The sequence below is a fragment of the Ctenopharyngodon idella genome, chromosome 9, assembly GCF_019924925.1.
Source record: "Ctenopharyngodon idella isolate HZGC_01 chromosome 9, HZGC01, whole genome shotgun sequence".
Classification (NCBI taxonomy): Eukaryota; Metazoa; Chordata; class Actinopteri; order Cypriniformes; family Xenocyprididae; genus Ctenopharyngodon; species Ctenopharyngodon idella.
This window is the reverse complement of record NC_067228.1, coordinates 32,865,752-32,987,647: the sequence shown is the minus strand read 5'-3', so window position 1 is coordinate 32,987,647 and position 121,896 is coordinate 32,865,752. Positions and strand designations below refer to the sequence as shown.

At 36.4% G+C, this 121,896-nt stretch overlaps 3 protein-coding genes across 6 annotated transcripts in view; all 3 read left to right on the top strand.

Moving 5' to 3' along the window:
- The first annotated feature begins 4,397 nt into the window (after positions 1-4,397).
- On the top strand, positions 4,398-65,977 carry chn1 (chimerin 1). The gene is made up of 13 exons (XM_051906027.1): positions 4,398-4,864; positions 7,609-7,647; positions 7,953-8,008; positions 17,100-17,131; positions 18,606-18,719; positions 22,845-23,133; positions 48,539-48,616; positions 50,733-50,817; positions 58,900-59,073; positions 60,831-60,908; positions 62,440-62,577; positions 63,787-63,892; positions 64,908-65,977. The coding sequence occupies exons 1-13, from the start codon at positions 4,846-4,848 to the stop codon at positions 65,077-65,079; spliced, it is 1,380 nt and encodes a 459-aa protein (XP_051761987.1). The 5' UTR covers positions 4,398-4,845; the 3' UTR covers positions 65,080-65,977.
- A 16,741-nt stretch (positions 65,978-82,718) lies between these two features.
- On the top strand, positions 82,719-98,903 carry wipf1a (WAS/WASL interacting protein family, member 1a). Of its 2 annotated transcripts, none has more exons than XM_051906264.1 (8): positions 82,719-82,961; positions 85,858-85,955; positions 89,180-89,309; positions 89,843-89,977; positions 91,322-92,263; positions 96,154-96,345; positions 98,245-98,349; positions 98,556-98,903. In XM_051906264.1, the coding sequence occupies exons 2-8, from the start codon at positions 85,902-85,904 to the stop codon at positions 98,600-98,602; spliced, it is 1,605 nt and encodes a 534-aa protein (XP_051762224.1). In that variant the 5' UTR covers positions 82,719-82,961; positions 85,858-85,901; the 3' UTR covers positions 98,603-98,903. The 2 variants fall into 2 exon arrangements, with proteins under 2 accessions (XP_051762224.1, XP_051762225.1); XM_051906265.1 differs by lacking the exon at positions 82,719-82,961 and adding an exon at positions 84,110-84,255.
- Positions 98,904-100,572: 1,669 nt separating this feature from the next.
- gpr155a (G protein-coupled receptor 155a) overlaps positions 100,573-121,896 on the top strand; it is a 25,504-nt gene continuing 4,180 nt past the window's right edge. For 2 of the 3 annotated variants that reach the window (XM_051906258.1, XM_051906259.1), the window contains exons 1-12: positions 100,573-100,818; positions 102,400-102,894; positions 105,352-105,751; positions 110,982-111,150; positions 112,267-112,422; positions 114,061-114,144; positions 115,334-115,454; positions 116,186-116,270; positions 117,021-117,111; positions 118,401-118,602; positions 120,596-120,682; positions 121,052-121,191. In XM_051906258.1, the coding sequence (XP_051762218.1) occupies positions 102,468-102,894; positions 105,352-105,751; positions 110,982-111,150; positions 112,267-112,422; positions 114,061-114,144; positions 115,334-115,454; positions 116,186-116,270; positions 117,021-117,111; positions 118,401-118,602; positions 120,596-120,682; positions 121,052-121,191 (1,962 nt within the window). In that variant the 5' untranslated portion in view covers positions 100,573-100,818; positions 102,400-102,467. Of the gene's footprint in view, positions 100,819-102,399; positions 102,895-104,547; positions 104,885-105,351; positions 105,752-110,981; positions 111,151-112,266; positions 112,423-114,060; positions 114,145-115,333; positions 115,455-116,185; positions 116,271-117,020; positions 117,112-118,400; positions 118,603-120,595; positions 120,683-121,051; positions 121,192-121,896 lie in introns of those variants that run through there. The other variant, XM_051906260.1, reaches the window with a different exon arrangement.

The following is a 121,896-nucleotide window of genomic DNA, read 5'->3' as shown; positions in this document are numbered from 1 at the left end:
TTTATGTTATTTCCGTCATTGTCGTTATTGCATCACGTCTCAAAAGCGCATCTCGAGACCCTCGTGTTTTATGCTGCGCTTTTTTGAAAACCATTCCTGAGCGCTGTGTCTCGCGTTTTTAGACGCAAAGACTCGTTCTGTGTGAATGGCCCCTAAGAATATTCTATGCTCTTCAAATACAACAACCGTTAGCCTCGATGGATATAGTGTTTCTTAAGTAAAAAAAAAAAAAAAAAAACGCTGTACTTACGCAAACATCAGTTCTTTATTAAGCCTTGCATGCAAACAAGCAGATCTCCAAACTGTGCGCGGCACATTCACAGGCAGGCAGAGGAGGAGTTATGAGCTTTGACTGACAGTTTGAGGAGCCAATGGATTTACGAGGTTTAGTCACCTCTTTTAAATGCTTTTTATTGGTTAAATATTTGTAAAAACTCTATGGTAAAAACCCACTTACAGACGTAAAGGATGACCAATAGCATTAATTTTATTAAAAAAAAAAAAAAAAGACGAAATATAGAGACACAGGGTTTTGGGGGTTTATACATTCTTATTTATTTTTACATAATTTTTTGAAATTTGATAATTTTCCACGGCACACCTAACAACCTGTCATGGCACACTAGTGTAAAAGAAAATGCCATCAAAACTTTTCTGGCCAAAATGCGAGTTTACAGGTAGCTACAGCTCCATGATATAAATAACATAAATGATACAAAAAAATTATTATTCATTAGCAGTAGATCAAAATAATCACTTGACATAAATGTGGGCTATTTGGTGATTGCAAACTGCTATTGCAAAAAGCACAAGCATGTAAAATGAGCATGCTCTTTGAAACATGCAGTGCTGGCATTTTTGGGCCATTATAGCGAATGTGTGACATTTGCTTGTTGTAATACTCTTCAAAATTAAACTTTATTTATTTATTAAATATTTTTTCAACACTGAATCTAATACTACTACACGTATTTAACTATTCAAAATGTGTATTGGTCAATCTCAGGTAACTTTTTTTTCTTCATTTTTTGCAAGGTTTCTAAGCAGAAGATGGATGCATGTTTTCTCAGTCCTGTTACCAAAACTCAAAAAGCATGTTTAAAGCATGTCAATTAATTTCTTTGTTTTCCCCTCATGGTTGGTTATTTGTTCAAATAATTGATATTTGTGACTAAAAAAATCATTATATAATAAGGCAAGGTGTATTTTAATAAAAAAAACACAAAGCCATTTTTTTTTTTCATTTTAAAGAAGACCGAAGCTTCAAGTTTATAATTTTTATATACAATTTAATGTATTAAACAATTGTATAAATGATTAAACAAAACTGATTTTTTTTTTTTTTTTTTTTTTTTTTTCCAGAAAATAAAACAAAATTTAGTAACAGGAATGAACACTGGGTGAGAGAGAGAGGTTAGGCTACATGGCCGTGTGTGCATGAGACTTCTGTGTTGAAGGGATGCACTATGCTAGTAGTATTTCACAGCAAAGGAGGTGTAAAAAGAAAGAAGGAGAGAGAAGAGAAGAGAGAATGAGGGGGAGAGAGAGAGAGAGAGAGAGAGAGAGAGAGAGAGAGAGAGAGGGAAGGAAAGTCAAAAAGTGGGGAAAAAGAGGGTTGCGGGTGTGTTTCACTCCTTCCCTTGCAGCATGCATGGGTGAGTGTTTCTGGCATTTGCATAGTATGGGTTCTCTCCATCTTCTACAAAAGATAAAGACAAAGACAAAAAGTTTAAGTCACTTTGTGGTGTACTGGCTCCCTTTAAGAACGGTATTTACATTGTAAAACTAATCCTAAATGTCTACAATTCAAGTAATTTCAAATGTAAAACTCATAATACAGGTGAATAGTATTATAGCAACTAATATTAACACTGTTAAATCAACAAAACAGAGGACTCTACTCACTCCTGTTACTTTTACCCACTCCTGTTATTTTTCATATGAGTAACAGGACTGAAATGAACAGGATTGAGTTTTTAGGCAAACAATTATCAACATGCTAATAGCATGAGGACACTGAGCAAATTCTAGTGACTTACCTAAAGTTAATATTTTTAAAATAAACAAATAACATATAAGAAACAATTTATGTAACAAGACAGTACGTTGTGATTGACCTTCTCAGTCATAGTTACAATTTCATCAAATATACAGAAATTAAAATGAGAGGACTTACTTTTGGTGTTCTTGTGGCCTGCATAAGATCCAGATGATGCAACTTCCTGTTGAAAATGTGTTTTGTGGAATGTTCCAAGTTTTTTTTTTAGGGGGCAATGTGTGAGGGTAACAGGACTGAGTGAAAACCTGGGGGCACCACTAAAATGTGTATTTTATATAACATATTATGGATTTTTTTATGATTTTGTTGTTGTTGTTAAGCATAGATGGTATATTGAGTTACAATGGAGAAAAAAAAAAGATTTTAATAATTATTTCATGATAAAGTTTAGGTTTATATAGCAGGGACATGTAACAAATGCTGTTTTTTTTTTTTAGTGTTCTCAGTAGTTTTATTAATCTTTTAAATTGTATATTTTAAATTTTCAGTTAGATTAATTTTCAGGACACTCCTGTTACAAACCTTTCTAAGCAGTTGTAAAATTCCAGTGATATTCCTACAGAAAACACCTTTTAAGATGTTTATGACTCATTAGAATGTATGCAAAAGACAGCTTTCCAGCTGAAGCGTTCTTTAACAGACTTGGATGTGTAGGTGAGTGCTGTCTTATCATTCCTCTATCTGTTTGAAATCCATGGATCACCACTCTGTGTTTCTGCTTGTTCATACACAAAAATACAAATGAATGTTACAAATGAATAAACGACTATATCCCGTCTCATAGGCTACTGATAATTTATCAATAATGTTATTTATTTAATGATATTATAGATTACACTTTTGCAGAACGTGCCATGGTTGCGGAGTTATCGCATTTGACCAGCGGATGTCGCTAGCGTGTCACTGCTCCGCTGCTTTGCGCATGCGTAGAAGTTTCTCATTATTATGAGAAACTAAGTCATTATTACGAGAAAGTTTCTCGTTATTATCAGAAACTAAGTCATTATTACGAGAAAGTTTCTCATTATTATGAGAAACTAAGTCATAATTACGAGAAAGTTTCTCGTTATTATGAGAAACTAAGTCATTATTACGAGAAACTTTCTCAATATAATGAGATACTAAGTCATAATTATGAAAAAGTTTCTCATTATTATGACTTACAGAATTCATCCAGAATTCATTCATTTGGGCTTATCCAAAAAGGATAAGCCCATTCATGAATATATTATTATAAGATATTATTAAGATTATCATTACCGATTTATGACTTACAGAATTATATTTTTTTACTCAATTGTGGCGGGAACGGGTTTCCATATTTTCCAGATACAAAATACTATATTTGTATTTTTTTTTAGCCTATTTTCTTCCACACCATAGGCTATTTTATTTTGATTTAGCAGTATTAGTTGAGAAAGAATTTCTTTATATGTATGCAAAATGGCCAAAATATGCCCAAATGAATATTTTTTAATGCATTTTGGCCATTCATTTACACGACACTGGCATTTTGTGGGCCTGAAAAAAAGCAAACTTTTGAAAACAGGTTTCAAAGTGCTGTTTTTTTTTTGTTTTGTTTTTTTTTGTTTTTTTAAACGATACCATTATCGTCTCTGTGTAAACTATAAAAACATGAATTTGTGAAAACGGTGGCATCATGCGCATGCGTATTACATATTCAGTCTATAGGCACTGTTTACAAAGTGACATCGCCAACTACTGGCCTGGTAGCAGAATACGTTTTAATCGATTTCGCGGATGCGTAGAGAAGTGTGAACGGGGATCGTTTTGAAAATATTATCGTCTGTATGTGAAAAACACAAAGGAAAAACTCTTCAGTTTTTAGTATGTCATTATTGTGTAAACGTGCCTTTAGAATCGAATCCAATCACGTGTTTGTGAATTCAAGAGCCATATCAGCCATACATCAGCAGAAAATGTAAATAATCTTCTTTGAAAGGACACTTCAACAGTTATTTAAAACTGTAATATTGCGAATTTTCTCTCTATAGAACAATTTTGCAGACCACAACACACGTTATATTTTCACGTCATTGCACGTAGACTTTGACAAAGTGATTTGATAATGGGAAATCGGTAATGACAATCTTAATAATATCTTATAATAATATATTCATGAATGGGCTTATCCTTTTTGTACAGTGTTCGAAGACACTATGAGATCTATTCCATCTCTTTATGTAAAACATATCGTGTGAACATGAATTCGTTACAGACAAAGTTTTAGATGCATAGAAGTATTATATTATAACGCGTTCTTATGAACACATGCACAGCATCATGTCGTCACATAGAGGGGGTCTCCATGGTAACGCGCCATGAGGAGGCTGCAGTCCCTGAGGAAGAGCGCGCGCGTGTGTGGATCAGGTCATGTGGTCTCACAAGATGGCGACTTCAGTGTTGGGATGTGAGGAGTGAATCAGAGCTACAGACCTGCATCAAACACACAGCGCTCATTACAGCTGCCGGTCAGGATCTACAGCTCATACCCGATCATCTCTCATCATACCGCACATGCATTTTCCAGTGCTCGGTGTTCAGTCGCTGCTGTTGGACTCGGTGGGAATCAAAGTTTAGCTCGGCAACAGCTTGTAACATCGCTTATGCAGGATTCCTACATTGGACAATTCATCAAAACCCTCCGCCTTCAGAATATAAGTCATATAATCAGCCTCATTCCTTATGGAATAATTGTGGATGTGAAGATATAAGGCAAATTGTGTGTGTGTTTAAACCTTTGTCCATCTGGATCACTGACTGCAATGGCCATCCATGTGTTCGGTGAGTCGATCACATTTGATTGCTTTTATTGTAAGTTTGTATGACGACAGATCGCTGTATGTAATGTGTGTGAAGACAAACATAGATTTGACAGAGAGCTCCAGTTCCTTTGGGCGTGTGATATTAACACTGCGCTTCATAACATGATACATTGTATCATTTTAGCAGTGGAAAGTAACAATAGTCACTCTGACCATCAGTGTTTGCATTGCGTGTAGATGAACACAATGAGATCATGTGGTCAAAATAAGTTTGACTTCATCCTGCAGTCTGTCATTGTTCTGATGTTATTCAAGTAGATCAGGTTACTCTTCTCTTTTGTTTGTCTTCATCGTCAGCATTTGCTTTGTTGAAGCAGTCACACCTGTCGTCCTTCATATAGCAACAGGTAAAAATGATTGAACCAGAACGGTGACACGCATGCTGACATGTTCTGTGAGACTCCATCTTAAATATTTTAAACTATATTTTGATTATTCATCTATAACTAATACGCACGATGCTCATATTCATTATGAGACTATGGAAAAGGCTATTTAAACATTTTATCAAAAATAATGTCACACAGCAGGACCATTTCAAAGGTGATTCAAATGAATGAAAAACTGCACACTTGTATGCTGAAATAAATTAAACCTGGAGTTGATTCAAAACAAGCTCATGGACATATATCAAATATATAGCCTATCAGCATATGGCCTCAAACACTTGTTGACGACATGAAGAAATATGTATGTTCTTATCTTTGGATGAGGAAACAACCATTTTCTATTAATATGTAATGCTGAATCATACACACAGATTATCAGTAGTAAGGGAGGTCTAGTGTGTGGCTGTTAGAAGAAGATATATAAACTCTTCTCCATCATTGTATTAAACACTCAGGATTTGTACTGCTCTTTTTCTGGATGCTTTGAATGTTTTCAAATGCTTCAAATTGGAAGTACCCTTTGTGAATAACATAATAGAAAGGTTTCTTTTCTATTTTGGATGTTTCTGCGAAAGGAAGAGGAAACTGTCAGAGGGTCTTTCCTCCGAGAGAGTGAGTTTGTGTAATGAGCAGGACGACCGCAGTATTATTGTGGAGCGGGGCCAGGTTTTTTTTTTTTTAAGTCAGTCAGTAGTGATGTGAAGGGCCTCTCCCTCTCCTGTGCTCTATTGTTCATGAAGTGCTTACTGCAAGGTATTTCGACAGGGTTTTCCTGCTAGTATTCATTAATCCTATAATGAACACTTGGAAGAAGCATCAACGTCTTGCTGTCAGCTTAACAGCAAATTCATTCAGAAACGCCAATAAAATTGTATCCTGTGCAAAATAATTTTGTTGTAGTAATAAAAAAAGATGTTTAATTGTTATGTTTATTGTAGCCTATCACATTTCCAATAGTTTTAGTCAAAAGAAGTGCCTCTTCTGCTTATCAAGGCTGCGTTTATATGATGAAAAATACAGTAAAACTGTAATATTGTGAAATATTATTACAATTTAATATAGCCGTTTTCTACGTGGATATATTGTAAAATGTAATTTATTCCTGTGATCAAAGCTGAATTTTCAGCATCATTACTCCAGTCTTCAGTGTCACATGATCCTTCAGAAATCATTCTAATATGATGATTTGCTGCTTAAGAAACATTTCTGATTATTATCAATGTTCAAAACAGTTGTGCTGCTAAATATTTGTGTGGAAACCGTGATACATTTTTGTTTCAGGATTCTTTGATGAAGAGAAAGTTCAAGAGAACAGCATTTATTTAAAATATAAATTGTTTGTAACATTATAAATGTCTTTACTGTCACTTTTGATCAATTTAACATGTCCTTGCTGAATAAAAGTATTATTTTTTTAATTCCCCTAAACATTTGAATGATGATGTATCATGATTTCCACAAAAATTGAGCAGCACAACCGTTTTCAACATTGATAATAATCATAAATGTTTCTTGAGCATCAAATCATCATATTAGAATGATTTCTGAAGGATCATGTGACACTGAAGACTGTAATGATGCTGAAAATTCAGTTTTTCAACAGGAATAAATTACATAATAAAATCAATTCAAATAGAAAGCATTTATGTTTAAATTGTAATAATATTTAATGTAACAATATTTAACAAATAAATGCAGGCTTAGTGAGCATAAGAGGCTTTTAAAAAAATTTATTTATTCTGAACTTTTGACCAATATAATATAATATAACATATACAGTATAATATAATATATAATATAATGTAATATAATATATAATATATTTATTTTGTCTTGTGTTGTCAAATAAAAGGAATAGAATAGTACTATTTATTAGTATTACTATTACTATTTAATAGTATAAACATTTTTTTTTTTTTTTAGTAAAAAAAAAAAAAGATCCTTAACAAAAATAATTTTAAAACCTGCAAATCCTACTGTTGTCCAGCAGACGGCAGTCTCACACCACCAACACAGACATGTGAGGCTCATGTGAAATCTAGTGAAATCTTTGCTTTGGCTTACACATACTCATCTCCTGTGCCTCATCACTAATAAATCACTGTTGCTGAAATGACTCTGTTGGGGAATTCTGCTATTTCATTCTTGTTACAGTACATGTGCAATGTTTTTCATAAGACCAGCACTCAGAGATTACTTTTAATTCCTTGAATAAAGATGTAAACATAAATTCTACTAGCATTTCTTTTAAATGTAACGTTTTCATGCGTTTGCATTTGTTTAATTGAATAATCATGTCTCTTATTTCTCTCAGATAATGATGAGTACAGACCTCCTGTGTGGAAATCCTATTGTAAGTGTATACTTTTTAATACAGCGACATATAAAAGTGCAAAACTGTAGCGATTTCTTAGCAATAACATTTCAAAAGTGAACATTCTAGTAGAATCAGCCTGTTTTATCTGGAGAGTACAGCTAATGAAAAGTTATTTCAACTGAATCTTGCAAGAAAAAGAAGCCATATAACATAGAAATGTGCATTTATATAGGCATGATTTTCAAAACACTTGCATTTTATAATTAATTTTATTTTTATGCATGTAGTACAATATAAGTATATTTCCCTTTTGAAATGTGTGTTCTGTTTTGTTGTAATAGTGTACCAGCTCCAGCAGGAGGCGCCGCATCCACGCAGAGTCACGTGCACATCTGAGGTGGGTAGATATCAGCGGCTAGAATTGCAATGTAACATAAATAGGCTCTCTAAAATTTAATAGGTTTTAATGAGTGCATAAATGTAAGACTTTTAAGCATACAAATGTTCAAAAAACAACTTGAATTCGGGTTTGTGAGCCTCCAAGCGCCCCCTGGAGGAGGACATATTCATGACTTCTACAAAACTGTAACTAGCTAGCTTAGTATTTCAGGATTGGCTACTCTAATCAGTATACTTCTGTTGACCCATGCCCTGTGCTGTTTGTTCAGTAACAATACTCAGTTCATATAGTTTGTTGATATTTCTGTGCATAGTATATGTTTTGGGATCATCCGGAATATTATTTAGGTCACCCATCTTCATTGAATTACAAATGCATGTCTTAATTGCACGATGGTCTAGACTTCTAGTAACCTCCAGAGGCGAGATGCAATATAAACACAGAAGAGAAGCAGCGCTGCTCCATTAGTCAGGCAGATATTAGTGGCAGTAATTAAGGAGCGAGATACTGCTGTTGAATTATTCATCTGTATCATGATAATCTTGTGTTTGCCTCGGGTCCAGTGCTGCGTTTAGAGATGGGGTGAAACATTTAAACTCATTGCCCGCCCTGCCCCATCAGAGTCTGCAGGGTTTTATGAACACCTTCCTAACAGATGAACATTAATTATGAAATCTGATGGTCACTATTAGCTGCTGTTTGGAAGATTCTTTAATGATAATATTAGGAACTTTTAATATGTTCGTAATCATATTTGTATTCATAATATGAGGGTTATTTTATTTACCCATTTTAATTTTTTAATTAAGAATTGATCTTAATTAGGCCTGTACTGGAACAGAGAATTATCTAATCAATTCTGCCTTTGTCAATGTAACTCAGAAAAACAAGTTTTTCTCCCTAAAATGAAAAACAAGTTAATTGAAAATTAAAATGAATTTTTTTTTTTTTTTTTTTTTTTTTTTGCATTATGATGTTATTTTTATGAAAATTAAACACATTTATCCCCAGTAACAATTACTGTGGCACAATTATTTTTTCTTTAATTATTTAAATCAGCAGAAATTATAATTGGCACAACAAATACCATGATGGTTAATTTTTTATATATATATTTATTTATGTATTTATTAATTCAGAATTAAGTTAAAAAAAAGAGCGAGTTACTGCAAAATGAAAAGAACAATAATTTGTACTTAATTTTTCTTATTTTTTGCCTAAAGAAATTGAAGCCTAAGTGTTTTTTTTGTTGTTGTTGTTGTTGTTGTTTTCTTTTGCTTATTTTTATGACACATAAAACACATTCATCCCCAGTAAAAATACAGTAGTACAATGATTTTGTTTTACATTTATAGAATAACAAATGCAGTGATAGTTTGAATACTATTTATTCATTCATTTAGAATTCAGAATTCAGGTTTATTAGGCCTTTTTTGCATTTTGACATTTTCAAATTAAACACATTAATCCCCAGTAAAAAATACTGTAGTACAATGATTTTTTTTATATATATATATATATATATATATATATATATTTTTTTTTTTTTTTTTTTTTTTTTTTTTTTTATTTAAATCATCATAAATTATGGGCAGCATAACGAATACCACGAAGGTTTAAAATTTTATTTTTCTTATTTATTTATTGCATGGATGAAAATTAAAAAAACAATCAAACATACAAACATAGGCTTAATTTCTTGAAGCAAAATTTCTTATTTCTTCCTTTTAATTTTGCGATGAAATATTACCTGGATATTTCTTGACAGGTTTCGTAAGATTCACTCTTATATTTTCTGCTCTTCTACTGACTTGACTTTTTTTTTCTTAGTCTGAGCTTTTCTATGTTTGGTTAAAAACAGGCAAAACATTAGAAACAATCCTTTATGAGTGCTAACATTAATATTGTATGGAGTTTCAGTGTGACTGTGTTTTATATATTTTGATGTTCTTGTCGATCATAAAGAATATGCTCCTGCCAGAATGCCATATGCTGTAGTGACTCTTAAAGCCGCAGACGTGCGCAAGTGTTTGGAAGGAGTTTTAATAAGATGTTGATCTGCTGACGGTGGGTCGGTGTCTCCTGCTGTTAGCACAATTCAGCAGGTATTTTACACCCATCCCCCCTCCTCGGCCCGCCTCAGCTGACTGGACGTCTTCTTAATTAATGGTGGATTAACATTAAACAGATGCACACTGCTCTTCATGTTTATCTCAAGGGCTTCTTAAGGATTCGTTCTGGGCTGGTCCTTGCTTTGGGCTGCTGGCCATTATCTGCTCCTGTAAAGCGCATCAGTCCTGTGCAGGGAGGAGGGTTATTGTGGCAAGAGGTTTAACCCTGTTTAATCCCCTTCAAAAGGCCCCACAAATTTTTTTTTGGGGCATTCAGAACATGCAAATCAGTGATCAGAGTCCTCAAACACACACACACACACACACACACGCAACACTGTCCAGAGCACAGCACACAACTCACTGGACACTTCAAAAGCATTCGGCTTTGCTTTTATCAAGAGTCTTGAAGACAGATAGTGCTTTTGCTTCAGGACTCTGATTTTACATTAGACATAAGTGGTGACCCTAGTGGCCTACCTAATTTTAAACCCATAACTTGTACTCATTGTAATCTAGGTCATAATATCTTTTACCTTGCCCACTTTTGTTTGTAGTTTTTCCATGTTAAGTGTTCAGCTAATACAAAATGGTGATATCTGTGAAGGTTTTCTCCTAAAATTATAGGAACAAGATAATTATTTATGACCCAGGAGTTCATAGTTACCAGGATTTTTAAAATTATATATATATATATATAAAACAGTTCTAATTTTCATGGCAGCAACCCAATGCATTAGTGAAGATGGTCTGCTGAAGTTCAAACTGAGCATCAGAACGGGGAAGAAAGGTGATTTAAATGACTTTGAAAGTGGTTGTTGGTGCCAGACGGGCTGGTCTGAGTATTTCAGAAACTGCTGATCTACTGGGATTTTCACTTACAACCATCACTAGGGTTTACAGAGAATGGTCTGAAAAAGAAAAAATATCCAGAGAATGGCAGTTATGTGGGTGAAAATGCCTTGTTGATGTCAGAGGAGAATGACCAGACTGGTTCAGCTGATAGAAAGGTAACAGTAACTCAGAAACATTCGTCTCAACTGAGGTCTGCAGGAGAGCATCTCTGAACACACAACACGTCCATCATTGAAGCAGATGAGCTCCAGCAGAAGAAGACACACCGGTGATGCTCCTGTCAGCTGAGAACAGCAAACTGAGGCTACAATTCACACGGGTCACTAAAACTGGACAATAGAAGATTGGAGAAACGTTGCCTGGTCTGATGAGTCTCGATTTTTGCTGCAACATTCAGATGGTCGGAATTTGGCATAAACAACATGAAAGCATGGATCCATTCTGCCTTGCGTCAATGGTTCAGGCTGCTGCTGGTGTAATGGTGTGTTATATATTTTCTTAACACACTTTTGGCCTCTTAGTACAAATTGAGCATAGTTTAAACACCACAGCCTACCTGAGTATTGTTGCTGACCATGTCCACCCCTTTATGACCACAGTGTACCATCTTCTGATGGCTACTTCCAGCAGGATAACACACCATGTCACCGAGCTCAAATTATCTCAAACTCAAACTTTCTTGAACATGACACTCAGTATGTTTACATGGACAACAATATTCCAATATTAACCTGATTAAGAGAATACTCTGATTAAGAAACTACCATGTAAACAGCGATTTCTGATTACCTTAATCTGGCTAAAGTCATACTCTAAGTAAACACAAATTGAATTAAGACATGTGGAGTATTCCTATTTTAGTCGCATTATCGAAGTGCAATATAGACGTGTACACACCTTAATCACACTATTAACGCCATGTGGGAGTTTTTCGCCGCATTTTGCGACAGAACACATACACACACGGCTTCAAGCAAGAAGGCACAAATCAAATTCCTCTCACCTCATCTCATCTCTCATCCAGTACCTCGGAGTTTGTCGCGGTGGCATGAACGAAATGTTGCCGGATGAAAGTACAGAGGAGGCCTGTTGCTGGAGAATTTGTATCCGCCGTCATCTATTTGCACGTATAGCATGACAAATATTTATCTGCACTTGAAGCTTTTGTAAAATTAAAAATGAAACAACCAAAACTGTATATGGTACCATAACGAAGACAAACTGTATGTTGATACATGAACTTCTGGAGGGAACATTGGACGGCATGGCATGGGGACGTAATGACGTGTGCCATTAATTGATCTATGTTCTATAACATGTAAAATGGGAACATGAAAGGAATATTCTAAAAGCAACTCATGTAAACACCTTAATCAGAATATGTCTTATTCAGAATAAGGTCAATAATTAGATTAATGCTGTCCATGTAAACATAATCAATGAGTTCACTGTACTCAAATGACCTCCACAGTCTCCAGATCTCAATCCAATAGAGCAGCTTTGGGATGTAGTGGAATGGGAGATTCGCATCATGGATGTGCAGCCAACAAATCTGCGGCAACTGTGTGATGCTTTCATGTCAATATGGAGCAAAATCTCTGAGGAATATTTCTAGCACCTTGTTGAATCAATGCCATGAAGATCTAAGTCAGTTCTGAAGGCAAAAGGGGGTCCAACCCTGTACTAGCAAGGTGTACATAATAAAGTGGCAAAAAGTAAAATAAATCACAAAAAAGGAACCCATTTTACTTTTAGTTTTATCTCTGGCAGTTTATTAGTGAAGAAAATGTTTACATTACATGAAATTTTCTTGATATGCGAATCAGAACCACAGACTACCCTCCATGTAAGAGCGTTAAGGGGTTGATTTCACCACATTATCAGATTTCATTAGCACCGCAGAGCGTGTTTGTCCTTTCTTGCCGTAATTGAATTATGTATTGCGGCAAGCTTCGGCTCAATCCTCATTGAGGCTTCATAGATTTATCATGATTAATCAGTGACCTTACTGTTACTAATATTAGTGTTTTTTTTGTTTTTTTTAATTATCCCCCTGGCCTGATTGCTTGAATGAACGCGTTGTCTAATTCATACAGTAATTAGTATGCTAGTTAGAAGAAATGTTTTAAACCTCAATTGTTCTGAGGAATTCTGACAACAGTTTTTACTGTAAAATAATTTGCAACCTTGAAAATCTGTATGGAGCATCAGTCACGTTTTTTCTGCTCGCAACATACTCCATTCATTTTTAAGGCATTTTGTGAGGCATCTGTTTTAGCTCTGATGTAGATTGAAAAGGCTATGAGGATGACCTAAGCTGTGTGTAGCTCTGTAAATGAATTGTGTTGTGCTTCAGGAGCTCAGTGTGTCGTCTCAGTGCTGATCTGTGTTCCTGCAGAGATTTCTGTTCATTAGGACTGAAGCCACGACCTGTCTGTCCTACAGACCAACGACCCACTCGTCTCACACAGTACATGATATCAAAGCAGTTAGATCTGATATGAGGGGTTTTCTTTGGAGTTATCAAGAACGTGTATTCATGTGTGACGGAAGAACCCAGCCTTCATTCCCTGTGTGAGAGAGTCTCGAGTAATTCTCTCTTAGAGGAGATTCATCGCAATGTGTGTAACCTTACCTATACAGTCAAGGCATTTGTGAAGGCATTCTTTTTCTAACTTTTGCACAAAAAATACTTGCACGCTTAAAACCCAGAACATTTGTAATGTGTTTAAAAGCTAATGTGTGTAATTTTTCATTGGCTAAACCCTTTCTTCTAGCTTTACCCCAGCTTTATGTGCAGTCATTGAGCCGTTTGTTGACTGACATCACGAGGAGAACTTTATTCCAGCAATTTAGCAAAAAGAAGCAAATATCATGTACATGCAAACATGTTTTTTTTTTATGCGGATTTAGTGACCTACAATAATTTTCAAAAGTTTGATGTCAGTAGATGTTTTTTTTAATGCTTTTGTTCTGCAAGGATGCTCGCCTATGTGGAAAAACAGCTGTAGCTTTAACATAACTGCAAATGTAAATGTACTTATTGTAGTTATTTTCAAAAAGAGTTATGAAAAAAAAATCTATCTATGAACTGATGAATTGTGCACATTACGAGCGGGAACATTTATTCAAGTAAATGGGGCCAATTTTGATGCTCCCTCCCCCACCTGATTTCTAAAATGGGAAAGACACAAATGTAATAAAATTAACATTATAAATGATGTGAGAAATGAGGTGAAAATGTGTGAAACAATTGGCTCATTTTTCCAATGTCACCTGGTCATTGCTGATATTAGCATTTAAGGATGCTGGTGGAGAAACCCAGACTGAAATCAGACGCGCTCATTCTTCACGCAGAAAATACTGCACACTCAGCACGCACACAAACACAGGCCCTTTGACTGTTGAACTCTGGCTTTCAGTGATTGATTAGCTCTATAGTGTTGCTGATTCCCATCATTAGCTGGTTTTATTACCCTGTCGGTCATCTCACCTACAACCCGCTTCACACACACATAAACACACAACCTTGCTTTACAAAACACTTTTCTGCCTTTATTCTCATCAGGAAACAATGTTATTCCATCCCACGTCCCATTTACCCAGAAACATTCAGTCATTCACTGACTGACACTTCTCATTGTCTGCGTGTTGTGTTTCATTACATTTTAAAGCTGAATTGGTTGGTTTATTCCTCTTGGATGGATATATTTCAGGAGTGTTATGTTTCTCGTATTCTGACTTTCGCATTGTGTAGGACCTTTTTGTTTTTCTCATGTCATTGTTAAAAGTTCACATATATTTACTCAGACAGGAGGCAGCCTTGTGAGCCTCCTCACACACACAACACTGTTCTTCTGCCCTGTGTTTGTGTTTCCTGTAAGAGTGAGACTGGGGGAAGGGATGATGTGGATGCTGTGTGCTTTCGATTCTGTCTCTGGAAGCTCAAGGTTAATCAGTAGGGAGGGTGTTATGGTAATTTATTTGTGTTTTGGCTTCATTCTGCTGATTTTAGCTGCAGTTGTTGGATCAAGGGTTAAATGTCACCAACGGACATTTATTGAAAATATACATGACACTAAAATACTGCAATAAACATTAGTTTAACAACATGAGATGTAACATAATACCCTGATGTACATGATAAGAAAAAAGACAAAAAAAAAAAAAAAAAAAGAAATCAATGGAATAAGATATTTTTACTTCCAAAAACTACATTCAATTTTGCTGCAAAATGCATAGTCTTTTACCATTAAAATTACAATCATGAGTAAAGCAGTATGTTCTGACAGATTTCACAGTAATGAGCATAAAATGCATATGTATATATTTGAAAGAACATATATTGGTTGAAAATAAATAAATCTTAATTGTGTATTTATTTATTACTAAATTAACCTGAGTAAAATATAGATTAGCAGCGTTTATTACACAGCTGTCTGTAGTAATTGATTTTAATTGGCCAGTCGTGGCATTCTGTCAAATATTTTTTATATATATATATTTTTTTTTTTTTATGTTGGATATTAAAATTTTTATGTCTGTTTGTTAATGAGGGATTCATGGTTCACAGTCATTCAGAGACCCTTGGAGTAAGTCAGTAAAATGACCCCGTCAACCTCAGAATTGGGACAGAAGGTCCTCAGTGGCGTGATGTTGCTGATGTTTTCATTCATTTAATTAAATGGTTAGTTCACCCAAAAATGAAAATTCTGTCTTTAATTATTCACCCTCATGTCGTTCCACACCTGTAAGACCTTCGTTCATCTTCGGAACACAAATTAAGATATTTTTAATGAAATCCGATGGCTCAGTGAGGCCTGCATTGCCAGCAAGATCATTTCCTTTTTCAGTGCTCAGAAAGCTACTAAAGACATATTTAAAACAGTTCATGTGACTACAGTGGTTCAACCTTAATGTTATGAAGCGACGAGAATACTTTTTGTGCGCCAAAAAAAGCAAAATAGCGACTTTATTCAACAATATCTAGTGATGGGCGATTTCAAAACACTGCTTCATGAAGCTTTGAAGCTTTTCGAATCTTTTGTTTCGAATCAGTGGTTCTGAGCACCAAAATCACGTGATTTCAGTAAATTAGGCTTCGTTACATCATAAGTGTTTCGAAACTTCAATAGTTCACATGATTTTGGCAGTTTGATACGCGCTCCGAACCACTGATTCGAAACAAATGATTCTTTTGAAATCGCCCATCACTAGATATTGTTGAATAAAGTCGCTATTTTTTTTTTTTTTTTTTTTTTTTTTTTGGCACACAAAAAGTATTCTAGTCGCTTTATAATATTAAGGTTGAACCACTGTAGTCACATGAACTGTTTTAAATATATTTTTAGTAGCTTTCTGGGCATTGAAAAAGGAAACGATCTTGCTGGCAATGGAGGCCTCACTGAGCCATCAGATTTTATCAAAAATATCTTAATTTGTGTTCTGAAGATGAACGAAGGTCTTACGGGTGTGGAATGACGTGAGGGTGAGTAATTAATGACAGAATCTTCATTTTTGGGTGAACTAACCCTTTAATGGTTACTTGAATTATACACAAATTTCAAAGATCTCCTAATTAACCCACAGCCCATCTGAGCAGAATTCGTACTCTCTTGCTATTATGACATCCCATTAAAAACAAATGAAATACATTAAATAAGTATAATTCATAGAATAAGTTTAAGTTTTGACTGCAGTTTCTTTATTTAAGTTGCCTGTGAATTATTCAATTAAATTGTCTAAATGCATAAATTTACATAGAATATTGGATTTAGTATTTTACATTCATGGCACCTTTTCCATAGACATAAATTATTAAAAATGGTATCAGCTGTATTTTACATATTCTACAAAAGAGGCTGGGATAAGTTTACCCTAGAGGGCTTTTGCCCCAGGAAGGGGGTTAACTTACCCCAGTAGTGGAGCAAGATGGCCCCTTTTTATGCACACTGTTCCTAAGAGAGGTATCTTCCCTATATACCACAATATTTCAAATGATAGAAATCTCTTTATCAAGTCTCTCTTAATACTGTTCTCCAAGTCTATGTGTGTTCCTGGGTAATAATGAAGTATTTTGATTTTGATATTAACTTTTAATAATATTATCTCTGTCTTTGCAGGTGGAAAATCGGCCCAAGTACTACGGACGAGAGTGAGTTTCATTACATGCATTACTGAACCAGTTCAGATTCTACTGTACATGAATCCACAGTTGCATACTTGAATGTATGTGCTATTCATATCCTATTTAAAGGTGCAGTAAGCGATTTCTGAGAAACGCTGTTGAAAGTGGATCGGACTGAGCAGCGCAACACACTTGTAGCCAATCAGCAGTAGGGGGTGTGTCCACTCATGATGAGGGAGGAGAGAGAGTGAGCAAGATTTTAAGAAATACTGTAGAAAGAGAGATGGCTGAGAGACATTAAAAAATAGAAAATCTATTAATATTAGAAAAGCTTTCCAGAGCTGGAGAGAGCAGGAAGGCCTGAAAATAGATGCAGAGTTTGTCTTGTTTCTGCTCCAGACGTGAGTTACATTGGTGTTGCTGTTTCACAGAACCAAGATATGCTGTTGTTGTAATGTTAGCTGTAGTAAAAGGACAGTTTTAAGTATTATTGTTTGTCTGGAGCTGCTGTGCTGCTGGTGACTTAGAACCAACTCTCGCTTGTATATACTCTTCTTCGGTTTTTTTTTTCTTCCTTGACATTCGTTCGTCATCTTCACTTTATTTTTTGTGAAGCATTATTTTGCTTCACGTCAGCTATGATAAATCCACTCTTACATTGCGTGTTTGTGCATTTTGGGGGCGGAGCAATGAAGGGAGGGGCGTGTTTGTTTGGGTTGATTTCAAATATCAACAGTGTTTCTCAGAAATCACTTTAATAGTACATATTTTAAAATCATAGTATTTTGAAAATAGTTCGTCAGAAGTGTTTTTGGTGGTATACTATTAGTATTTACAATAGATTTTTGAAGTATGCATTTGTGTAGATATGCCATTGTTTTTTTTTTTTTTTGATTGTTTTTTTTTTTTTTTTTTTTCTATACAGCCACAGTCCTTTTCTCTGTGAAAGGATTGGACTGAAAGTATGCCAGTACATACATTGCTGTTAATAAGTTTGGGGTTGATATGATTCTTTTAATGTTTTTGAAAGAAAGTCACATGCTCACCAAAGCGGAGTTTATTTGATTAAAAATATAGTAAAAACAGTATTTCTATGTTAATATATTTTAGACTGTAATTTATTCCTGCAATGGCAAAGCTGAATTTTCAGCATCATTACTCCAGTCTTCAGTGTCACAAGATCCTTCAGAAATCATTCTGATATGATGATTTGATGTTCAAGAAACATTTTGTATCATCACTGTTGAACTGATCCATGTTTTTTTTTAGGATTCTTTGATGAATAGAAAGTTCAAAAGAACAAAAGTCTTTGTAACATTATAAATGCACTTATGATCAATTTAATGCATCCTTACTGAATAAAATATTAATTTATTTAAAAAATGTACTGACCCCAAACTTTTGAACAGTAGTGTATTCTTCTTGTTTAAAAGCAAACTTTGATTTGAGCTCTAATGTGCTATTTTATTAATATTCTCTGTCTGATTGGTTTGCGGTGAAGGTATCATGGGATGATCTCCAGAGAGGAAGCCGACCAACTGCTCAGTGTGGCTGAAGGAAGTTATCTGATCCGAGAGAGCCAGAGACAGCCAGGCACATACACTTTAGCTCTACGGTACATCAACCTTCAACTTTGACCTTTGACCAACCCATTCGTCTCTAACCCAGATTTTCACTCTTTCTCCTGTCTAGCTTCTGTGTCTTGACCTAGTCTTGGCCTGTTTGTTTTATTTTAGCTCTGGCTGATGTGTGATCAGTCAGTGTAGTTCAATAATCAGTCTTGATGTGTATTAGCAGAACACACACGCACACACACACACACACACTCACACACACACACAGATTTGTTCGGATGTAGAACGGCCCAGAGGACATTTTTGAAGGGAATATGGGTTTAAGAAATGTTTCTGTTCTGCTCCAATAAGCCTAAATTGTGCTGAGTGTTTCTCACAAATCCGTTCAACATTATTTTGCGTATGGAAATCTGTCCTTGAAGACACTAATGTCTCTTAATCGGATTAGCATGATGTGTGTTTATTTTGGCTGCTTTTTGCTATTCAGAGTCATAAAAGTGCCATTATTTTACACTTTTGTGTAATATTAGTCAAGGTTTCTAACACTAAAATGGGTATAATTTAGTTTTTTTTTTTCTTCACTTTTTAGTTTTTCCAAGTTTGTTTTTTGAAAGTTTTTAGGACATTCTCACTTTCCAAACCTCTCACTGACCATTAAAGCCAATTCACGCTGCACCAACAGATGCCAACAAACACGGACAATCACCCGATTACAGTACATCAATTCTCAGACATTCCAAGAGCCAAAAACCGATTCAGCATGTTCAATCATAGAAGTGTTTTGCTTCCGAAGGACATACATAAGTTTTACAGTATTTTATACAATAAGAGTTCTTTATTTAACCTGTAATAAAACTGTACATTAATATGTATGGTAGGCCAATTTATTTACATTTTTAAAAAATCGATTCTTTTGTTTTTATGCATTGATGCAAAATAGTTCACATCAGCATAATGATTCATCTTTTAGACCTTTTTAGATCTTTTTCAACAATTAGACCTATATTCCACAGCTCAACTAGTGAGGACATATTACTGGTCCTCATTAGTTCAAAAGGCTTATAAATCACACATGTTTCTGTGATGGGTAGGTTTAGGGGTAGGGGTTGGGTTAAGCCATAGAAAATATCTTTACCTGATATAAAAATCAATGGAAGTCTATGCAATGTCCTCACTAATATAGTGAAACAAAGTGTGTGTGTGTGTGTGTGTGTGTGTGTGTATGTGTGTGTGTGCGTGCGCGCCCTAGACACAAAAAGTCTAGAGATAATCCCTTTAATCTGCTCACTTGAGCAGACGGACACACACTGCTACACGCTGCACACGGCTGGTTTCTGGTCCAAACTCTCTCGCTCTCTCTCTCTCTCTCTCTCTCTCGCTCTCTGTTTCTCAGTCTCTCTCATCTGCTCTTCCTCAGGCATGTGATTCCTCAGAGAAAGCATCTGTTGTGTCCTGTGCGCAAAAGCTTTACCATCAAAGAGCTCTATTGCCATCAGGCTTTAACGACATTAGCCTTTGTGCATATGTTTGTGTGTGTATCTGTGAGTGTGGTGCGTCTGTTTCCATATGTGAGTCAAGAAGCCATACAATCTCTAACTGTGTGTGTTTCTGATATAAGCTCCTTGTTGTGAGTATCTGTAACTGTTTTCAGATTCGCCTGTGTGCATCTGATTTTGGGTGTGTGTGTGTGTGTGTCTCTGGGAACTCAAACAGGAAGCACAGGCATTATAAAACCTCAGCAGCTCAGCTGTCCTGTCCAGTGGCTCATAACAGCATTACCATCTCTGATCATGTTACAATAGATTGACCTGCAGTTTTCTAATACTGTTTGATACAAATATTTAACTAATATGAAAATACAAATATTCATTTTCTAAGACAATCTTAATGTTGTTTTTAGTGTTGTCTGATTATCTTACAGTAAGTATCAATGAATGACATTTTTGGCTGTTATGGTGTGTGCACGAACATATTTGAGATACGTGTGTGTGTCACTTTAAACCCAAAAGAGTAGTTTATTCCAATCACTTATACTTGGCTATTTTGCACTTGAATTGGTGTATTCTTGTATTGTTGACGTTATAAATGATGCATGTGTTTTTCAGAGGGTTAAAGTCGTATGTTAATTCCTTGATTGGCATTTTAAATAAACCAAGCTGCTCTGCAACACTTTCATGAGCTGCACATGTGTAAATGAGCACAGTGCCACGCTTCTAGGTATCACAATATTTTGAACAAAATTAAAAAATGAACTTGAAATTCAAATAACAGATTTATTTCCAAAAAAAAAATTTTTTTACAATTTTCAATAACTTTGTTGTACATACAACTTAATAAAGAATTTACAAGATTTTAAGATTTGACTAGGTATCTCACTGCACAATAAAAGTGAATTTTAACATGAAATTAGAATTAGGATAGCTGAAACCTAAGAGACAACTTCTTAAAGCAGTAAAACAGTGGTGACACCAGAATAAATATTCATGATTCTGAACCTGAAAATACATAATTATACTATACATATAAATAATGTAAGCCCTTTTTTACTGGTAAAATCAGACATTTGGCATTATCTGGACCCACAAATATTGTCCCATTGCATTATTATACATTATATTCAACATTAAATATAGTAGTTAAATGTAGTACTGTTACTGAAACTCTGTAAACTTAAATTTTTTTTCTAATGCAGTACACTAGCAGCGCAGGCATTCGTTGAGTCTCTTTCACAAGTCCCCCGCGCAGATTATACACTTACATGATAAGAATAAACCATCTAACCATCACTCTTTGAATCATCATACTACCACAACTAAAAACTTGATATGGTGAGTTAAATTATGCTTTCACTTCGAGGAGTGCAGGTTTAAATGATGTTTGCACTTTCACTTTGAGAAGAGTCACTTCAGACGATCAATGACAGATGTAATCAAAGTGTGTCAAAATTACTATTCCCAAACTTTATTAGTTCATCCAAAAATTTAAATTTAAATTCTTCATTTACTCATCCTCATGCCGTTTTCGCGTGTCAAGCACACACATACATTTGAACACCCGTGTTTACTACAGTATGTGCGTTGTACTGTTCATCATATAAAGCCATCATGTCTCCTCAGAAGACTTGGATTAGACCACTCGATTTATTCTTTTTAATATGCCTTTGACATTTTTTTGGATCTTTTAAGTTTTAGAGGAATGGACTTTAAATGGGGGGGACAGAAATCTCTCATAAAATCCTAAAATGTTTCATAAAATCTTCATTTGTGTTTAGAAGATGAACAAAAATCTTACAGGTTTGAAACAACATGAGGGTTAGTACATGATTTTACATATTTGGGTGAATTATACTTTATAAATACAGTAAGCTAAGCCTTGGATAAAACTAACTCTATCAAGATATAACAATGTATCGTTGCACCCCAACTGTGAGTATATTGGGGCCTTAAAGGGTCCCAAAAATGAAAATTATCCCATGATTTACTCACCCTCAATCCATCCTAGGTGTTTATAATGGTAGTGAATGGGGCTCAAGATTTTGAAGCCCCAAAAAGCACATCCATCCATCATAAAAGTAATCCATACGACTCCAGGGGGTTAAAAAAGGACTTCTGAAGTGAAGCGATGCATTTGTGTCAGAAAAATATCCATATTTATTCGGCCGTATGGGAGTCTAGTTCTGGCAGAAGATTAGACAAAGATGTTCGAGAAAAATTAGACAATAAAACAATAAAACAGAGGTCATGTACAAATAGACATCTCAACATCAGCCTGTTCTATTCCACAGGTCAGTGAGAGGGAGAGGATGCAATAAATATCGATGGGTGGAATTAGCAGTGTTTGTTGCAAACACCTATAGTTAAAGTTTAGGATAAAAATACAATAATAGACGTTTAAATGTGTGTCGGTGTAAAGTAAACTGGGCTATGATGTGTGTATGTGTGTGGAAGAAGAGTATCCGGTCTTCATATTGATCAACATATGAGCTCTTTGCCCTCATAACTACAACAAGCCCAAGTACAGGAAGATGATACAACCAGAGATGTTCAGTATGTGTGTGTGTGTGTGTGTGTCCATGTTCATTCATCATTTCTCTCTGGATCTTCTCACAGCTGTGTGTTACAGCGCTCGAGTCCAACACACACTCATTTCCTCTTTCTCTCTTTCAGCTTTGGGAATCAGACCCGAAATTTCCGTCTCTTTTACGATGGGAAGCATTTTGTGGGGGAGAAACGCTTTGAGTCGATCCACGACCTGGTGACGGACGGTCTGATCACGCTGTATATTGAGACCAAAGCAGCCGAATACATATCTAAAATGACCATCAACCCCATCTACGAGCATGTGGGCTACACCACCCTGAACCGTGAGCCAGCGCTGAAGAAAGCGCTGCCTGTCTGCAGAGAACTTCCTGATGGTAAAGAGACACCCGGAGAAGAGACCGGCCTGGAGGAGAGGGTGAGATACAGGAATGCAATTACCCAGCATGCCTCTGTGTTTGTCTGCTCTTCATCAGACTGCAGTCTGTAATGAGAGTCAACTGTGATGAGATTTCATGAGTTTTGCCATTGGATGACCTCTGTCTCAACCATATGTGCTACTGGGGTGAAGAGTACAGTTACAGTATTTATGAATATGAATCCTACTGTGGAATATGATCCCTCATTGCCATCATGGTCTTGTGCACCACACTGACTCCGCGTGTAATTCTTAGTTAACTTGTTTTTGCTGTTTTCAGAATGTTTAGTTGGTTTGTTTTTTTGCCAGAGTTAGCTATAAAGGTAATTTGCATCTGCAGTCCCTGGGCAGGATGATGTTAAAGTACAGTCAGTACAATGACAGCAGCAATATTTCCTATAGCCCAACTATAGCCTAAGCTAAGCTCCCCATTTTAAATAAGTCATCTACTCTACAGGTGACTAATAAAAAGTAGTTAATTACATTTTAAGCTAAGTGGGCAGATTTATATTTAATATATGCCTAAGGCCTATTTAAACTTTTAATGTTGAAATGTTTTAAGTCAGTGCGAAAAGTTCCGGAGCAGGGTTAGCACCACTTTTGCGGTGTTAACCCCGCATTGTGGTGCCAAACTTGTACAATGTGAACCAATGCAGTGTTAGAAATGTTACAGCCAGACGCTTAGCAACAGGCAACCAATGACGTACTCTTCACCAAGCGCTTACACAGATACACACGGGAGCATTTGAAAGCAGGCGTCAATCAGCCCGTTGATAGATGCTTGCTTTCAAATGCTCCCGCTGTCAAAATGCTTTCAAATTCAAACACTTCCGCATGCTTTCAAACGCTCCCGTACATTGATTATTGTAGCCAATCACAGACATATTTGATGAGTGCGTGAACACAATGGCCAATCAGAGGTGTTTACAAATCCGCTTAACAGCGCTCAAAGCATCATATTTTTAAAATTTCAGTACCGACTTGGTATCGCAGTCGGTACTTTTGACAACACTAGAAGATTCTGTACTCTTTAAGGAGATGCGTAATAGCGCCCCCTACCGTATAACAGTGAAAACAATGGTAAAAGTGAAAAGTTGCTGACTAAATAAACTATACTAAATTAAATAAGTTTATCTATGAAAAAATGGATGTGCGGGGACTTCTGGGTTAATTGGTGAATCACTTTTTTTGACCAGTTCTGATGAAAAACTAGCTATCCAAATTAATTCTGCCAGAAAATAAATAAATAAATAAAAATTAGGTTAATAGCGTCACTACTTTGTTGCTTGTCTGTGATCCTGAAATGTTTCATTTTTAGGGAAAAGAAAGAAAACAAACTGTGATTCTGCAATGCTGTTAATATGTAGAGAATGTTTACTTCGTGTTACCTTTAATATTCAGAATAATCAACATCTTGAAGACTGTTTGCTGTTTTCTTGGATGCGAGTAATGGAAAAACCGCTGTCATGGGAACTATACAAGTCATAGTGCTGTGAGCTTTCAGATAAAGGAGCGAGTCAGTGTCCTGTACAATATGACTGGCCAAATGGCCAAAAATTAAGTAAAAATTAGAGATGCACCTATTGCAATTTTCTTGGCCGATTCCGCTTTTCCGTTTTTTATTTATTTATTTATTATTTATAAATGTGACCTGCCGATACCGATTTTTGCCAATTCCGATTTTCTTTCTAAGAACTATGATTGACAGCATATACAAACAAAAATCTAAATTTCTTAAATGCAAAATTTTATTTTCATAAAAAAAAAAAAAAACAAGTAAAAAGTTAGTAATAAAAAAATAACAAATAAACAAATTGCAAACAACAGCACAAATAAATGCAATAGAATAAAGAGAGATATGAAATAAAGTTTTTCAGGTGGGTCCAACAGTATATTCAGGTAAGAAATACTACAGAAATTAAAGTAATCAAATTTAAAATAACACTGGATGGTATTCATTGTAAAAATTAAATACAGATTAATGCTTACAATTAAAGTTACAAAAGTTATTTATTCCAGAGCAGAGAGTGATTTTCTTTGTCTTTTGTTCTTTGATTAACATGACAGACAGCAGCAGGAATATTAGACTGCTGTCACTTTAAGAGTTTGTGCACGGATCCGATATACTGATAAACAACTTGCGTTATCTTTGTCAGCTATTTACGTTACAAAACTGACTGTGTTTAACTGAATAAGATACAACAAGATGGGCATTTATTTTACAATTTTGTGTGTATTTGACCATTTAAGCGCAGTAAGCCACTCATTTTGGTACTTGAGATCACAAGCTGTTTGACAGAAGGCTTTATGTGCGCGCCACTTATATAGATCAGTGGTGTGTGCGGTTTTGGTGTGAGTGTAAAACTTGCGGGCTGTGACGTTATTGCCTGCGCAGCTGGCAACAAAATGGACAGGCTCGGAATCGGAAAGACGTGAGACGGTGGCCAGTCACCGGTCCGGGCCGATCATGTGGAAAATTGGCTGATTCCGGTACCTGGCCGGTTGATCGGTGCATCTCTAGTAAAAATAAATCTGTACTTAAAGGTGATGTGGCCAAAAGAAGAGGTTGAGCTACCAGTTTGAAAACAATCATTCATTTTCAGAAATGTCACCCTGCAGCTTTAAGCAGGTGTGTAGGTGATTTGTCCTGTTGTACAGATGTGATTGATGTTGAGTTAATGAGCAGCTGACAGATGCACACAGTGAATTTATCTCCACATTAATTCCTGCGTGTAATCAGATAATCAGTGATGATTTAAACGGGCAGTAATTACTCACAGCGGCTCGTCGCTGGTCTCCTCTGCCAGAGTCCTCGCCGATGCTCAATCTGTTCACAAACAATGGGTGGAAAAGGCATTTTCAAGGGTATAAATATTATGATGACTGTATTTGTATATTAATCTGATACATGATGTTCTGTTGATCTCAGGTCCGTGTTGGGCAGATATGAATTTCCCTGCGCAGTCTGTTTTGTGGGACAGGCTGTTCAGTGTAACCTTATCTAATATCAATAGTGTGTTGCAGTGACACAGTGAGATCCTGTTGTGGTCAAAGCAGGTCAGCAGTAGATCAGCAACACACTGTCTTTGGTAATACGAGCACAGATATTGGAAAAACAAAACCCTCTGCCAACATTCCGGTGTCTAGTTCTGGCTTTTGACCTTTAATATCAGTCCTCAGATGAGAAGTTTTATTAGTTTTATTGACTTTAGGACAAATACAGCTTATCCACATCAGCCAGAAATTTAATATTATGCATGTCTTCCAATTAAGGGTTAAACGGATCGTAGTTAAATCCGTGATCCGTACGGACTAGGCCCTACCGTTCCATCATAGAACCATCACAGAGTGAGAGTTTATCATTTGGACGTGTTTTGTCTTGCCAGTTTACACATTCAAGAGTTTTTAAACCATTTCAGCACAAGAAGAGGCAAAAGAGAACTCAATTCGCTACTCGCGCTCTTATCTGAGCACACAGTCGCACACACAGAGGCGCTTTTCAGATAGGGCGCTGATCTGAACACAGAATTGACTCATCTTTCTCATCTCCTTGAGCTTCAACGGACACATACACACAAAATGATCAAAAAACCCATCTCGGCAAGTATTCTCGTAAACATAGTTGGTTATATCTTAAAGGAACACTCCACTTTTTTTGAAAATAGGCCCATTTCCCAACTCCCCTAGAGTTAAACAGTTGAGTTTTACCGTTTTCGAATCCATTCAGCCGATCTCCGGGTCTGGCAGTACCCCCTTTAGCATAGTTTAGCATAGTTCATTGAATCTGATTAGACCGTTAGCATCTCGCTCAAAAATGACCAAAGAGTTTCGATATTTTTCCTATTTAAAACTTGACTCTTCTGTAGTTAGATCGTGTACTAAGACCGACGGAAAATGAAAAGTTGCTATTTTCTAGGCCTATATGGCTAGGAACTATACTCTCATTCCGGCGTAATAATCAATGAATTTGCTGCCGTACCATGGGTGCAGCAGGCGCAATGATATCACGCAGCGTCTCTCACAAATGTTTCCATGGTTGCAAGGCACGCTCCCTGTGCAAGCAGGGGGTCACAGGCGCTGCGTAATATCATTGTGCCTGCTGCACCCGTGGTACGGCAACAAAGTTCCTTGATTATTACGCCGGAATGACAGTATAGTTCCTAGCCATATCGGCCTAGAAAATCGCAACTTTTCGTTTTCCGTCGGTCTTAGTACACAATGTAACTACAGAAGAGTCAAGTTTTAAATAGGAAAAATATCGAAAATCTTTGGGATCGAGATGCTAACGGTCTAATCAGATTCAATGAACTATGCTAAGCTATGCTAAAAGTGGTACCGCCAGACCCGGAGATCGGCTGAATGGATTCAAAAGCGATAAAACTCAACTGTTTAACTCTAGGGGAGTTGTAAAATGAGCCTATTTTCAAAAAAAGTGAAGTGTTCCTCTAAGTCAACATTAAAAAGTTGAGAAAGAAATTGGATGTGTATCATTATATTGGATCTGTGCATTCACTCTTTAAGTGACAGCGACCTATAAATACCTGCTGCTGTCTAAGTCATTAATGATAATCAAACAACAAAACACATCTTTAACAAATATTAATCTATATTAATTCATACAGTGAACAACACTATAGTGTTGTTTTACATTTAGGCCATTTCTGTAGCCTACCTGAATACTACAAAATACTACTATAATTTTTTACTGACTTTTCACTTGTCTTTATTAATGTTTGAACTTTATTAGTTAGGCTAGTAGTTTTTGCTGTGGTATTGAAGTACTTAAAGCATTCTTTAAGTAATAAATGGAAAGCAACTAATCCAAGTAATTCAATTATTTATTTTCTTGCTGATCCGAAAAATTTTCCGTATTCCAATCCATGACTCAAAAACCATAATATGATCCGAACCGTGCCTTTTGTGATCCGTTGAACCATTATTTCTAATCGCTTGCACACTTTTCAGTCCGAAGTTCGTCTTTTGTCTTTACTGAATCTTAAGAATCATCATAGGCTGAAACAGTTATCAAAGTATTTCTATATCAGCTGATGTTTGTAGTGAGTGTTGTGTAACATGGCCTGGTTTCTCATGGTTACCCGTGGCAGTAAAGAGAGACGCTGTGTCTTGGTTGCTGTAGGACATTATGAGCTTGTTTCATGGACACTTATGTAAGATGCGGTTATTCTGTTGGATGCACTTTCATATTAAGCAATGTTTCTATTCATTGCTGTCTTTGCAAGTCTGGTCTGTTTTCAGTTTTATTAGAGGGGTAGGCTGAATTTTAAACACAATGTTTGAAGCAGTCATAGCATACATGTTTTTATGCCCCCTTTTCACACTCTATCTGACCCTTCAGCACAAAGTAAGCCTGAAGTTTTTATGCGAACTTTATGCGTACTCAGCTCGTATATGTGCCTTGAACGTTTCTGCAGTAGTTAGTTTGTCCACAAGGTGGCAACACTTGCCCAGAACGTTGTTTCACAAAAGAATTAGACAAAGCCGAACAACAAATTACTGGGAAGACAAAAACAAGATGGCCGCGTTGACGAGTGCTTATGTGAAGGGGTTAAAAGATCAACGCAACTGTAGTTTAAATGAGGATATTTTTAATGCTTATAACTTTTAGAGAGAAATAGCACAGACACTGAACAAAGATGAAACTTTCTAGTGTCTTCACGCACACTATCACACAGTGAAAGGCTGTGTTGGAGTTTGTGATCGCATCAAAACTGAAGTGTTCTTTATTTGTTTTGCTGTGTACCTTTAAAACCTCTATATATAAATGACCTCTGTTAAGATTGGCTAATCCCTTAACATGTGAAATAAGGCAGGTTGCTAAAAGCCCAATAAGAGATGGAAGTTGGCATGTAAATGTGGATGATCATGACTTGATTGAGGGCATTTTCAAATTGTTTGTTTTGCTCTGAAACAGAGACTAAATTGTTACAATGTTGAGTTTTCATCTTGGTTGAAGATGGCAGTGTTTCAAAGCATAAACACATTTTGGTATGCAAGTCACATGTGAGTGAAACTGTCCTCTTATTGGTCAGAGTACACCTGTTTTTGTTCCTCATTATGGCTTTATCTGTAACTGTCATTACACACACAATTATGTGATGGCTACATATATAATTTATCAGTTAGAATGAGAATCAAGGCATTCTTGCAATGCACCTTTTTTCGGTGAAGAGCAATTAGACAGCATAAGAGGCACTCTGGTTTTCAGCTGCGTTAACTAATGTGCTCATCCATCAGAAATGCTGCTTTTTACATAACGCATTATGACACAGCCTGGTTCGTTGGTCCATTGGGTTGGATTGCTTTCTCATCACAAGCGAATCACTCCAGAATTTGAGTCCACGTCGTTCAGGTGATCTCAGACTGTGTTTTTTGTGTGTGTGTGTGTGTGTGTGTTCTTTATGTGGATCCGAGCATGATTGCCATGTTTATTTATGCCTAAACAAACCGAACTAATGCTGGGTACACATCACAAGATAATCTGGCTGATTTTGGGCCAGATTTTTGGATTTCTCCCCTTCCGACAATCCTAGGTAATGTCCCGATTATCTTGATGGTTCTACAGATTATCTTATCAGATTTTCCTGTGTTGTGAGGTGTGTTAAGAGTGACTGAATCTGCTCGGAAGAATGTCGGAGCCTCCCCGATCGCGAATCGTAAGTTTTCAACATGTGGAATATTTGAAATTTACGATCACAAATCCTGATGTGTGGGGGAACCCTGAGGACAAACGCGCGCACGTTCTGGAGATTTTCACTTGAAACTAAACAATATCCAATCAGAAAGCGAGCTGACAGAAGACGGAAGCATAACAAACAGTCATGGCACAGCAGAAAGTAAAGACCATATTCCCGCCGTCTTCACGACTTCAAACTTTGCTCTTTTTATTTTTTTTTGTCAAAATCATTCTAAACACTATCATTGCAATTTCCTCCTGCCTATCGTCCGCCATGTTTATTCTAAAGTCTCGATAGATTTTGTGAGATTTCCCGTGTTCACAGTCGTGGTCTGGGGAGAAAGTTGGTTAGTTTTTCATTAAATTTAATTTTTCTGATTTCAAAAATTTAAAAAATGGGAAATGACTTCTTTAATAATCCTTGATGCACTGACTGTCAGTAAGATTCACTATCTGCCACATTAAAGTGTTTCTCACTGCAGCATTTCGTTTTGAGTTCTTGTTACACGTTTACTCAGGCCAGTGCAGACAAAGCCATTGCAGTTCATTCTGATTGGCTGAGAATGTTTGGATTAACCAATCAGCTGCTTTGTTTTTGTTTGGCAGTGGAACGGTCACAGATTGGCTGAGAATGTTTGGATTAACCAATCAGCTGCTTTGTTTTTGTTTGGCAGTGGAACAGTCACAGTGAAGAGAGAGAAACTGCCTCTGTTTAACGGACAATACGTTTCTGATAATAAGACGGAGGCAGAGCACTGGAGAGGAATCTCCGTTGAGAGCTGATTGGTTATTTGACGGCTACTTGCGGTTGTATATCTTGGCAGTATGGAGCAGTCGCCCTCTATTCAACCCTATTAGGCCTGTTAAAAGATTATCACATGGTTAAAAAAAGAAACAACACACCTCTGTGCCCTGTTCATCAGCCTCAAAAGTTACAGTAGTCGCCATTATTATGGCCCTACAAGTTTCATTAAACCATGAAAATGTGAGGAACATATATTATATTTTTTAAAATGTTTTAAATATGAGGGAAAAACAAAACACTAGACTTGGTTAAGGTATTTATCTGACACAATTATCTGGCAAACTGCATCTACAGGTTTTATTTTACTATGCAAAAATGCATAGTAAAACAAAAAGCTCACAGGAAAAAGCATACACTGACAACATAATCAGTTATTAATTTTTATTGGTTCTCTTTTGTTTTTGCATGTGTTCATAATTTCTTTGTATGACAGCCTGGCCAATAATTATGTCTGTACAATTTGGCATGTTTCATTGCGTTATCACAGATAAAACAGTCGACTCCAAGCACAACAATGCAAAGTGACTACAAAATCTTTAACACATTTATAAATCATAAAGAGTGAAGATGTCAGTTTTTCTAGGCTGGGCATAACTCTTGGCCACTACTGTATATGGACACTTAAGTTAAATGTATTAATGTTGATTTAGATACACAAACTGGCATCTTGAAGTGCTGCTAAAGCTTTTTTCAGAATTAACGTTTTTCAATTTTTGCTTGAAGGCACAGTATGTAAATGTCACCATTAGAGGTCGCTTATTCAAAACAATGACAAAGACGTAGCTTGATGATGCACTGAAGGAGCGTGGAATCATGGGAGTTGTTGTGTTCACCTCCACAGCTGTTTTCTCTTTATGGGGTTTTGTTTGGTGACAGAACCCGCAACAAATGATAATGAGTAATTGTGGTCCATAGCAAATGTGCAAAACAAAGCTTGCTAGACGCTACCAGAGATCGTCGGTTTTGACTCTACAACTACTACTTCTGCATTTTTTTCAGGAAGCGCACTGTTTTTCCATGGTTTCTACCGACAGCCGAGGGTGACGCAGATATGACGCCATTGACAGGCGACACAATGTGTCGTGCCGTGTCACTGCTTAAAATTGCAGATTTCTCTGGATTTAAACATTGTTGGAAACATTTGGAGTAATGTACCACAAGTCAACAAAATATCTAACATTGTTCTAGTGTTTTTTTGGATATTTTAATGCAAAAATATTACATATTGTATCTTTAATGTCTTTTAATCAGCTAGTGTTTTGGTGATTTTGTTTTTTTGTTTTTGGTTTTTTGTGTGTGTATGTACTATATACTAAATATATACAATTAATTGAATTTCTAATTGCGTTTACGATTACGGATGCCACGATTTCGTGATCGTTCAAAGGCGCGATTACAGCAAAAAATATCCACCTACATTATTCTGCGTGTTTAGAGGTGTGTTTAGAGCATGTTATGTTGTGAGAGGCGAATCACGACTACTTCAGAGTGTAAAAGGTCCAACCCAGCACAAAAGGAGTGACGTATATGTACGATGATTGGTCGAAAGAACGCAAAACACCAGCACCCGCCATTTTTAAAAAGCCTTGTACACAGCCTATACATTTACTCTAACTAACTCTACAAACATGGAAAACAGTTATAGATGGACCTCTCAACCTCACACTAAGGATAAAATCCAGCACGACTTTGAGCAGACCAAGCGAAACATGATTATGTATTTCTGCTCAGCTAGCGACATTGGGCATCAACCACACGGCAAAAGCTAATACTTTTTCATATACTGTCTACTTTCTTTGTATACCAGTTCTATCACGTATTACACAGGACTGTTAAACAGATCATAAACTGATGAAGACGGAGAATGCGAGCACTGTGTGCTCTGGCTGAGCTGTTCTCAGCGCCGTCAAAATAAAAGTCACAACAAAAAGTCCAGTTTACGTCACTTCAGAGTTCCTACTGGCGGTGCGATTGCAACCAGGAAAATGGCCCTGGGGAACATTAATACTCGGGGAACCACACTGGCGGCTAGTTCCTATAACTAAGTTCATAGAACAACATGGTGCTAAAGCCCCTATTATTATTATTATTATTATTATTATTATTATATGGATATGTTTACTTTTTTTATTAAAGAAAAAACCAAACCAATGTATATTCATATATATATAAATATATATATATATATATATATATATATATATATATATGTGACATTTGAGGCTTAATGCTATAGAAAAGCAATAAAAAGGAAAAAAAAAAAATGTTCAGAAAGAATGTTTTCAGCTTGTTTTTTTTATTTTTACATAAAATAATATGGCATGCAGTTGCTTCAAACAATGGTATAAAACTATTTAAAACATCACTCAATGTAATTGCAATAATCGTAATTAATAATTGCAATTACAATTTAAAGGGAATAATCGACAATTATGATTTTTGTCATAATCGTGCAGCCCTACTTCCAGCGATCAACTAACTAGTAGTATGATGTGTAATATATTACGTAAAATTATTTGGTGGTCTGAGATTCTGTGCGCAAAATGAGGTATGTGAGTGCGTGTGTGAGTGTCAGTATTCTTCATGATGATTATTTTTGAAATCCCTCTGGCGTAACTGCTGCAGCGAGAGCCGCAGGGCTCATTAGATCAAATAAAACAAGCCTGACATTTGTGGAACACACTGGACTGATGTATCTTCGCTGCGTCCGTCGGTGTGTGTCAATGGAAAATCCCCACTGTTATAGACTATCAACTGTGTATGTAATAGCCATGCACCTTAGTCATTGCTGAAATGTTTAGTGAAATATTTTGTTGGTGATGTCACATCTTACACGTCACACTTTCTGCGAAATTCTCTCTAGCTGTATGAATAACACCAGCCCTTCATTTATCATACACTTGTTGTATAATTCAGTTTGATTAATATTCTTTACTCCTCCTCACCATCATTGCACACATCAGTAAATATTACTGCCGACGTTCTACAGTTTTCCATTGTGCGTTTGACTCATGAACGAGGCTCTAAATATAAAACGTGTTTGTTTAGATATACTCTCTAACATAGATAAACACTGCGTCGGTGAAGAGGGCTCTGGTGTAGGAGTTGTGCATGTCTTCGGTTCGATGAATCATTTCAGCAGGCGAACAGGTTGAATGATTCAGTCAGTAAAGGTGTTTTAGGAGTGCTACAGTTTCCAGAAATCACTGCGGATGTTCAGCAGTCTGGAAAAGCACTGCTTATCCATGCAGGAAACATGCACACGCCACACTTGACGTGTTCCGTATAGCTGGAACCTCGGATTCAAAAATAGCATGTGATAGTGATTCATTTGTTGGGCCTGTTTGAGACTATTAACTGCCAGTAACTGTGTCAAAGTCTTCCCAAAGTCCCAAAATCTACAGGTGACCTTGACAGTGAACAATGTATAGAAGACTGTTTCCACCCATTTTGAGGTAACATCTCGCAATTCTGCCTTTTTTTCCCCAGAATTGCAAGCTTATAACACATTTTTGATTTTAACATTTTGGGCCCTATTTTAATGATCTAAGCTCATGATCTGAAGCGCATAGCGCAGGTGCACTTAGGGTGTGTCCAAATCCACTTTTGCTAGTTTAACGATGGAAAAAATGGTTGACGCGCTAGGCACATGGTCCAAAAGGTTTGTGCCTAGTCTCTTAATGAGTCATGGGTGTGTTTTGGGCGTAACGTGCAATAAACCAATCAGAGTGTCATCTCCCATTCCCTTTAAAAGCTAGGTGCTAGGTGCGCTTGCACCATGGCGGATTCGCTATTCACATGGCAGAATATAGACACCCTCAACCTGACGAGTCAGTTTAAATACATGTGTGTATTGCCACGATTGGTCAAATAATTAGCCAATTTTATTCATCATTACTGCATATAGGTAATTCTGATACATGCAATGACTATCCATTATGACATGTTGAGAAAATTTTATCTTTATGTACACAATAATCTTTTACATTGTAATTTTTTTTTTATTTATTTTTTTTTATATTTGACATGTTTGTGTGCTGTAACAAGCAGAGTGTATGCACGTTGTGCACCCGCCTATAGGCGCATATTACTAACGCACTCTTTAAATAAAAAAATAAATAAATAACAATCCTGCGCCATTGACTTTAGACCAGGTTTTTGTTGGTCAATGGCGCAGTCATTTTCAGTTGCCTTAAAATAGCAACACGCCAACAATGTGCCACGAGTGCATTTGCTATTTAAATAATGTGGTGCTGGATGTGAAAATGATAATTGCATCGGGCTGAAACTAGCAAAAAACACTTGCGCCCTGCCTGGCGTCGCATTGCGCAGGGTATATGATAGGGACCAATGTCTTTTAAACTGCGAGACATTACATTAAAAATTGTGAGATCACAATTCACTACATACTGACTCAAAAAACATTGAGAAGTATTTGAAAACTGAAAATGTGCATTGTTCTGGAAGCCTGTTTTGGCCATGGAGTAAAAAAAAAAAAAGTAATAATTGTGACTTTCTATATCACAATTCTGACTTTATTTCTCGCAATTCTGAGTTTATATCTCACAATGTTGAATTAACATCTCACAGTTTAATAAAACTTCAACAAAAAAAAACAAAAAAAATTGCGAGATTAAAACAGAATTGTAAGAAATAAACTCAGAATTGTGATCAAAGTTGCAATTATCTTTATTTTGTGGTGGAAACAGACTTTTTTTTTTCAAATGCTTCTCAATGGATTTTGAGTGAGTATTTAGTGAATATTTGCTTCAGACATATTTTATTTGCTAACATGAAGTTGTTCTTGAGTAAAATTAGCTCCCCTAGTACTCATTACCTTTAGATGGGCGAGTTAGTACTGTAGTAGTCTCGCGTAGCCAGACCTTCAGACTGACAGCAGAAGGTCTGGACTCTATCGCAGCTTTCATTGGCCAAGGACCGCCCAAGAGGACGTTTGACTGACATGTAACACAACCAGTCACAGTTCTTTTTTTTCCGTGTCATGTTTAGGGGTGTGAAATGTAAAGTCGATGTCCCTACAATAACAGACCGGTGTGCATTTAGTAAATTATTCATTTAAGAACTTTGTGCAAGTTTACTGCAACAATGGAGCCGCGAACATTAGATACATTTAAAAATCCAGTGTTTAGTTAATACTGGTAAGCGCTCATTTTCACAGTTGTAAACAGTACTGCATTCTTCTTCCACGAGGGGATTTAGCACTGTACATCCTGTAGAATTCATGTAAAATTCAACCAACCAAACTCCTGAAGTGTTTCCAGTTAAGTGTGCCATATGCATCAGACGTTCAGCCAATGGTCTATGGGCGTGACATCTGAGGCTGAGACTAGTACTGTAAAGCACTAGTTAACTAGGAAAGCTTTAATGCTTCGACTCTTAAGATACATTATTACATAACATTTTTGCCGCATTTACTAAACAATGTTATTATATGAAACCTTCTGAAGCAAGAACTGATTTCATTCAATCCTTGGCATTTACATGTTTCACACAGTAATTACTACAGTAATTGTCATTAACCTACATTAGCAGCTACATATCTGATCTGATTGTTAAAACTTAAGCTTCACATCTATTTAGCACATCCGTAAACTCATCTATACACAGTATATACACTGTACACTGATAGGCTTTAATCTCAGCACAGATCTCAACTGTTTTGAAATTAGTTGTTTGGGAAGAACATCTTTAGACCCCTATGACTATTTCAAAAGTTTTTGAGGTTTTAAAGATTGTCTTTAAAACGGATATGTTATAGATACACCACTATTGTGACAAGGTATGGGTTAAAAACACTTGACTGTAGTCCATGCGGCACAGTCTCTAGTCTAAGTGTGTGTCTGTCCTTGCTCTGCTGTCATGCGGGGGAGACAGGAATGTAGCAGAGTTGCGTAACACAATCGATCAGCAGTACACTGTATGACAGTCAGAGGAAGTGAAGAAGAAAGTTAGTATAGAGAGAGATGGAGATAAAGAAGCAGGGCTCGTGTCTCAGTTCCGCACTTCTTTGCTGTTCATTCACCACTCGGCATGAACAACAACAGCACTTTAAAGGAACGCTGCCATGCAAAGGCTAAACACAGAAATTATGACAAAACTGGAACTGAGAAAATGTGGTGCTATAGTTTTGTTTAAATTTTGTTTGTGGAAATTGATATCAAGTCATTTTTTTCTGAATAATAGCATAGTTGAGCTGAACACATTTGTCACAGGACAGATTATAGTATAAGAGACCCATTTTAAGTCATAACTCAATTTCGGCTAAATCTGTAGTTACTGTTATGCCTTTGAAAATTCAGTCAAAAACTAGACTTTTGTGCTTGTCTGTGCCAAACTCTCTGCCACAGTGCTGTGCCTTTAAGCCAGGGTGCTGCTATGCGGTTGCTAAGGTGTTATGAATATTTTATAGTGTTGCACTGTGGTCGCTAGGGTATTGCTAGCTGGTTCCTATTAGGGGTGCAACGGTTCAGATTGCTCACGATTCGGTTTGTATCACGGTTTTAGGCTCACGGTTTCGGTACGGTTCGGTATGTGCTATGTTCAGGTAAAAAATTACTGCTGTCAAATAAAAATAAAGAAAACAAGAACAAATAATCAAACAGCACAAATAAATACAGTAAAGCAAAGATACAAATAAATAAAGCTTTTCAGGTTTTTCATGTATCCAGTTTTCAGGTACGAAATTGAATAAAGTAGCTAATAAAATGTAAAACAACATTGCATGTAATCTTCACTGTATAAATAAAATAAAGATCAATCATTATTAATTATTAAGTTACTATTCAGTCATGAGCAATGAGTGATTTCCTTGTCTTTTGTTATTTGGTTAACATTAAAAACATATTTAGACAGCAGGAATGCAAGGGGTGCTGTCTCTTTAAGACACAATAGAGTAATCAGTACACTGATACTGAAGACATATAAGTGGTCTTTGTACTATTAAAACATCCTGCAAGTTTCAGAGCTTAAAATGTCATCCTCATTATAAAAAAATAACCAACCTTCAAAAATGCGTGATTCGTATGGATATTGTGGGATTTGTGACATCAAAAGGGCAAATACATTTGCATATTACAGCCTCCATAGAAAGACATTGACAAATAGTTATACATCGTCGCACCATAGGCCCCGCCCACTGGTGTTCAGTCGCTTAACAGTTGACACCTGTCTACGTCGTGTCAAAAGCAAATAGAACACGATATAATCACAGACGCTGTCTACACTGGGTAAAGTGTACAGATGCCCATTCAGCTTCTGACATGTGCTTCAGCTACTCCTGACAACAGGGCAAATGGAAGAGTAAAGAGTTTGACGTGTCCAGTTTAAACAGCTCGTTTGTGTTTCTGTACAGACTTCAGAAGGACCCCAGCATCAGAAACAAGTGGATGGTTTATTTGTAATGCCGTCCTGGATTGCTTTAGGGATTATATGTTTGTTCAGAGCATTTGACTGCAGATTGTTTTGTAAATGAGGCACAATGTAATGGACAGTTTGCAAAGAAACTTTTGTTGAAAGATGAAGCAGGCAACTTTATTGGATTCTTACAGCAGCTTCATCACAAACTGTAAACAATTGTAAACTGTAAGTAAACTACTTCATAACGCTTTGGCCATTTACCAATAAGCCTTTAAGGAGCCGCCCCTTAAAAAGTCTTTACTGTTGCTGAATAAAAGCATTAATTTGTTACCAAAAAAATAATCTTACGGACCTCAAACTTTTATGAACAGTAGTGTAAGTCTATGGAATTTTGTTGCAACAAAAATTTGCTCACTTAGCAAAGTAATATCACAAATATTCTAAGGATATTCTGGGTTTCAGTACAAGTTATGCTTAATCAACAGCTTTTATGGCATAATGGTGATTTACCACAAAAAAAATGTATTTCCACTTGTCCTTCCTTTAAAATAAATCTGTTAGTTACAATGGAAATTAAGGGGGCCAATTTGTAAATATTAAAATACTCACTTTCTCAATAGTATAGCTACAAAACATAAACAATATGCATATTAACATGATTTTAGTGTAAAAAAAAATTGCTTACTAACCTTTTCTACATAAAGTTATATCCAATTTTGTTGCCATGAAAATGCCAACTTTGAAAAAAATAAAACCGCTTTACATCTCAAATAATACATATTTAATAGTTTTTATAGTCCAGTTTTAAAAGAAGAATTAATGTACGTTCACACAGAATAACTCTAGTTCATCTATTTAGTGTTTTTTTTTTTTCCCACTATGACATACATTTTCCTTTGCATTTGGTAATTTGTTTTTGTAATAAGTGTTGAAGTATGATTGCATCCTGCTTTCACATGTCCTTTTGTATATATGCCTTTTAGAAAATTATACCTTTCACATTATTGCTTTTTATAAAACCTCTACAAATTTGCCATATTCACTTCCATTAGAAATGCTTCACTATAACCCAGATTTTGCTTCTTTTTTTTTTTTTTTTTTTTTTTTTTTTTTTTGAAGAAGAAAACAAGGGACGAGTTGATTATTTTTTTTTGAAGTTGTCAACATTATGCCACGAATGCTGGTGACAGAGCTTAACTTGTATTGAAACCAAAATATTCTTTTAATACCTCATGTTAGGGTTTATGAATAATAGTATATGACTGTCTGATGTGTGATGCATGTGTTGCTATAGGAACATTGTTCGTTCTGATTGAGGATGACGATGATGTGCGTGGTAAGACTGGCCTCCCAGTTCCGGTCCGTGTGATCATTCATCATATATGGTGCTTTGAGTGTTTGCCGCACTGTTTGATCGCCTGCGCTGTGATTATGCATCACTCCGTCCTTATGTAACGTTATATAACATAACCACCCACATCACTGCAGTGCTGAGAGAAGAGACTTTCTCAAACTTAACTCTGTGTTTCAGGGCACTGATGGAATGAAGCCATTTCAATGATTGGAAGTCTGTGAAGTCATGATGTTGATGTTACTGACATCTGTATGTTGCTTAGAAAAAGTAAAGAGGGAAGATGATAGAGGGATGAACAGGAAATGAGGTCAGGTAGCTGACAGTTATTATGCAAACTCAACAGCGCATTTAACATTTTACATAACCAGAACATTTTCATTTCAGTTTTTGCGTGGTTTGCTAAAATGAGGCTTGTGTTTATAAGAAGTGGGTGATATGAAAGGAGACATTTCATGGCGATGCAAATTTTTCTAGCTCTTTTGAGATTAAAGAGGTTATTGTACTGATCATACTCTAAATTTCAGAACTCAAAACTTCCTCTCCAAGTCCAGAAAGATCATTTATTGAAACCTAGCGGCAGAAATGACTTAAACATTTCAGAACACTAACCAGTTAAAAAAAATTACACATTGAAGTAATGCTTAAATTCATAAACACAACAGCTATAAGAGTTAAATGTGGTAAAGTCTGTTAAACCTCATGCAGTATCTGATCTTGTGTAAAACCTTCTGAACCGAGCAGCTGACATTTTTAACAATATCTCTGATCATTTTAGTCAGAGATCAACAGTTTGAGTGCCGATTTCAGCAGGTTTTTTTTTTTTTTTTTGGGTCCGTGGGTAGGATAGTAAAATTACTATATAGACTTTTCAACTTATTAACACTTTAAAAAGGTTGTCAGAGCTTGTGCATCCAATCAAACTCTGCTTTTTTGTTTTGTTTAAATGCATGTGTAGTTTGGTAGAATCATCTAAATGAATCACATGCCAACATGAACAGATTTTGTGCCTATATTTGGTAATATTACTACATTTCAGTTTCATTTAATAAACATTTTTGTTACAATAAAGTAATTTAGTATTGTGTATGGTCATCAGTTGATGTCAATGTAAAATCTGGGTCCTGAAACAAAACCACTAATTATTTAGATTGCTTTACAACTTGGGTAATAGATAATTTTACTGAATAATTGATGTAAGTGCTGTAACAAAGAGGTGTGCTTGAAATTGCTGCTTTTAAATCCTCGGGAATGTCTTGCCCCAAGTGTGATACTGTAGGTGTGATTTGATTTTTAGTTTTTTACAAACTCAGAGATGAGTCAGAATTAGTTATTATTAAAAAAGTCCAAATGTTGATGGAGCTGTATTTCACCAGAAATATTGCTTTCAAAAAATTAGTTTGAAAGCAATCTTGAGTTTAAAAGTGCAATTTCTGCTCTATTAATGGCAACAAACAACTGCAAAAAAAAAAATGGGTTGTTTAACAAACTCTCCCACCATCTACCATTGGTTGGTTAAATTGACTCACAACCCCGTTGGTTGACACAACATTGGAGTCATAGTTATTTAAAGCCTCTGATAAACTGAGCATTGTGGAATTATGTAAAAAAAAAAAAAAAAAAAAACATTTAAAGGGGTCCTATTATGCTCATGTACAAGTTCATGATTTTGTTTATGGGGTCTACTAGAATACGTTTACATCATTTAAAGGGTACATAACACACAGTTTCTGCCAATCTCATGTTAATCTTGAGTACCTATAGAGTAGTATTGCATCCTTCATATTTCCAAAGAGTCTTTAGTTTTATCAGATTTATAAAAGAAAGATACGCTGTACTGAGTCTTTCTGAAAACAGCCGAGCTTCTGGAGGCGTGCCGTGTGAGCAGGAGCTAAAGAGTGACGAGCACGCAGCTTTTGTGTAGTGAAGCTATCAATGGTCAGCTAAACAAATGTATTTAAACACACACAATACACCGTCGCATTATCCATGGATAACTTTTGATTCATTGAATTCATATTTTATTCGTGCGTGTTGTTTACATTATATGCACTTATGCGCCTATTGCCAACAAAACAGACATTTGATGCAGTTTTACTCACCACCTGCGATTCTGACTCATGACCAGGATCATTATCGCTGTGACCGCTCCATCTTTCAGTTTCAAACGATCTGTAAATCCAGCGTAGAACTGGGCCTTGTTTATAAAACCATTAGTGCTGATCCTGAGGGCTCGAGCAGCCACGGAAAAACACAAGATATTCTTCATTCATTTTAACCAATAAAAAAGTGATTGCAACTTTCAGACATGACTTTATCCTTATTTTGATGGTTAAATTAAGGTGGTTTCTATAGTTATTTTAATAACAAATATAGAGAGCGCATCAATGTAATGTGTGAGCACAAATCTCTCAGCTCCCTTAACGTTGGGTTCTTTGGGAAGCAAGGTTATCTTTCCCTCACAACCAAAAACACACTTCTTTGGTGACATTGTTGATTTCGTGGGATAAAAACAAAGTGACAAATCTTTCTTGAGCAAGTCCTGTGCAGCCCTGCTGACGACTTCCGTAAAGCCAAACAAAGCGCGTTGATGGGTGTGCTCTTGCTCTGGTCGATGTGTGTGCGCACTCTTCCGGAAAAAGTGTCCGTACTAGGAATTCCACCCTTTATTGCGTATTACAGGGCCATACTCGAAAAAAACTCCCCGAAACATATAAGAAATCTGAAGTAGTGTATTTGGCACAGAAATACTCCGTCATACATCCAACTCGTTTTTTGAAACTTTGGCCATGTTTAGCATGAGAATCCAACTCTTTAACAGTGTAAATAAGTCAGAATGCATGAAATACCATTAGACCCTCATTATTTCTCATTATTTTTCTCATAATGTACATTGTTGCAGCACCTGTTTTCACCCTCTGTCTGAACGCTCTGTTGTAGTTTTGGTTTCTTTACAGCCTGCCTTTCGAAAAGCGCAGTCTGCTCTGATTGGTCATCTGGCCCCAGCCTGTTGTGATTGGTCTACCACTAGAGCATGTGTCAGAAATGTAATGGCCCTTACCATAACCGGCAAGTTTTAGTTCCGGAAGCTTCCTTAGGCGCTGTAAACACTACTGTAACTATGGCGTCAGTTATGCCATTATCAGTTTGAGCTGGAGTCTGATAATGAGTCAAGAAGAAGAAGCTGATCAACCCGAACTACGATTCGTGATGTCAAAACTGTCATTTATAACATCTGACCTTCATCGAACTGCATTGTTGAAAAAAGCTGAAAAAGGGGGCTTAGATTCAGGGTGGGAAAAAACAGCGTTTCTTGGACAACACACTACTAACACAACTCAACCAGGCCTCACCCCTTTTTTGTGTATAGCTTGGGCAGGAATTATTTAAGTGAGGAATATTGTGGCATGTTATTTGAAAAAACTCAAGACTACAATGGAGGCATTTCAGGGAGTCCAGAAAAAGTGACACTGATATAGAGAATAACTCCTGCTGGAGGGAATTTGTGCTTTGCTGATCTTTTTCATGCTCAAACAGCAACATTACACAATGAAGAAAGCTGAACATGGAAAAAAAGCATAATAGGACCTCTTTAACATAAAATAATTATATCACCTTTAACTGTGATAATGCTGCTACATCAGCAGATAATGTGGCCAAATTGTGTTAGTCTGTGCATGTGTTTGTCTCTCTCTCTGGGATAATCTGGCTCAGAGAATGTCCAACCCATCAGGTGTTGTGTGTCAGACTGAATGAGTGATTGCACAGACAGATGGATTTTCACTTGTGTCGTTTTGGGAGAAGAAAGGAAATGGCCTTGAATTAGCCATTTTCGCCTCCACCCATTTATGACCACCGTTTTGCTCCAGACACATTTTAGAAAGCAGAAAGATCAATCTTGTCAATTAGAGATCGGACAGAAAGCCCACTTCCTGTCAGACAGACTGGCCGTACACAGCATGCTGTGGAGTTCTGGAACTGCAGTCCTCGAAATGGTGTGAACATATAAAAATGACCTGGGAGGCCATGTGAACCCACCTGACACAGGTAACAGTCATGGCGTGAAGGTTCCTTCAGGGCTGCTGAGAGACTGTCACCGCTGGAGACTTTGACGCTGAGCGTTTCATCTTGGCTCCAGCGGTTTCATATTCTCTGCCTCCGTTTGGCTTATTGATCTGGAAGCCAGCAGGCGGGAGGTCTCTCATCCAGCCCTACATTTGAGCACTTTGCTCACTGGCGTTGGAGAGAATCGAGTCTTTTGGTATTGATCAAAGGGGAACGCATGGTGTGTGTGTGTGTGTGTGTGTGTGTGTGTGTGTGTGTGTGTGTGTGTGTGTGTGTGTGTGTGTGTGTGTGTGTGTGCGCGTTGGCATGTCTGGATCCAACATGCTGCTTTCAGAAGAGAATCCAGCTGAGATAAGAGAGGAAGATAGAGGAAAAGTGTATTCGTTATACTTAAAATTCAGTTCAAACTATACATTAAAGAGTACAGATCTGAACTGCTTCACACATGTTCATAATAAAAAATAGATTTTTAAATTTTATTAAAATGGGATTGGTGCTTGCCCATCCAAACTGTAATAAAATACAATATTACTGTGTTTTTAATGAAATAAATGCAGTCTTGGTGAGCATAAAAGACTTCTTTCAAAAACATAAAAAAAAAAAAATCTTACAGACCCCAAACTTTTGAACTATAGTGTGTATGATATAATTTAATTAATTAGATGTACATACAATTGCTAAAATCAATTGAGCTTATTTTACACATGTGCTTAAAAGAAACCTCTAAATATTTGTAAGCGCAGTGTGCATCATCTGTGTGCACATTAACTGTGTTTCCATACAAAGCTGTGAATTTATTGGAATTGGAATATTGCATCAAACATTTGCGAATAAAGCATGTTTTCATTCAAAAAAAAAATTGTCTCTTCCTGATAAACTGGCGCTAAGAAAAATGTGTTTCCATTGTAGTTTATGCGGATGTTTTCTTATCGGAAAAAAAAGTTTATCTGACTCAATTGAGCACAAGTTTTTTGTGCATTTTTAGAATTTATGCGTATTTTGGTGTTTCCATCCAGCGTTTTTTGTGCGATATCCCAAAATGCGCATGAAAATAGGTGGATGGAAACATAGCTATTGACAGCTGTAGGTTGATTTTGGGACAGACAGAAGTGAAGACAGGTATGACAGGCACGGTTGTTGACCGATGCCTTTCAAAATATCAAGCAATTATCAGCCAATTAATCATCCTGGCCAATATATCAGTGTATCACTAATATACAGAATAATAATAGCACATGAAAAGAGAGACTGTTTAGACATAATCTCTGTCTGATCTTTTTGGGAATGATCCAGAGTCGTTTGGCTGATGCTGTCATTGTGATTTATGAAGGCAGATTGGAGTATCTGATGTGTTCGTGTGTGATGGAGAGGAAAGACTCATGTGCTCGTTTATAAAGCAGGATTTAATTACACACAGTGTACGGTTCGGGCCTGGCGAATCCCAGTGTCCAATAAGGAAATTCACTCCACTTTTGTTAAATAATTGGGCTTAAATGTTATACTAGTGTTTTATTAATGTTTTATGACAAATCTATTTCATTGAACAGTAAATGTGACATGAAATATTGATTTGAAATCTCTGACATGATACAAGAGATATGAAACTAGCACATGTAGTTAGGAATTTGGTTGGTCAGCGTTTATCAATAAAAGAGAAACTTTAGGGGCTCCATGCAGATTCCCATCAGAATAAAAGTTTGATGTTTTAACATTTGAAAATTAAGAAATAAATATTTAAATTATTTGTATAATATATAAATATAGTAAATTATTATTTTTTTCTTAAATACAGTGGGTACGGAAAGTATTCAGACCCCCTTAAATTTTTCACTCTTTGTTATATTGCAGCCATTTGCTAAAATCATTTAAGTTCATTTTTTTCCTCATTAATGTACACACAGCACCCCATATTGACAGAAAAACACAGAATTGTTGACATTTTTGCAGATTTATTAAAAAAGAAAAACTGAAATATCACATGGTCCTAAGTATTCAGACCCTTTGCTGTGACACTCATATATTTAACTCAGGTGCTGTCCATTTCTTCTGATCATCCTTGAGATGGTTCTACACCTTCATTTGAGTCCAGCTGTGTTTGATTATACTGATTGGAAAAGATTAGGAAAGCCACACACCTGTCTATATAAGACCTTACAGCTCACAGTGCATGTCAGAGCAAATGAGAATCATGAGGTCAAAGGAACTGCCTGAAGAGCTCAGAGACAGAATTGTGGCAAGGCACAGATCTGGCCAAGGTTACAAAAAAATTTCTGCTGCACAGTGGCCTCCATAATCCTTAAATGGAAGACGTTTGGGATGACCAGAAACCTTCCTAGAGCTGGCCATCCGGCCAAACTGAGCTATCGGGGGAGAAGAGCCTTGGTGAGAGAGGTAAAGAAGAACCCAAAGATCACTGTGGCTGAGCTCCAGAGATGCAGTCGGGAGATGGGAGAAAGTTGTAGAAAGTCAACCATCACTGCAGCCCTCCACCAGTCGGGGCTTTATGGCAGAGTGGCCCGACGGAAGCCTCTTCTCAGTGCAAGACACATGAAAGCCCGCATGGAGGACTCCAAGATGGTGAGAAATAAGATTCTCTGGTCTGATGAGACCAAGATAGAACTTTTTGGCCTTAATTCTAAGCGGTATGTGTGGAGAAAACCAGGCACTGCTCATCACCTGTCCAATACAGTCCCAACAGTGAAGCATGGTGGTGGCAGCATCATGCTGTGGGGGTGTTTTTCAGCTGCAGGGACAGGACGACTGGTTGCAATCGAGGGAAAGATGAATGTGGCCGAGTACAGGGATATCCTGGACAAAAACCTTCTCCAGAGTGCTCAGGACCTCAGACTGGGCCGAAGGTTTACCTTCCAACAAGACAATGACCCTAAGCACACAGCTAAAATAACGAAGGAGTGGCTTCACAACAACTCCGTGACTGTTCTTGAATGGCCCAGCCAGAGCCCTGACTTAAACCCAATTGAGCATCTCTGGAGAGACCTAAAAATGGCTGTCCACCAACGTTTACCATCCAACCTGACAGAACTGGAGAGGATCTGCAAGGAGGAATGGCAGAGGATCCCCAAATCCAGGTGTGAAAAACTTGTTGCATCTTTCCCAAAAAAGATTCATGGCTGTATTAGATCAAAAGGGTGCTTCTACTAAATACTGAGCAAAGGGTCTGAATACTTAGGACCATGTGATATTTCAGTTTTTCTTTTTTAATAAATCTGCAAAAATGTCAACTATTCTGTGTTTTTCTGTCAATATGGGGTGCTGTGTGTACATTAATGAGGAAAAAAATGAACTTATATTTCAGCCATTTGCTAAAATGATTTAACAAAGAGCGAAAAATTTAAGGGGGTCTGAATACTTCCTGTACCCACTGTACTTGATTGTAGTAAGTCATTTTTTGTTTATATATAGGTTTGGTTTTAATTATGGTTTAATGGTTGACTGAATGATAGACATATATAAATATTAGTATTGTAATTTTACAGTTGTAAAATAATAATAGTAATATTTTTACTTAAATGTTCGTTTTTTGTTTTACAGTTAAATAATACGAGTAATATTTTATTTTTTTATTTTTTGTATCTTTTAGTAATAATAATAACTATATAGGCATATTAATTAGGGCTTGGACGATGCATCGATTCTCGATCGATACAATGAATCTTGATCGATCCTGATATTTTCTCTCTCTAATCGATTCTGAGCTTAGTTTTAACAGCAGATGGCGCTCTAGGCTAGTTTTAACCGCACACTGTCAAACACTCACGAAGAAGACTGCTGGACAGCGCTCGTGCGTTCGGCTGAGTCTAAGTCTAAGTGGTTAAATATACTCGCACCTCAGCTCAGAATGCGTTCATGACACGCGATTTGTAATTCGCTTCAACCATTTCGAACTTTATGAATGATTATTTTAGGATTAAGTGGTGTGTGTAAAGGACCTGGAAGCAGGCAGTGTATGAGTGTTTCTAAAGCACATATAGTAGTGCCATCTGCTGTTTAAAAACTAAGCTCAGAATCGATTTGAGAGAGAATCGCGATACATCGGAAAATATCAGAATCGCTCCAGATTCTTCGTATCGAGATTCGATGTATTGTCCCAGCCCTAATATTGATATATAATCACAAAATTTGGCAGCCCTACAAAAAAGCACATTAAACCTTTTTTTTAAATATTGTTGTTATATTGTTATTATTATTATTGTTATATTTATTATTATTTTTTTCAATCCCTAATACATAATGTGGGTTGTGTTTATGGTGTGTTCCTGTGCTGGCTTTGTGCTTTTATTGGAGGAGAATGAGCTCAGAGCTCATCCATGACTCATTCACCTCTCATTACAGTCCCACTTCTTATCTCCCCCTACGCTCTCTCTCTCTCTCTCTCTCTCTCTCTCTCTCTCTCTCTCTCTCTCTCTCTCTCTCTCTCCCTCTGCCCACTCATGCAGTGGATTGGGGGGTTGGTTGCTGTAGGGAGGGGTGAGCTCACTGATAAACCCTGGCCAGCTCTGCTGGGATTGGCTGATTTAAGCTGTGTAATTCAGTGTGACTGTCGTTGGGTCCTCCCTCACTTACCCCCCTCTCTCTCGCTCGCTCTCTCTTTGAGGCAGCGTTCCAGAGAGGATATCTGCTGCTCGCAGGCAGGACGGGATTAACTCAGCAACTCATCTCATCTGCATATAGATGCCCAGGGAGAACCACACGGGTCTTCACACACTGTCTCTGACACACACTCAGGGCTTCATACAGTCGTTGAAGAAACTCTATTTGGACTAATTGGGCTGTCATATTGGCGATTTGTCTCTGAATAGTTTTTTTGGCATCAAATCTCTGGCAAAAGATGTAGAAGAGTCTGTTAGGATATCTTGGAGTTGTGCAAAGTTTATTTAGTCGGTGTCTTTGGTGTGGAATTGCTCCGTAAGCGTGCGAGATGCCGTCCCGTGAGTCCTACGTGCTCCGTAAGGAGGAAAAGTCCCTGGTGCACAAGGCCAAGGCAGAGGGCAAGGAACAGGGGATAGTGGCTGCTGCTCTGGGGATGAAGATGAGTCCTCAGAAACCTCCGGCCACTCTCTGGCAACCTCTCAAACTGTTTGCTTATTCACAGCTCACGTCGCTGGTCCGTCGAGCCACGCTGAAGGAGAGCGAACGGGCGCCCAAGTATGAGAAAGTCCACAACTTCAAGGTAAGGACCTGCAAAGGCTCACAGCTTGGTTTAATGGGATTATTTTACTTGAACTTATTATGATGGCATGAAGATATTATTAAAGTGCTGAAAAAACGAATACTGCATTTTTTGACAGATTTCTCAGAAAAAAAGTAAGTTAAAGTTTATTTTTGTTACTTGATTGGATTTTTTTTATGCACAAAGCTCACTTCATTGAGTTTGATTTGTGCTTAACACAAGAACAAAAAAATATTTGCTAATGGGATAAGAAAAATAAACTTGGTAATGTTTTTTGGTATATTACCAAAAAAATAATATTGGTAATATTATTATTTGTGGTGTATCAACATTGTTTTACATTCTGTCAAAATGATCTAATTTTTTTCTGGGATTCATTGAAATGTTTTGTAAATTTTATGTTGTTGTGACATTGTAAAAGTCTTAAAAAAGGAATACCACAATATTTTTTAAAAAAGAATTTAAAGTTTATTTTAATCACTTGATTGCATATTTTTCTTGTTTTATGCATAAAGCTCACTTGAATTTGAATTCAAATTCAAATAATTGAATTTGATTTGTGCCTCAAACAAGAACAAAAGCTATTTGCTAATGGGATTAGCAAAGGAAAATAAACGTGGTAATATTTTTGGTAAATAATATTGGTAATATTATTTGTGGTGTATTAAAATTTTTTTGCATGTTGTCAAAATTTCTCATTGTCAAAATGTCTCATTCATTGAAATGTTTTAGCAATCTTATGTTGTTTTAAATCTTATGTTGTTGTTTTGAGCAAATATGTCATAGGATGTTATGCAAATTCAACCCAAATGTGATTTAAATACATCCCAAGGGGTGTGTTGTTGCCGTGGCAGCGAGTGCAGGTTTCAGGAGACGTTGTAAGAGTTCACATGCTGTAAGCCGTGAATCTGTTTAAGACAGGGTTATTTAGAGGCAGTTCTGCCAGAGGTTCAGAAAACAAATCGAATAAATACATGTTCTTTTTGTATTAGAGAGGAAGGGAGAGCGAGGGAGGTTGTTTGCGGTGACAGATGGAGAGATTAGGAACTGATAGAGGGTTGGTAAACATTGTGGCGTTTCCTCATTTGGCTTCTATCATCAGCAGGTACTGGCGCCTCAGACCCCCAGCCCCCCTCTCGTTTCAGTTTGTCTGTAGTCCAGAGACAGAGGTACCGCAAAACCTCACAGACTGCTGACTCCACAAAGAGCTCCTTCTGCTCCTTTCTTCCTCTCATGCGTGTTTTTTTCCTTGTTGTCGCATGGTTATTGCCCTTTATAGATGCTCGGATACTGTATCGTGGCTGGTTTCATCAGCAGTACAGTTAATAATACTGGAACCATAGAATCGTCGGTGTTACACTAAGCATTCCATTACAGTATAAAGAAGGAAGGAAGGAAATGGAATATTGATTTGAGTTTAAATTATGTAAGAAGAGAAAGAGTACAGAAGAATATGAAACTCTAGCACATCAGTTTTGTAGGTAATTGATGCCAGAGACGACAATCAGTTATACAGTTACAATTAGAATCAAGTATTCCAGAAAGCCGTAATCATAAATATATTTCATGAATAAGAAACAAGGCTTTCTTTTTATAATCCAGTAAACCACATGCATTTCTTTGTCCTCTTTTCTATAAACTGCTAAAATCCCCACAGCTCTGTAAATATTAAATCATTTAAATTCCTCAGACCTCTTTTATATGTAAATAGGGCACTTCTCATGTTGATGTCAGTTTGATGTACACTGATTTCATCATCTACTGTAAGATGGCTCTGGTGTTGTATCAAACCCTTCCAGTTTCCGCGACTAGACTTGATGGGGCTGCTGGTATGTCAGGAGCTCAGAGCGCCAGCGGGCCTGTCCCGTAAGAGCGTTTTCACGCGTCTGATTGGATGAGCTGTTACCTGGAGAGGAGAGAGCAAGAGAGCAGGACTTTCCTCCTGATTAATGCCCTCTCCCTCTCTGCTGATTAATTGTGATTGGATTAAGCAGCGGTCAGATTTGACACTGCTCTAGTGTCTCTGATCACACATTCATCTTTATTAGCAGGTTTAAACGGCTCAGACGAGCAGAAGTTGATTTATATGTTACTGTGTTTTGGTGTTGTCTCGTAGGTGCACACCTTCAGAGGGCCACACTGGTGTGAGTACTGTGCCAACTTCATGTGGGGACTCATCGCTCAGGGAGTCAAATGTGCAGGTAAATGAACACACACCCAATGCAAAAATGACCATGGGAATCATGGTTTCCACCTATTACCATAGTTATTACATAGTTACGATGTAGTTATTACATAGTTATTACTACAATTTTATTTTATTATGTTATTTTACATAAGTTCTTTCATATATATATATATATATATATATATATATTAGGGCTGGGATTTTTTATCTAATTAATTACATGATGTGGCGATTAATTAATCTAATTAATAGCAAATTAATCGCAAATTTATTGTCCATCAAATTTGGCTGATCCCCAAAAAGATAATTTGAAGTCATTATTGTGTAAAGCATCAAATAGACATTGCAAAAAGTAGATTCAGAAAGAAATATATTATTTGATTCAACATAGAATTTACTACACAAACTTTTTGACTGAATTTTAATTTTTGGGTGAACAATATCTTTATTTTTTTTTTATTTTTTTTTTATTTTTTTTTATCAATATGGAAATATGAAATTAAAAGTAAACATATGAATCAATTTCTTAGAGAAGTTAATTTCCTGAAGGCTACCAAGAAAGCTAGGTTACTAAGTTATTAGTTAATAGAATTAATTAGTTATTAGAATTAATTCACAATATGTGCACATTTATTATTAATGTGGGGGCGACGTGTCACACAGGCACAATCGCACTGTATGACATATGTATCACTTTTATTTCGTTTTTCCTTTTTATTCAAAATATTCACAAACTTGTTAACTAAAGAAGTATGAACTATAGGCTACAGATGCTGAGCAGTAGGACTGCACAATTTATCGCGATTACATTGCACACAATTTGGCAACGGCCGCGATTATTTAATGTGCAGCTTGTCAGAGCTGTACGGTTCTGTGATCAGTAGTAAATGCTTCTCCATCTGAAAGCCAGAGGGCGCTCTTGCGCAGAAACTCCAAATATGCCCTGCCTCAGAAGAAGATAATGCGCATCATATCGCTGTAGCTGAATAAACAGAAGATTGAAACGCTTTGATTGATTAAACATGACTAATAAACACACGACTGCCTTATTCTGTGTAAGAAGCCACATCATCTCACAGAAGGATGTTCAACTGTCGTTTTGAAGTTTGGAGTAAAAACATGTTATTAAATGTTGTCTTTTATTGGACAAGATGTTGATAAATGCTTCTCATGTCTGGAAAGATGTTTGACGCGTGTTGATTTTTCAAATGTTCATTATAAGCGACGTAAACTCGCAGTGCTTTCAGATGGATTAACATTTGGAGCCATACTTCATTGACAAGCTGTGCATAAAAAAATAATCGCAGCCTTTGCGATTTCATAATCGCACTAAGAATCACTTTTAAGCAATAATCGCATTTAATTTCAATGTTATTTTTCGTATCGTGCGATAAATCGTGCAGCCCTACTGAGCACCCACGAAAAACATGAGATATTCTCCATTAATTTTAAACAATAAAAAATGACTGCAGCTTTTAGACACGACATTTTAATTTTTATACTTGAGGCAGTTACTATGCCATTTTGTAACGAAGCATGTTGTGTGCACATCAATGTAATGTGCAGCACAAATCTCTCCACAAAACTTGCACACTCTCAAATATAGTGTCCTCATGGCTCGGAAACATAAATATTTGAATGTGTTTTGTCGTTTAAATCGTCAATTGATCTATAACACGCGACGGGTGCTGCCACCGCAGTTCAGAGAATCGAATCTGTCGGATTAAAGCCTAAATTCACCAATTTCTCCCAAAATACATAAAACTAAGGGGCCGGTGAACTGGAAAAAGAACACAGTAAACTTTAGAGTTAACTGCACAACGTGTATCTGATATAAAACACGTCGTCATATTTTAATTGAAGAAAGGATTAGCCTATTATCGCTTTCCATAAACATCAGTGTGTATGTAACAAAATGTATTTTTGGCTAATAGCCTATTTAATGTCTATTTAATTGTCTGAAACTTAAATTAAACTTTATGTGGTTGAAAACACTGAATAGTTGTGATATAAAAAGCACTGAGCCAAAAGGGGGTTCCAAAAGGAGGTTTTCACAGCAATTCCATAGAATTAGCAAATTTGGTTAGCAAAAGAACCTTTCAGTGAACAGTTCTTAAAAGAACCATTTTTAATAATCTAAAGAACCTTTTTCCACTATAAAGATCTTTTTGTGCATTTGAAAGGTTCCATGTTAAAGCTTCTTCATGGAACCACTGATGCCAATAAAGAACATTTGTAGGAATGATTTAAAAAGGTTCTCTGTAAACAATTAAGATGCTTGCAGCGAGCATAAACATTTCTAAAAGTAGGGGGTCCCCTGTGGTTCTATTGGTATACAATGTTACGCCCTCGTGTTTATAAATGTGATGTAATTTGTGTGCTATTTAATCTATCAACCTACACCTCCTGAACCCCCTCTGAAGTGTTCAATAGCTTCTTCTGGGGTTGTGAAGTGAGGATTCCTGCATGTATCTCAGCTGTGGTGCTTATGGAGAGTTGATGGCGTGTTTCTTCACACACATGATCAGTTTGCTGGACTGATTGTGTGTATGTAGAGCTCATATAGGTCAGTGTGTTCGCTCTAGATGATGAATATGTGAATGCTGATTAGCCTGTGGAGTGAACATAGACTGGCCTACATCTGCAAGAAACAGACTGTTCTGAACACTGACATCATGATGATAGCAGACAGATAAAGACTTATTTTTATGTTTTATTCCTTATTACAGCAGACATGATTTTAAAAGAATATCCCTCCACTTGAACTGTTTTATTTTGGCATGCATATTTTTGCCATGAATAGTGAATCAAGTGCTTAATGTTTTTATCTTCATTTTTTAAAATACATTTTATTTAATTAATTTCTAATTATTCTTTTTAATTGTTTTGTTACTATTATAGAATATTCATTGTTTTCATAATCATATGAAAGATATAACATGTCCATCATTTTATGTTTTCAGTGCAAAAAGAATGTTTTTAAATACACGTTTATCTCCTTTGAATTCAGTTTTTATTCTTTGAGGAATGATATTGTGGTTGGTTGTGTATGTTTTAATGGTTTATTTATAGGATAATGTGAGCGACACATATGTTTTCATGAACTGACTCAATGAATAATGCATGAAACTATTTTGAAAGCGGCTTGTGTTCAAAATCCCCTATTCTGGGACTCTTTTTATGCTACTTGTATCCACCTCCTTTTCTCACCTCTCTCCATATTATTCTCTCTCTCTCTATCTCTATCTCTATCTCTCTCTCCCTCTCTCTTTCATTCTGTGATGCCACCAGAAACTAGGGCATTGAAATCTCATTTGATGTAGAGATTTGCATTCAGCGTTGTGATCTGACATGCTTTCTTCTTTCTTTTGCTTTTTGTCTGAGAGAGAGAGAGACTCTGAGCTATATTGTGGGTATCTGCCAGCCCCAGTGCCCGGGCATGTTGTGCCACATTGCCTCATGAGAGGATAAAGCCCACCCCCTCCCTCTCCCCCTCGGCCGAGTCCATCATGGCAGAGTCTGAAAACAAAGCTGGCATGTCTTTATAATGAGAAGAGGGGCTGAGAGCTCGCAACCAGCTCCACTTTACACACACGCACACATTGAAATTCAGAGCTCGTAGCAGGACTGGGTCACACGGTGTGTGTGAGAGGGAATTTCAGGATACAAGAACAGCATTGGACAAAAATACTCCCACAGAAGGAGAAGACGCCTGAATAAAGCCCAAGATATTTGCTTTATAACACTTTTGAGTAACAAGCCTTTATTTATAATGCATTATGGAATGTTCTTAATGCATTATATTTATAATGCTTTATAATACACATTTTTTTTTTTTTTTGTTCAGAAATGATAGTAACCACAGTTGTGTTGTTACATGCCTATCCTTGATAAAACCTAAAAATGTCCTGAGATAAATTATTTATAATGGCATGTCTATCTTCTAACTGTGGTTTAAGCAGAACAATTGACTCTGAACCATTGAATTATTGAAAATTAATGTGCAGAGGATGCATTGTCACCTTGGGCGTGCATTAATTTTCAATAATTCAATGGACCAGAATAATTTACAGTAGATTATTATTTCTTATCAGGGATTGTGAATGCATTATAATTATTTTAGCAAGGTTATTATCGTTGAAGAAAAATAAAACCAGACATAAAAAACATTTTCATTACTTGAAATAAAAACGTTAACGGAAATAAAATAAAATACAAAAAAGTAAACATTTTATTTCAGCTAGTTGCCAAGGCAAAATTTCTCATTTTTTTTTAACTATAGAACTATACTAAAAACGAAAAATAATAGACATATTAAAAAAAAAAAAAAAAAATTGACAAAAACAAATTATTAAACTTTAAAATTTAATGTTAAAAATAAAATCTAATCCAAAATATTAACTAAAACTATAATAGCAATGAAACTAAAACAACAGTTTTTTAGTATATTTTTGTAATGCATTTTAAATACTGGCTTCAAATAAAACCCTTTTTCCCCATCTAATAGCACTTGCAAAGAAAATCTTATATTTGAGCTGTGCCGATAGCTTAAAGGACATGCATGCACTGAAATAGAGGTGTTTTGTTGTATATATGCATGTCCCGATGTGGGCCAGGGGTCACCTCTACGCCTCTTTGCTGAACAAGGGCTCAGCAGACCCGAGCTAACAGATTGAATGCATTAGAGATGTGCCCTCTATTAACGCCTGTCTCCTCCGCTTATCATAAACCTCGCTCTTCTTTTTCAAAAAATAATTACAGTTCTGCATGGCTGAAGTCTCACGACGACAGAGTCGCTCAAGGGGCTATTTTTTAATCACACGCCGCAGAATCTTTACAATAAGTGTCAGCGGATAATTCAGTACACTCTTAAAAATAAAGGCTCTTCATTGGCATTGATGGTTCTGTGAAGAACCTTAAACATCCACGGAACCTTTCCATTGCACTAAAGTTTCTTTAGATGATTAAAATGTTCTTCACGCTAAGAAAATAATGGTTCTTTTATGATCTTTTCCCTCTTATCTTATTGGCACTTATTGTTTCGAGGTAAAAATTTAAACCAGCCACCAGCTATAGATTATATTTTGGGGTCAACAATCTAACATTCAGTTTTTATATCCATGACATGTTTATTTATTTTTTAAAAAGACCATCAAATATGGTCCTTTCAGACAACGACATAAAAAAAAAAAATCCATGTTTTCCATTAAATTTTCCATGTTTTCATATTGTTAATTTGTTTGTCAAGGTGGTGTAACCTTGAAATAAGAATGAAATAAGGCTGAAAATACTAGTAGTTTGGCATAATCTTTTGTTATGGTTTCTTAAATGTAGTGAAGCAGTTCTAAAATATTAAGGTTACACTTTATTTTAAGGTGACGTAGTTGCATTGTAATTGTAAGTATTGAGTAATATTAATTAATTACATGTACTTACTGTAGAGTTAGAGTTGGGGTTTGTTTTAGGGTTAGTTACTTGTAATTATGCATAATTTACTGTTATTACTATAGTAAATACATGTAGTAACATGTAACTACGTCATCTTAAAATAAAGTGTTACCAATATTGATTTTTGAAATAAAATTGTCCACCAATTGCCAGTATGGTTTAACTAACATGCAGTAAACCGTTTGTTGTCATGTGACAAGAGAACATAAAACAGGAAACAATGTCATAAAGAGAATTTCTTGATGTTCTAGAAAAGATCACATAATTTGACTTATGACATCATAACTTTATATTCATGATCAAAAATTTCATGGTGTAAAAAAAGGCTTTACCTTTGATGAAATAGTTGGGCAGTACACATCACAATTCAAGAAGTAAGGAAGGTGTAACTTGATATATTTAGAGTCATTAAATCATTTTTTTTTTTTTTTTTTTTTTTTCTCGGGAATCTATGAAATCAACATGAATACAAAGATGATATTTCTATGAACATGGCATGTGCATTTTCATATAGGTTTTTGCTTTTCATCATCCTTAATTGTAGACAATCAAAGGCTGATGAAAGGATTCAGAATTACTTGTGGGTTTAAATCTTAAAGCCGGTCAGAGAGGAGAGGAGAGCAGAGCAGAGCGTTTGGCCCATTTATTGCAGGAAATGAGGTCTGGTGTCGCCCGCAGGACTGACAATCACTGCCCACTCCACCATTATGTTTGAGTACAGATCTGAAGAGCAATAGAGCTCCATCTCTCTCTCTCTCTCCTCCAGGTCACATTGTTTTGAGAGTCGCTCACACTGAACACATCTGCCCCGAGCTCTCTTATTCAGCTGGTTCTTGTCTCTGTTTTTCTGCGTTCTCAGTCTTCCTCTTTTTTTCCGTCTTCAGCCACGTCTCTCTGGTACTTGCTTTGAAGCAGCTGGCCCATTTAGGAGGCCACATTATATATTAATCAGCTAATTTGCCTAAATTTGCATATGGCGTTTGAGCCCTTGAGTCTGTCTGGACTGGTTGCGTGGGTGCAGTTGGGGGGTTGCTTAGTGTTTGCTGTTTAAAAGAACAAAGTCAACGCTAATATGTGTTTTTATATTATTTTACTTTTTAATTAAAATTTCTTAAATTAATTTCCCAGAAGTTTGTTTGAGAGGCCTGACATAATTGGCTCAACCAATAGCATGAGTTAGGGGCGGGACTATCTGTTTGTCCCACCAATGGAAGGAATGTTTGAGAAACCTGTTTGAGAACAGTTATTTTTGTAATTCGGGCTCATTCGTGAAACAGGAGCAAAATACATTTTCATATAAATTTATTCTTAAACGGCTCTTATGTAAATGTTCTCATTCTTACATAAAGCATTCATACAATTATTCTTGCATAAATTGTCACATTTTATGTAAATTGTAACAATTTACATGTTCTGCTTGTTTGATGAATTCAATTTTTTTAGTTTAGCATTTCCTTATTTTTGCAGGAAAACAATTTATGTTTGTGTTTCTTCAGTACTATATTTTCTATTATTATTAGCAATATTTTAGAGAAATATATATGTGTGACCTTGGACCACAAAACCAGTCGCAAGTCGCACAGGTATATTTGTAGCAATAGCCAACATTGTGTGGGTCAAAATTATCGTGTATTAAGATCATGTTACATGAAGATATTTTGTAGATTTCCTACCATAAATATACCAAAAATGTATTTTTCGTGAGTAGATATGCATTGCTAAGGACTTCATTTTGACTACTTTAAAGGTGATTTTCTCAATATTTTGATTTTTTTTTTTTTGCACCCTCAGATTCCAGATTTTCAAACAGTTGTATCTCGGCCAAATATTGTATGGTTTGTTAGGATAGGACATCAATGGAAAGCTTTCAGATGATGTATAAATCTCAATTTCAAAAAATTATAACTGGTTTTGTGGTCCAGGGTCACATATTTGCTTTAGTATGCTTAATATTTGGTACTATATTGCTCATTTATTCACCCTGTATAAACCTGTATGACTTTTACTTTTATGGAACATAATTTTTGTTTTTTGTTTTTTTTGGTCCATGCAGTAGAAATCAGTGGTCACCAAAATTTGTGATGACGGAGTTTTAATTTTTTTGGCTTGACTATCTCTTCAATTAGCTATTTTTATTTCATTTTTTTTTTTTTTCACATCTGATGTGAGTTACACACACTTCACTCCTCCAGGTTCTCAGAGATTTATTTTTGGGGCTTATGAAGCTATTAGGTGCCTGAAATTGCTCATGCATATTTTATAAGGCACCATTTGTAGTCCTGGCATGTTCTGTCATCGCCAAGGTGACACACATCAGCCAATCAGAGCCGCTGGCATCACTGATCAGAGGTCAAGAGAGGTCACTGATTAAGCAGAATGAAAGCTCAGCATTCAGGGGTCAAAACGAACAGGGTCTAATTTAACTACAGCATATCAATTCAGGATCAATAATATCGGCGTGAAACTGCTGCGCTGCACACACAAGACACTTATTCACTCATTTCAGCATGTGACTGAGCATGGTGGTTTTATTGCTGTATTTGCTGATTTATTTGACCTTTTATTGTTTTGGCACGAATAATGAAATAAATGAAGACTAGAATGGACTTGTAATGTATTTACTGTGTTTTGTCTGTGTGTTCCTCAGATTGTGGCTTGAATGTTCATAAGCAGTGCTCTAAGATGGTGCCCAACGACTGCAAACCGGACCTGAAGCACGTGAAGAAGGTTTACAGCTGTGACCTCACCACACTCGTCAAAGCTCACAACGCAAAACGACCCATGGTGGTGGACATGTGCATACGAGAGATCGAATCAAGAGGTGATCACATCACTGACTTTTATTTATGCTAAACAGAGATGCAGGGATATAAAACTTATTGCAAATGATTTGACACTATATATTAGGTGTCTTTAACTACTATGTACTTAAATTAAAACAAATTATTAGGTACAATGTACTTCTTGTTTTGATGTTGTATTGTGAAACATTTGTACTGCTATTGAGGTGGATACAGGTAAGGTTAGGACAGGTTTGGTGGGATGGGTTGGTTTAAGAGTGGGTTAACCAGCAAGAGAAGGTCAACAGTGTCATTATAGATGTAGTTACAGAAATTAATTACAGCTGTAATTACATGCAGATTCTTTTTTTAAGTATAAGTACAATGTAAAAAAAAAACATGCATGTACACAATAAGTGCATTGTCAAATGATTGATTTATATGTTAAAGACACTTAATATAAAGTGGGACGCTTATTGTTTATTTATGCTTATGGTGGGATGGTTATGGTTTATGTTTTGTGTTCTGTGATTTATTTTTTTTTTTTTTTTCTCTATCTTGCAAATACTGATAGCCAATGTTATGGCTAGTGGCTTGTATAATGTTGTAAAAGTTTTTTGTTTTGTTTTGTTTTGGTTTGGTTTGGTTTGGTTTATTTTGGTTTGTTGCGTTTTGTTTTTTGTGATATGTTGTCTTGTTTTGTGATGTTGTTTTGTTTTGTGTTTTTTGTTTTATTTTACCTCATCTAGTTTCCTGATTTATTATAGGCTATTTATCATATAGGCCTACTGGTAAAACAAGAAACTTCTCAAAATTTAAAACGGTGAAATTCCTAGTAATCCAATAACTCCAAATTACTCAGTGTTTTTCTATTAAAACAGCTGCAAAAAGACTTGGTATAGTCACACAGAGGTTGCATAAGTGCAGTTTGCAAATTGCAAATCACAAATCGTGTTTGATCGCAAATTTAGTGGCTTGTGAAGAAACACAGACCGACTGAATGACACTTTCATTTAAGCAGGATATCTCAACGGAGATCGCTGAGCTCCAGCTTACTTGTATGTCTGTGTTTTCAGATCATCCGCGCTTCTTCCACAGTGTAAAGAAAGTGCGTGCGCATGATTGCCAGATTGCAAAGATTAAGTAAAACACCGGGTAGAAAACGTTTTTTTTTTTAACAGAAAAGCTCTGATTGGGGGATTTAAATTCTTGAAATCTGGCAACCGCAAGCATGAAAGCTCGTAGCAGCTTATTAAAAACAGTTTGTAATTTTTTGTCTCTGACAAAAACAAAGAGAGGTTTTAGTAAAGTTTTTATTTTTTTAACTACTCATCAACGATATTGCGTCTTGATATAGTCACAGTTATCATTTAATGGTGTTGGTGTCGTCTCGTCATCGTCTTGTCTTAGTCATGGAAAAAAAGGTTGTCAGTGATTATTTTTCATCATAGATTTTGTTGACGGAATTAACACTAGTTTGTGGTCTGCATTTTGTTGTATGTTGTTTTTGTTTTGTTTTGTGTTGTGTTTTGTGGTATGTTGTTTTTTATTTTGTGTGTGTTTTGTTTTCACAGCATGTTCAATGATATATTGTTCTTCTCTAATACTAAGGAGTCTTAGTATTTTTTGACAGGCAAAATGTCAAACTCTTGACAGCACTATACATTATTACCTTGGCCATTTTTATGTAGATTATACTGTATAACACATTCTTGATTCATCTGCAACCCTGTTACCCATTCTGACTATTTTTAATGCAGTTTTCATGTTTGTTTATCTGAACTGTCTTGTCTCTCAGGTTTGAAGTCAGAGGGTCTCTATCGAATCTCTGGATTCAGTGACTTAATCGAAGATGTGAAGTTATCGTTCGACAGAGGTGAGTGGCGTTTTTGTGTGACTGTGTACAGTACTGATCCGTCACGACCCCCACATTTCTACACACACGCATGCCTACACACATATCTGTGTGTATAATCCTGATGAATCGTATACACATGCTCACCGTTGCTTTTTTTAGGTCACTCTTTGTCTTGCATATAGAGCTGTGGGTTTATGTAATGTGAAATATTCTGAGCTGCTTAAATGTTAAAGTGGCACATTTGTGGGAGGATTTTCGCCCATCTGTTCGTATTCAGATGCATTACTGTTTCATAATGACTCTCAGATGACATGAGGACAGCATCGGAGACAGTGAGAGAGAATATGAATAAGTTAGAAAGAAAGTAATAATATGATCTCTGCTGGCTGGTGTGATGGCTGATGCAAGTAGAGTTCTGATGAAGATTACACAATATCCAGTAGGACTCTAACAAATGTGAATCAAAAAAGACACTGTAGGAATTTCAGTTTATCCAGTAGGATCTTTTTGGATTCATCTAGTGATTCCATGTACAGGGATTCCTGTTACATACTTGTTTGTTTATTTATTTAGAACCCATCAGGGTTGTTACTTTTAACTAAAACTAAAAATATTAAAAATAATTTTTGTTAATTGAAATAATGCTAAAATAAAATGTAATTTAAATATTAGATGAAAAACTTAAACTTTTATTATCAAGCACATGAATTAAAAAAAAGTATGTGCACAGATAAATTATTTTTAATAAATACTGCAATATTCCAAAGTAAGAATTATCCATTTTGATTTTATTGTGACTGTAAAAGTTTAATTTGAAATCTAAAAGTACTAAAAATATAAATAAATTAAAGCTAAATAGATATATTTACAAAAACTATTAAAAATGACAAAATCATATAACAGAATTACTAAAACCTAATCTAAAATTAAAATTAAAATCACTACCGGTCAAAAGTTTGGAGTACTTTTTTTTATGTATTTGGAAAAAGTCTCTTCTGCTACATTTACTTGATCAAAAATAAAGTTTGCTAAATAGTAAAACTGTAAAATTGTATTACAATTTGTTTTCTGTTTGAATATTTTTTAAAATGTAATTTATTCATGTGATGAAAAACCTGAATTACAGTAGGATGGTTTTCACACAAATGAAGCTGTTTTGAACATTGATAATAATCATAAATGTTTCTTGATCATCAAATCATCATATTAGAATGATTTCTGAAGGATCATGTGACACTGAAGACTGGAGTAATGATGCTAAAAATTCAGCTTTAATCACAGGAATAAATTACATTTGAAAATATATTTACCAAACGGTTATCTGTAATTTTAGTGACAACACTAAAATACTGGCACCATGGCAGCATCACAATACACCTCACAACCTCAGAGTAAGATAAAGTTAGCCGAATGTGCTCAATCCCTAGAGCCAATCAAGAGCACAGTCAGTCAGCACTGCAGTTCCCATCAAATCACATGACTTCAGTGGCAGAGGACTCGCTCTCCCCACAGCCGTGGGTGAAATGTGTTTGTGTTCCAATGTGTTCAGATGGAGAGAAAGCAGACATCTCCGTGAACGTCTATGAAGACATCAACGTCATCACAGGTGCTCTTAAACTCTACTTCAGGGACCTGCCTATCCCCGTCATCACGTATGACGCATATCCACGCTTCATCGAGGCTGCCAGTGAGTCACACCTTAGATTTCTCTATTATGTGCCTGACACTGAATTCTGGCTCTTTCCTACATATTTAAAATCTGCAACCTTGCTATTTGCAACTCTGTTACCCATTCTGACTATTTTTAATGCAATTTTCATGTCTATCTATCTATCTATCATCTATTTGTGTAATTTGCATGTTTATTTAATGTTTATTCCTTGAAAATAATTGCAGACATCAGGGTTTTAAACTTTAAAATTGTCCCAAATTTTGGTAACAGGATTGAAAAAATTGCAGACCACAAATACAATAAATAGAAAATAAAGCAGCTCATATAATATTTCATTTGATATCCTGAAGTCTTGCTGCCTGCTAAGTCTTGTTGAGATGTCTACAGTAGGGGTTGAACGCCTTCAGATTTTTTTTTTTAAACCAACATTTGTGAATAAAGTCAAGTCGATGTCGACTAGTTGCTGATGACATCATTATTGAACAAATAAGTCTAAAACCTTGAGCTGAGACTCGAACATGGGTTGCCTTGTGCACAGCTATGGCATATGACACAGCGCTGCCCACAAGGCTATTGTACACAACAGCTTATTTTTATCAGTTCTTTTCTATTTGGGTCATTCTTTTTCTCACAGATTTCTACTTGTTCTAAATCAGATAAAGATAAAGTAGCATTTACAGAGTGATTGCGTGTGAATTAATTCTCTCTCTACTGAGGGTTTTAGTTACTAAGAAATATATGCTAGAACTTTTCAGTTTCTAAGCTATTTTATTGCTAAATAACAAAATCTACTGAATTTTTCTGTGCGCGCGTGATCTGCACGTGATGTGCGCGCTACTGTCTGTTCGTGTGTGCGTTACAATGCAGCAGCACATTAGTTCAGGACGGCGATTAACTTGCGTGTGCGATAAGCTGTTTAAAACGTGCATTCACATGATCAGTATTGAGCAACCAGATGGTATAATCAAACATATCTTGTGGAGCACTCTTGGAGTATGCATTTGTTTGTCATTTAAACTGTTGAAAACGGAGCGTAAAAATTAACTGTTGCGCCCTCTATAGGCCATGATCAGCGACTAGTCGATGTCAAGCTTAAAGCGTCATGGCAGAGCATTAAAGTCGACTAGTTTGTGCAACCCCTAGTCTACAGATCATTTTGACAATCATACTACAGATGAGTAGAGAGAGATCACAGTTTTTGACTTGTTTGCTTGTTTGTGTCAGAGGTGACAGACCCTGATGAGCGTCTGGAAGCTCTACATGAAGCTCTGAAGCTGCTGCCTCCTGCTCACTGCGAAACACTGCGCTATCTAATGGCACATTTAAAAAGGTGAGAAACTTTTTAAAGTCAAATGAAAATCTGTCATCATTCATCAAAACAGAGCAAGCGGCTCGTGAAGGAACACAGACTGGCTAAATGACACTTTTATTTAAGCAGAATATCTCAAATGTAGATCTCTGAACTTCAGCTTCCTTGTTTGTCTTAAGTAAAACACCAGGCAGAAAAATTTATCCTTTTAAAAGAATAGCTCTGATTGAGGGATTTCAAATCTTGACATCTGGCAGCCGCAACCATGAAAGCTCGTAGAGGTTTGTTAAAGGATTAGTTCACTTCAGAATTAAAATTTCCTGATAATTTACTCACCCCCATGTCATCCAAAATGTTTATGTCTGTCTTTCTTCAGTCGAAAAGAAATTGAGGTTTTTGTGGAAAAGATTCCAGTATTTTTCTCCATAAAAGTGGGTTGAAGGTCCAAACTGCAGTTTCAGTGCAGCTTCAAAGGGCTATACACAATCCCAGATGAGGAATCAGGGTCTTATCTAGCTAAACAAACAATAAAAACTTATATACTTATATACTTACTTATATACTTTTTAACCAGAAATGCTCATCTTGCACTGCTCTGATTACGTCATGCGTGGAGCATCGCAGAGCAGCATTTGTGGTTAAAAAGTATATAATTTATTTATTTTTTTTTAAGAAAATGACCGATCATTTCGCTAGATAAGACCGTTATTCCTCATTTGGGATTGTGTAGAGCTCTTTGAAGCTGCACTGAAACTGACATTTGGACCTTCAATCCGTTGAACCCCAATGAAGTCACTATATGGAGAAAAATCCTGGAATGTTTTCCTCAAATTTCTTTTCGAGAGAAAGAAATAAACATCTTGGATGACATGGGGGTGAGTAAATTATCAGAAAATTTTAATTCTGAAGTGAACTAATCCTTTAAAAACAGTCTGAAATATTTTGTCTCCTTTTTTTTTTTATAACAAAAACAGTGATTTTGGAACACTAGTTGTGTGTCACATATTGATATACGTGTGTGTGTGTGTGTCCACAGGGTAACTCAGAACGAGAAGGATAACCTGATGAACGCTGAGAATCTCGGGATCGTGTTTGGCCCAACTTTGATGCGGGCACCCGATCTGGACGCCATGACAGCTCTGAACGACATCCGCTACCAGAGACAGGTGGTGGAGTTACTCATCAAGAATGAAGACATCCTCTTTTAGCATCACTGTCATTCCGCCGTTGCGTGAATGAACCCCGATACTGTTTACCGCCGCTCAGAGCTGCGCTCTTGTTTTTTGTCTGGACTTGAATATGAAGGACTCTTGTATTATAGTATTTTTTGGAGCAGTACTTACCCTTTTTCCCCTCTCTGATGGGTTATGCTCCTATATCTTGCATGTCTTCCTCCCCATTTTTGTCGGGGGTCGCTGAAGCTGAAGTGTGGAGCTCAGCACAGTGGGCGGGGCTTACTTCAGCATTATTATGGGATGGTCGTCTGCCGCTTAAGTCCGACAGATCGTGCTTCTGTTCCAAATGGCCGTTTTTGTTTTGTTTTTGTAAAACATTGTGAATTTGATATTGTCAGTTTTGGAGACGCTTTATCTGAAGAGCCGTAAATAAAGATGGTGACATTGTGCAGACATGATAATCTCTTCATATGATACATAAACTCTTTAGACAATCCTCAGTCATCATTCATACTGCTCATTCAGCTCGACTATGAGAGGTTTGTTATTCACGTATGTGTACGTTATGAACGTTTATCTTCTGTGACACGTTTTTGGCTCTGCAGGTAAAGCGTCACCAGTGATTTTTTTCAAAATCTGTGATTTGTTTTTTATTTTTTTGGTTGTTTTTTATTCCTTCTGTCAGGTTGATCTGACTCTGTTCTGCCTTCACATGCCAGACCTCTACATGAGAGTCGAATGAATTACTTCTACTGTAGACACACATTCAGGAGGAATATTTACAGTCCATGTACATTTCACAATCCTTGATCTAGACTTGACTTTAGAAAACCTTCTTACACTCTCAACATGACTGGTTGATGTTTTTGGTTCTGTGATTTTGTATTTGATTTGAGCATGAATACGTTAATTTATTAAAATGTACTTTTAGTATGGTGTTCTGAGTCATTTAATTCATAAAAAACAAAACGATTCAGAATGATATCTCTTAAAATTAGAGATGCACCGATACTAAATTTCTCCGCTGATACCGATAGCTTATGATTCAGAATGATACCTAATGATAGAAGAAGAAAAAAATCTCTCCCAACTAATGCTGTAAACTATACAGGGAACCTTCTCGTTTGGTACATTACTACAACAATAGATGTTAAAATTAACAACAGAGCTATTATATTCAACTGCTATTTATTTTCAGATATAATACTTACACTCAAATAAAAACTGAAATGTCTGTATACAATTTAGCTGCACATAAGGTAGTTTTCATAAATTTGTCATGAAGACAAGTGTTTATTCAAATATACACATAATTAACAGTGAATAATTGAGTTACTACATGAGACGTCAAGTTGTACTGTATCTTTTAACTTGTTTCGATGTTCATGCATGCTTGTTCGTGCTATAACTTAAAAGTATTAAAGTGTAAAACTGCTATTAAAGTATAAAACCGCTGCTGCTTGAACTGAGGCGCTACAGCGATCTCTCACGTCACATTTAAGTGCGTCAAAATGCCATTTATTGTTTGAATTTCATGATAAAATGGACAGAATTTGAAAGCTGAGACACTTTCTTATCAGAAGTAACAAAGAACAAATCTCTTTATGATTATTGGATGGGAGGCGCTACAAATAATGCTTGGTATGGGAAAAACTGCGGACCTGGCAACCCTGGCTTGAACTACAGGTGATTCATAGGGTCAAATACAGCCTGCTTTAACATCGCCATTTTTTAACTGTTAATGCGTTATTGTCATGTTAATTTTGACACAAGGGTCATTTTCTTCACACACAGTATGAGTTACAGTCTGACATGTTTTTCTGCCCCCATTTGATATAATCAACCCTGATCATTGGCTGACAGTCAATAATTGCTTTTAACGGCCAATACTGATTATTGGCCGATATATCGGTGCATCCCTAATTAATTTTTTTATTTTTTTGCTTGAAATAATGTCAGTCCTTGTTTGTAAAAAAAAAATAAATATGGAACATGCCATAATATTGTGACATCTAGGAAGTGACATCATCACGGACCCTTTCTGCAGCATGATGGGAAGACGAGGTGCGTCCCAATTTGCGTACTTATGCACTATTCTAAGACGTTTTGAAGTATAAATAGTGCAAGTAGTGTGTTCACAATGAAAATTCCAAAAAGAAAAAGTGCACTTTAAATACATCTAGGTACATGCACTAAATTAACGGGGAAAAAGTGTGGAATGTTGGACACTTCATGCACTCAACTGTTGCAGCTTTAATTACGTAGCAGAGGGGGAGGGGGGATCAGACTCCATTGTTAAATGACAAAATAACCTTATACAATTCACGCACTACATGGATGAATACATAGTGCATAAGCACATACTGTATAAGTTCATAGTGCGTCATTTGGGATGCAACTAAGTAAATAATGTCACTTTCTCAGTTTGTACACAAATTGTGTTGACTACATTTAAGATAAACCATTCTACCCTGTTACCCAAATTATTATCAGCAAAAAAAACAAAAAAAAAACCTGCATTGTGCAGTGCATTGTGTTTTTTTAGTCAGATGACCTTGATAAAGCAGGGCTTCTGTGTGTAATATCTAGAGTGACAGTTGATTTGAAGACCCGCTGCCCTCCAGGTCTGTCTCAATCATGCTGATGTGTTTAGAGAGGAAGTCCTGCGGCGGCCCCTCTTTCTATTTACATCCATGTTTTAATTGCTAGATGTACATGCATAAAGCTTCAGAGGAGATTTACATAGCACTGTATGGCTCGTCCCGCAGTAACAGCCTTTAGATCACGTCCTCATTCATTAGCATCAGAGCAGGTTGTGTGTTTCTTTGCCGTTCTCTCAGAGGTCTGTGTTTCAGGTCAGTCAGCTCTCCCTCAGTCACGACCCTTCTGTCAGCTGCAGAGCCTTCATTTTCCATTAAATCCCATTAAATTATCTCCTATTCTTTTCGCTGGTAACCATGGAATGGCCACCAGAGGTGCACTCATAAAAATCCACGAAGCTTGACGAGCCATGCTTTTAGATTGTGTGACCTTTTGTTGATTATTTGAATATCATTCTCCATTATAAACTAAGAGTTGTCATATATGAATGTAAAAATACTAATTCTGCAGACAACATGTATACTGTTCAAAGGTTTGGGGTCAGTACTTTAAAAATATAATATATTAAATAATAATAATAATAATACTTTTTATACTTTATACTTAAGGATGCATTAAACTGGAAAAAGCAACATTAAAGACTTTTTGCATTACAAAAAAAAATCTTATTTCAGTATGCTGTCCTTTTGAACTTTTTTATTCATCAAAGAATCCTGATAAAAATGTCAGTTTCCATAAAATTATTAAGCAGCACAACTGTTTTCAACATTGATAATAATCAGAAATGTTTCTTGATCATCATATTAGAATGATTTCTGAAGGATCATGTGACACTGAAGACTGGAGTAATGATGCTGAAAATTCAACTTTGATCACAGAAATAAATTATATTTGAACATAGAAAACAGTTATTTTTAATTGTAATAATATTTCACAATATTACTGTATTTTAATCAAATAAATGCAGCTTTGCAGAGCATAAGAAACTTCTTTCAAAAACATTTAAAAAATCTTACCAACCTCAAAATTTTGAACGTGGAAAATTGCTTGGCACCACATCAGGGTCTAAGCAGACGTATGCACTTTTCCTTGTGGCAGAGAGTCGGAGTACTGCAGGTATTTGTAAATCTAAGCAATTCTTGCCGCTCGCCGTTCCCATGTAAAATATTTGGGTGTTGACTTGTGCTCCATATTATATGCTAATGACATTGATTAGGGGACGTTTACAAGGCGGAGATCTGAAACCAAAATAAAAAAAGCAAAGCCTGTGAACGCTTTATCTGCTAGACAACACTACAAATACAATTTAGCTAGCTCTAAATCCAGATGATCACTTATAACATCGTTATATATCGTCAAATCGTTCAGCTCTAAAATTTGTTATAGCATTAATGCATTATAGACAACATTATGGCTTTCTGTAACGCTGCTTGGAAACAGTGTGTAGGCCTATTGTAAATAAGTTTGACTTGACTTGACGCTTGGAAGTACTTCAAGATGGGATAAAAGTGACCAAGACATCAATGGATATTCTGGTTGTTTCAATATATTTTGTAGAAACTTTTAAAGTTATCTGGATAACTGTCAGCTATTACCGTCAGGTATAGAGTTCCACGCTGTAAACTGAATCTAAAGAACTTCTTTGTTTATCCAATTAAACTAGGGTAGGCTAGTAAGAGCTGTGCGTGTAAACCTCACTCCCCTGAACTCAAGAGGTGCTCTAGCGACTGACGCTAGAGACTGCAGTCTGTAGTCTCCTTGTTAGAGCACCCACCTCCCATGCGGACGGGCCCAGGTTCGCGAGGTGCGAACTAGAGGGGCTACATTGGTGCTGTGACCCGGATGGGACTGAGGTTTAGGGGGGGTGAGTGTAACGGAGGCCAGCTAGTAGTCGCTGTGCGAGTAAACCTCACTCCTCTGATCTCAAGAAATGTTCTAGAGCGTCCAACTCCCACGCCGGAGACCGAGGTTCGAGGCCCGCGCAGAGCTGGGCAAGTAGGACCTGGAATAGAGGGGTTACATTGGTGCCGTGACCCGGATAGGAGTGAGGTTTAGGGGGTTGAGTGTAACAGACGTAGGCTAGTAAGAGCTGTGTGTGTAAACCTCACTCCCCTGAACTCAAAAGGTGCTCTATCCTCCTTGTTAGAGCGCCCACCTCCCATGTGGACGGGCCCGGGTTTGCGTCCCGCTTGGAGCAGGCAGGTGCGAACTAGAGGGGCTACACTTGCTTTGTAAGGATAACTGGGTTTATCTAACATGATCTAACCATCCCCCTTTGTAGAACACAAGGCTCATCATAATGGATGTTTTTTTTAATAAACACTAACATAACTTTACAGTTAATAGATGGTTTTAATTGATGAGTTGTCGATACAATATATGACCTAAGGTATGATTTTACTCCAAAATTCAACATATCTGACACAAAATGGTAATTGCAAATCCACGTTTTGCTGCCTGGATTCGAATTGTTTCTTTAAATTGCAGCTATCCATATGCTTTTTTTCTGGAGCTTTCAGGCAGTCTGTAAAAAGATAGCTCTGATTTCTTGTTAAATTTATTTGAACAGTAAATTGCACAGATCTTTCCCATTTTAGATGTGTTTCATGTTTTTCACTGCATTTAAGCTGTACACCAACGCTGCCACTCGGGCTTTTTGCTAATCAGTGGCTGTAACCGCAGTGACTCCGCCTACTGTCACATCATGTGCATACCCTCTATTAAACACTCCTGAACAAAGTCCCTTTAAGACAAGTCTTTTCACTGGGCGGCCATCTTTAAAACGCCTCCAGGCATGTAAGTGCAGCTCCTATCTCTTTGAATGGGGAAACATCAAATTCTCCAAAGCTGTTCGCCAAGCTTTCCATTAAATTTCATATTTGAAATCACCAATGAAATCTGATAACAACGGTCTCATAAATTTTGTTTCTAAATGCTCGAATCATGACAAAAAACTGTATTTTTCAGGCTGGATCAAGCTAATGCGCATGTGCAGTCCTAAGTGTGCATCTCTATAGGAAGTGCGCGTCTGACTGTTTCTATAGGAACCGGAGCTTCTAATGGCCACTGCAGTGATGCAGGTGACTTTACCAATCAGCGATTGGATCTTAATGAGAAGGTGGGACTTGTTATGCCATATTGCGCGTTGCACTTTCTCCCATTCAAAACAGTGACGCGTCTCGTGTTATTCTATAGCCTTTGCTCCTGAACCAGCTAATCAGGGTATTATTAGGCATACTACAAATTCCAGGCAGGTGTGTTGAGGCAAGCTGGAGCTAAACTCTGCAGGACAGTGGCCCTCCAGGACCGAGTTTGGACACCGCTGTCTTATATCAAATGTAGGATGGTTTCTTCACAACCACACACTCCTATCTTGAAATATCCTGCAGTCAGACTGTCCCCCTTTTTAACAGACTGACTACATAATTAATACAGTTTGAATACATTATTTTCACAGTTCTGATTCACACCACTGACTTTATATCAAATGGACCAAAGCAGTATAATTTATGGTGAGAATTATTGTCTAAATTAGTAATCCATCTCCATTAGAGATGAGTCAGTCTACTGAATAAAAAGGCGATTTCCGCCTGGCTGCTGTGAAGGTAATGTCATAATGCTTGAATTACACTCCACACGCGTCACATGACATGTGCCACGGCTGCAGCACAATCATAAATTACAGTTTGAAGGAATAGGTATTTGTGTTTGTGTGTGACCCATGAAATAAGTGACCTTTTTCTGTGGGCTGATTAACATTAATTCAGACTTTCCACACATGGTGTGCTCTCTAAAATGGGCAAATGCTATCACTGAATATTGAAATAACCTGAGGTGTTGTAGTGACCTCAAATGCTCTGATGTCCTGAGACTCTTGGACATACAGTACATGAGCTATTTACTTAGTGCATAGTCACTGCCACCCCCTAATAAGATTAGTGACCAACAAATATATATTTTTCAATGGCTAATTCTTTATTATCTCCAATCCTATAAACATATAGTAACAGCCTTGCAAAGTGCCATAAGCTACAGTGGTACATTACACTGATGAGCCAAATCATTATGATCAGGCACAGGTGAATCAATTAAGCAAATATCATTGATCATCTCCTAATGAGGCCACATATTAAGGTCCAGGTAGATTAGATGCAAACAATCAGTTCTCGTAAACAGTGTGTTGGATTTGGCAGAAATGGGCCGAAATAAAGATCTGAGTGACTTTGACAAGGGCCAGATTGTTATGGCAAGGTGACTGGGTCAGAGTATCTCTGAAACGGCAAGGCTTGTGTGTTGCTCCCAGTCAGTGGTGAGAATTTACCAACAGTGTCTGAGGAGGGACGAACACAAACTGGCGACAGGCTCCCAAGGCTCATCGATGCACAGGGGCAACAAATTCACATATGTTCGTAATTCATAATATATTTTGAAATCAAATATATAGGCCTGAATAAAGTCTTGTAATATCACTCTGTTTCTGTGTGCCTTCTGAATCACACATTATGACATCTTTCTTTCAAAACAACTTTGTTGCCAATACTGTTACAATCCTGTTTAAAATGTTTTGGAGTTGAAAGTCATGGGTCAGTGTGGCTAATAGATCATTATGTCCCTGCCTAGCAAATACTGTATCATTAGACCACTCCACTTTATTCACAATCAATATCTTTCGTACTTTTTTTTCCGGTAATACTTTATAATAAGGTTTCATTTGTCAACAATAGTTAATGCATCAGCTAACATGAACTGACAATGAGCAATATATGTGTTACGTAATGTGGTGTGTAGAAACTCTCACGACGAGGAATAATACTAGAAGGCAGATTTTAATTACAAAATATTCAGGAACCAGGAGAAACAAAGGAGAAAAGCACATTACAATCAAATGAAAGTGAACCGACAGACTGAGGGAGAACACAGGGTGTATGTGTATGTGTATGTATATATGTATATATATATATATATGTATATATGTATGTATGTGTGTGTATATATATATATATATATATATACTGTATATATATATATATATATATATACACTCAAACAAAGGGAACTTAACAAGATAATGAACAAGACGCAGGTGAACATAATTACTCATTAGACACACTAGGAAAACTAGGTCACAGGACTGAACCAAAAACACAATGCAGGAGGGAAACAATGAATATGAAATTCATTGTTGAAAATATGAATGTAGTTTTCCATTGAAATGTTAAAAATATTAAAAATGAAAAACAGATTTTCTTTGCTAGAGATATACCATGGTAAAAAAATACTTTTATGATGCTACTTCCTCAAATATAGTGTCAGAAAAATTAAAGTTATAACCAATTTTTAGAAAATTCATTATTTTAGAAAAAATAAAAGCCACATTTAAGACAAAATCCTTTTTTTATTCTAAATAACCCATTAATATGTGGATGCATGCCAATAAGTTTATATTCTGATTAATTTAATAATAATTGTAATTAATATATATATATATATATATATATATATATATATATATATATATATATATATATATATAATTTCGTTGTTCATTTTATACCATTTTAAAAGGGTTTTAAATTAGTAGTAAGCCATAGGAACACAAATGTTTCTGCCCATTACATACACAATGCACAGACTGTTATATCATCATATTGCATCTATATCCTGATGTACACAATTAAATACTGTGGTTTTAACCATTAATGCATGTATTTAAAATGTTCCTAATAGTAGATGTTGACAGGCAGGCTTTCTAATGCATGTCTTTGTTGACAGTAGAACACACAATAATGAAAATATCTAATTTCACTCCAATGCTCATAGAGTAAACTATAATCCAGACTGAGCCTGATGCTTGCGGGACAGGAGAGGACACAGGGGTGAGTTCAGGCTCTCCCAGCATGGCTAACAGATGTTCAGCATGGTCTGCATGTTTATAGTGAGCTTTTACAAGGCCGGTAATCAAATGTAAAAAGCACATTAAGAAAAGGGCAGGCTGTGTGCCCCTGCTGGGATGCAGGGCTCTGGTGCTGTGCTTTAGAAAGCTCTGCGTTTGACTCCTCTGTTCTCCTCTCCCCTCGGTCAAGGTCGAATGGCTTTAATATTTGCAGGGGACACGTGTGGGGGCTGGAATCCATGCGGCATAGGGTGTTGAAGGGCGGGTGGAGTACTGATCTCTCTTAATTCAGAGGTTGCCAAATGTGACAGTCTGGGTCTAAGTAAGATGAATGAAGCATGGTGTTGAGTGTGTCCTGTGAAGGGGAGGAATGGGGAAAGCTTACCCCATCAGCAGCTCAGCAGGATGGGGGAGGATTTCAGACACTGCAGGGGTGGGGGTAGTTCTTTCATTGTGGAGATTTGGGGTTTGGCAGGTAAAAAGCAATAGATTTAGTTGGTGGTGGTTGGCTGTGCATTTACTGGGATCATCAGCCAGTGATATTGTGGTTTTGGGCAGCGAGTCTGCGGGTGGGGGCAGGTTGTGTTGAATCTTTTGGAGGCGGGCGGCAGTGAAATGGATGTCAGACTCCGCTATCTGGAAAACGAAAATCTAAATCACTCCAGTCAATCACCTTTGTGAGGTAATGGAATAGGACATACAATTTTCCACCCGTGTGTGTGTGTGTGTGTGTGTGTTGACGCATTTACATGCCAAACACACCCATTCAAATAAATGTATTCACACACAAAGAACCCTTTCAATGGCAAAGACAATACCCTTACAAAATGTGCTGTAATGGTCACGGGGTATGAATGTATATCATGGTTACCATATTCATATGCCATAGTATTTATATGTAACTCCTGCTGAAAAGCCTAGATCAGTATACATTTATACATCAGTATACATTATATTCAGGTTGGTTTATGGTGTCTAACTAGTTGACTAAACATAGTCTTGCTAGTTAAACTGGTGGAACAGCTTTGTGGTGAGAACAGCACACCAGCATCCCAAACACAACATGCTAGTAACAACAAAATACTTCAGCAAATATTTTTAAAAAGTGTCATTATATCACATAATGAGCAAAAGTCTAGTTGTTCTGAATATCAGCAGGGCAGATACAAAGTATATAGGTCTGATATTCATACCAACAGCTGTCAATTGACATTAATTCAGTGACTTACAAAGATAGTCATTTGTTTAATTTCAAAATGGATCAGCAGTTTTGAACAAATCAGTTGAGTGAATAATTCAGTGACTCACTTACAAAGATAACTCATTCAATATGACAGTGGCTGTATCCGAAATCGACTCCTGCTATATAGTAGGTAAAAAAAATGGTATGTGAAATTGTAGTATGTCTGAATTCACAAATGGATGACTTACTACTTTCGATGAATTTCTGAAGTGCACATTCGATGGAGACTTTACTATCCCATGAGATCACGGCAGAGGATTTGTGAATGGAAGTGAAGCAGCACAACTGACACTGATAGGTCACATGATAATAGCCACTTTTCCACTGTCTGGTCAATGTGTGCCAGGGCCAACAATGTGCTGGGTGGGAATCAAAGTGGTATTTACCATTTCACATAAAAAGAGAACACATACTGTTTACAACTGCTTCCATTTATTTACAATCACAAGAATGCACAAAACAACTCCATTAAGGCTTTTTAAGTCCACAGACTTACATTTAGAAATATATTTATAAAATATCATATGTTTACGTCATGTTTATGTTACCAATCAAGCGTCCTTGATCCCTGGAAAGGCGCTATATAAATAAAACGTATTATTATTATTATTACATCATAGTTTTATGAAGAATGAGGTTTGCTATTGATTTTCCATGAAATTATGTGATCTGATGTTTGAGCGATTTCTCCCATCTCACTATGCTGTTATCGATTCAGCCAGAACAACAGAGGGAGCTTATTAGAGGAAAACTGGAGTTATGAGTTATATGAGTTAGCATGGTTTTATGACATGCAGATGCATTAGTCCGATATCAACAAAGGCAAAGGGAAGAGACAAAACATGAAACCAAATAAATACACGATTATATGATTTGTCTATACGTTCTTTAAGTCTCTAGTATTTTTAAACATATATTTATTATCTCAATGGTTAGCATAAGTAGCCCTTAGCATCGCATACAAACATATTTCTGCCTCACACGGTGATCAGAATCCCCATCGGATTGCAAGGACGTTATTTTAAACACTCTGTGGTGTCTGAAAGTGAGTTTTGAGCTGATATTTTTTTTTATGTCTTAAATGTTGAAGTTAGCTGATAACCTGATATAATAACATGGGAAATGTGCAGCTGTATTGAGCGTCTCCTGACTCAGGTAAACTCCGCCTCTGTTCATTCCTCAAGCCCTAGTTGGCTCGCTTTGAACCAAGGTATTCGGTGGACCAAAAAACCCTAGCTGTTGGCCCAGAGGAAGCGCTGATGAGGCCCAATCAAGCCACTAGCCCTGGAACGCAATAGCACGCACGCTTTTGGCCCAACAGTGGAAACGCAGCTAATGACATTGCGAATGTAGTACGTCTGGATTACATTCATACTACACACATTCAAACTATATAAAACATACTTTTTTAATGGTCACAAAGTAATTACTTATTCAAAAGAATCCAGTCACAGCCAGTCACTTGTTTTATTCCTAAATGGATCATCAGTTTTGGACGAATCAGTTGATGATTCGTGTGACTTACTGTTGTATTGATGTAAGCTGTAGAAAGTCACTGAAAAATCCCTATCACTAATACACAGACTCACAGTTTGTCTGGAACGCTCAAACGCAAGCAGCATCACATAGTGAAAAGCACTCTTGGAACGCCGCTCAGAACATCAGATTTGAGGACAGATGTTGTGCTGAATTCTGACTCTTTAGAGATAGGGACAAATCAGGTACCAGCCGCAAAAAGAGACTTAACAATCTGGCAAGGATTCAAAATTTGAATCCATGCCATTGTATAATATAAACTGTTGTATAATATAAGAATACTGAATGTTGTACAAAGGGCAGAAGAGGAATATAAATGAGAGCAAGCACATTATAGAGGTATGGCCACAGTATCCGTTTCATCTGCAGTGACTGGTGGCAGCTGGCATGTGCGCCAAAGGGTTTGGCATCAAAAAGAGGCACAGACTGCGCCCACAGAGCACTGCTCTCAGATCAGCCACTAAAGGAATGACAAAGAAAGAGAAAGAGGGGACAAGTCAATCTTTCTGCCTCCTCTTTCTCCTGAGAAAAAAAAAAGGAAATGAGAGAAATCTTTTTGCCAACTGATGGCATAAAATTACTTCAACAACTGTATCTATCTATCTATCTATCTATCTATCTATCTATCAAGACTTTTCTAATTCTAAAAACAAATCTTCCTCAATTGGACATTCATTTTAGCTGATATTTGAGGTGTATCAGTGTGACTCTGTGCCTGTCATACCACCTCCCCACCACCAGAGGTCACCATTCCCTGACAGTGCTTTTACCTTGGCTAAATTTCCTGTTTTCTAGTATTTATATATAGGCCACAACAAATGCAATGTACTCACACAGCACTTAGCGGCTAATAAATAAATGGACATGAAATACGGATTTGAGTTGAAATTGTGCTTGTGTTATTTTTTTTTAAAAGATAGCACAAAAAAGTGTCCAAATTCTTGGACAGAGAAAATAAAAAATGCAGATATGAAAGACCTGAAGCTGGCACAGCTTTGTAGGAAATTTGTTGATCGTTTATAGTTTTGTGTTATTATACAAAAATATATTTGACCACATAATGGCACAACTGACCAGTCAGAATCTAAAAGAGTCTAAAATCTTCAATTACATTTCATGTCAGGTCTACATGAAGGATCCGTTTTATGCCAAAACACTTTAGTTTAGTGTCCAATTCTCCATGATCATATTCTACATCCCTTAATCCTATCCAATACCTAAACTTAACAACTACCTTCCTAACTATTAATAAGCAGTAATTAGGAGTTTACTGAGGCAAAAGTCACAAAATGTGACCCCAAAAGATTCTAAAGATGTGTAAAGGATCTCTAGTAGAAATTCTAATGAGAACTGATTCTAAAAGTATCAAAAAGAATCTTCTAAGCATCTTCAAAGATCTGAAAATAATTCAAATGAATTTCTTATGATACTTTAAAACAAAAATTCTATTAGCAATCCCATAAACATCTTCAAAGCAAATAAATTCAGAGTCCAAAGCAGTGTTTGTTCTTTTCTATGATTAGAGAATCCTTGCTGTCGCCTTCAGCAGGGGAAGGATGTGAATCCCTGCGGTGGAACCGATAAGATGTGGACAGATCCAGAAGATCAGAGTGTGCAGGAGTGTTTGGTGACTTGATTTTGTTCTGTATAACTAGATCAGATACCAAATAATCTTGACCGATGTCTCATAAACAGGCACTGCTGATTAGTGTTCAGCTCTGTTCGGTGTGTATAGGCTTGGAAGACCCCATCAGGATAATTGAGGTCTTTCCATCAGAATGCGCACACACAAACACACACTCAGGGCTTTTTCTCCCTGGCGACGGGTCTTGTGCGTGTGAGGCCTGTGATGGTGGCCCTCTGGTTGGCTGGCATGGATTGCAGTGAGGGTGGTGTTAAGCCAGGCTCCTGGCAGACTGTCTCTGTGTGTTTACATCCTCCTCAGTTTGTCTCCATTCTCCTTTTCATCCTGCCTCTTCACCTATATACACTTCCTTATTCTATTCTTATCGAAATGTTCAAAATGCAAGACTACTACACTGTACACTACCTACAGTTTTTTTTTTTTTTTTTTTTTACAAAGTATGTAAAAATATTCAGAATAATATAATAATCACAGCAACAACAATAAGAGTGGTGTGTTGTTATTTATTTTTTTCATTTTTAAGATGTTAAAATCAAGTATGATATTACTTCCTGTTCATTCATCACACTGGAAATGGAAGGTAAAACAGAGTGCACTGCATTGTGTTGATACAGTATAACATGCAGAGATGATTTGCATACTGAGCACAGTAGGCTAAATTAAACAATGTTTAGTAACATGTTTTGTTGCCAACAACACTCAACCCAGATCAACCCAGTGTCAATATCTCCCTCAGTGCTGCCACCTGCAGTTTGAACACTGAACAATAGAGTGTTGTGGTGTAGCGGCTAAAGCTCAAGGATTTGTTGTAAACACTGTGTATTTTTGATTCAGAGAGACTAATATTAGCATAGATGCATGTAGCTTTGGGTGTTATGGGAAGTGTTCCTGGTTCTGGTTGACCTATTTTATGCAGCCAATCTTTTAACAGATGTGAATTATAGAAATGTGATTATGTGTTATGTGTATGCCAGGTTAAAGAGATGTGTTTTTAGTCTAGATTTAAACTGACAGAGTGTGTCTGCTTTCCGAACAAGACTAGAAAGACTGTTCCAGAGTTTGGGTGCTAAATAGGAAAACGATCTACCACCTGCAGTTGATTTTGATATACTTGGTATTATAAACTGGCCAGAATTTTTAGATCGCAATATACGTGAAGGACTATAATGCGTTAAGAGCTCGCTCACGTACTAAGGAGCTAAACCATTTAGTGCTTTGTAAGTAATCAGCATGTATGCAGTGTTTAATAGGGAGCCAATGCAGTGTTGACAGAACCTGGGCTAATATGGTCATACTTCCTGGTTCTTGTAAGAACTCTAGCTGCTGCATTTTGGACCAGCTGGTGTTTGTTTATGAAGTGTTCAGGGCAACCACCAAGTGCACCAAGAGCATTACAATAATCTAACCTTGATGTCATGAATGCATGAACTAACTTTTCTGAATATGTTATTGAGAGCATATAGTATGTCATAATTTAGATATATTTTTAAAATGGAAAAATGCGGTTTTGCAGATGCTAGAAATGTGGCTTTCAAATGAAAGATTGTATCAAAGAGCACACTCAGGTTCCTTACTGACGACGAAGACTTGACAAAACATCCATCAAGTGTTAGAAAGTATTCTAGGTTATACCATGCAGAGGTTTTTGGTCCAATAATTAGGATCTGTGTTTTTTCAGAATTAGGTGGTAGAAAATTACTAGTCATCCAATTTTTAAATCAGCTATGCATTCCGTTTATTTTGTGAATTGGTAATTAGTTGTGAATTGGGCACGAAGAAATATAGAGCCAGTATCATCAGCGTAACAGTGAAAACTAACGCCATGCTTCCTAATGATATCTCCCAAGGGTAGCGTTTACAGAGTGAAAAGCAACGGTCCTAATACTGAGCCTTGTGGTACTCCATACTGAATTTTTGACCGATGTGACACCTCTTCATTTACTGCTAACCCTGTCAGATAAGTACAATTTGAACCATGTCAATGCAATTTCAGTTATGTCAATGTAATTTTCGAGTCTATTTATAAGAATGTTGTGGTCAATCCAGTAACACTAATAGAGAGATACAAACACAATCGGATGATAAGAGCAGTCTCTGTACTATGATACTGTCTAAATCCTGACTGGAAATCCTCACAGATACCATTTCTCCCTAAAAAGGAATATAGTTGTGAGGATGCTGCCCTTGCTATTATTTATGACAGAAAAAAAGAAAATCAAGATCGGTCTTTAAAAAAAAAACTAAATAGAGTAGGGAAACAGGAACTAAGGGAAACAAAACAGAACATCAAAATAAGAGTCCATAACTGTGACAAAGTTGCGTTTTTAATAAGAGGTTTAATAACAGCCAGCTTAAAGGTTTTTGGTATGTATCCTAATGACAATGATGAATTAATAGTATTAAGAAGAGAATCTATGACTTCTGCAAGCATCTCTTTCAGTAGCTTAGTCAGTATAGGGTCTAACTTATATATTGTTGGTTTTGATGATTTAACAAGTTTAGACGATTCTTCAAAGAATTGTCTCATTGTTCCAATTCTTCCAATTCAAAGAATGATTGGAATTGTTCCTCAGGGGGTCAATAGCATGATGTCTGATGCGATACTGTAGTAGACGGTTGCAAAATTATAATTTTCTCTGAAATAGTATCAATCTTGCAAATAAAGAAATTAATAAAATCATTACTGCTGTGCTGTCTGAAAACGTCTGAAGTTGATGCTTTATTTCTCCTTAATTTAGCCACTGTATCAAATAAATACCTAGGGTTGTGTTTGTTCTAAGAGAGTTGAAAAATAAACAGATTTAGAAGTTTTTAAGCCTTTCTGTATGCAGTAACACTGTCCTTCCATGAAATGTGAAATTCTTCCAGCTGCGCTCCATTTTTCAAGCTGCTCTCTTGAGGGTGCGAGTGTGCTCGTTATACCATGGCGTCAGACTATTTCCGTAATCTTCAAAGGAGCAACCGTGTTTAAAGTGCTGGAAAAGAGAGAGCCAATAGTTTCTGTTGCAACTAGGGCTGTGCGATTAATCATATTTGATTTTTCGATTTCGATTTTGGCTTCCAACGATTATAAAAACAAGATAACCGAAATGAAACGATTACTGTGCCACTGCCGCATTCTGTCCCGCACACCTTCCTTTCCTTCACAGTGGTGCGCATTCGTTCCTCCCTAAAAGCCCAAACATTAACATCCAAATCAGCCAAATAAGGGAGTGTTATAAAATGCAGTCTACTGTTGCTAAACTGCGGGACGTGCTTGATATTAAACAGTCTTATTAAAAGTGTATTAAGCTACAAAAGAGATACTGTTCCCTAGGAAGACTCCTGTGCGTGCACTCTGACTCCGAGACGGGGCGGAACGCACAAAGTATACTGTGGGCTACAGATACGTGCCTAAACGGTCAAATAGCCAACACACAAATATGTTGAAATGCCGTTTTGGTAATCAAACAACAAATGACAAAGATAAAATCACTCACTGCTCTTGAATGAATAAACTGTAGTTTTAATAAGGATTAGTCTATATTTAATGTATACCAAAGTGTTATTTTACATTTGATTACTTCAGTTTCAATTTCTGTTGTAGGCTATTACTTATCTGAATACCACTGTTAGTACATCATCCCGAAAAAGCAGTATTTATTTAATTTGTGTTTTTGTTCTGTTGTATTTTTTGTCGGTTTTGTTTGTAATTAGTTTCTTTGTTCTTATTGTATTGCTTACTGTTTATTTTTCTTCAGTAACTGTTTTGAGGACCTTTACTTACATTTATTAACCTAGAATTAGTTTTTGCTGAAGTATTGATAATTGTGAAATTTAACTGACATTTAAAATCATGAAATATAATGAAATAAGACTTTGATCATATCACTCACCAATAATTGTGTTAAATAATCGTGATTTCAATATTGGGCAAAATAATCGTGATTATGATTTTTGCCATAATCGAGCAGCCCTAGTTGCAACACCGAGTTCTTCTAAGCTATCTGGCATGCTTAGGAGATGAAACTGATCAGGAAGATTATTTATAAAGCAAAAGAAGTGATAGTTCTACTATATTTGTAACAGGGAGTTGGTTTTGCAGCCTTGGCTAAACATACACAAGAGTAGATAATGATCTAAGATGTCATCGCATTGCTGCAGAATTTCAATGCCATCAACATCAATTCCATGTGTGAATATTAGATCTAATGTATGATTACGACAATGAGTGCATACAGGTATAGCAAAAATAGTATTACACTATGCTTTTCCATATTCAACAAACTTGACATCAGCTGATTAAAAGTCACTGAGCAAAAAGGACTCAGAAAAGTGAAGTTAGTTCTGAGAAGAGCTCCTGCAGCATTTGAGCACAGAGACAATTGCTTTGATATTTTGGTATCCAGTGCAATGACATTCAAATATATATACGCATACAATTACTTTCTGTAAATTTGAAAATAAATAAATAAATCTATTTTTCAGTGATAAACTTAACCCAGAATTTAGTTATGCTGAAATGTGCTTGTTATGTGGTTTGTTTACTTAAGGCAACAACTAGTTTATTTCAGTCACACATGTTTACTAGACTGTGTAGACCTCACTAAGGTAACCTAATATCAGAGATTTACTAAATCCATAAATTTATAGATTTGCTCAAAAATGTTCACTGAGGGCTGATTTGATGCAAGCTCAGTGTCAGCAGCACGAAGAGACCAGAGTCAGATCTATTTTCTCCAAATTAGTCATTTATAGTTCCTGTTTCTGTTAATGTTCTCAGTCGTTGAAGTTCATAACAGCCCTCGCCTGGCTAATCTCACTCTGACACAGACATTGTGTGAGGAAATGCATGTGGTCACATTCGTTTGCATGCTGTGATCATCAGCTCGTTCTGTTGCATGAAAACTCTTTGTAGCACCACTGCAAACTCTGATTGGCTTGTGGACACAGATAGGAAGTGCAGCGCAACATTCAACAAAACCTTGGATCTGGTGGCTCCAAATGTTCAGACAAAGGTGAGTCTTTCTTTAAGTGTGAAAACGATGGAGTGAAGCTTGTGAGGGAGTGATGAAGTATCCTGGTAAAGGCTAGTGAGCATTTCTTGTTGAATGAAAGTTAGTGTCACTTTTTAAGCTGCTGCTTCTCTAACTGTGCTTAACCACAGAGGAAACTCAACGGAGGAAATGTAACTCGCTTTCTGGGTTTTCACACAGCTTCTGAACAAGACCATAATAATCTGCTTATATGCCGTGTTATCTTACATTTCTCCTCATAAAAAGAGAATTTTCAATGCAAATCATGATGTATTATTTGTCATAATTGTTCTTTGACAGCTAGCAACTGGAGAACAGGATACACAATTTGAATGCAAATATTTAAAATAAAAGTAAAGTTAATGTCTTAATAAATAAAGCAAAAATTAAGTATATTGTAGAGCATTTGTCCTTACAGAGCAATGTAGAAAATATCTCAAAGTTTGGGGGTCAGATTTTTTTTTTTTTTTAAGTTTTTCTTTTTTTTTTTTTTAAATAAATGAATACTTTTATTCAGCAAGAATGCATCAAATTGATCTGAAGTAACATAAAAGACATTTATAATGTTACAAAATATTTCTAATTTAAATAAATGCTGTTCTTTTGAGCTTTCTGTTCATTAAAACATCCTGGAACAAAATGTACTGTGGTTTCATAAAAATATGAAGCAGCTGTTTTCAACATTGACATTTCTTGAGCTCAAATCCACATATTAGAATGATTTCTGAAGGATCATGTGACACTGAAGACTGGAATAATGATGCTGAAAATTCAGCTTTGATCACAGAAATAAATTACATTTTAAATTTCACATAGAAAACAGTTATTTTTAAATATTAAAAATATTTCACAATATTACTGTTTTTACTGTGCATTTTTGATCAAATAAATGCAGTCTTGGTGAACATAAGAACCTTTGAATGGTATGCTGAGATAGAAAAGATTCAAAGCTAAACAAATTTTACGACATTTGAGAGTTTAATTTATGAAAAGGATGAATATTTTTCTCTCACACCTGATTTATATTGCCATGAATTTGCCACTGAAGAGACACTACAATATTGTAAATAGCAACAGACTGAGGTTAGAGGTAAGCTCAGGTCTGTTACTGTAAAATGAGCTTTTTTTCTTCTTCTTAAAAACACTTGAGCAGGAAGTATTTGGTCTCAGTGTGATCATCTGAGAACCAGATAAGAGCATTTGACAGTTGAGTATAACAGCTTGAAGCAGGTCAAATTTTTGCCTCTGGATAACAAATCACACAGATATAAGGAAGGTAAGTTGTTACATTCCTGAAGATAAAAATGTGAGTGTTGTTTGCTCATACAAATCTATTGGTCACATGCTGGCAACTTTCCCAGTGTTTGCTATGCTCTTGCTAAGGTGTACTGATTAGTTGCTTGATGGTTGTGAGAACATTAGAAATCGATTGAGAAGCTGTTCTGGGTGGTTACTAGAGGGTGTTGGTAGGTAGGGTTTTGGTTTCTTGTGTGGTTCTTGTGTTTTTTTCAGTAGCAGTTCTGCTGTTATAAGGAAATGAGGGGCTCTGTGCCAGCATCTGCCTGAAGCCACTCTGAATTTAAGAGAAGCAACACGGCATGTCATGATTTTGCTGCTTATGTAAAATATCCACAGTGATGCACACAAGTAATCAGGTCACAGCTGTACAACAGCAGTCAAAAGACAGTTGTGTCGTATCTTTCATGAAATTCATAGGGTAAAACTTGAGCTTGGTTTGAGCAAAAGATAATCATGTGCGAGATCTTTGTAGCATAACATCTCTTTTTTATTTTTTTGTTTTTCACATGTGACCCTAATATAGTGAACACCTGCTGTTTTGGCACTTTCTTATGGTTAGCTGAACTTGTTACTTGTTTTGACAGAATATGGTTAAACTAAAATGTGCTTTAATTTCATTTCTGTTGAAACTTGTATGTCGTATTTAAATATATTTGTAATTACACATTTGTGATGATGAAGCTGCAATTTAGTACATTTAAAATCAAGTACTTTAGTATGTTAGTCAACAAAATAAGTGTACTTCCTTAAAGCAGGACAAAAGATTATTAAACATAATGATTTAAAATGTACTTTACAATAAAACTTTTAGACATTATTACAAAGTGCACTTTTTAAAAAATGTGTTAAGAAACATAATCATGAAAGTGTCTTTTAAGTGCACTTAAATGGCCTTTTCATTTCATTAATATCATTATTGGTCTGCAAGTACAGCTTTTAAAAAATAGGGTCCCACTTTATATTAAGTGGCCTTAACTACATTTGATACAATGCACTTATTGTGTACATACATGTTTTACGTTGTACTTATATTTTAAAAACACCTGCATGTAATTACATCTGTAATTAATTTCTGTAATTACATTTATACACTGTTGGCCCATCCCTTACACCTTACCCCTACTCTTAAACCTTCCCATACCACCAAAGCTTTCCCTAACCTTACCCGTATCCCACCTCAATAGCAGCAAAAATGTTTTGCAATTTAATATGAACCCAATAAGTATGTTGTACTTATTTTTTGATGTAAGTACATAGTAGTTAAGGCCACCTAATATAAAGTGGGACCAAAAATACACTTTTTGGGTTTTAAAGTACACTAGAAGTGCACTTTCAAAACACTTCTTTTTCACAAGTGTATTTAAACTACAAAAAAATAAGTTTGAGGTATCAATGTGTGTGTGTGTGTCTTTTGATATCATATCTTTTAATTTGCGACTTAACGGGAATTGCAACAAAAACAGCTGACGTGAGGTATGTGTCTTCAGAGAATGCGCTAGTGTGAAACTTCCTCAACCTCCTTATCAGCTTGGTTATTGTTGATTAGTTGCTAATGTGTTGTATTTTTGTTTTTTCACAGTCTTTTAGGTTAAAAGTGAAACAAAACAGGACAGAAAACAAACTATGTCTGGACCTCCACCCCCACCCCCTCCCGGCCCCCCTCCAACCTTTGCTGTGGTATGTTACCATTGTTCAGATTTACAGATTTTCATAAATAGCTTAAATTAGTATTTAAAAATATCAAAATATTTATACTGGACCAAATACAGTTGCAAGAAAAAGTATGTGAACCACTTGCAGAATCTGTAAAATTGTGAATAATTTTAACAAAATAAAGGAGTTTTTTTTTTTATTTAGTACTCTCCTGAGTAAGACATTTTACATAAAAGATGTTTACATATAATCCACAAGACAAAAAAATAGCTGAATTTATTAAAATAACCCCGTTCAAAAGTTTGTGAACCATTGGTTCTTAATACTGTGTGTGGTTACCTGGATGATCTACAACTGTTTTTTTTGTTTTGTGATGGTTGTTCATGAGTCCCTTGTTTGTTCTGAGCAGTTAAACTGAGCTCTGTTCTTCAGAAAAATCCTCCAGGTCCTGCAGATTCTTCAGTTTTCCAGCATCTTTTGCATATTTGAACCCTTTCCAGCAGTGACTGTATGATTTTGAGATTCATCTTTCACACCGAGGACAATTGAAGGACTCAAAAATAACTTTTAAAAAAGGTTCAAACATTCACTGATGCTCCAGAAGGAAACACGATGCATTAAGAGTCGGGGGGTGAAAACTTTTGAACAGGATGACGATGTCCAAATTTTTCTTATTTTGTTTAAATTTACATTTTTTTCACTTAGTACTGCCCTTGGGAAGCAACAGAAGATACTTTCATGTTTCCCGGAAGACAAATTAAATACAATTTACCTTGATCTTCAAATTCCAAATGTTTTCACCCCCCGTCTATTAATACATCATGTTTCCTTCTGGAGCATCAGTGAATGTTTGAACCTTTTTTAATAGTCCCTCAATTGTCCTCGGTGTGAAAGATGAATCTCAAAATCATACAGTCACTGCTGAAAAGGGTTCAAATATGCAAAAGATGCTGGAAAACTGAAGAATCTGCAGGACCTGGAGGATTTTTCTGAAGAACAGAGCTCAGTTTAACTGCTCAGAACAAACAAGGGACTCATGAACAACCATCACAAAACAAAAAAACAGTCGTAGATCATCCAGGTAACTACACACAGTATTAAGAATCAGTGGTTCACATACTTATGAATCGGGTCATTTTAATAAATACAGCTATTTTTTTGTCTTATGGATTATATGTAAACATCTTTTATGTAAAATACCTTACTCAGGAGAGTACTAAATAAAAAATAACATGCATTTTGTATTATCTCCTTTATTTTGTTAAAATTATTCACATTTTCACAGATTCTGCAAGTGGTTCACATACTTTTTCTTGCAACTGTACAAGTATTTTCATAATGATTATGTTAATAGTTCATGATTACACTTTATTTTAAGGTGTCCGTGTTACAGTGTAATTACGCATTTAAGTACTGTGTAATAATTAACTACATGTACTTACTATAAGGTTAGGGTTAGGATTGGGCTTTGGTTTGGGGTTAGTTGCATGTAATTATGCTTAATTTATTACTACAGTAACTACATGTAACAAGGACACTGTAAAATAAAGTGTTACCTAGTTAATTTGTATGAAATAGAACAGGATCTCACATAAACCAAATGCTCAAGTGAGAGATTGAAAACAGCAGTCAGAAGAGAGAAAGTTGTCAAATTTGCCCTCACGTTTTACTCGATTTGTGATGTTGATAACTGTGAAAATGAGTCATCATGGGCTCATCTTCACAAATTTGATGAATTTTGAAGTGTAAATACAATCGGCAGAAGTAAAAAGCTAAACGAAGGCTATAAACGAACTACACCACAATCACATGACTTCAACATCACCAAAATTAAGCTTCTGACAGCTCTTTCAGGTTTTATTTAAAGACATTTTACCTGACAGTTTGAGTTGTGTGATGATGTTTATTTATTTATTGTATTTGAATTTGAATTTACTTTACGACTGTTAAAAAAGTATGTTCTATATAAGTATGAATATGGCCTCATGGCCTCATGGGATAGTAAAGTGTCCATCGTATGCACACTTCAGAATATCGGCGGAAGTAGTAGGTCATCCGAGTACTTTTCACCTACTGTTTTTCAAATGCTATGTATTCGGACATACTATTTTGGTGTACTATATATTATAAGTATTTGATTTCAGACGCAAAGCTAGTCTTGCGTAGCCAGACATTCAGACTGACGGCAGAAGGTCTGGACTCCATGGCAGCTTTCATGAGGACATATGACCGACATGTGAAGCAACCAATCACAGTTCGTTTTGTTCAGAGTCATGTTTAGGGGTGTGAAAATATAAAGTCAATGTCCCCACAATGACGCAAGTTTACTGCAGCAATGATGCTGCCTTGAACTTTATACTTTTGAAAATCCAGCGTTTAGTTGAAGCGCTCAACCACGCTTTCTTCTTGCAAGAGGGGGTTTGTCATCATGACAGCTTTGTTTCCAGGCAGGCAGACTGTTAAAGAACGCGACACACACGGAAACCCTGTAGAATTCAACTAATCAGATGATGACTTCAAAACTCTTGAAGTGTTTCCCATTTTCTGTGCCATATGCATCAGACTTTCAGCCAACGGCCCGTGAGCGTGATGTTTGAGGCTGAGACTAGTGTTCACTAGACTTATTTCAGGAATTTAACAAAAAAAAAAAATTTTTTTTAAAAACCCCCACTGACTTCAGGATGATGACACCACAAGTGCTAAAATACTTGTTTACGGGTTGTGGCCTACAAAAATACAACATCCCTGCAGCTCTCTATAGCCTTGCTCCAAGTACCAGTTGTTATTTATCGTAAAACAACAACAACAAACCCTAATGCACTGTATTTCAACCATAAGTTTAATTTATATAATTTAAATAGACACTGGAGAAAGTTTATAATTGACCAAAATTCTGTTTTTATTGTTTCAACCACTGAACATTATGGGGTTAGAGATCAGAGCAAAAATAGCTAATAACTAGCAAATAACAATAAGCGTGTCAATTTCTTTCCCATAAATAAGTTAAAATATATAGAGCCTGATGACGGCAATATAAGTGTCATCACAATTAAGTACTGATGAAAGACTGTACTTTCTTACTTCTGTTTGAACCATGTGTGGTCACAAATGCACACAATATGGCATTGTGTAACATGTGTAGCCTAATTATGTAACATATGCCGTAATACTATTCAAAGTTCTTGGTATTCAACATCTATTTTGAGTTGTGTTTATGGAGCCTCTCTAATTTACATTTACTTTCACAGGCAAACACAGAGAAGCCGAATCTGAGCAGAAATGAGCAGCAAGGGAGAAATGCTTTACTGTCAGATATCAGCAAAGGGGCTCGACTGAAGAAAGCAGTCACCAATGATCGGAGCAGCCCAATTCTGGACAGTGAGTTAAACTTGTTTTGTGCAATATTTTTTGTAATATATATATATATATATATATTACACTCTTAAAAATTGATGGTTCCATGAAAAACTTTTAAAATCCATGAAACCTTCCATCGCACAAAATGTTCTTTAAACTAAGAAAAACTGTTCTTTTAAGAACTGTTCACTGGAGAACCACAAATGGTTCTTCTGGTTTGCTATTGGTCGGTTTGCTAGTGACAGGTTGCCCCGCCCTGCCGAGATTCCTGACAGAATCAGTCTTAGACATCCCAACAACACTGGTCCAGGCACTACAGTGGGTGCATGAATAAAAAATAAATAAATAAAAAACCCGATGTGCACGGATAAACAACAAATACTGCAATATTCCTTAAAAAATCTGAATGGTCAATATTGATTTCATGGTGACTTTAGGAATGTATAGCCAAAGACAATCTGAAGCATTAAGTGATACCTTTTATTTTATTTATAAGTAAATAAAAGCAATTAATTTATATAAGTATTAATTGATTTTTTTTTAAATTTACACAGAGCCAAAAGGAGGCGGAGGAGGGGGAGGAGGAGGAGGAGGAGGTGGAGGAGGTTTTGGGGGTGGAGCTCCAGGTGGACTGGGTGGGCTGTTTCAGGGTGGAATGCCAAGACTGAGATCATCAGGAGGCAACAACGGTAATCATTTAAAAAAAAAATCATATTTAGTATTAATTAATACTACATTCAAGCCTTAAATTAAAGGGGTAAAAATCTAAAAATAAATAAAAATGAAATATAAATATTACATATACTATTTTATACTATACTATTTATATTAAGATGAATTTAATAAGAATTTATAATTTAATTTTTTTTTTTTTTTGCAATGTGAAAAAATGAAATCAAAATGTGTTTATACTATTCTTTACTATGATATACAGTACCAGTCAAAAGTTTGGAAACATTACTGTTTTTAATATTTTTGAACGAAGTCTCTTATGCTCATTAAGGCTGCATTTACTTCATAATAAATACAGAAAAAACAATAATATTGTGAAATATTATTGCAATTTAAAATTATGGTTTTCTATTTTAATATACTTTAAAATATAATTTATTCCTGTGATCAAAGCTGAATTTTCAGCATCATTACTCCAGTCTTCAGTGTCACATGATCCTTCAGAAATCATTGTAATATGCTGATTTATTATCAATGTTGAAAACAGTTGTGCTGCTTAATATTATTTTATAACCTGTGATACTTTTTCAGATTCTTTGATGAATAAAAAGTTTAAAAATATCAGCATTTATTTAAAATAGAAATCTTTTGTAACAATATACACTACCATTCAAGAGTTTGGGGTCAGTAATTTTTTTTTCTTTTTTTTTGAAAGAAATTAATACTTTTATTCAGCATGGATGTGTTAAATTGATAAAAAGTGATAGTAAAGATTTATATTGTTAGAAAAGATTTATATTTTGAATAAATACTGTTCTTTTTAACCTTTTATTCATCAGTGAATCCTGAAAAAGTATCACAGGTTCCAAAAACATATTAAGCAACACAACTGTTTTCAACATTGATAATAATTGAGTATCAAATCATCATATTACAATGATTTCTGAAGGATCATGTGACACTGAAGACTGGAGTAATGATGCTGAAAATTCAGCTTTGCACCACAGAAATAAATTATATTTTAAAGTATATTAAAATAGAAAACCATAATTTTAAATTGTAATAATATTTCACAATATTGTTTTTTCTGTATTTATTATGAAATAAATGCAGCCTTAATGAGCATAACAGACTTCGTTCAAAAACATTAAAAATAGTAATGTTTCCAAACTTTTGACTGGTAGTGTAGGTCTACTATGATATACTATACTACACTATACAATGCTATGCTATGCTATGTTATGCTATACTATACCTGTATAATACAATAATAACCCTAATTTAGTCCTATTATTTTTTGCATTGACAAAAACTGAATCTGTACTTTTCTTCTTATTTGTTTTTTGGTGCCGTTAAAACAGTAAGAGCACCAATGCCTCCCACAACCGGGAGATTCCCAGCGCCCAGCAACCCAGCAGGAAGCAGACCCCCAGTCCCAGTCTCTGGACGACCTTCTCCTGGGAGGGCTGGACCACCACCTGTACCATCAGTAGCACGCCCATCCCAGCACAGCTCTCCTGGCGGCCCACCACCTCTACCTGGAAACCGACCGTCAAGTTCCTCACCTTCTGCACAACCCCCAAGCCAGCCAGGCAGACGTCCAAGCCTTCCTCCCGCCCCGAGGGAGTCCCAGTCTTCTTTCCCTCCACCACCAATGCCTGCAAGTGCCCGGCCGTCATTACCCACAATCCCTAGCAGGCCCTCAGATGACTTCCCTCCCCCTCCACCACCCACTGGAGGAAGCAGAGCGTCATTTTCTCGAAATGGTCCATCTTCTTTCCCTCCAGCACCAATGCCTACAAGTGCCCGGCCGCCATTACCCACAATCCCTAGCAGGCCCTCAGATGACTTCCCTCCCCCTCCACCACCCACTGGAGGCAGCAGAGCGTCATTTTCTCGAAATGGTCCATCTTCTTTCCCTCCAGCGCCAATGCCTGCAAGTGCCCGGCCGCCATTACCCACAATCCCTAGCAGGCCCTCAGATGACTTCCCTCCCCCTCCACCACCCACTGGAGGAAGCAGAGCGCCATTTTCTCGAGATGGCCCATTACCACCACCACCACCATCAACTGAGAGTAAACCATTGAGTTCTCAGAGGCCTATGGGTAATCCGCCTCCATCCTTACCTCCAGGAAGAGGGGGGGCTCCACCCATCCCACCATCCCCAAGGGAGGAGCCCAACACTAGAGGCAGTCCAAGAAACAGCCTTCCTCCTCCGCCTCCACCTGGACGCTCCAGCCCACTGCCACCACCGCCCAATGAGAGGCCTCCTCCATCGGGACGGAGCCCATCCATACGGTCAGGTATGTGGAAGGTCATTCCTGTTTTCGCAGTTCATTTTTTACTGACACAATATTTTTTTTACTGACACAATATTGTCAAATTTCATGTCAATTTTATTTGTATGGCACTTTTCACAATTTTATGATGATTTTACAGAAAATTATGATGTTAATGTTTATAAAATCTTAATGGGTTAGTTCACCCAAAAATGTAAATTCTGTCATTAATTACTCACCCTCATTTCGTTCTACACCCGTAAGACCTTCGTTCATCTTCGGAACACAAATTAAGATATTTTTGATAAAATCCGATGGTTCAGTCAGGCCTGCATTGACAGCAAGACAATTAACACTTTCAATGCCCAGAAAGCTACTAAAAACATATTTAAAACAGTTCATGTGACTACAGTGGTTCAACCATAATGTTATGAAGTAACGAGAATACTTTCTGTGCGCCAAAAAACAAAAAACAAAATAACGACTTTATGACAATATCTAGTGATGGGCGATTTCAAAACACTGCTTCATGAAGCTTTACGAATCTGTTATTTCGAATCAAGGATTCACGTGATTTCAGTAAACGAGGCTTCGTTACGTCATAAGTGTTTCGAAATTTCAATGGTTCACCACCATTGACTTTGAGTGACTTTGGCAGTTTGATACACGCTCCGAACCACTGAATCAAAACAAAAGATTTGTAAAGCTTCGAAGCTTCATGAAGCAGTGTTTTGAAATCGACCATCACTAGATATTGTTGAATAATGTCGTTATTTTGTTTTTTTGGTGCACAAAAAGTATAATCATAACATTACATTAAGGGGGGTATAATGCTATTTCATGCATTCTGGCTTATTTACACTGTTAAAGAGTTGGATTCTCATGCTAAACATGGCCAAAGTTTCAAAACACGAGTTGGACGTATGACGGAGTATTTCTGTGCCAAAAATACTCTTCCAAATCCTCACGAACTTCGGGCGCACACGTCGACCAGAGAGAGAGCAAGAGCACACCCATCAACGCGCGTTCGGCTTTACGGAAGTCGTCGGCAGCGCTGCACAGGTCACAGGACTTCACAAAATCAACAATGTCACCAAAGAAGTGTGTTTTTGGTTGTGAGGGAAAGATAACCTTGCTTCCCAAAGAACCCAGCGTTAAGTGGAGCTGAGAGTTTTGTTCTCATGCATTACATTGATGTACTCTCGATAATTGTCATTAAAATAACCATAGAAACTGATAGTTGCAATCGCATTTTTTTTTTTATTGGTTAAAATGAATGAAGAATATCTCGTGTTTTTCCGTGGCTGTTCGAGCCCTCAGGATCGGCGCTTATGGTTTCATAAACCTATATTCATTATAGTGATTCAAGAGTTATCCATGGATAATGCAATGGTGTATTGCGTGTGTTTAAATATATTTGTTTAGCTGACCATTGATAGCTTGCAGCCGATCTCAACGCAAAAGCTGCGCGTGCTTGTGACAGCTCGTCACTCTATCTCCGCTCACACGACACGCCTCCAGGCACTCGGCTGTTTTCGGAAAGACTCGGTACAGCGTATGTATCTTTTATAGATATGATAAAACTAAAGACTTTTTGGCGATATGAAGGATGCTATACTACTCTATAGGTACTCAAGATTAACATGAGATTGGCAGAAACTATGTGTGATACCCCCCTTTAAGGCTGAACCACTGTAGTCACATGAACTGTTTTAAATACATCTTTAGTAGCTTTCTGGGCATTGAAAGTGTTAATTATCTTGCTGGCAATGCAGGCCTGACTGAACCATCGGATTTTATCAAAAATATCTTAATTTGTGTTACAAAGATGAATGAAGGTCTTACGGGTGTGGAACGACATGAGGGTGAGTAATTAATGACAGAATTTTCATTTTTGGGTGAACTAACCCTTTAATATCTTCATGCCTGCATTTAGCAGAATAGAACTGGGCAATAATATAGTATATTAAACATAAATATGCAACTTTATATAGAGAGCTGGGTGATAACGTAGTTTACATTTGTGACGATATACGTGGTTGTACTGTATATTGCAGGTAACTTTGGATATACTGTGGGTGCTTCTCAATACTCAAATTGATGCTTCCTCGTTTCCTCGCTCCTGCATCCTCCAGCCTGTGACCCAGAAACCGATTGAACTCAGCCATCTTGAAGGACATCTCAATTCTCTGGGTGCTTCTCATTTCTAATTTGTGCATCCTCGTTCCCTTTCCATGTGTCTTAGCTCCACCCCATTAGGATGTGAGGGAAGGATACACCTGTGTTCTCGCTCATGACTCCTCAGGAAGCTTCCTCGCTCCTCATTCCTCGCCTCCTCACGGCGCAATTAGAGAATTGAGACGTCCTTCAAGAAAACCAAGTTCGATCGGTTTCCGGGTCACGAGCTGGAGGATAGAGAACCGAGGAAATGAGGAAGCATCAATTTGAGTATTGAGAAGCACCCTCTATATAATCCAACTTACAATATGTCACTGGCCGATAATATAGTTTACATCATAGATATATGTAGATGACACATTTGAGCGCTCCAGAAATGTCAACGCATCCGCCATCTTGGAACAGTCATCATTTCAGATGCTGTCATCACTCACAGTAAAAATCAATGAGTTTTCCAAGATGCCACAACATTGTGCAGCCTCTGGTTGTAAAACCCCCAGATATTTAAATTCCTGAAGAAATGATAACCTTTCACAGGTGGGAATGTGTTGGCTTGTGATTTAAAATGTACTCAATATTACAGGTTTTTAAACACTAATAACCGTTTTTTTGCATATGCAGAATTATCTAACATTAATGATAAACCAAATCCTATGAAAATCATCTACTGATGTCTATTGCAGATATACTAGATATTCATCCATGCGTATATATCTAGATTGCAGGTGCTTAGTCAACTTGTTTCGCATGTTCACAGACAGATATGGCGGACGGGTTACGTAAAAGATGCAAATAAGGCATTTATTAGGGTTATTAGGGTTATACATATTGACTATATGATTATTACACAAGACTGACAAGATGGAAAGTGATATTGAGGTCATATGAAACACCAAAACATGTTTTGCCATGATATAACGGAAATGGCAACATCTGCTCAAACCAAAGTAGTGACATTAATTAAAATGCAACTAGTATGACTAACTAATATGACATCTATCTTTAAAAAACTGAGGTTAATATTGCTTTTATTTAATAAAATATTTCATATTTTTTGTTCAAAAGTTTAGGGTTGGTAAAATTGTTGAAAAAAGTATTTTCATTTTTCCAAATAAAAATAGAGTAAAACAGTAATATTTGAAAAAAAATGTTAGCATTTAAAATAACAATTTTCTGTTTTATTATCATTTAAAATGTAATTTATTTCTGTGATCAAAGCTGAATTTTCAGCATCATTACTCCAGTCTTCAGTGTCACATGATCCTTCAGAAATCATTCCTATATGATGATTTGAGCTAAGGTATCAATTATTTTTGATGCTCATTTATTAACAATGGTTTTTATTATTATCAATATTGAAAACAGTTGTGCTGCTTAATACTTTTGTGGAAACGGTGATACATTTTTTTCAGGATTCTTTGATTAATAGAAAGTTCAAAAGGATTATTTTTTGGTATTAATTTAAAATAGAAATCTTTTGTGACATTATAAATGTCTTTACTGTCAATTTAATCCGTCCTTGCTGAATAAATGTATTATTTAAAAAAATCTCACTGACCACAACGGAGTAATTAGTACTAATAGGAATTACACCTTAATATACTTTTAAAATTTTCCCCATTTTTCAGGTAATTGAAATGTGAATTTGGAAATGCCTGTAGACACACGGTTCAGTTGACTGTTATGAGGTTATTATTTTGTGGATTCCTCATTATGCGACTGGACCTCCCCTCCAGGTCCTCTTCCACCTCCACCCACAGGAGGAGGAAACAGAGCTGGGATGTCTCCCCCCGCACCTCCTCCGAATCGTCCCGGTGGATCAGGCAGACCCCCTCTGCCCCCAGACCCTGCCAGAGTGCCCAGCTTCCCTCCCGCACCTCCCCCCGACACCATCAATGGCTACCAGTGCCCTCCACCACCTGTCACAGGTATGACTGCCACAGAACCTCTGTGTTCTTAAAGGGATAGTTCACCCTAAAATAAAAATTCAGTCATTAATTACTCACCATCATGTTGTTCCAAACCCGTAAGACCTTCGTTCATCTTTGGAGCACAAATTAAGATATTTCTGATTAAATGTGAGAGCATTCTGTCCCTCCATTGACACTGACAGCCTATGCAACTGCCACTTTCAAGCCACAGAAAGACATAAAGTACTCCATGTGAGTCCAGTGGTTTAACTTCAATTTTATGAAGCAATGCGAGTGCTTTGTTTGAGGGTAAAAACGTAGTTTCCAATTTATTTACAAACTTTTAACCCTTTAAAACCCGATGGAGCTCCCACGCTCCCATTTGCGTGTCTCTCTTTAAGAGCCAATAAAAACTGAACCCATATAGGTAGCACAAAAATTCTTTTTGCATACAAAACCAGAGACTTTACACGTTCAGATGAAGCCTCCCACATGCTCCTGTTGCGTTGTTTTCACCCTCTAATGAGTCTGAGTAATATGCGTTTACAAGAAAAACAGCACAGCCGCTAACTGAATACAAATATGTAGATTTCACGTGCTCATAACTTCATGAAAAATGCACAGATCATAGAAACACATCATTATTTAATGCAGATTCTCACTCTCACGATTAAAATGAACCCAAAATCAACATAATATATTGCGTTGATCACAAGATATTACTCACGGAACGATGTAACATATTTGGCTAAAAACATGTCTCTCATCTTTCCGGTATGCAGTGTGTATCCAATGTTCCCTGAACCATCCATGTTCGTTTTCCAACGTGGAATAACACAAAATAGATATCATTTTAAAGCTTAGAAACACAGCTTTTTAATGCATCTAATCACTTTGAAAAACTCCTAAGGTGTGCTGAGAAGCGCCTCTAAACCGGAGTTTACCGCCCGTGGGCGCCATCTAGCTGCGAAAAAATGAATAACACTTTATTCAACTTTATGCTATCACCACAAAATTTGAACCAGATGCAGCTCACATATAGGAGAGCATCACCAAAAAAGAAATTTTCTCCGATCTTATTGCCTTCCTGAGTTATTCCATGTCAAATAAAAAAAAAGAAAAATTATAAAAAAAAAAATATATATATATATATATATATATATATATATTTTTTTTTTTTTTTTTTGTCTTTTATCAGCAGTTTCTCAGCATGAAAATGTCCAAATGTAATGTAATTTATATTTTCTACAAAATTTAAAATGTGTTTTATCAAATGATACCTACCTTTTGACTCTCCTTGCTACAGTTTTGGAGTTATGAGTCTTTACTTTTGCGTATGTCGCTCAGAAAAAAAAAAATCTAAAAAAGCCTTCAGGTCTTAAAAGGTTAATCTCCAACGCGTGTTCCTGCAACAACATCTGCTCTCACATCAACAACACGCGTGCGTCGTGGTGCTCTCGTGAACGTGTGTTGGAGATTAATATTTTGTAAATAAAAGATTAACACTGTTGTAGATTAATATTTTTTTTATTTTATTTTTTGCAAACAAAGCATGTCGTTCCAAAACCGTATGACTTTCTTTCTGTCTTCTGTGAGATGTTAAAGATAATATTTTGAAGAATGTGGGTAACCAAACTGTTTCGGTTCCCATTGACTTTAGACAAAAAATACAATGCAAGGAACTGAAACCGTTTGGTTACTGTGTTCTGGAGAAGAAAGAAAGCCATACAGGTTTGGAAGTAAAAGATGACAGAATTTTCATAGTGGGTGAACCTTTCCTTTAATGTCTAACGACAGCAGATGCGGTATTACATATGTAAATGAATCAAATCTGTGCTACTGAAAAACTGAGTGCTAATATAATTGTTATCGACTGACTCTGTTGGGCTTTACATATTCTTTCGTATTCTTATCCAGATGAGTGGGGGATGAGGTTCTCCTTCCATTCTCTGTCTGAATTACCTCCACCAGAGCCGTACGTCTCCTTCTCTAAGTCTTACCCCAGTAAGGCCGGGGGCAAAGGTGAGCCCTGCAGTGCAGAACTATAATGAGAGCTCTTTATAATTGTGTGTTGTTGTGAATCTAGTTTGATGCTAATGTCCACCCACATAGGATTTGATGATTGGTTGTGTTTTTCTGCTTTTACAGTAGACATGTAAAAGTTTTGCATATTTTTTAATTGTATATTTTAATTTGTTTTAATGTCAGAATATCTGTTTGTTTTTCAGGAATGAGAGACAGAGGTGCGCCACCTTTGCCACCAGTTCCCAGATGAAATGTTTTGGCATTATTATAGTGTGAGCTGGATTTTCATCTGCTGAATGAGACTCAAGAACTCATTTTTTACATTTCCATTTTATTTCTTTCATTTTATTTCAAATCATAGTAAAAATGTATGTCCAGATATGGCAATTAAAGTACATTCTGTCATCATCCGTGAAGGTTTGTTTTAATCAGTTCATCTGCAGTTTGAAATGAAGTCACTTTGTGTGTGTACAGGTTTAACTTACATTGTGAAGGACAAAAGTCCCTAAAAGGATGATAAAACCTGAGATTAATAAACATACTAAATAAGGTGTGTGTGCGTATGAGTGTGTGTGTAGTTCAGGTATTCCCTACATTGCGGGGACATTTTTTTTTTTTTGGTCCCCATGAGGAAAACAGCTTATAAATCATACTAAGTGATGTTGTTTGACAAATGTAAAAATGCAGAAAGTTTTCTGTGATGGCTAGAGTTAGTGTTAGGGGAGAGAATATACAGTTTGTACAGTATCATTATGTCTATAGAAAGTCCCCATAAAACGTGGAAACCCAACATGTGTGTGTCTGTGTGTATTTGCAGAACTAACTGACATTCCGTGTTCTCTTTATGTCTAAGACGTGACCAAAAATCTTAAAATCTTGCTCACAAAATGGACCATCTTGCAAAATATTAAGTTCTGCATCAGGGTCATGATGGATTACAGTGGATGATACAGTCTTTCAATGATGAAAACTATATTATAAATAACTATATTATATTATTTATTATTACATTATGTTATTTTTGTAGCATCATTGTTCTACACATTTCCCTAATTACAAAAAAACCTTGTCCTGCGAATTATATTTAGACTACATTTATTGATTTAGCAGGCACATTTATCTGACTAACATATAAGGAAAATAGTGAGCAGTTTTCACCAATTTCAACAGTCAACCAGAATATTACGCAGCTAGAGAAGTGAAGTTGCAAAACAGAAGAGGAAAGAAAAAAGTTGTTTAACTTACATTTTTAAAGTGCACAACAAATTTCACATTTGAAGAAGTAGGGACATTTTGCCTCTCAGTTGTAAATGATTATTCTCTCTTCAATTTATATATATATATATATATTTTTCAAATAAACTTTACTACAAATAATATATAGGAAACATCAATGTAGGCTAATTCATAATAAGCTGCTGTGAGCAAGGAAGTGAATACAGCTTAGCGATGCTAACTTCAGTCAAACTGCTACTGAAAGTCCCCACACTGCCACCCCTTCAACCACATGTCTGTGAACTGGAAAAACTGTCTCAATCTAGTAATATGTAATCTTATTGGCTAAAAGGGCAAACACGTTTTATCATGCCATTTGGAAAGAAAAGTTGTGTTCAGGCTAATACAATGAGGTGGAGTGTATAACAGTGACACCAAATCACTGAAAGATGGTCAGAGTTTTGTATGAGGCACTTAATAGCAATTAAAACAGATATCCATGAGCCTAACTGTATATTCTGTTTTGTTTTCTGATTATGCGAAACAGTCTGTATTTTCTGTAGGCTACTATACTGTATTGTAGGCTATTGCAGTGTTTCACAAATTCTGAATTTAGGCCACGACATTTTTTAGCAGCATAAATGTATATTTTATGGCCTGTATTGTTCTCTTTCATACACCCAAACTGGTCAGTGGCCCAAAAATGAAGCTGGTTCCTGAAGTCAAACATTTTGACTTAGCAGTAGCCTACATCGTGCTTGATTTAGAGAAATGCTGCCCTCTATCGACCATCACAAGAACATCTGACTTGGTTTTGTAAGCTGTCAAATCAGTTAATATGGTGGATTGTTCAGTTTTTCAGAATGAATACAAAATTGAATGTATGAAATGTAAATTGTTGTAGAATCGAGAGTTTTCATATCTTCTTTTAATAAAAGAGGTTTCCATATCAAGTCTGTTTTGGGCTTATGCAAAGCACCACGTGAAAGGTCGATAGGCTCTTGTGCGCATGCGCACACTCTTGGCCGCTTTCTATTGGCGTGTGTGATGATAACTTCACTGCAGCGGTGTGTTACTACTGAGATAACAAGACACAAGCTTACCGCGTACAGACAGAGCAGGGGCGATGCGGAAGAGCAGTCATGGGTCTGAGATCGCTTCTCAAAGTCATCTGAATGAGACAACATGAGTGAAAGTGTGTTTGTGTGTTTCTCAAACACTAGATCGGATTTACAGGAATCAGCTGACCCGGTGAGTCTGTCAACAACTCACTGCACTACAGAACACAGTACATCTAAAATAGATTCTGGTGTTCATGCTAAATTATATTTTGCTGGGTACTTACATGTTATTAGTAGATGCACTCACGTAATAGTTCAAACTAGTACCAGAAAGTACCATAATTATTGGTACCATGACATCATGGGTATCTTGGAGTAAATACATCTGATGCCATCACTGGATCATGGTAGGTGCTTTTATGGGTCTAGGTTTGACTAGACAAATATACCCAAGTGTCTGTCTGTGTAACAAAAAGTATGATTAGAAACATCATGTCCCAGTACATTTTAACCATGTAAAGCCTGGCATACGAAATAATAGTCAGTTTTTTTGTTGTTTAATAGAACTGTTCATTGAACCTTAAGTTTAGACAAAATATTTTAGAAAATAAAATAGTTGTGTTGCGTATGTGTTTTATGTTTTGTATCATATTTGATACATCAGTGTTTTATGTATTATATAGTATGATATAGTGAGCATATGGAGCTCATACTTGGGGAAGAAGAAAAAAAAGCTCCCCAGTTTTATTCAGAGGCCCAAAACTGAGCAAAAATATGCAATTTGGTAGTTGTTATTTATATGGGCAAAAATAAGATGAAATTCTGATGCTAGTTGTAATGCAAGCCATTGAGATCTTTATAGAAGTATAGCACAATATTTAATAAAATGCATATAAATATCAGTCGTCACTCTATATCTGCTGTAGTAAGATATTTAAATGCTTAAATTTAAACGCTTTATGATCAAATGTTTTTATTTTGTGTTGCATTGTATTGTAACATCATTATAAATGATGATTAAGTGATTAACAAATAAATGTTCCTCAAAAGCCTGATGGATCATATTTGAGACCCAAATCTGAACATTTTTCTAAATAATAATAATAATAATAATAATACATGTATGGATAAAATAAGTTTCTTTAGTGCAGTAAATGTTCATCTTAAAATATTAAAAGCTATATATAAAGCCAATATTGTTATATTAAAAATATTGTTATATAAAAAATAATAAATATTTCACAGCAAAAAGGCATGTGTATCATGACCTGAAAGAGGATATTTTTAGAATTATCCTAAAAGGCCTTTTTTACTACTAAAAAATTATAAACTATAAACGAGGGCAGAAGGCATGTAGTAGATTGTGTACAAAATGATTTTCAAGTTTTAATCATGTTTGAAATTTATGTATCAAATATAATACAGTATATGTGTGTGTATGTGTGTATATGTATATATATATATATATATATATATATATATATTCATGAAGCCAGTTATTCTTATAATAATATGCCATTGTAAAGCATAGTTTACTTTGTGTCATGATACTTTATTTCTTATTTGTACCACCTTGGAGTAAATATAGTAAATTTATGATTAATAGCAGGATTTGAGCACCCACATAAATTCAAATAGTCAGTTAGAAACATACATATTGCATACATTTCATATTCAATGGACAAGTATGACTGTTACATTTTGTATTCTAATGAAAAGTCATGCATTGTTTTTTGAATAAACTAATGAACTCTTTTTCTTTACTTTTCAGAGTGTTTAGTTACTTTACAGTTGTTTACCGTTCCACATGGCTATGACAGGCCTGTAGTCAAACTCAGGATGGATGATCTGTCGGTTAATATTTCCATCTTCAGCAGCAGGGATGGACCGGCCCCCCCGGTCGTCCCACCCAGCATGTCAATTGATAAACTCCTCCCAGCCCTGCTTGAATGTTTTGGGATAATTCTCTGCGGATATGTTGCAGGCCGTGCAAACATCATCCCATCTACACAAGCCAAAGGACTGGGCAGCTTTGTGTCCAAGTTTGCTCTTCCAGCTCTGCTGTTCAAAAACATGGTGCTGCTGGACTTTGGGGATGTAATCTGGCCGTTTTTCTTTAGTATTCTGGTGGCAAAAGTGACTGTGTTCTTTTTTGTGTGTATATTCACATTTTTGGTGGCAAACCGAGAGAGCCGTTTCTCCAAAGCTGGCCTGTTCTCGATATTTGCCACACAGAGTAATGACTTTGCTCTGGGGTTCCCTATAGGTGAGTAGAAAAGGACAAGCCCTAAATATATATATTATATATGACATAAACATGTTACCATAAGGAAACTCATTATGGCTATAGAACAAATCCAAAAATAACACCAAACCCACAGATCATGAAAAACTTGATTAAAAAAAAAACAAAACAAAACAAAAAACTGATATTTCTGACTGTGTATACATGCTTGTTGTTTCACTTTTATCTGATCACATTTCTCACCATGCATGATGAGTTAGTAGGAAACACAATCCCTATGCTGTACAGCCTGTTAGTTTAGTCTGAGGTTCATTTTCATTGTCTTGAATGCACTATTTCCAGTGCTTGACACAATACTGGTATGATTCACATCATACCTCAGCCAGTTGAAATGTCAGTTGTTATTTCAACATTGAAACAACATTTAATTCTACATAGTTAACAACTAAAAGGTTAACAATATACATGTAAATCAGTGTTTTAATGTAAAATCAGCTATGTTGAAAAGTATGAGGTTGAAACAAACAACATTGAGTCATGAATCGATTTGAAACAATTTGCAAAATTGAAACAAAATTTACCAGTGATTCAACCTTCATACACAATATTGATTCCCCGGGAATGAACATATAAATGTCAATTTACACTTCCCGGCCAAAAAAAAAAAAAGTCGCTGTTTGGATGATGAAAATAGGCAAATGAATGTTTGGGAGGGAGCATGAAGAATCATTTTCACAAATGCTCCCTCTTCATGCTCCCTCCCAAACATTCCTTCACAATTTGAGCCTGATGAATCTTGACATTGTCATCCTGGAATATGGCCATGATGTGTCTTCCTATATGGTTGTTTAAGAAATGAAAAGCTACACACTCCATCAATTAGCGATAGAAGAACTGTTGCCAAACATGTAACATGCTAGAAACCTAATAATCACTGCAATAATGATCCAGTCAAAAACTCTGAAGCATGTGCCTATTTAAATCCAACAGTGACTTTTTTTTTTTTTTGGCTGGGCAGTGTATAGCAATTGCTTTATTTGTTTTTATCTTTGCAAGCAATAAATACAGAGAATGAGCCCTAAGGCCTGTTCACACCAAGAACAAAAACTTTAACAATAACTATAACGATAGCTATATTAGCGTCCATATCAACGCACAATAACATTCTCTTTATTCTGAGTGTGTGCTGCAGTTTTGTCGTCTGCCGCTTTAAATGCTCAAGCTCTTTAAAGTCAAGTGGATTCTGATTGGCTGTCAAAGTTTTTATCATTCATCAGCTGGAAAAAAAAAATCACTCTGAAAGTGATTCCAATAATACTGTTCCTCTGTGATGATATTGTTATAGCGGTGTTGTGGTCTTTAAAATTTCTGTCATTAATTACTCACCCTCATGTCGTTCCACACCCATAAGACCTTTGTTCATCTTCTGAACACAAATTAAGATAATTTTGATGAAATCTGTTTTTTTTTTTTTAATCTCCCATAGAAAGCAACGGATTTACCATCATTAAAGGTCCAGAAAGATAGCAAAGACATTGTTAAAATAGTCCATGTGACTGCAGTGGTTCAACCTTAATGTTATGAAGTGATGAGAATATTTTTTGTGCGCGAAAACAAAACAAAAATAATGACTTTATTCAACAATTTCCTCTCTTCCCTGTCATTCTCCTACAGCATCGCCAGCGTATTGGCTGACGGAAACACGGAAGTGCTGCACTGTGTCTTCAACGTAAACAGCGTACAAAAATGACAGGGAAGAGAGGAAATTGTTGAATAAAGTCGGTATTTTTGTTTTGTTTTTGCGCACAAAAAGTATTCTTGTCGCTTCATAACATTAAGGTTGAACCACTGTAGTCACATGGACTTTGTTTTTACTACCTTTCTGGACCTTGAATGATGGTAATTTCATTGCTTTCTATGGAGAATAAAAAACCTCTTGGATTTCATCAAAATATCTTCATTTGTGTTCTAAAGATTAACGAAGGTCTTACTGGTGTGGAACGACATGAGGGTGAGTAATTAATGACAGAAATTTCATTTTTGGGTGAACTAACCCTTTAAACTTATAAAAATATAGTATTGGTTGATAGTATATATAAGGTGAATGGTGTTACATAAACCTTTAACTTAGAAATTGAGTAAACAAAGGTCATATGGAACTGAAAAAGGAAGAGAGGAAGAGAGAATTTACCTTCACATTTTGGCCATTGACATCACACGCTGTTCCAAACCCATATTATCTTCTTTCTTCCTCAAAAGGATTTTTTTTTTCTTCAAAGAATCTCCAAGCCTACTTGTCTCCATATAATGAAAGTGGATGCTTGGACATTGTGCTAAACATCTCTTTTTGTGAAGAAAGAAAGTCATATGTGCTTATAAAAAACTGAGGATGAATAAATGATGACATTATTTTCATTATTAATTATTTTTAGTTTTGGTGAGCATTCTGTTAATGTTGATCCTTTGCGTCCTCCACAGTCGCAGCTCTGTACCGCAACACCCATCCGGAGTACCTTCAGTACATCTACCTGGTTGCTCCCGTCTCCCTCATGGTCCTAAACCCACTAGGCTTTGCGTTCTGTGAGGTGCAGAGGTGGAGGACTGGAGAATCTCACCAGCAGAGTAAGCTGAAAGTGCTGGGTTTGGTGGTCCTTCAAGTTGTCAAGAACCCCATTGTCTTTATGGTGGTGATCGGGCTCATTTCTCACTTTCTGCTGGGCCAGAAGATCCCGCCCTTCATGGAGGAGTTTGTAGATGGTCTGGCGAACTCATTCGGGGGAGCAGCACTGTTTTATCTGGGTCTGTCCATGGTGGGTCAGCTGAAAAAACTTACCCGCTCTACTGTGGTGGCCCTTATTCTCCTCATCACCGCAAAACTGTAAGTCTACCATGCAAATTGTTAGTAATTAAAGATGGAATATTCTGTCATCATTTGTCATTCCAAAATTGATTTTCTTCTGTGGAGCACAAAAGAAGACGTTTAGCAGAATGTCCATGCTGCTCTTTTCCATACTATGAACCTGGATTATGTTTCAGACTGTGACCATTCAGGTCAAGCTGTGAAATGGACAAAAAAGCATCATCAAAAAATAATAAAAGTAGTTCATTAAAATTGTGTGCTGAATTCCAAGTCATAGCCTTTTCTTTGGAACAGACTAGAAATTAAGTAATTATTCTTTCCATTCACATTATTTCTCAATATTAATTCACGTTTGTGCATATTCAGACCTTCTAGTCATGAATTACAATATTACATTACACCCTAAAAAAGTAACTAATTACATTACTTTGTTACTTTTATTTAAATCAATGTGTTACGTTACATTTGCGTTACTTTTTTCTCACCTGGTTGAGGCTCGTTCACATCCAGGACTTTCAGGTGTGTTTTTTTTACTTGAAGCTCTTTTTTGCAAGTATTTAACACAGTGATGCATTCAACAACATAGCCTATATGATATAGACCTTCATTTTCTTTTAAAAACAAACTTAGAATATTATTGGGGGTAACACATTAAAAGTAATGCGAGTTATGTAATCAGATTACTTTTTCCAAGTAACTAGTAAAGTAGCACATTACTTTTAAATTTACAACAAAAAATCTGAGTTACATTACTTATTTGAAAAAATAAGTTACTTTGCTATCTCTTTTATTGACTGTCCCCATGTTGATAGAAATCGGGAGTAAAGTGCAGAGGTTGTGTGTGCTGTGTAAACATGATGGTGATTGTAGATCTAGACTAAATGTGAACATTTACTCATCTCGCTTGCACAAAAAACAGATTCAGTACTCATTAAAAGGAAAAAAACAGTAAAATGAAAACTCAGAATATTACACAAACCTGCAATAATGAAATATGTGAAACTACACAAATATACTTTGTATTTAATCTCACTTTATTTACCAATGTATTTGCTGCTGACCTTTGATGATCCAAATCAACCACACTAATAAGCAAAACTGACTTAAGATAAACATCACATTTGTTTTATTTTTTTTATTTTTATTGCAGAAGAAAGTTTAAATTTCTTCTCCTGCATCCTATTCTTCTTTAATCCAGAATGGCAGCACAGCTGAAAGGTTTGTTTGAGCGGCACCCTCTACTGTACAGGCGTTTTTTTTTCTTTTCTTAAGCCTGAGGCTTATTTATTTCACTTTTGGTGTGAAAGAGCCTTAACATCTGCCAAAAATAGAACTTTTGCGGTTACGCTTTATTTTAGTGCTGTAGTTACATTGTAATTACTCAAATAAGTACTGAATAATATTAAATAACTATATGTACTTACTATAGAGTTAGGGTTAGTGTTTGGTTTAGGCTTAGTTACTTGTAATTATGCATAATTTACTGTTATTACTATAGTAAGTACATGTAGTAACATGTAACTACGACACTGTAAAATAAAGTGTTACCACATTTGCTTCTTTTTTTCATTATTAAAAAACAAAAAAGCCCAGCCCAGCTGCGAAAATGTAATGCAAAAGTAACGCAAAAGTAACGTAACGCATACCTTTCCATAAAAGTAACTAAGTAACGCAATTAGTTTTTATGGAGTAACACAATATTGTAATGATTTACTTTTAAAGGGGGGTATAATGCTATTTCATGCATTCTGACTTATTTACACTGTTAAAGAGTTGGATTCTCATACTAAACACGGCCAAAGTTTCAAAACACGAGTTGGATGTATGACGGAGTATTTTTGTACCAAAAATACTCTTCCAAATCCTCACAGGATTCGGACTGTTTTTTTTTTCAAGTATCGGCCTGAGTGTTGTCAACATTTGTAAAGGTTGGAATTCCTTGTACGGGCATTTCTCCCGGAAGTGCACGTCGACCAGAGCGAGAGAACAAGAGCACACCCATCAGTGCGCGTTCAGGTTTACGGAAGTCGTCGGCAGCGCTGCACAGGTCACAGGACTTCACGAAATCAACAATGTCACCAAAGAAGTGTGTTTTTGGTTGTGAGGGAAAGATAATCTTGCTTCCCAGAGAACCCAGCGTTAAAAAGAGCTGAGAGTTTTGTGCTCACACATTACATTGATGCGCCCTCGACATTTGTTATTAAAATAACCATAGAAACTGATAGTTTCAATCACTTTTTTATTGGTTAAAATGAATGGAGAATATCTTGTGTTTTTCCGTGGCTGCTCGAGCCCTCAGGATCGGTGCTTATGGTTTCATAAACAAGGCCCAGTTCTACGCTGGATTTACAGATCGTTTGAAACTGAAAGATGGAGCGGTCACAGCGATAATGATCCCGGTCATGAGTCGGAATCGCAGGTGGTGAGTAAAACTGCTTCAAATGTCTGTTTTGTTGGCAATCGGCATGTAAGTGCATATAATTTAAAAACACGAACGTAGTGAATTTATAAATTCATTATTCATCATTCACTATACGCTATATTCATTATAGTGATTCAAAAGTTATCCAGGGATAATGTGATGGTGTATTGTGTGTGTTTAAATACATCTGTTTAGCTGACCATTGATAGCTTGCAACCGATCTCTACACAAAAGCTGCGCGTGCTTGTGACAGCTCGTCACTCTATCTCCGCTCACACGACACGCCTCCATGCGCTCGGCTGTTCTCGGAAATACTCGGTACAGCGTATGTATCTTTTATAAATATGATAAAACTAAAGACTTTTTGGAGATATGAAGGATGCACTACTACTCTATAGGTACTTAAGATTAACATGAGATTGGTAGGAACTGTGTGTGATACCCCCCCTTTAAAAGTAACTTTCCCCAACACTGATTATATTCTGGCCACTTCGAATATTTCCTGACCCCTAGAGCTATTCATGTCATACAAAAGATCTCCTAAAATTATGGGTTATATTACCTACTGTACAACTCTTTTTATTGAAAGTTAAAAAGTAAAGTCACGCATGCATGAGTGTGCATGTCATAGAGAAGAGTTTTAATTCAGCAGTAAAAAAATGTTTAAGCAAATGTAAAAGTAGTGCATTACTTTTTTTTTTTTTAAAGTAACTGAAATATTAATGTGTAAATTTATAAAGAAATTTGTTACTTTACTCGTTACAAAAAAAGTAATCTGATTACCTGATGCACATTACTTGAAATGTGTTACCCCCAACACTGTTCATGGGACAAGATGAGAACCATTGACATCATGCTTGGCACAACGGGTTGTGAGGTGCAAGATTCAAACATGCACAAGAGTAAATGAGATGTGAGAGCCAGCTTGGGTGAATTTTCAGTACACTGGTAATGCGTTTAAACATAGTCACTCACTCTGATATTTACATGTTTTACTAAGGCATGAAAACTAATTTGAATATCTCTAAATATGCAGGTAGCTGCTTCTAGTGTAACTTGGCACCAGTACAACACTGTGTTGGTCCAAAGGGAATGTTTCTCAGAGCATCAACAGAGTTAATCCATGTGCTTTAAACACACAAGCTTAGCTAGAGGACAAAAAAACACTGTCTGAAACAACTGATCTGTTTTACCTGCTCACGTTTTACCATGATATTTACTGAACTCTACCTCTGTGCTTACTGTGTGGTTTGTTATATTATAACGCATTCAGGCATTATCGATGAGTGGGATCAAAAAGTCTAAGGGGCCGTACACACAGAACGTTTTTCCATTCCACTGCGCTACTTTTCCATTGTTTTTCAATGTAAACACACACTAGATGGATGTCTTTAACTGTTGCGCTCACGTCTCGCATCATTTGCAGCTTCTCGCGCATAACACAGCATTTTTAAAAAACGTGGCGTTTAAAGGGTACATATCACACACAGTTTCTGCCAATCTCATGTTAATCTTGAGAACCTATAGAGTAGTAGTGCATCCTTCATATCTCCGAAGAGTCTTAGTTTTATCAGATTAATAAAAGACAGATACGCTGTACCGGGTCTTTTCCGAAAACAGCCGAGCACCTGGAGGCGTGCCATGTGAGCGGAGCTAAAGAGTGACGAGCACGCGCAGCTTTTGTGTAGAGATCGTCTGCAAGCTATCAATGGTCAGCTAAACAACTGTATTTAAACGCACACAATACACCATTGCGTTATCCATGGATAACTTTTGAATCACTAATGAATATAGTGAATGATGAATAATGAATTTACATGAAGTTTGCATGAGTTTACATTATATGCACTTATGCGCCTATTGCCAACAAAACAGACATTTGAAGCAGTTTTACTCACCACCTGCGGTTCCGACTCATGACCGGGATCATTATCGCTGTGACCGCTCCATCTTTCAGTTTCAAATGATCTGTAAATCCAGCGTAGAACTGGGCCTTGTTTATGAAACCATAAGTGCCGATCCCGAGGGCTCGAGCAGCCACGGAAAAACACAAGATATTCTCCATTCATTTGAACCAATAAAAGAGTGATTGCAATTATCAGACACGACTTTATCCTTATTTTGATAGTTATTTTAAGGCGGTTTCTATGGTTATTTTAATGACAAATGTCGAGAGCGCATCAATGTAATGTGTGAGCACAAATCTCTCAGCTCCACTTAACGTTGGGTTCTTTGGGAAGCAAAGTTATCTTTCCCTCACAACCAAAAACACACTTCTTTGGTGACATTGTTGATTTCATGGTCTAAAAACAAAGTGACAAATCTTTCTCAAGCAAGTCCTGTGCAGCTCTGCCAACGACTTCCGTTGCGCGTTGAATGAAGCTCTCGCTCTGGTTGATGTGCGTGCGCTCTTCCCGGACAATTACGTAATAAAGGGCCATGCTCGAAAAAAACTGTCCGAAGTCTGTGAGAAATCTGAAGAGTATTTTTGGCACAGAAATACTCCGTCATATGTCCAACTCGTGTTTTGAAACTTTGGTCATGTTTAGCATGAGAATCCAACTCTTTAACAGTGTAAATAAGTCAGAATGCATGAAATAGCATTATACCCCCCCTTTAAGGTAAAATAAGTTCAACTTTTAAAAGCATCTCTAGACCTTGCGCTTTTTTGCATTCCACTGACCTGCAAAACAGCAAAAACGCGTTCTGTGTGAACCGGTCCTAATTCTGAAACTAAAAATGGTTCCTGTAATCTAAAGATCATGAGTTCTTGACTGTTTCATTATATTATGTAGAACTCATTCTGTTCGCCCGTGATCTCTTTAGGCTGGTGATGCCTCTGATCTGTCGAGGGATGGTTGAGCTTTTGGACTGTGGAAACAGAAGCTCACTGAACCACACCAGTTTGTCAAACTATGCCTTTCTATATGGAGTCTTCCCCACTGCCCCTAGTGTGGCCATATACGCATCACACTACAACATGGAGCTGGAGGTGGTATGTACCTCGTGTGGATGTGTTTTTGTACCTACTCTACCATTCAAAATATTGCTGTCAGATTTTATTTGATGTCAAATGCATTAAATTAAATACATCAGAATAATCAAAAGTTACAGTAAAGATGTTAAATTCTATTTCAAATAAATGCTGTTCTTTTTTGAACTTTCTATTCATTAAGATTTTTTTTTTTTTTTTTTGAGCAGCAAATCATATTAGAATGATTTCTGAAGGATCATGTGACACTGAAGACTGGAGTAATGCTAAAAATTCAGTTTTGATCACAGGAATAAATTACATTTTACAATATATTCACATAGAAAACTGTGGAAGCTTGTTTCCGCTACTGAATAAAAAGTAAAAAAGGTAATTGCGACTTTTTATCTCACAATTCTGACTTTTTTTCTCAATTGCGTGATATAAAGTCGTAATTGCGAGTTATAAAGTCAGAACTGTGAGGTATAAACTCGCAATTGTGAGAAAAAAGTCAGAATTGCGAGTTTTTTATCCCTCAGAATTGGACCTTATAACTAGCAATTGCGACTTTATATCTCACAATTGCGAGAAAATCGCAATTGTAAGGAAAAAAGTCAGTTTATACCTCGCAATTCTGACTTTATATCTCACAAGTTTATATACCACAATTCTGACTTGATTGAGAGTTTATATCTTGCAGTTCCAACATTATAACTCTCAATTGCGAGAAAGAAGTCATAACTGTGAGATAAAAAGTTTTTTTACTGTATTTTTGATCAAATTAATGCACTTTTGGTGAGCAGAAGAGGTTTCTTTCAAAAACATTAGAAAATCTTGCCAACCCCAAACTTTTGTACAGTAGTATACACGACTGAATGTCTTTCAATTTCCATTTTTTTTAAGCTGAATTTGAATTGTTCAGCTTTAGGTTATATGTGTCTGCATATTACAAATGATATTCTACATTTCTGTCATTATTTACGACTTACACAGCTCTTGTGGCTTTATGCACAATATCACACTTAATTTATTTTCACCCTTAGTTTAGTCACATTTTGATTGGCTCATGTAGTTTATCAAAGTACCACCACAGTATTTTCTGTGATCATCCCCTCTTATATGAAGTTTGTCCTCCTTCAGGTGGCCTCAGGTATGGTGATCGGCACGTTTCTGTCTGCTCCCATCATGTACGTGTCTGCCTGGCTGCTGACCATTCCTTGGATGGATCCGGCGCCTCTAGCGTCGGCATTACAGAACGTTAGCTTCAACATCAGCATTATCAGCCTTTTTGCATTGGTGAGTGTTGACATGCTCACGCAGATGTGCCTGTTTTCATTTCTCTTTTTTTCATTTCTTTGCTTCCTCTTAAAATCATAAATTGTTACAGTGTGTTGATAATTTTGTCACCCTCATGCTGGTGGTGAGAGCGCATGTTTGTTTGTGTTGCCTCTGCTCTAATGCAGGTGGTTATTAAGGGATGAAGGTAAATCCGTGTTATAATCAGTTATGCTGGAGACATCATGGAAACCAGAAATTAACCAGGACACGCTGTGGGAAATCTGTAATGAAGTCAAACTAATGTTTTTTTTTTTTTTTTTTTTAGAAAGTGACATGATGGCCATTTTTTTTGTCTGGAATGGATCTATAAATTTAAAGAAATTATAAAAAAAAAAATATTACATTTATTGGAATTTATTTATTTAAAAATGCTGTTCTGAATTTCTGAATTAAAAATTATTTTTTTGGAGGGCAAAAAATAAAAATCATAATGAAGAAAAGGGCCTCATTAAAAGAGAATTTCTTGAAAAGAAAGTAGTGTGTGATAATTTTACGTCCTGAGGGTAGATGTAAAATGTAATTTATTTATATGTTAATATATTTATTTTAAAATTTATTTTGAAGTATTTAAAATATTGTTTTTGTAAAATATATTGTTAATAAATAATAATGAGATGTGTGTACTCACATATATTGAAGACGCAAGGACAATACATTATTACTTTGTTACACCACGTGACAAATATAAAGTCGTTAAATTTATACATATTTTTAAAAGGGCATAAAGTTTTTCAAAATAATATAAAATCAGTACAAAAAGTAAATTTATTGGTTCATGCATTTTGACCCTGATTTCAGAAGTCAAGATTATTTAGGCAAATCTGATAAATCAAATTGAAATTTATCTCATTCACCTCTACAACAAAACTGATAATAAAACGGCTCATTATAAAAACTGACAATGGACTTTTTCTTTGGATTTGAGGGTTAGGGTTAGTCATCAAAACATGAGCGGGCGTGTGCAAAGACATGCACACATTGAATAAGCAAACCAGAATGTCTGTAAAAGTCTTTACATGTGAAGTAATATTGGGTTAAGGGGCAAAAACCGATATGCACAGATCAGAAAAGAAAACTACTCAGAAAAGAAAAGAACTCCACAGAAAAGATCTCAGAAAAGTGTTTGCATGATCATACATGTTATCGGGTTATTAAGCATAATCATTGTAAGATGCATGTAAACACTCATTTTCATCTTAAGTTGTTATAATCATCGAGGTTCAAGCAGGTTCTGTGTTTGCGTGTCTAGTGTGGATGTTGGACGGGGTGTTTCCAATCAGATGGTGTCATGCTCTTCTCAGATGCATCTGTTGACACTTCCTTCCTGTGCGTCTGTGCTCTTTGTTTAGCTTGGAAAAAAAAAAAAACCCAAGAAACTGAAGTTTCGTTCAAGCTTGTATATGACCATATTCAAGCATACGCATGCACACTTGGACTCTCTGAACCAGTTCAACTGGTTTTGTGAAGTCACATTTCACCGGAGGTGATGGAACATGTTGTGATTAAGTATCCAAAACTCTGAAATACTCTGAAAGCATGAAAAAGGTCTGAAACCTTCTCTGAAACGCTCTGTTTATGTTCTTCCTGTCATTGTAGGTGTGGAGTGTTGCAGTCATGCTACTGAGCAGAAAGTTTCACAGAATTCCTCATATTTTCACCATAAACCTCTTTGTGGCGCAGGTGAGCTTAGAGTTTGAGAGACACTGCACTTTTCCATTAATATCATAGACAGTGTTGGGAATAACACATCACAGGTAACTAGTAAAGTAATGCATTACTTTTAAATGTACAACAAAATAGTTACTTTTTCAAATAAGTACCGCAAGTTACTTTGTATTTCCATGTAGTGACTGACAGCTTTCCTGTCCCCATGTTGAGAGAAATCAGGAGTAAGTGCAGAGGCGTTATTGTGAACATGATGGTTATTGTAGATCTAGACTAAATGTGAACATTTACTCATCTCACTTGCACAAAAGCAGATTCAGTATTTCTCAAAATGAACAAAAACACTGAAGTGCAAACTCAGAATATTACACAAACCTGCACTAATTAAATATGTTACATAATACAAACTTTATGTATTTAATCTCATTGCTGTTATTAAAAAAAACACACAAGCAAGCACAGCCCAGGTGAGAATAAGTAACGCAATAGTAATGTACCACACTGTCAATAAAAAGTAACACAGTTACTTTTTTATGGTGTAATGCAATATTGTAATGCATTACTTTTAAAAGTAACTTTCCCCAACGCTGATCATAGAAATATGATATTTTGGAACATTAAGGGTGTGTTCACACTTGATTAAAACGAACTCTGGTGTGATTTCTCTGTTAGTGTGGTTCATTTGAATAAGTGTGAACTTTGCCATCTGAACCCTGGTGCACACCAAACAAGCGGCCCGAGACCCACCTTCCATACGAACTCTTGTGCGGTTCGACTGAAATTTGAACACAACACAGACCAAAGACATCTAAACGGACCAAAAACAGGCATCACAACCGTCGTCTTTTTGCAGCTGGTCTTCATTTGTGTGTAACGGAGGAATTCCTGCTGCTGTTTGACTCATTTACATATTTTATAAGTTCTTCGTGAGTTCTCAGCTGGTAAAAATACCATCATATGTATCCGCATACAACAAGCGCATTTAGCCCGCAGCATTGTTTTGGATGTTTGGTAAATTCTGTTGCAAAATGTGTCATAAAAGCTGTCTTGTTTTTTATCTTTAGGTTCAGTGTTAAAAAAAGTGTGAACACACTCTTAGAGTATCATAAAAGCTGAATTGTTTATTGAAAGTGCTGTCAAAATGCAACCTGATGATTTTCCCACCACACATTCAGCATAAACTAATACTGTCCTGTGTCTGCAGTTATTAGCCTGTGTTGGTATGATAGCTTGGAACTTCGTGGCAGCACAGAATAACTTCCTGGGTCAGGTGTTGACCTTTGCTCTACTGTACGGTTCTCTCTACAGCACCTTTATCTGGCCTGGTGAGTAATCAGAGTATGTCTTTAAAAAAAATCACTAAACATCACCTGTCCCTCAAGATCAGGTTCAAAACCTTTAAATACTACCTGGTCCATACAACAGCATTAAAAACTGCCTCACTGTTGACAACTTTACAGTATTAGCATGTAACTGCTGGATATGGATTTTTCAGTAGCACTTTATTTTACAGTCTTATTTTGCATGAACATACTAAATACTTATTGTAGTAATGACACTAACTGGGTAAAAACTACCCCTAAATCTTAACCCATGTTGTTACCTTAAACTACTCAGTACTTTTGTGGGTAAGTACACTCTAAGTACATTGAAAGTGCACTATAGAGTGTGACCGATTTTTCAATATTGTAACATGAACATGTAATCAAATTTTGTGCATATTAAATGAAAATTTTAATTTTACCCTTTGTAAATGATTTTTTTTAATATGAAAAATATCTATTCAAAACAGCAGATATGCAAAATGCGCAGCTGGCTGGTTTACTATAATCAGGTGTGGTTTTGCAATGCAACTACTGTAGTTTAGGGTTGAACTTATGCTTATAAGAAGTACAACAAACTGTAATGTAAGCATCTAAACTCTTCTTACATAGGTATGGTGATTATTACTGAAGAAAATCACTCAAATGAGAAAAAATGATGTGTTTGTCAAAGTACCAGACTTTTGTGCTTGGGTTTAAAGTGTTTGAATAATCTTTTGTATTGTGTCATGAAGGTCTGATCGCTCTGTCTCTGCTCCTCATGAGGAGAAGTGAGGAGGTGAACTTCAGGCCAGGGCTCACTGTGATCACTGGCTGGGGGTGAGTGTCGTATTCGAGACAGTTACATAATGACCAGTCGAGTATTATTCTACTGAACAAGACAAAATCAAATCATACTCAATTTATACTATAGTATAAACCTTTCAAGAAAGACCTACTATGAGGACTTAGATTGTTCAGCAATAGAAAAGGTAGTTATTAAAAAAAAAACGTTTAATTATGTGTCGAATTACAAAACACTTAAAAACAAAAGGTTCTTTATTGGAATCGATGGTTCCATTAAGAACCTTTAACATCCACAGAACCTTTCCATTCCACAGAAGATTCTTTATAGTAGAAAAAGGTCCTTTGGATTTTTAAAATGTTCTTTAATCTAAGAAAAATTGTTATTTTAAGAACTGACCACTGAAAGGTTGGATGCACCAGTCAGAGAAGTTGCTGTTGTTGTAAATGAGAACAGCACAACAAAATCGTCTTTTTTACAGTCTCAAACTACTTGAATACAAATATATTATATTTTATAATCAATGATTGAAGTACACAATCTTGCACCTTCTTCTTTTTCTTTTCTTTTGTAATATTGTGACTCACCTTGGATCTGGACGGTTTGGTTCCTGGTTTATAACCCTTTAATGAAGAATTTCCGAAAGAATGAGGAAAATACTTCTGGAACCAAGGCTGCTGAAGAAGTGTGCAGTGACTGTTGAGCTGTATTAGACAACTGAAAGAGAATCTTTTTGAGCTAAAGACACTGATCTCTGCTGTTTTCTCTCTCACTGTCTCTTGCAGTTTGCCTGTTGTGGCTGTGAGTGTCCTTCTCCTGTCAGGGGAAAGAATGCCAGACACTATCGACTCCGCATTCTTCTATGGAAAGACGCAGGTACAAATCTGATGAAAGCGTTGTTCGTATTGTGCGCAATCCAATCTGTTTTTAAAATGCCATCTAATATCCGTACTGTTACTTTGCAAGTCGGTTCTGTTTGTTTAAGTAATAATAGTCAGCATTGATTTCTTTAGTAATGATGTAGGCAGCATGATACCGAGATACTGTCTTCTCAAGTTCAGATGTTCGGAATGGAAAAAGCAGAATAAAAACGTGAAAGTTTGCCTCTGATCATGTCCATCATCAACTCATGAGGCCACATCAAATGTTTCCCAACCTTTTTCTTGCCACGGCACAGTTTTGATAAGTAAAAAAAAATCCCACGGCACACCACTAAGCACTAAAATAACAAAATTGCACAAACATGCATTGCTTCAAATGGCATATTAAAACTGGATATTATTTTAAAATTAGTGCTCACATTTAAGGTGACATTTGAGCTTAAGTCAGGTAGGAACACAATAAGGTCATATAGGTAGCTATATAATGTTGTTGGCGATGATAAAACAACAAATTTACATATTGTCGCTGTTAGGCGGAAACCTCGTATTTTTAAAATAAACACTGTTGTCAAAATTGGTATTGTGGCTTTATATATAAATGACCATCATTTGACAGAGATGTGTGTTTTGTCCATCACTGGAACAGCTGAATCTGAGGCAGTAAGTGCATCATCGCATTAGGTTTTCATCAACTTGCAGGTTATACAGTTTATTGTAGCTATATGGACACTCAGGTTTTCTTGTTGTTGAATACATTTGGCCAAAATCTCATGGTATAAAAGATGAAGCGCTATACACGGGAAATTTAAAACAGTATATTGGCTACAACTAGATGGCAAATACCAGACTAAGACTCTTCTTCAGTCATCAAATACAAAGGGAAAAAAAAAAACAGCCTTTATAGACATAGTGTTAATATTCAACAATATTATTGATCTGCCTGCATTGACACCACTGTATGAGAACTGAACTGAGCTGGATGCTGACATCTCTGTTTTCTCCAGAACTGCTGTAGAGATAATAATTATTTTTACAATGGAAATAAATCAACTCTGAACTTCCTTAACACCAAAACGAGGTGTGAACTCCAAAAGTGGGAACTTCCTTAAGCTGGACAATGACACTATTTTCTTCTAGAGCTGCAATACAAGCGAAACCAACTTTGTTGCATAATTTTCCTGTTATCACTGTAAAGCTGCTTATATAAACAATCTGCACTGTAAAAAGTGCTATATAAATAAAGGTGACTTTAGTGTTTCTCTTGTGATTGTTTGTGTGTTGTAGGTGATGTGCTCATCTGTGGTGTTATTGGTGAGTATTATGCTGTGTGGAATCTCTCTCACACTACTCAGCAGACGCTCGCAATCCTATCACACCCTTGAGCATGGGTCACTCTCTGTCAGTGAGGAGGATGTGAGGCTTCCCAACGACACAGACACACAGAGCTCTATTGAGCAGCCCTGTGCTATCGGCAGCATCAACACAGGTATAACCCTGAAAACTTCTTAATTTATAAAACTATGGGACCAGATTCAGCAATTTTTTTTTTTTTTTTTCAAAAGTCAAGTTGCAGACAAAAGAACTCCAAAACGAGGTGTGAACTCCAAAAGTGGGCAGTATCTCCAAAAGGGGGTGGAGTCTACACACGCAAAGACTTTCTCTTACGCCAAATGTTGTTATAAAACATGCTATGAGTGTTGGGTGTAATTAATTACTAAACAATCTAATTACTATAACCTAATTACTTTTCCCTTGAAAAATAAAGTAAGGGATTACTCCTAATCGATCGATAGCTCTGTGACGGGGGGTCCGTTGTTGATATTTGAAATCAACCCAAACAAACCCCTCTCTTCATTGGTCCGCCTCTAAAGCTCATCCTCCAATCTTAACCACCCTGCTCCGAATCCCGTCCCGATCGCTGCTGGCAGGCGAGACGAGAGCACTAACAGTGATGCTAAACGCCGCATTCTCTAGCGGTCGTCGGTGCGCAGTGGTTTAACCTCAAATCGCTATCTGGCCTCTGTTACACTCACAATGCGAGAGTGGATGTCTGTTTATCACAGCTGATGCGCAACAAAATAATGCTTCAAGAAAAATAAAGCGCAGCTGATGAACGAACGACACGGAAGCACAAAAATGAATGTACAGTACACAATAGTAAATAATACAAACAAGAGTTCATTGTTAGTCACCAACAGCACAGCAGTTCCAGACAATCATAACACTCAAACCCAGTGTTACTCATGTGTGAAGAAGAATCAAAGCAGCCTTCGCGTCTGTTTTCAGGCCTTCCCGCTTAGCTCTCAGCGCTGGAAAGCTTTTCTAATATTAATGCGGGTCCTAAATAGGGCGGGGACAATAAATCGATTCATCTCGATTCGTGGATTTTCTGAATGCATCGCGATTCTTTCTTGAATTGATTGAGTTTAGTTTTTAACAGCAGATGGCGCTCTAGGCTAGTTTTTAACTGCACACTCAGATGCTCACAAAGAAGAGCGCTCGTGTGTTCGCCGGTGTCTGAGAATGTAGTTGCACCTCAGAATGCTTTTATGACGCAAGATTAATGTAAACAGCCCACTGCAAACACCCTTGTAATTCGCTTCAACCTTTTCGAATTTTCTGAATGATTATTTTATAGAAGATTCAAGTGATGCGTGTAAGGAATTGGAGCAGAGTACGGCTGTTTCTAAAGCACACAGCGCCATCTGCTGTTAAAAACCAAGCTCAAAATGGATTCAAAAGAAAATCGTAATGCATTTGGAAAATCTCAGAATCAATCCAGAATCGTATCTCGATTCGCGATTCAAAGATTTATGGTCCCAGCCCTAGTCCTAAAGATCTTGCCCAGTCATAAACCTTCATTCCAGTGATATTCTTTTGAGCTCTTTTCTCCCTCTTGCTCGTTCTCTCTCCTCGACCGTCATATGCCCCCAATGCTGATTGGCTACAGTGTTTTTGAAATATGGCTTACCCCACCTTTAAAGTCAGCATAACTTGACTTTAAAGTTATCCCCCATTATGACTTATATCTGAGTGAAATGGCTTCTGGAACAAGAACAATTGTAGGACGAGGCTTGATTTTGCCCATGGGGAATTGATTGGATGGTTAATGGTTGTGGTTTGTTATTGGTGGATCTCATGTGAGTGACATGTTGCCCTGCACTCACGCCAGTAAACACGTCATTAGAGAAAACAGAGATGTTGCTGATTGAATTGTGGGATACAGTATTTCACACACTGTGCTCTGGTTGTAAACTGCACATTTTCGAAATGGAGTGGGTCATCTGGTTATTCCATGATTATAGAAAGTGTTATAGTGAACACAGAATACATGCTACTTTGAGAATGAAAATAGTAAGTAGTAGGTAGTATGTCTTTCTGAGCCTACAAAAGCAGTGAGTGTGAAATATCTATGAAAGATGAAGACAGAATTTGACTGAGGTTGTTAACTAATCTTTGTGTGTCTGTGTGTTTGTCAGAGTGTCAGATGTGCGAGTGTGCGTGTGGTCGTATGGAGACCATGCCTGACATTACAAGCCCCAAAGAGGAAGCATCCACACAAACAGGTTTGCTCTTTCTTTCAGTTCCCGTTCACTCAAGCTGCTTCTAGATAGATAAGAAATTGCCTTATTTGTCAGAGGTCCACCTTTAATGCGGTTCTGTAGCTAGAGCTCAATAGGATGCACAGCAGGTGTATGGATAAGGAGGTTTTTCTTTTCTAAATACCTGTTAAAATATCTGAAATCAGTGATACCACACTCATAGACCCGTATGGAATAAAACTCATGAACTATTCCTTTACATGAACTATTCCTTTAATGACTTCTGCATCAATACAACATTTTTATTGAAACTGAACGGAATACATTTCAAAAGGAAAAAAAAAACGTTGTTAATATACATAATATTAACAAATATAAATGCTGTTTTTTTAGGTCAATGTGGCCAGCAATGTACATCCACAAGCTGTTTACTGGCGGAAGAGGAACAGAAAGAGGTGGAGAGACAGAACACAGATATACAGTCGACTAGACACGTGCTGGTGTGTCTGTTACTGACCGTCAGTCTCCTCGCTGTGAGTACTGCGTCACTCATTCACTCTCATTCATACAGTGGGTATAAAAAGTCTACACACCCCTGTTAAAACAGCTGGGTATCGTGATGTAAAAAATGAAATAGAGATAAGTCCTGACAGAGCTTTTGCACCTTTAATGTAAAAATTACAACCTATGCAATGCCACTGAAAATCAAAGTGACACATTTCAGAGAGCGAGAGGGAAAAAAAAACTAACTGCATAAGTGTGCACACCCTTGAACTAATAGTTAGTTAGTAATTTTATTAAAGCACACAGTGTGTAAGGATAGGAGTCTGTTATCTTGGCACATAACCATTAATAAAAGGGTGTGCATACTTATGCAGTTAGGTTATTTTAAAGGGTTAGTTCACCCAAAAATGAAAATAATGTCATTTATTACTCACCCTCATGCCGTTCCACACTTTAAGTTTGACTTAATAAGTGCCCTGTGATTGTAACCAAAAAAGTTTTTTGTTTACTTCATATACAGTCAAACCAAAATTTATTCAGACACCTTGAACATTTCATTCATTAATACAGTTTATTCACTATAGTTTAAAAAAAAAATGGTAATAAAATATGACAAGATCTCAGAGTTAAACTGTGTCAGAGAAAATTAATCTTAATTATGTCAGATAACACTTAAGCAAAACATGGTCAGGTCAAAGTGTCTGAAGAATTTTTGGTTCCAAATGTTTATCAGT

Bases quoted from the DNA above. Each gene is read 5' to 3' on its own strand.
- chn1 (XM_051906027.1), top strand. The intron at 48,617-50,732 runs GTAAGGACCTGC...GTTGTCTCGTAG, and splicing joins AGAAAGTCCACAACTTCAAG to GTGCACACCTTCAGAGGGCC. The intron at 62,578-63,786 runs GTGAGTCACACC...TGTTTGTGTCAG, and splicing joins ACGCTTCATCGAGGCTGCCA to AGGTGACAGACCCTGATGAG.
- wipf1a (XM_051906264.1), top strand. From the start codon at position 85,902: ATGTCTGGACCTCCACCCCCACCCCCTCCCGGCCCCCCTCCAACCTTT. The intron at 89,978-91,321 runs GTAATCATTTAA...CCGTTAAAACAG, and splicing joins ATCATCAGGAGGCAACAACG to TAAGAGCACCAATGCCTCCC. The intron at 96,346-98,244 runs GTATGACTGCCA...ATTCTTATCCAG, and splicing joins CCCTCCACCACCTGTCACAG to ATGAGTGGGGGATGAGGTTC.